The sequence below is a fragment of the Salvelinus namaycush genome, chromosome 15, assembly GCF_016432855.1.
Source record: "Salvelinus namaycush isolate Seneca chromosome 15, SaNama_1.0, whole genome shotgun sequence".
NCBI lineage: Eukaryota > Metazoa > Chordata > Actinopteri > Salmoniformes > Salmonidae > Salvelinus > Salvelinus namaycush.
In genome coordinates this window covers 24,051,498-24,164,707 of record NC_052321.1, presented here as the reverse complement: position 1 = coordinate 24,164,707, position 113,210 = coordinate 24,051,498, and the positions used below count along the sequence as shown (strand labels likewise).

The following is a 113,210-nucleotide window of genomic DNA, read 5'->3' as shown; positions in this document are numbered from 1 at the left end:
TTTAGATCTGGATGGATAGGTAGGCTTAGAGTGTCCTTTTAGATCTGGATGGATAGGTAGGCTTAGAGTGTCCTTTTAGATCTGGATGGATAGGTAGGCTTAGAGTGTCATTTTAGATCTGGATGGATAGGTAGGCTTAGAGTGTCCTTTAGATCTGGATGGATAGGTAGGCTTAGAGTGTTTTTTAGATCTGGAAGGATAGGTAAGTGTAACGGATGTGAAATGGCTAGCTAGTTAGCGGGTACGCGCTAGTAGCATTTCAATCAGTTACGTCACTTGCTCTGAAACCTAGAAGTAGGGTTGCACCTTGCTCTGCAAGGGCCGTGGCTTTTGTGGAGCGATGGGTAACAACGCTTCGTGGGTGACTGTTGTTGATGTGTGCAGAGGGTCCCTGGTTCGCGCCCGGGTCGGGGCGAGGGGACGTACTAAAGTTATACTGTTACATATGTGTGTCTCTCTGTCTGTTTGTCTGTGTTCTGTCCTTGTGACCAGGTAGCTAACATTACCTCAATCCATCCACCAACACACCACATTCACCTATTCATCTGTTGAGAAGATTTTAATTTCCCCTAATTCCAGTCTGTCCCTAATTTGTTCAGGTGTAGCAGAAGATGGCAAAAGGCTATGCCTCACTTATCAAAGAAGCCACTGTGCTCCTTGACAAGTATAATGCAGACTAACAGTGTGTGGAGGATTTTACAGAGGATGCTTCAAAGGACATTGTAACTGTACCTAAATTGAGTAGTGTGTATGTGTGGATGGATGTGATGTGTATGTGCTGCGATGGATTGTTAATCTCATGCCCCATTATGAATTTTTAAAACATTATATTAAAGCTAGGGAAAATAGACTATTTATAAAAATGGTCAGACCAGAGCCATATACCGTATCTATCTATAACGTAATACTGCTTCGGTGTTACAGACATTTCAGATAACAGTCAGTTTCTTTCTTACCAGAACCTGGATGCCTTGGATAAGAAGTTTATACTTGACCTCATTTCTGTATGCATTGAGCATAAAAAGTTATTGGATGTTGTCATCAATGTCTTGTATGCTCAGAATGGGAAATGCTTACTGAAGTCTGGTCATAACCAGTTTGCCAGTAAATTCATCACAGAATGTTCAATAACTAAATTCTAGATAATGCTTTCAAAATGGTATAACAAACGCATGATCTGACCATTTGTCTCTTCTATATTTGTCAATCCACAGTAATCTGTTACTTCAGCATGTTCCTCCTTGATGACATGGGACTGCAGTGCTTCAGCAAGATTGTGAACTCTGGACTTCAAAAAGTAAAAAACACATTATCTGTAGTCTAATGACACCAACTATGCAATTATTTCACAGTTTGTGGTCATTTTATGGCTCATAAAATACATCAACTTTCTCGGACAATCCAGTCGCTTACCTTCATATAGACGGGGTCATCTGTGTGGTATTTTTTGTGTCATGAAGTTTGAGTGTCAAACTGTAGACTGTTAAGGTAATGAAACTGTACTTATGACAGAGTAAATTATGGTTTAGTAGTTCCTAAGTTTCTTCTTCAACATCAGTACCTGGATCCAGGGGGAGTGGAGTCAGATCTATGATGATGCCTATGTGAAGAGGAAGTGGATTGCCCCACTGCTAAGTTACAGAATTGTGAAGGCATTCAAGTTATACCTAAAGACATTGAATCACCACTCATGCTGTCTTATTTCATTTTTTTCTTTTTCATGTCTTTCCTGTCTTGCCATCTCTTTTTCTAATAGATAAACATTTCCCCCACTAGGTGGAGCCCTGAGATTGAGATGCTGATGGCACAGCTTGCAGCCAGAATCTCTCAAGGGAGTCAACTCAAGAAAGCCACCAAGAAAAACACTGAGCCCCAGGAATTTTCACTTACCAAACTCATAGCTCACCCTCTTCCTGCACCTGACCCCACCCCCCTGCAGGAGAAACAGCAGCCAGTCAGTATCACGTTTCAGTTTTACTATAGGCTACCGCTTCACAATGGTTCTTTTTTTATTTGGAAACATTGAACTGGGGTCCAAAGTCAGAATGTTATTGACACAATATCATAATAGATAGGCTATTCTATTTGTATAACCTTATAACCTTGTATAAACCTTATAACCTTATTTAGTCCTGGGTACCAACTAGCACCTACATACCTCCAAAAGAAAAGCAGGTCTTAGAGGAGGACAAACAGAGGAATCGTCAGAAGGCAGAGGTATATTGTGTCTGGTATCTCATTTTGACACATGCCGTTTTTCTCCTGCACTCATACATGCAACAAACCCCTATTTCCTTTTCCACTTACAGCAAGTCATGTATGAGGCAAACACTCAAAAGTTTAAGTGTGCAAACCCACAAAAGTCTGAGCACACCAAGTTAGTTACATTTTCCCAGCAAGAGATTTTCAAATAGTTTTTCTTGCTTTAAGGTCATTTTTTGTATATCAGCATCCTGTCTCCATCCATGCTGAATCATACTGTACTGTCTGATTTCCAGTGTCATATCCCAGATTGTGCGAAGCCATGACGCCCTGCTCAAGTTTGATTCACTCCACACCTCTGGAACTCCAGCCACCCATAAGGTAGTGCTCTCACATTATACAGAAATAATATACAGTAACTGACAGACACATTTGACTATGAACTTCTTTGTGTATTTGTGTATGTCCACCAGACTAACAACCTGCCCATCAGGCTAAACACCACAGCCATCCTGAGAGAGGGGGCTCTGTATAACCGTCAGGTGGAGGATGGAGCTACACTGGTACAATATGATGCATGCACCGGTGCCTCATATATCAGGTGTGCCACTATACTCCAGGAATGAATCACTATGCCAACTGTCAGTCACTTTTTTGATATAAAAAACTAGCTAGGCCAGTGGGGCACTTATGAAGGCAGCTAGAGTGGAGAGGTATTATAATGTGTGTTACGGTAACACAGGATGGAGCAGCTGGTGGAGGGGGTGGACGGGCCCGCCTCATTCCTGCAGTGACAAAAGGAGATGCGGGAGCTGGACCTCCAGGAGGAGCTTGCCCAGGTGGAGCGCCGGCGTCTGGAGGGACCCATCAGTTATGAAAAGGCCGCTCTCGCCCGCACCGGCATCATGTAGAGCAACCAGAAGACTACACTGCTAAAGAAGGAAGAGGTGTGTGTTATTATAGTTAGTGTTATACAGTTTTGGAATCATTGAGAAAAGGTAAGTGTTCCTGTCTTTGTGAGTGTGTTTTATTGAGCCTATCTGTGTGTTTTATTGAGCCTATCTTGTTTGTGATTGTTTGCAGACTGCCAAGCTGATGCAGAGATACATAAACAAGCAGTTGCAGGAGGAGAAAGAGATGAGAGACCTGGAGCAAGAGATGGTAGATGGACACAAAAACTCAAAAGCAGCTAAAGTGAAGCTGCAGGAGTTCACACAGTGTATAGGTGACTAAACTATAGCATTACATCACCCCCTGTCCCCACATAATGTACACTTTCTCATCATCAGTTGTATCACACCTGCTTTGGTGTTATGTTGCAACAGATAGTGTTTGGCGAATTGGGATCTCATGTCTGTGTGCTTTTTTGTATATTTGTGTTCCAGTAAAGGAAGTGTCAGAGCAGTGACTCCTCAGGAACCTCCCCATCTCCTGGTTCAGGAGCTGGTTCATGACGTGAATTGGTGGCCACTGTCGGAGACAATGTCCTCCGGAAGGCCATAGTGCCGGAAGACCTCTAATGGTTTCACCACCATTCTGGTGGTTGTGGGCAAATTCTCAAAATCATGCCGGTTTATTCCTCTCTCTGGTCTCCCTATCAATCAAATGTATTTATGAAGCCCTTTTTACATCAGCCGCTGTCACAAAGTGCTATACAGAAACCCAGCCTAAAACCCCAAACAGTAAGCAATGCAGATGTAGAAGCACGCTCTCCAGGTCACTGAGGCACTGTTCCAGCAGGTCTTCCGGCATTACGGCCTTCCGGAGGACATCGTCTCCAACAGTGAGGCGACCGTGTTCCATCCTGGTGATCGGTGACAAAATCAATGGACAGAGTCTCCCTGCTGGAGCGTGCTCGGGCGATTTAGTTTGGGCACATACTGAACACAAATTGACATAGTGAGCCACATCCTGTGCCAAGGTGAACCACCAGTATTTATTGGAGATGGAGTGAGTGGTGCGGGTAATACCTGGGTGTCCAGTGGTGAGAGATGTGTGCGCCCAAGTCAACAGCCTATCCCTTACCTCTGTGGGGACGTAGATGCGCTCAGGAGGGCATGTAGCGGGTGCGGGTTCCCTCTCCAGATCCTGGCAGATGTCTACATCTACATCCCAAAACAAGGGGCCAACTATACGGGAGGATGGAATATGAGGCTGGAGGGCGCTTACCGGACTCTCAACCGACATGGACCCACAGGGTGAAAGGAAGCAGGTCTTCCGGCATCCTGGTGCCCTGGCGGGGATCTTCATCCTCGACCAGGAGATGGTGGGGTTATGCTGTTGGAGCCACGGAAGGTCGAGGATGACTTTGTGCGCGGGTGCAGTGACGATGGGAAGGCTCTCCTGGTGCATCGATCCCATGGTAAGGGTGAGTGGTGCTGTGAGTGATATTTCCGTGTCCCAGTGGTCAACCATCAAGCGCTTGAACCAGAAATGGAGAGGAGAGCGAGTTTGAGGGGATGTTCAGGGAGGAGGCAAGGGCCTGGTCAATAAAATTTCCTGCGGCACCAGAGTCCAATAGAGCAGTAGATACCACAGATGAGGGACAGCCTGCAAGTGAAATGGGTACTAGAAAGGGTTTGGCGGAAAGTGATTATGGTGGAATACTCATGCCAAACCCAGGAGACTGATAATCACGGAACCGTCCCGCTGCTCTTGTGGACCCTGGGTTGGGACGTATTGGACACCACTGAAGCTGGTACTTCATCTTTTGTGAACCTCGCCAAAGACAATGTAGATCTCACCAACAACAATGTAGATCTCACCAACAACAATGTAGATCTCACCAACAACAATGACTCAATAGTGGTGAGTACAAATCTGCAATTAGCCTATCACATTTGTTACTTTTCACATGGGGTATGTGTGATTTAATATTCAAATCTTCTGTTTCTTATTGACTCAATTTCCCTGGCCTTTGTCATCCCATTGCAGATCGTAGATGGTGAGTTTCTCTGTATATCATTCATCATTTAAAGTTGAGTTGAGGCTAGTGTTGAATGTCTACGGAGACGTGACCGGGAAAGTTAAGTACTGAGGAGTGATGAGGAAGAAGCGGCTATTATTGTTCCTGACAATCCAATGACAGCCCCCCTCTTCGCTGCCCAACACCAAAGCCAGGTGAGACCTGTGAGACCATGTCACGGCCGTCGTCGTAAGGAGACCAAGGCGCAGCGTGGTATGTTTACAGTCTTTATTATTAAAAGAATGAACACTGAACAAACTAACCAAAATAACAAAACGACACGTGAAGCTATACAAATGAGTGCTGACAGGCAACTACACATAGACATACAAAAACCCTAGACAATACAAAACCCCTAGACAATACAAAAACTAGCGTAATCGACCCTAGTCACACCCTGACCTAACCAAAATATAAAGAAAACAGAGATATCTCAGGTCAGGGCGTGACAGTACCCCCCCCCAAAGGTGCGGACTCCCGGCCGCAAACCTGAACCTATAGGGGAGGGTCTGGGTGGGCATCTACCCTTGGTGGCGGCTCTGGTTCTGGACGCCGCCCCCCCTCTTTACGCTGATCCCTCCGCCTTTGTAGAACCGGACCGTGGATCATCGCCAGAGGCTCCGGACCGCGGATCATCGCCGGAGGCCCCGGACTGGGAACCATCTCTGGAGACCCCGGACTGGGGACCGTTGCTGGAGACCCCGGACTGGGGACCGTCGACTGGGGACCGTCGCTGGAGGCCCCGGATTGGGGATCTTCGTGTAACAGTATAACTTTAGACCGTCCCCTCGCCCCGACACGGGCGCGAACCAGGGACCTTCTGCACACATCAACAACGGTCGCCCACGAAGCATCGTTACCCATCGCTCCACAAAAGCCACGGCCCTTGCAGAGCAAGGGGAACCACTACTTCTAGGTTTCAGAGCAAGTGACGTAACTGATTGAAAAGCTATTAGCGCGTACCCGCTAACTAGCTAGCCATTTCACATCCGTTACACTCACCCCCCTTTCAACCTCCTCCTTTTCCGCAGCAACCAGTGATCCGGGTCAACAGCATCAATGTAACAGTATAACTTTAGACCGTCCCCTCGCCCCGACACGGGCGCGAACCAGGGACCCTCTGCACACATCAACAACAGTCACCCACGAAGCATCGTTACCCATCGCTCCACAAAATCCGCAAAAGGGGAACCACTACTTCTAGGTTTCAGAGCAAGTGACGTAACTGATTGAAAAGCTATTAGCGCGTACCCGCTAACTAGCTAGCCATTTCACATCCGTTACATTCGCTGGAGGCCTCGGACTGGGGACCGTCGCTGGAGACCCCGGACTGGGGACCGTCGCTGGAGACTCCGGACTGGGGACCGTCGCTGGAGACTCCGGACTGGGGACCGTCGCTGGAGACTCCGGACTGGGCATCGTCGCTGGAGACCCCGGACTGGGGACCGTCGCTGGAGACCCCGGACTGTGAAACGTTGCTGGAAGCTCTGGACTGGGAACTGTCGCCAGAAGCTCTGGACTGGGAACTGTCGCCGGAAGCTCTGGACTGTGAAAGCGCACTGCAAGCCTGATGCATGGTGCCGAAACTGGTGTTACCGGGCTGAGGACACGCACCTCAGGGCGAGTGCGGGGAAGAGGCACAGGCCGGACTGGACTGTGGAAGCGCACTGGAGGCCGGATGCGTGGTGCCGGAACTGGTGGTACCGGGCTGGGGACACGCACCTCAGGGCGAGTGCGGAGAGGAGGCACAGGACGTACTGGACTGTGGAGGCGCACTGGAGATCTGGAGCGTAGAGCTGGCACAATGCGTCCTGGCTGGATGCTCACTTGAGCCCGGCAAGTGCGGGGCGCTAGCACAGGATGCACTGGGCTGTGCAGACGCACCGAAGACACAGTACGCAGAGCCGGCGCAGGATATCCTGGTCCAAGGAGGTGAACTGGAGACCAGGAGCGCTGAGCCGGCACCATCCGTCCTGGCTGGATGCCCATTCTAGCCCGGCAAATGCGAGGAGCTGGAATAGAGCGCACCGGGCTATGAATCCGAAATGGAGACACCGTGCGCATCACTGCGTAACACGGTGTCTGACCAGTCACACGCTCCCCACGGTAAGCACGAGGAGTTGGCTCAGGTCTCCAACCTGACTCAGCCAATCTCCTTGTGTGCCCCCCAACTTTTTTTTATTGGGGCTGCCTCTCGGGCTGCTAACCGTGTCCCCTCGTATCGTCGCCGTTTCTCCTGCGCTATCTCCATCTGCTTCCATGGCAAGGTCTTGTCCCCTGCCATTACCTCCTCCCAGGTCCAGGATGTTCTCCACTCATCTTTCTCCCGGGCCCAGGATGTCCGCTCCTCATTAACACGCTGCTTGGTCCTTTTGTGGTGGGTTCTTCTGTCACGGCCGTCGTCGGAAGGAGACCAAGGCGCAGCGTGGTATACGTACATTCTTTATTATTAAAAGAATGAACACTGAACAAACTAACCAAAATAACAAAACGACACGTGAAGCTATACAAATGAGTGCTGACAGGCAACTACACATAGACATACAAAAACCCTAGACAATACAAAAACTAGCGTAATCCACCCTAGTCACACCCTGACCTAACCAAAATATAAAGAAAACAGAGATATCTCAGGTCAGGGCGTGACAGACCACCCTTCTTACCTGACTATAACCAGTGGTGGAAAAAGTACCCAATTGTCATACTTGAGTGAAAGTAAAGATGCCTTACTAGAAAATCACTCAAGTACAAGTGAAAGTCACACAGTAAAATACCACTTGAGTAAAAGTCTAAAAGTATTTGGTTTTAAATATGCTTAAGTTTAAAAGTAAATTTAATTGCAAAAATATACGTAAGTATCAAAAGTACTTAAAAAATAGTAATACAGATAGCCAGGGGCAAATCAAATCAAATTGTATTGGTCACAAACACTTGGTTAGCAGATGTTAATGCGAGTGTAGCTAAATGCTTTTACTTCTAGTTCCGGCAATGCAGTAATATTTTCAAGATGGCGTAGCAGTCGGATGTCTGTTTTGTCTTGTCCCGTGTATATATTGTTTTCTTCGTATTATCAAGGCACAAGGCGAGACCCAGATGCAGACACAGGAGGCAGATGGTTGGAGTCTTACAATGTTTAATAATCCAAAGGGGTAGGCAGGAGAATGGTCTTGGACAGGCAAAAAGGTCAAAACCAGATCAGAGTCCAGAAGGTACAGAGAGGCAGACAGGCTCGTGGTCGAGGCAGGCAGAATGGTCAGGCAGGCGGGAACAGAGTCCAGAAACAGGCAAGGGTCAAAACCGGGAGGACTAGAAAAAGGAGGATAGCAAAAATAAGTACGGGATAAACACGCTGGTTGACTTGACTAAACATACAAGACGAACTGGCACAGATAGACAGGAAACACAGGGATAAATACACTGGGGAAAATAAGCGACACCTGGAGGGGGTGGAGACAATCACAGGAACAGGTGAAACAGATCAGGGCGTGACACGTATATATTTTAAATCTCAATTTCCATCTACGGACTGAACATACTCTACTGCAATCCGCCTCACCCAATGTGCTACGGATCTGCTATTTTTTATACTTTAGAACCGGAACCCCCATCAAAAGCTAGCCAGCTAACTAGCTAGTAGTCAGTTAGCCACTGCTAGCGGTCATTGCCGTTAACACTGACATCAGCCAGCTTCAGCCCGGTCAATTCCTGCCAGTCTGCACAGCGCGATATCAACCCAGAGTATATCGGACTGCTTTTTCTCTACCACATCTCCGGATTCCTACCGCAAGCTCTGAACCTTTACACCGGATCATCGCAGCTAGCTAGCTGATATCCGAGTGGCTACTCCTGGCTAACGTCTCTGTCCCGACGCAAGCACCAGTTAGCCTGGAGTTAGCCTCGAGCTAGGCCCATCTCCCGGCTAGCCGAAGAGGTCCATCAGCCTATTTCTTGGGCTACGATACCTCTTTTGCCAATTGGCCTGACCATTTACTGCCGACACGGAGCCCCGCCGATCCATCACGACTGGTCTGCCAACGTAACTGTCCGAGGGGGTTTCAACAGGCTCTTCCGTTGCGATGTCCCCCGGAGGCCCATTTGCTAGCCTGCTAGCCCCGGCCCGCTAGCTGTCTGAATCGCCATGTCTCCAGCTCGCCTAGCTACTCACTGGACCCTATGTTCACTCAGCTACACATGCCTCTCCATAATGTCAATATGCCTTGTCTATTGCTGTTTTGGTTAGTGATTGTCTTATTATCACTGTACAGCCTCCAGTCCTGCTAAATATGTCTTAACTAGCCCTTTTGTCCCCCCCCCCCCCACACATTCTCAGCTCACTGGTCACCATAGCAGCACCCACCCGTAGCACGCGCTCCAGCAGGTATATCTCACTGGCCACCCCCAAAGCCAATTCTTCCTTTGGCCGCCTCTCCTTCCAGTTCTCTGCTGCCAATGACTGGAACGAACTGCAAAAATCACTAAAGCTGGAGACTCTTACCTCCCTCACTAGCTTTAAGCACCAGCTGTCAGAGCAGCTCACAAATCTCTGCACCTGTACATAGCTCATCTGTAAATAGCCCATCCAATCTACCTCATCCCCATACTGTATTCATGTATTTATCTTTGCACCCCAGTATCTCCTTTGCACCCCAGTATCTCTACTTGCACATTCATCTTCTGCACATTCTACCATTCCAGTGTTTAATTGCTATAACACACCCAACTACCTCATCCCCATATTGTTACTTATCCTCTTGTTCTTTTGCACCCCAGTATCTCTATTTGCACATCATCATCTGCACATCTGTCACTCCAGTGTTAATACTAAATTGTAATTATTTCGCCTCTTTGGCCTATTTATTGCCTTACCTCCAAACTCTTCTACATTTGCACACACTTTACATATATTTTTCTATTGTGTTATTGACTACGTTTGTTTATGTGTAACTCTGTGTTGTTGTTTTTGTCGCACTGCTTTGCTTTATCTTGGTCAGGTCGCAGTTGTAAATGAGAACTTGTTCTCAACTGGCCTACCTGGTTAAATAAAGGTGTTTTTTTTTTTTTTAAATACAAATATCTAACAAGTAATCTAACAATTCCACAACAACTACCTAATACACACAAATCTAAAGGGATGGAATAAGAATATGTACATACAAATATATGGATGAGTGAATTTTTTTATTTTATTTTTTATTTCACCTTTATTTAACCAGGTAGGCTAGTTGAGAACAAGTTCTCATTTGCAACTGCGACCTGGCCAAGATAAAGCATAGCAATTCGATACATACAACAACACAGAGTTACACATTCGAATAAACAAAACATATTGCCGAGCGCATAGGCAAGATGCAATAGATGGTATAAGATACAGTATATACATATGAGATGAGTAATGTAAGCTATGTAAACATTATTAAAGTGGCATTATTTAAAGTGACTAGTGATCCATTTATTAAAGTGGCCAACGATTTGAGTCTGTAGGTAGGCAGCAGCCTCTCTGAGTTAGTGATTGCTGTTTAACAGTTTGATGGCCTTGAGATAGAAGCTGTTTTTCAGTCTCTCGGTCCCAGCTTTGATGCACCTGTACTGACCTCGCCTTTTGCATGGTAGCGGGGTGAACAGGCAGTGGCTCGGGAGGTTGTTGTCCTTTATGATCTTTTTGGCCTTCCTGTGACATCGGGTGCTGTACGTGTCCTGGAGGGCAGGTAGTTTGCCCCCGGTGATGCGTTGTGCAGACCGCACCACCCTCTGGAGAGCCTTGCGGTTGAGGGCGGTGCAGTTGCCATACCAGGCGGTGATACAGCCCGACAGGATGCCCTCAATTGTGCATCTGTAAAAGTTTGTCAGAGTTTTAGGTGGCAAGCCAAATTTCTTCAGCCTCCTGAGGTTGAAGAGACACTGTTGCTCACTACAACACGCAGACATAATTTCCAAATTAAGTATTTGTGTTTAATGAATACACCAGATCAGAGGCAGTAGGGATTTCCAGAGATGTTCACTTGAGAAGAGAGTGGATTGGGCCATTTTCCTGTCCTGCTAAGCATTCAAAATGTAACGGGTACTTTTGGCTGTCAGGGAAAATGTATGGAGTAAAAAGAACATTATTTTATTTTGGAATATAGTGAAGTAAAAGTTGTCAAAAATATAAACAGTAAAGTAAAGTACAGATATCCCAAAAAGCGACTTAAGGAGTATTTTAGAATTTTTGACTTACTGTAAGTGCTTTACTCCACTGACTATAACATGCAATTGTGAATTCAACTCCACTCCACAGAGGTGTGGTTAAAATGGATGGCTGCTGTTGTTCACATATCAACCTCAGTAACCATCAGTTGTCCCATCTGTATAGACACGTATGGAGAGGTAAGTCAGACTCACTTTTCCATTGATGTTAAGCCTCTGGAAATTATCAAAGTACCGTACATAAGGTAGTGTTATGAGAGGCATAAGCAGTAATTGTGTGCACCTTGTAAACAAGCTTCTGCCTCACCCCTCAGATAGTTGATGCTGGAAGAACGTTTGTCTCCTCCCAGGGTGTTCACCTGTTCTGCAACACGTGCCCAATCACAGACGTGCCCAACCTGCAGGAAGAAACTGAATCATCGGCAGTATCCTCAAATCTACATCTGATCTGTATTCCTCTTTTTTAATTTTTTAATTTTTAATTTCACCTTTATTTAACCAGGTAGGCTAGTTGAGAATAAGTTCTCATTTGCAACTGCGACCTGGCCAAGATGAAGCAAAGCAGTTCGACTCATACAACAACACAGAGTTACACATGGAATAAATAAACATACAATCAATAATACAGTAGAAAAATCGATATACAGCATGTGCAAATGAGGTAGGATAAGAGGGGTAAGGCAATAAAAAGGCTGTGGTGGCGAAGTAATTACAATATAGCAATTAAACACTGGAATGGTAGAATGTGCAGGAGATGAATGTGCAAGTAGAGATACTGGGGTGCAAAGGAGCAAGATAAATAAATACAGTATGGGGATGAGGTAGATTGGATGGGCTCTTTACAGATGAGCTATGTACAGGTGCAGTGATCTGTGAGCTGCTCTGACAGCTGGTGCTTAAAAGCTAGTGAGGGGGGTAAGAGTCTCCAGCTTTAGTGATTTTTGCAGTTCGTTCCAGTCATTGGCAGCAGAGAACTGGAAGGAGAGGCGGCCGAAGGAAGATTTGGCTTTGGGGGTGACCAGTGAGATATACCTGCTGGAGCGCGTGCTACGGGTGGGTGCTACTATGGTGACCAGTGAGCTGAGATAAGGCAAGGCTTTACCTAGCAGAGACTTGTAGATGACGTGGAGCCAGTGGGTTTGGCTACGAGTATGAAGCGAGGGCCAGCCAACGAGAGCGTACAGGTCGCAGTGGTGGGTAGTATATGGGGCTTTGGTGACAAAACGGATGGCACTGTGGTAGACTGCATCCAATTTGTTGAGTAGAGTGTTGGAGGCTATTTTGTAAATGACATCGCCGAAGTCGAGGATCGGTAGGATAGTCAGTTTTACGAGGGTATGTTTGGCAGCATGAGTGAAGGATGCTTTGTTGCAAAATAGGAAGCCGATTCTAGATTTAATTTTGGATTGGAGATGTTTAATGTGAGTCTGGAAGGAGAGTTTACAGTCTAACCAGACACCTAGGCATTTGTACTTGTCCACATATTCTAGATCAGAACCGTCTGATCTAGAATGCTGGATGCTGGACGGGCGGGCAGGTGCGGGCAGCGATCGGTTGAAGAGCATCCATTTAGTTTCACTTGCATTTAAGAGCAGTTGGAGGCCACGGAAGGAGAGTTGTATGGCATTGAAGCTCGTCTGGAGGTTAGTTAACACAGTGTCCAAAGAAGGGCCAGAGGTATACAGAATGGTGTCGTCTGCGTAGAGGTGGATCAAAGAATCACCAGCAGCAAGAGCGACATCATTGATGTATACAGAGAAGAGAGTCGACCCGAGAATTGAACCCTTTGGCACCCCCATAGAGACTGCCAGAGGTCCGGACAACAGGCCCTCCGATTTGACATACTGAACTCTATCAGAGAAATAGTTGATGAACCAGGCGAGGCAATCATTTGAGAAACCAAGGCTGTTGAGTCTGCCAATAAGAATGTTGTGATTGACAGAGTCGAAAGCCTTAGCCAGGTCGATGAATACGGCTGCACAGTAATGTCTCTTATCGATGGCGGTTATGATATCGTTTAGGACCTTGAGCGTGGCTGAGGTGCACCCATGACCAGCTCTGAAACCAGATTGCATAGTGGAGAAGGTACGGTGGAATTCGAAATGTTTGGTAATCTGTTTGTTAACTTGGCTTTCGAAGACCTTAGAAAGGCAGGGTAGAATAGATATAGGTCTGTAGCAGTTTGGGTCTAGAGTGTCTCCCCCTTAAAAGAGGGGGATGACCGCAGCAGCTTTCCAATCTATGGGAATCTCAGACGATACGAAAGAGAGGTTTAACAGGCTAGTAATAGGGATTGCAACAATTTCGGCAGATAATTTTAGAAAGAGAGGGTCCAGATTGTCTAGCCCAGCTGATTTGTAGGGGTCTAGATTTTGCAGCTCTTTCAGAACATCAGCTATCTGGATTTGGGTGAAAGAGAAGTGGGGGAGTTGCTGTGGGGAGGGCAGGGCTATTGACCGGGGTAGGGGTAGCCAGGTGGAAAGCATGGCCAGCTGTAGAAAAATGCTTATTGAAATTCTCAATTATAGATTTATCGGTGGTAACAGTGTTTCCTAGCCTCAGTGCAGTGGGCAGCTGGGAGGAGGTGCTCTTATTCTCCATGGACTTTACAGTGTCCCAGAACTTTTTTGAGTTTGTGCTACAGGATGCACATTTCTGCTTGAAAAAGCTAGCCTTAGCTTTCCTAACTGCCTGTGTATATTTTCTCCTGACTTCCTTGAAAGGTTGCATGTCACGGGGGCTGTTCGATGCTAATGCAGAATGTCACAAGCTGTTTTTGTGCTGGTCAAGGGCAGTCAGGTCTGGAGAGAACCAAGGGCTATATCTGTTCCTGGTTCTACATTTTTTGAATAGGGAATGCTTATTTAAGATGGTGGGGAAGGCACTTTTAAAGAATAACCAAGCATCCTCTACTGACGGGATCAGGTCAATATCCTTCCAGGATACCTGGGCCAGGTCGATTAGAAAGGCCTGTTCGCTGAAGTGTTTTAGGGAGCGTTTGACAGTGATGAGGGGTGGTCGTTTGACCACAGACCCATTACGGATGCAGGCAAGGAGGCAGTGATCGTTGAGATCTTGGTTGAAAACAGCAGAGGTGTATTTGGAGGGCAAGTTGTTTAGGATGATATATATGAGGGTGCCTGTGTTTACGGATTTGGGGTTGTACCTGGTGGGCTCATTGATAATTTGTGTGAGATTGAGGGCATCAAGCTTAGATTGTAGGATGGCCGGGGTGTTAAGCATGTCACAGTTTAGATCACCTAGCAGCACAAGCTCTGAGGATAGATGGGGGGCAATCAATTCACATATGGTGTCCAGGGCACAGCTGGGGGCAGAGGGTGGTCTATAGCAAGTGGCAACGGTGAGAGACTTGTTTCTGGAAAGATGGATTTTTAAAAGTAGAAGCTCGAATTGTTTGAGTACAGACCTGGATAGTAAGACAGAACTCTGCAGGCTATCTCTGCAGTAGATTGCAACACCGCCCCCTTTGGCAGTTCTATCTTGTAGGAATATGTTATAGTTAGGGATGGAAATTTCAGGGTTTTTGGTGGTTTTCCTAAGCCAGGATTCAGACATGGCTAAGACATCCGGGTTGGCAGAGTGTGCTAAAGCAGTGAATAAAGCAAACTTAGGGAGTATGCTTCTAATGTTAACATGCATGAAACCAAGGCTTTTACGGTTACAGAAGTCATCAAAAGAGAGCGCTTGGGGAGTGGGAGTGGAGCTAGGCACTGCAGGGCCTGGATTAACCTCTACATCACCAGAGGAACAGAGGAGGAGTAGGATAAGGGTACGGCTAAAGTCTATAAGAACTGGTCGTCTAGGACGTTCGGAACAGAGAGTAAAAGGAGCAGGTTTCTGGGCACGATAGCATAGATTCAAGGCATAATGTACAGACAAAGGTATGGTAGGAAGAGAGTGCATTGGAGGTAAACCTAGGCATTGAGTAATGATGAGAGAGATTTTGTCTCTAGAGACGTTTAAACCAGGTGATGTCATCGCATATGTGGGAGGTGGAACAACATGGTTGGTTAAGGCATATTAGGGCTTGAGGCTGGGCTAGAGGCTCTTACACGGTATTCCAATTTTTTGAACTTTTTTCAGGAGACTTGCTTTAAAGGTTTGGTTACATGTTCTTTGTTTGTTTATTTATTATTTAATGGTATTTTCCTTTATATCTTAAATTTGCACAAATGGGAATGTGTTTGAATTCAAGAAGTTTAAGCTGCCTATCAATCATTGTTTTTGAAACCAGTGTACAGCCAGTAAAAAATACACTCTTGCAACAGCTGCATAGTGCGGATCCCAGTCTATGGAATAAAACTCTAATGGGGACATGCTCAAACTCACACACTTTTGATAGACTTAAAGGGTCAATCTGTAGTTGCTACATCCATTTTTGGACTTAGAAATTATATATATTAATGTAAAGATATAATTTAATTGAATTATTATATGTAGTAGAAAGCGAGGGGTTAGAAGAAGTCTACATAACCAACCCATAAAGTAAAATTGAACATCCATATGTAAACTTTAACATTGATATATCCTGCAACAGATGTTTTTAAATTGGTAAAATACATGTTTGTCTTCTTCTAACCCCCCTTAAGTGGAAAGTAATCTAAAAGTAACTGAATGTAATAAGATTACGTTACTGAGTTTGGGTAATCCAAAAGTTATGTTACTGATCACCATTTTGGACAGGTAACTAGTAACAGATTACATTTAGAAAGTAATCTACCCAACCCTGCTGCACATTATGAAAGTATATTGTTGGTGGTGTACAACGTTGTCATAGAACTGTTTATTTTAAATGGTTTTGTTAATTTAAATGTGTGGTATGTCTGGTTTTAGAGCATAGATGACATCACTTTCATGTGACCCATTTAGAAATTGATACACACATTGAAAAGAGAATGGGGTGTGGAAAAGTCGAATTCAGGAAGTACAGTTTCACTGTAATACACTTTGGCCCCTAGAAAATAAATTATATATAATAATTTATTGATTTAATTCATTAATTTAACACCAGATTGTCTGCATGATTTTATTCTGCGGCTGCGCTTTGACGTTATCGAAATCAGAGAGGAAGAGGCAAAGCGAGAGATTTCACTCTCCCCAAATTTAGCTTTATCTGTTCAAAATAAACCCAAAGCGTTTCAATGGATTTATTTTGGACCTAAATTTGTCGCCTGCCTTCCTGTCTTTGGGACGACTCCCATTGTTAGGGCGGAGACATGAGCATCTCGTCAATATACAGATATCTGCCAAAACTTCTAAGTAAAATCACATGATCTGTATTTTGTCATATGACATTGATGAGCCCGACAAACAACCAGAAACTAGCAACTCACGGTGGACTTCACTAAAAGAAAGACAACCGTCAGGGATGAAATTCTATAAAACTTTTTTGTGACTTTGACGATAATATCTGGAGTATGGAATGTTGGGGAGTTTTGACTGCGATAGCTGCCGCTTGTCTGCTAGGTAAGGTTGTTGGTTTGTTTGTTGTCTTGGCTAGTCAACTGGGGCGTAATCGTTAGTACAAACAGTTACGAAACGTGAGTTTCTATTGGACAGATTCAGGTAGGTCCCTCCCCGTTTCGTTTGTTTCAGTTTAAGAAACGTTTTGCAACAGAATTGGCGTAATGAATACACCCATGGCATACAACACTGACTGCTTTTTAGCAACCTGTCACTGAAGACAATTCTACATGGTATTGTTTGAGGTACTCACCCACTAGTTCAACTGTGTAGATCTTTTTCTGTTTGAACTTTGGCTAGACTTTTTCTTAGGCACGCCATTCAATTTACCATTCACAATTCTGATTTGATTTTAAAAGTTTTACAAACCGTGGTATACCTTGGTTTATTCTCTGATTCAAAACGTTCTTAAATGACTGACTGCAACATTAACATTACACACTGCTTTGCAACAATGTTGCGTAAGTGCAGCTATAAAAGTTCATGTTAATCAACATTCAACTGTTATTGTGAGGTGACATTTGTTGGCCTTTAGGACCTATTCATCAAGCCCTGCAGATCATTGTAGTGTACAATTAACACACATTACCCAAGCAGTTCCCCTTGCTCTGGCAATCTAAACTCAATAGAATATACTGTACAGTATAAACAGAGGGCCCTGGCCAACTCTGAGCATTTTGGAGTATAAACCAGGTGAAATCTCATGACCTGTTTTTGAATAATTGCATTTCTTGAAGAGGGTGTCTTTCTCTCAGTAAAGCAGCTCAGCTCACTGCTAATGTGATTACTGCCACAATAAGGTCTCTGTGTGCTGCTGCTCTCTTCTGTTTCCCAAACTCACTGTATGTCAGACACCATGATATCTTGTGTTAAAGGTGTTTAATAATGGCACATTACACACTCCACAAATAGCTACATATCCTAAAGAGAATTACTTTTAAATACTTTTTGTGAAACGTTGGCTACCTCATTGTGAAATAGATCAGGTGGGTGTGATTCAGAATGGCAACATCGTTGTAAGATATCAGAGGAATGAGCAAGTAGACATCTACAATCTTTCATGCTGGAACTTTTTACCATTCTTTGATCAGGAACAAGGCTTTTAATTAATTCTCCTCTTTGGAGAATGTGCCACAGGCCTATTACTGATGGATTTTCCTCAAACACTAAGGGTTGAAATCTGTGGATGTCTACTGAAAGATAATCTGATTGTAGTGGGGGGAAGGTTAGGTGTCACATGACGTCTGCAATGGGTTACGCCATCAAATACCAATCTCCGATGAACTTTTGGTCTTCTGAACCATACTAATCAGTGTTTTGACCCATTAGCCTATATGGTTTCTGAATATCTAGCTTCCCAGGTCATGTGCTCTATTTCAGGGAAGTCAGGAACCAATACACACAGTCAGTTAGGAAAGCAAAGGCTAGCTTTTTCAAACAGAAATTTGCATCCTATAGCTCTAACTCCAACAATGTCTGGGACACTGTAAAGTCCATGGAGAATAAGAGCACCTCCTCCCAGCTGCCCACTGCACTGAGGATAGGAAACACTGTCACCACCGATAAATCCACGATAATCGAGAATTTCAATAAGCATTTCTCCACGGCTGGCCATGCTTTCCTCCTGGCTACCCCAACCCCGGCCAACAGCTCCACACTCCCCGCAGTGACTTGCCCAAGCCTCCCCAGCTTCTCCTTCACCCAAATCCAGATAGCAGAACCTGGACCCGTACAAATAAGCTGGGCTAGACAATCTGGATCCTCTCTTTCTAAAATGATCCGCCGCCATTGTTTCAACCTCTATTACTAGTCTGTTCAACCTCTCTTTCGTATCGTCCGAGATTCCTAAAGATTGGAAAGCTGCCGCGGTCATACCCCTCTTCAAAAGGGGTGACACACTAGACCCAAACTGTTAAAGACCTATATCCATCCTGTCCTGCCTATCTAAAGTCTTTGAAAGCCAAGTTAAAAAACAGATCACTGAACATTTTGAATCCCACCGTATCTTCTCCGCTGTGCAATCCGGTTTCCGAGCTGGTCACGGGTGCACTTCAGCCACGCTCAAGGTACTAAACGATATCATAACCGCCATTGATAAAAGACAGTACTGTGCAGCCATCTTCATCGACCTGGCCAAGGCTTTCGACTCTTGTCAATCACCGTATTCTTATCGGCAGACTCAACAGCCTTGGTTTCTCAAATGACTGCCTCGCCTGGTTCCCCAACTACTTCTCAGACAGAGTTCAGTGTGTTAAATTGGAGGGCCTGTTGTCCGGACCTCTGGCAGTCTCTATGGGGGTACCACAAGGTTCAATTCTCGGGCCGACTCTTTTCTCTGTATATATCAATGATGTTGCTCTTGCTGCGGGTGATTCCTTGATCCACCTCTATGCAGACAACACCATTCTGTATACATCTGGCCCTTCTTTGGACACTGTGTTAACAAACCTCCAGACGAGCTTCAATGCCATACAACACTCCTTCCGTGGCCTCCAACTGCTCTTAAACGCTAGTGAAAGTAAATGCATGCTCTACAACCGATCGCCCGCATCGCTACTCTGGACGGTTCTGACTTAGAATATGTGGACAACTACAAATACCTAGGTGTCTGGCTAGACTGTAAACTCTCTTTCCAGACTCATATTAAGCATCTCCAATCCAAATTAAATCTAGAATCGGCTTCCTATTTCACAACAAAGCCTCCTTCACTCACGCTGCCAAGCATAACCTCGTAAAACTGACTATCCTACCGATGCTCGACTTCGGCGATGTCATTTACAAAATAGCCTCCAACACTCTACTCAGCAAACTGGATGCAGTCTATCACAGTGCCAGCCGTTTTGTCACCAAAGCCCCATACACCCACCACTGCGACCTGTATGCTCTCGTCGGCTGGCCTTCGCTACATATACGTCGCCAGACCTACTGGCTCCAGGTCATCTATAAGTCTTTGCTAGGTAAAACTCTGCCTTATCTCAGCTCATTGGTCACCATAACAACACCCACCCGTAGCACGGCATCCAGAAGGTATATCTCACTGGTCATCCCCAAAGCCAACACCTCATTTTGCTGCATTTCCTTCCAGTTCTCTGCTCCCAATGACTGGAACGAATTACAAAAATCGCTGAAGTTGGAGACTTCTCTCCCTCACTAACTTTAAACATCAGCTATCTGAGCAGCTTACCGACTGCTGCAGCTGTACACAGCCCATCTGTAAATAGCCCATCCAACTACCTACCTCATCCCCATATTGTTTTTATTTACTTTCTTGCTCTTTTGCACACCAGTATTTCTACTTGCACATCATCATCTGCACATCTATCACTCCAGTGTTAATTTGCTAAATTGTAATTACTTTGCTACTCTTGGCCTATTTATTGCCTTACCTCCTTACTCCATTTGCACACATTGTATATAGATTGTTCTATTGTGTTATTGACTGTACTTTTGTTTATCCCATGTGTAACTGTGTTGTTTTTTGTAGCACTGCATTGCTTTATCTTGGCCAGGTCACAGTTGTAAATGAGAACTTGTTCTCAACTGGCCTACCAGGTTAAATAAAGGTGAAATTTAAAAAATTCCACTGTAGCATTTGCCTATCTACCACATTGCTACTTCGAGAGAGGCTGGGAATGTTTAATTTTCTCCTGTTTCTAGAACTATTTCTCTGAAAGTCTGTCTTGTTATAACAGGTGTGGTGGTGAGCCAGACGACGGCTCCGATGTTCGCTCTTTCTGTGATGAACACCACATTCATTGAGAATGTGACAGAAACAACCACATTCAGTGAGACCCCTACATTCAATGAGAAAGAGACAGCAACCTCCCATATGATCCTCAGCACCACGTCCCCAGGCTGCTCTGCCCTCTGTGAGGCCTGTGTCCCAGGGTCCTATTCCGACAACGGTGAGTCTGGCAGAGAGAGGGAGACTGAGAATTAAATAAACCTCCTCAAAAGCTTTTTATTGTCACTCTGTGTTTTGCTGTAGTAGAGAACAAAATGTTAGCTCACTGCTTCGAGAAGTGCTCTTTTTGTTAGCTACAACATTTCAATAATTTTCCTGTGTAGACTCAGTTATATTTATCACCACAACCTATAAATTAGGTAGAAACACACCACAGCCAATTGATGCAGCACTGTAATGTAGTTTTTACCCATGTGACATCTATTTTTAACACCAAGGATGTTTGGTCTTATGGTATGCTAAGTGGACAGCTTTGCTGTATTATTTGACTACTGCCATTTGTCTGGCCTGTGGCCTCTACAGAGTACGTGAAAGATAATTTGGCTAAACTGTAAAATTAAGATGGTAAATCTTGTAAACAGCACAGCCTGTTCAATAATAGACTTCTCATCCATCCCCCAGACACCATCCTGTGTTCCTGCTGCCATGAGCCAGGGTTGTGTCTGTTCACTGGGGCTTGCCTCCCATGTTCCAGAGGGTTCTTTCAGAGTCTGGCTGGACAACAGCGATGTCTGCCCTGCAGCCAGGGTTTTTACACCAAGTAAGTCTGTCGACTGAGGGCATAGCTGATTCACAAACATTCTGTAGACCACTGTTGCATTGATCCTCTTCCTCTTCTCTTGCAGTTTCACCGGCAGCCCTGTGTGTCAGTCCTGCCCCGCAGGCTCCTACAGCAACAACACAGGCTCCGACTCCTGCCAAAGTTGTTCTCCAGGTATTTATATCAATATTTGTTCTGTTTTGGTTGTATAAGCATTGCAATAATTACTTACTTGTTACTATTACAGTGATTATAGTGTTGTGAATTTTATTTTTTGGAGTGAATATAAAATGTGTAACAACTGATGAAAACAATCAGCTCTACTGTATATGTATATGTATTATTTGTTGCACATTTAAACAATCCAAGACTTTAGAAATATTTAATTTCCTGTGTTTAAAAAAAAATGGAATGTGTTATTTTCAGGTTTCTATACGTCTCAACAAAATGCCACATTGTGCAGTCCATGTCAACGAGGAACATTCTGCAAGTAAGTTGCCCTTCATGGTCACCTTAGATCTGTGGTCCCTAAACTAATGTGGTATGCACTGCAGCGGGATCTGCATGAACTCTTGATAATCCACACAAACTGTTGCTTGTCTGCAGATCTAACATCACATGCTCCCCTCTCATGCTACCGATCTTACTTCCCAAAACACCTACGGACACACAGACTGACAGACTCATAGGTTTATTAGTGGGCATTGAATATATTATTATTGTAATAGTTCAGTGATCAGACACGGGTGGTGATAGCCAGCAGTATAAAACAGTATTTCTAAATAAGTTCTTCCCTATTCATTGCAACCTTGTGGCTGTCACTCCCACAGCGCTTCCAGGTGTGCTCTGTGTCAGATCTGTCCTGCTGGTACAGAGTCCCTCCAGGCTGCTGCCAAGGAATGCACACCTTGTCGTCCAGGTAACTGCCAGTGCCAGCCAAAAATATAAACTGTGCTATTCAGTGTGTTAAAATATTAAACTTGTAGCTGAGAATGTTCCATTCAATCTAATATCAAGTAAATCTTCAACTATGTCTGTATAGTCTATGACTGAAGTAGCTCTATTTACAGAAGGGTTATCTGGCACTAAATGGATTACATCTATAAACACGCTAAATGAAGGCATGCATGTTCTAATTTGTGAAGGTAGTACACCGTAATAGCAGACTCAGACAGTTTTAAATGGATGATTGGTTTTGGACAGGCCTGCACAAGGCTCCCCGTCAGAGTATGTGTCAAATCTGCAGCAGCGGCTTCTTCCAGATCCACTGGGGCCAGGAGACCTGTAACCTCTGCCCCGAAAACCACTACTGCCCAGTCAGTACCACAGCTCTTATTCCCTGTAAACACCTCTAATACTGAAAATATCCCCAAGGGATTTCCTGACCAACTTTAATGACCAGGGCTCATGTCACCTGTCCCACAGAGTCCAGACGTGAACCCCATCCTGTGCCCTGGCGTTGCCTTCTGTCCTGAAGGCAGCACTGCTCCAGGTTACTGCATGGAGACCTTCTTCCGCAAGGCAGGGGAGGACTGCGAGCTGGCCCCTATCGCCATTGCTCTACTTGTCATTGGAGGAGGGGGTATGTCTGAAGACACATTAACATTTTGGTGTAGTGGGAGGAAAGTGGTTTGAACTTTAGGCTACCAGTTAGATGTTGAAACCCCTTGTCAAGCTGTCATAATGAAATTCCCATATTTACTTGGGGTTTTAGTGACCCTTTAATTAATCAAGAAAAGTTGTTCATTGACATTAACCTTGTTTATTTCTTCCAATTACACTACTTATATGCACTTTCTCGGCACTACAAATATCAAAATATTATTTAATTATGCTTATAGGTCATTTGATCTCGAGGCCACATCCTGTAGAAAAAAACTAGGTGAAATATATAAATCATGCTGAAGTAATCGAGTAGTAGTAAGTGACCTTTTAGTATTTTTGCATACACTAATGATGTGTTGTTTCTCTCTTTTCTCTGGTCCAGTGGCCCTACTCTTTGTCATCCTACTGGTGTTGCGTCGAATGCGAGACACAGATGGAGAGCTTTCCCTCGCGCGACAATTTCTGTTAACCAAAGAGAGGCCGCAAGGTGAATACTACGGGATCCCAGGTGATGCCGCGCCAGTATATGCTGGTTGGTGAGCATGTCCCCAGCCTCATCTGATACTTCCTATTATTGGGGTGAAATGTCTGGCTTTTAGAGCAGAATCAAGGGAAGTCTATGTGCCTCAGTTGTGGACTAATGGACCATAAGAGAAAGCAGACACCAAATCCTAGCCATGGTTTACCGAATGTCCATTTGACTATTTTTGACAACTCACCAGCTTTCCTGCGATTTATATCTTCAAGATGTATTTTTAACAAGCAGAAGTGTTTTTCATCTGTATTCTGTGCTTTAGTGATGGTGGATCCCGTTACATTTGTTCAAAATAAGAAAAAATGTCAATTGAATTTACCTTTGCATTCCTTTAGATTAATTAGGTAAATGGTTTAAAGAGGCACACACTGGATGGTTTAGGAGGGTTGAAAATGGAGCTTGCGGGCCTCTATAAGGACTTGGTGGAGACCTTGTGTTATGAAAATCACTTTTGTTGATGTTTGTAAATGCACTCAGTCATGGTACATCGATGGGTGTTTAACTTATGCTTTGAAGATTGTTTTAAGTAAATGTTCCCCTCTGTCACAGAAATAATCTATTTGCTGATTATACATATTAATCATTTTGGTGATCTGAGGTATTATGTGTTATCTTTTTTATTTTCTGTTTGAAAGGCATCACATCTATGTTCATCAATAGAAATGTTTTTGACCTATGCTATTTAAAAGAAAATTCTATTTGTATGTTTTAAAGAAAAACACTGACTCTGACTGCAATAAAGCATAGCCATGCACTACTCTCAAGTGAAATTCTGTTATGATATAATTACTAGCCTATAAAACAGGATACAGACCGAAGTTATTTCCATAATGCAAGTTTATTAACCAAATGTATCTGTTCAAACTCAGAGGTTATGAATCAGATGTATCAGCATTCACCATCATATGGGGCATTAATGTTTTTATTTTTTTATTTTTTTCACCTTTATTTAATTTAACCAATTAGGCCAGTTGAGAACAAGTTCTCATTTACAACTGGGACCTGGCCGAAATAAAGCAAAGCAGTGCGACAAAAACAACAAAAAACAAAAAAAAGAAGTTAATAACCAGGAGAGAAATTTAAATTGGCCCTTTCTTTCTGATCTTTGCTAACTTTAATACCAAGATATGTGATAACATCTTTTACAGGGATATTACATATTGAGTTTGTCACATCTTTTAAACTCAAATAATTCACATTTCCTAATTTAAGAGATAAACCATGTGAGATACATGTGAGATGGCATTAAGACACTCAATAGCTTTCCTGACTTCAATAATCTTTTTTAAAAAATGGTGGTGTCATCAGCCAATTGTGAAATTTGATCACTTTATCTTGTATCTGAATAGCCCTAAAGCTATCCTTATTGATATGAAGTGTGACCAATAAAAATAAGAAAGGAGAAATTGGGCATCTTTGTTTAATTATGCGTCTAATATTTATTCTCTGTGAGGTTCCATGGGATAATTGAACAGAGCTATTACTATTATTATAAAGTGTCTTAATTACACTTTACACTACAAATTACACTACAAATAAAATAAAGCTATCTTCTAATAATGTGCTCACTGTAGTGTATCAAGTCCAATACTAGTCGGATATTATTACATGTCTGCCCTTCATAAAACCAGACTGGGTCCTCTGGGTGTAAACTCTGTGGATTTGTTATGTAGAAGTGCTCCTGAGTAGAATGTACCCCCGTTTTACTTTGAATTGTTTTTAAATAAACAAATAAATCACATATCTCATAGAAATACTTTACATTATTATTTTATAACTAGTATAAAATATATCAATAATTGTGCACATTTTCCATCATTTTCACCCTATTCATGATTGGCTGAGAGAAATGTATGATATAACGATTGTGGGGGCTGTTTTGTTAGACTTTATACATCATAGCCTGCTGCTGGATAAACGTATGTGTTATTATGGCTTTACACCCCCTGCTATATTGTGGATAAAGACTTACTTGTCTAACAGAACACAGAGGGCGTTCTTTAATGGAAGCCTCTTCAACATAATCCAGGTAGAATCAGGAATTCCCCAGGGCAGCTGTCTAGGCCCCCCTTTTCAATCTTTACTAATGACATGCCACTGGCTTTGAGTAAACCGAGTGTGTCAATGTATTGGGATAACTCAACACTATACACATCAGCTACTACAGCGTGTGAAATAACTGCACCACTTAACAGTTGAGTTGCGGTTAGTTTCAGAATGGTTGGCAAGGAATACTTTTGTTTTGTCGCACCTGGACTACTGTTCAGTTGTGTGGTCAGGTGCCACAAAGAGGGACTTAGGAAAATTACAATTGGCTCAGAACAGGGCAGCACGGCTGGCCCTTAAATGTACACGGAGAGCTAACATTAATAATATGCACGTCAATCTCTCATGCCTCAAAGTGGAGGAGAGATTGACTTCATCACTACTTGTTTTTGTAAGTGTTGACAAGATGAATGAACCGAGCTGTCTGGTGGCATGTCTTGTGCATACCCCACAAGACATGCCACTAGAGGTCTCTTCACAGTCCCAAAGTCCAGAACAGACCATGGGAGGCGCACAGTACTACATAGAGCCATGACTACATGGAACTCTATTCCACATCAGATAACTGATGCAAGCAGTAGAATCAGATTGGGGAAAAAAGGATAAAATACACCTTATAGAACAGCGGGGACTGTGAAGAGACACACACGCATACGCACACACGCTAGCACACGCACTCTACACACACGTACATTGTAATATTGTTGTATGGTTGTATTATACATTTTGTATTGTAGATATGTAGTGGTGTAATAATGTTATATGATGTACTGTTTTATATTTTGTTTAATGTGTGATGTACGTGCCTTAATGCGTTTGGACCCCTGGAAGACTAGCTGCTGCCTTGTGGGGATCCCTAATAAATACAAATACAAATAAAGTACGAAGTATACAGGTTAGAACTCTTATTCTGAAGGATTCCAAAAAACCCGTGACCCGGAAGTGCTTAGTTATTATTGCCTGCTTCACAGCGGCATTACAAGAAACATGGCAGCCACCATGGCCAGGAACGTCCCTGGTATGTAATGTGTTGCTACATTGTTGAGCTTTTACCTGTGATGAATTCAAGGTTTTGTGTAGATTCTATAGCTTCTGTAGATTATATACCTAGCTAATTTCTTGCCTAACGAGTCGACATTCGTGGTTATGATTAGCGCAGCGCAGGCTAAGGTTAAGTTATCCAATGCCAGCACATACTCATGATGCTAGCTGTTTAACTAGCTATGTAGCTAGTGTGGTGATAGTGAATGTACCGTTATCAGCTGTGAACAAGATATAGCTTACCTAATTTTAGAACTTTATTTATTTTTGCATGGACAGGCTTGATGAGGCCGTTGACTCTGTTTGCCAGGGGACAGCAGATATGTCGGTTCTCCACCATAATCAATCGTCAAACTGTCCAGAGGTCTCTGGTCACTACTCCTGCATGGGCCTCTCTGTCCGCCAAAGGCTTCCAGACACCCAAGCAGAGCATCCTGCAACGGTGAGACCTAGGCATACATACTGCTCATCAGATTCAGAAAAGTCATATTGTGCTGATTCAATTCATCAAGTGCGATTAGCTTTTTTTTTTTTTACTATTAATTTAGCTAACTAGACAGCTTTTGTTTCAATTGTTTTTGAAATATGCATCAATCAATTAAATTAATAAGATGAGAGTAATATCCCCAAGCTTTGTTTGTTTGAATGACATGAAACATTAAAAAAAAATGTAAAACAATTGTATTACTAATTTGGGTGGGGCTTGGTTCTTGCAGGGTTGCACCTTTCATTCCCAACCTGGTCCAGCAACCAAGCAGAAACCTCACGTACATCAGTGTGAAAAAAGGAAAGAGGAAATCTGTGAGGTCAGTGGTGAAGAGGTTCATGCGTCTGCACTGTGGTCTGTGGATTAGACGCAAGGTAATGTATAAGTCTCTCATTCTGTTTTCCTTAGGTTCTGAAACCATAAAGGTTGTGGCGTTGACTCTCTGTTTCTCCTCTGTCTGCAAATTGACACTTACTGCTGATTCTCAATAGGCTGGATACAAGAAAAAACTGTGGAAGAAGTTGCCTGCCAGAAAGAAGCGTTTAAGGGAGCATGTGTTTTGTAACAAAACACAGAATAAGCTCTTGGACAAAATGACCACAAAATTCTGGAAGAGGAGGAACTGGTTTGTCAATGATCCCTACAAGAAATATCATGAACGTGTCAACCTGAAAGTCTAATGGCTTGAATTGTCCTTCTCACTGAGATGTATGTACATTTGCAATTGATTAATCAAATGTCATTGTACACAAGAACATTGTTCACAGCAGCATTTTGGTCAATGTAGAGTGAAATGCAGATTTGGGCAATTGATGAATAAAATTGAAATATGACTGTCTTGTTGAATAAATTAATGCAAAAATGTATTGAAATGTATTACATTTAAATATAATACAAAATACATAAGCCATGGTGTCACATTGTCTCATATTTATTGGCTGTTATCAATTCACCAACAGAAACACTGATGAAACAGAGAAAGCACATGTCATTTTAGCTCATCATTCCTGTCATCTTTTTTTCTGAAATTCACAATAAGGTTTGAGCATCATGGGAGATTCTGGCCTGCCAGAAGGTACTTTTTACTTTGAGGCCATCAGTCAGACATGTTCCTCCTGCAATTTATTTGACTCAAGGTTGTGGAAACATGTATTTTGTCCATGAGAATAACTTTCCTGACCTTGCCACAAAGTGCTTCAAAAGAATATTGAAAAAAATATTATGCACTTCAGAATCAATGTAAAATCGGCAAGGCAATCAATGAAGCAAATAAAAACTAAACCAATTCACCCAATGCTCTGTAGTAAAGAATTTTCATATGACTTTTGTTTATTGATCTGTGTGCTGCTAGATAGCAACAAAAACATGATTAACTTTATTTGTATCCATTTTTTTAATTTGAAAAGGGAATCACATTCCAACACAACACTGAAACTACTAGTCGCAAAAAGGATTAAAAAAATTGTGCCACATGAAAACTCTGCCAATTAGAAGGAACTTCTTTCTGATAATTCCATGTGCAAACAAATATATACCAAAATCTTTTTTTTCCAGAAAGTGATTGAATTTGATGTAAACTGAACACACATACCTGAGAAGCCTTAATTTATGTATTGAGAACAGTGAACTAAAATTAATTCTGCCCAAACCCCAAGTATAATTCCCAGATTCAGTGATGCATTGTGTAATAGCCAAGAGGGTTCAATCTAAGTGAATTCACATACCTATAGTGCAGAAACGTTCAGTTAAAGACAGTATGTCACTCACCTTTGTTACTACCATTGGCAGAAACACTCCCGATATTCATGTAATTTACAAAAGGTTAGGAACCTGCCCAACTATAGTGTAATTGCTATGCCCTCATAGATATAGGCAACAGGCAGGTCTTAGAGAATAATTAGAAATTCATCTCTTCGTAATGGCTGGGAAAAGACAGGTCGACAATTGTGGCTACATTGAGAAATGTAGAGTTTTGAGTAAGAAGCGTGAGTTGCAATTGCTCAGTGAAAGCAGAGTATTGCACAGTGTTTTTAGACTCTGAGAAGGACCCGAGTATATAGCCCTCGCCACTAGCTATCTTTTGTTATACAATAGCTATACACTTCAAAGTATGTTTTGTGTGCTAAACCGGAAAAAACTCAAATGTATAGTGATGCCTATAAGACATGAATAACACAAACTTTCACAAAACAATTGAATGACAGACTTGAATGCCAGATAAGTTATAATGAGATTGAAAAGTCAATTGTCAACATTTCTACCCCATAGATCAATTTCTTTATTTGAATACTAACTAATCCCATATAATAATAATACTTTTGGTAATAATAAATAACATGGTGATCAGTGAACTAAAAAGGATTTTTTTTTACATTTCTGTTTTACATTTTGGCATTTCATGGTACTGGAACAGTTGCATTAACTCTGAACATAGTGCATAGTGCCAATAGTCAATGACAGTCATAGTTATGTTTTTCATTATGTTTTAGTGCTCATTGCAAGAAATACAAGTACTGATATTACTGTTTCTGTAGTACCAGGTACTCAATGTTTTATTTGAATGATTTAAGGCTTTATAAGCAAAGGTAAAGAGCTCTATTCAATCCGTATCGTGGAAGTTTAGCGTTACAGCGTGATTTAAATTTAAAGGCAATGCTCCTGCGTTAGTGAAGACTTTATTCACAATAAACGCTGCATATGTCGGCTCAATCAGATATTACCTTTACATTTCTATCGCACAATCTGTAATGCTTCAGCGATACAGACTGAATAGAGCCCTTACTTGCAGTTGATTAATAATAATCAGCATTTTTGAAGTCCTACCACTGCTATTTTATCTCATAAATAAATACCACCTTTGAGGAGTTATACTAACCTGACAGGACAATTCATTTCAATTTTCTGTGTCCTGTTAAATTGTCAGTACAGATTGTATTTGCCAGGTTAAAGCTCTCCCTACAAACCCAAGAGAGTGAGTGGACAACCATATCCTTCATTACGGAGTATTTCACCCTGCTACGCTCCTGATGACTGATGCTACCTCAAATAGTGACCAAGTAGCCACAAAAAGATGTAAGTAACAATACATTCTGTTTTATGACACTAATGACCAGAGACACATACATGCATTTGTCTCTAAACATAGTATATAAAAAAAAAAAAATTAATGATAAATACACACACTTTACATACAAAAACATATTCAATGACCGACAAATCAATCCAAATGTCTGTAAGGTATGGAGCCCACTCTTGAGTGCTACCTTGATGGCACCCACCATCTGTCTCCGTTACAGTACAGTATGTGCCAGATGTCATATATATTAAGATAGAGGGTCACAAGTCACTTTGGTTTCCTTATTCTAAAACAAGGCTGCTTTATGCATTTAGCTTTTAGCCACATTTCCTTATTTACCCTCTTCTCCTTGCAGCTAAGGCAGCTAAAGCGGTCTTGGGAGCGTTCACACAAAATCACATGGCTTCTCTGTTTGAAGTCAGCTGGGCAATCCTGGATCTTGTGAGAGGTCTTATGTCCCTAGGAGGAGGCTAGAAAGACAGATGGAAAAAAAGAGAGATGGGGCACTGATTAACCATAACGGTTCTGAAAGCAATAAATGCCACATTATTCCTGATTTGTGGTCTGAGAATGTTTGTCTTGTCTGTCTGATATGCATGCTCTGTATATCTATACTGTCAGTTTGGGCACAAGATAAACACTCAGTACATTATGAAAATATGAGTTGACACATGGTAAAGAAAGCAATCCTGGAATGTTCTTTTCAGAGGCCTGTTCCAGCTTGTTTTCTATGGAAATTGGGAAATCAATACATGCAATCAAATTAATACTTCCATTGCATTCAATAGCAAAGTCACATCAGCAGTGAAACAACACTGCAAAACAACATAAATTCGTACACTTATCAGTCCACTAAAAATACAAATGCATATTAGAAACTAATTTGTATCATAACAGTACAACTAATTTCAGCCAGAAAATGATCTTCCGTCCTCATTTTTGCAATGGTACCGTGCCACGAGGACCCAGTGTGTTAGTCACCACAGTCCAGTTCAGGGGAAGTTAGAATCACATGCCAGTAGGCCAGCCAGTTTAAAGGAGTACCTCAGGCGCCTTCCTCTTAATCAGCCTGAGCTGTGGGGTGCTTGTTGATGTTTCCCCCCCCATGTCCTCAGTCTGCTCTGGTGCAAGGGATGGAGGTGGAGAGGGCTGGGGGGTCAGGGAGGGTGAAGGAGGGAGTGTGGGTTTGGGGGGGGTAATAGCGTGGGACAGCAGCTCCTTGGTGTCACACTGGTCGAATCTCAACACCTCATACTCAGTCATGTCCAAATCCTGCCCTGCACCGTGAGAAGCAACGGTGGTGAAAAATTAACAGACACACATCCGAATGTAAGCTGAAAGCAGCAGTGAAATGTTGTACTATAATTATTGAAGTGCTGTAGCTTCACTCCAGAGAGGTTGTTATGAGTTCAGGTTCTAAGGGGCAGAGTAGGGTGGTTGTTGTTCTCTACACAGAGCACGGGAGCAGACATCAAAAGGACCATGTGTGCAGGCAGGGGAATAAGGACTAGAATAACGCTGAAAGATATGGGATTCCCTCTCTCACTGGGCTCTTCATTTAGTCTCTGCAGAATCATGTTGAGTACACTGGATTTCCATCTCATCATTCAATATGCCATGGAAATGGAAAGCAAAAGGCCAAAATAGCCTTTCATAAACCAGCTCTTTCAATATGAAGGATGCTGGTTGACCTATCAGCTAATATCATGTTGTTCTGAAAACACAGATAATCACGTTGTAATTATTGTACAATAAGTGTGTGGTAAGTTAACAAAACACGTCTTTCAAACATAATTAGAAAATTAGTTAATGATCCACACAGTACAGGCACTTACAGGAATAGTTACAGTCCTCCACAACAAAAAATGTTAACAGAGCCATGGTGCAAAAGCATTCTTTTTCACCTTGTGGCTATTATTAACCTCTTGGAAAATAGACTAATCAATCCAAACAAAGTGAATCTCAAAGAAACTTTGGGACTGTACAACACATACTGTATAATGAGACATGGAACACTGAACTAGTATGGCCACCGGAGAGCAGGCTCTGGTCATTCAATGATAAAAGCTAAACGTGAAGCATTCTTAGTTGGGTCTAGAGCATTGATATTCGGGGGAATTGCAGTGGGGTTGCAAAAAAAAAAAAAAAAGGATTTTTTTCATGGTACAATATCATTTTGTTGTTGTTGAGAAAAATCATTTGAAAAATACCATTACAGTGAGTAAATGTATTTATTGGTACTCTTAATTTTGATAAGAGAGAAAATGTAATGAATTGAAGGTTATTTGTTGATGTGAAAATGTAAATGGACTGATTTTAATGTTGTGTGGTCAGATTTGGGATGGGGTCCCCAGGAATTCTGGTAAAGGTTTGAATACCACTGGTTCAGAGCCTGCCTGTCAGCCATGTGGAGACTGACCTGCAGTCAGAGAGCATCACAAACAGGAATAGATATGTGGGGTTAGGGGGACTAAGGAAAGTCAGGGCACAGAACTATTATCTTCAGGCTTAAGCAGGAAAGAGGCCATATGATAATGTTTGTTTAAGCAGAGGAAACAGACCTGTTTTCAGCAGTGTCAACATTTCTAATGCCTTTCATTTGAAGCAATGAGCAATACTAAGCAGTAAGGTATTTAATTTACTAACTATGGAGTTAAACTGTACTCATTGTTTTCACTAGTGCTGTGGTAAAACCATTATTTGCCAAATATACCATAATATGGAAACAATGATTACAGTTTAACTCCCTAGTTAGTAACTTAAATACCTTACTGCATCGTATTGATCACTGCTTCAAATTAAAGGCAAATTAGATATGATTGGCAATGTGTACACCTCTAGCATGTGTACTAGTAAATATTTACTCTATTAGTCCATACTAGTAGACATGCTAGAGGTGTACACAAATTGCCTGTTGTACAGTATATACCCTTTTCAGTGTTACCATATTGCTACTTAGCTATTACCTGGTAGTTATCTAAGAGGTGATCAAATTGTCTTATGGAAAAATGATGTGCAATAGGATAATCTCATCCCGAACCTGGCTGTGTCATTAATTCTGTCTGTATCCTGGTTAGTGATGTAAGTGTATGTGGCAGTATAGTCTCACCCTTGGTGTAGCCACTCTCTGACTTGCTGCGCATCATGGTCCTGGCCCTCTGTTGTCCAGCTGCAGACTGAGTGGGGACAGATCCAGAGTCCATCTCAGTTGGGTTGGACTGGTAGGCGGACAAGTCATGCATGCTGAAACTTCGTAGTCTATCTGACAGTACTCCTTGGCTCTGGGGTGGGAGACAAAATATATGAACACTATGAATTATACATATATGTACACAGAAAAACATAACTTCACCCCACCATTGCCCCAGGACACATCAGAAATGGAAATAGTCAGCATTACCTTTGTCGCAGCCAGGACTGCAGCTGTGGCTGCTACATTCAAACCTTTCCTCCCAAAAGTCACCAGAGTATCGTAGCTTTTGTCCTTTGCTTGGCAGAGATAGTCATCAATATCCTGGACAGAGAGAAAAACACACATATTAATTGTGTTTTTATTGGCAGGCCATGTGAAAAACACACTCACAGATTTGATGTACTGTATGTAAACAATACATGTTGTGACTATTTGTAATGAACATGGTCACTATCTGTCTTGAGATTGCTCTTTAGCAACACACGTTTCTTCACACATAAAGAGTGGACATGTTGATTGTCTTTTAGAATCAGTGCTATTGTTCATTTTCATCTGACACTGGGTCCCAGTGTTGGTCCCCACTCAACTCTGATGTGTTTCCTGACCCCAAAATAAAGTAAAAAGGAAAGGAACAGAACAGAAAAACCATGCCGTTTCCTTATGCCCCTCCACCCAAAACATGACCAGCTAGGACAATCCAACCTCTCCTTCGGATAATTGATCACAGCAAAGTCTGTCATTAAAATGATTAGCAGAGCATTTAAAACATATATAATATAGAAGACACCTTATAAAACATTTCAAGAGGACAAAGAAAAAAGTACTAATGCACTGGTCTCACCTTCTCTTTTGAAGATAGTGTTGGGTGAACAAACTTCCTGTATAGAACACTGGACCCCTTTGTGTAAGGAGACAGTAACCATACCACAAAGGCAATCTTCAGCTCATAATAGAAAGGAACCCTACAGTGAAGGGAAGAATAATATAGCAATCAGAGCATTCAAAAAATCTACTCTCCATTACAATGTTATGTGACTCAGTACTATTGCAGAACAATATTTTGGACTTCATAACTAATTATATGAAAACAAGTGAAATAATACTATACATAAACAAAACAGGTATTTTATAATACAGCATTAACTTACCAACAGATAAATATATCCGTGATGGTTTCCATGGTGGTGAATAGTGCAAATATGATCCAGTACATCATCCATTTCACCTTTAAAAGCAAAATAACTGTCACAGTTAGTTTGATACATAATAGTTCAGGAATATTAAACTCAATTCTTATAAATCCTGGTTCATGTAATTCAGTCCACGATTTGGCTGGGTCTGTGAAACTGGCCCATAATAAGCCCAGACTATGGTTTCATTGTCACTTTTTTCATAATGTTGCTAATACTCACATATTCCTTCACATCCTTTGACTTGACAGCTTTGTATGAGGAGTATGCAGGATATAGTGTGCCAAATACAAGCCTGGAAAACACAAAACATGTAATTAGCTTATGCAATAAGTGCTTGTCCAGCACATCCACACACATTTATGGGGCTAAAAGCAAATAAAACTCACTGGTAAAAACTGTCCAAAAAACAAACAACTCTTTATTTGTATAACTTTGATGTATAAGATATATGTCCTCTGACTTCGCAGTAATGGGTATTGGGTTTGTGACGAATTTACTGTGTTAAAACTGTTTTAGATTTGATTGAATGCATAATGTTTATATAAACAAATAATACATTAACAGGGAGTGGCTCATATTCCAAGAAATTAGGAGAATCTGAGAACAGTCCCATGCGCACTTCCTTTGCTCCAAAGTCCCATTGCAATCAAAGAGGCCCCTGCTAGACAAGTCAGAGTTTTACGTGCGCAACTATTTTCCAATTCCGCTCATATTGTTGAATGTGTAATTGACATGAAGACACTCATATTTTCAACAACAATTAAAACTAATGAGTGAGCAGAAAAATGTGCACATTTAAAATCCGAACTTACTAAACAAGGCCACATGAGGACTACACCTGTGTATGACTATAACCCCTTGGCTTGAAGCAACAGTATGGCAACAGTTGTGAGTGTGACCTGCTCAAATTACTGACCTACATAGGCCTACACTGGCTTGTCCTGTATAACCATACAGTTGTTAAACACACAAGGTCACTCAAAACAAAATGCATTCAGTGTTTCTGCTTAAGACCTCAGAACAACAAATAAAATGTGTTGGATAGTCTATATAGAGCTTTGAATGCCAAGTCAGACAGAAGATACTTGGAGCCTCACGTCTGAAACAGCAATGTAATATGATATTGTAACCTAAATTTAATTGACGTGCTATTTTGAGATTTGGCTAACACCAAGTCTATATGTTGTGAACACGTTTAATCATTTCGCCATATTACAACACAATAGAAATGACCAGTGGAGCCTATAATTCTGCTTCCATACATTAACGTGCTTAAATATTCGGATGACTCAGAACATTTGCGGCAATAAAGTCTTAGAAATATATACAACACTTTTATTGTAACCTGAGAGGGGTGACCCATCCCTTTGTTTTCCAAATAAAGGACATCAAGTATAATAAAATAGCTCTGCTTACCACTGCTCTGTGCTTTATAAAAAACATTTTATTATATAGTTATATTTGAATTTACTGTATGAAATCCCCTATCGATTACAGCATTATTGTTGCTTGATCATTTTCAACATGCATAGCTCTGCATGAGCAGACATATATAAATATAAATAAACATATTTCATTTGGGCAATCACGTAATTCTTTGTCTGGAATTAAATGAAAACGCATGTAAATACATAATAGGCTAAATAAAATATTCACCGACCCTTTAAATGTGATATGACTATTAAATCAAATAAGGCAAAAAATACCTTATTTAAATAAGGAATAAGTCATAAACAGAGCACAATATTCCGTCTCGCCTCAAACCCCGGAGTCACCGTCTCTGCTCAGAAATAAGACGTAGCCTAAATGGGCTATAAAGCGGCCGCTGCTGTCATGCATCTTGTGTCACGGAAAAACGCATATTTACAGCAAACAGCATTATCTCGAGGTGGGATTTTTATGAAAGAAGAATGTGATAATTTTTTTTTTACTTACACCACAAGTCTAGAGATTATCCAAGAAACCATTGCGCTGAGAAGGGGACGGAACGTGCTGTCAACAGGGAGGAGTTTCCTTCTGAGCGTTGGCAGTTGCCATTTGACAGCAGCTTCAGCGAGGACCAACCACCGCGTCAAACGTTGCGCTGCACGCAGACATGAACGTGATACAGAGTATTTTTTGTTTATTTAAATAGTTACTGGCCTAACTACCTGATGTTGATGTTAATTTTTTAATTGAACACTAACTAGGACAATTGTGATGTTGTAGTGACAACACCAACACCTTCTTGTGAAATAGAGGGCCTGGATCTGGAAAAAAAGAAAGAAAAAAGGTGAGCACCAGGCAGGGTAAATGCTATTCAGAATCCTTGGGAAGTCACTACCCTAAACCCACCATTTAAAAATTCAACTTCAATCAGGTAACTTCAGAGTTGATACATCCCAAGGATCCCTGATAGCATGGACCAGGCAGTCTGGATTAAACATCTCAATAGTATACTATGATTGCAATACTGTAAATGCTCAGTTTCAGAAACAATAGTAATTCAATATAATCCACTGCCATTAGTTGAGGCTTGTAAATAATTTTGGGGAGTTTTCCCTAAAACATGAGACAGCTACAGTGCTTTTATGACTGGTAACCTACATCAACAGAGGACCGAGATAGGGTTTGGTTACATTTGGTTATAAAGCTAATCCCTTTGAAGCCAAGTGAAAAGCAACCCAGACGAAAGATGCACTGTTTCGCTCTAAGACTCTCTCTCTCCTGAATGTGTTTTCACAGATGTTGCTCTTTCCCATAAAATAAAGCAACAAAAGTAGTGGCCTACCAACCGAACAAAACACATTTGTCCACTTTTTCCTTTCATCCTACTCTTCCATTTTCCTTAACTTTCAGGTAACATTCAAGTATGGGGGCCAGGCAACAGTAAAATCATTCATGTTTATTTCCATAATTTCCTGGTCACATAAAAAACAAAAGTATGCACAGAAAAAAACAACCCATAACACACAGGGTCTGAAACGAGACTAACCAATCAGATTTTTTACTGAATAAGCACAACAAATTGAAGGACTTTGAGGCCAACAATACACAGTTAAAGAAGCACGATTTCAACATCCAAAATCGGTTAGAATTTGCATTCCTTTTTTACCCCTCCAAACAACATTATATAAAGAAAATAATATAGATATATGCACTGTACAGATAAACTTTAAAGATAAGTTTGCTTTTTAGTTCCAGGGTTTCAAATGCTGAAAGTAAATTAAATACATTGATTGTACAAAACATTAAGAACACCTGCTCTTTCCATGACAGACTGACCAGGTGAATGCTATGATCCCTTATTGATGTCACTTGTTAAATTCACTTCAATCAGTGCAGATTAAGGGAGGAGACAAGTTAAAGGATTTTTAAGCCTTAAGACAATTGAGACATGGATTGTGTATGTACGCCATTAAGAGGGTGAATGGACAAGACAAAATATTGAAGTGCCTTTGAACAGGGTATGGTAGTAGGTGCCAGGCGCACCGGTTTGTGTCAAGAACTGCAACGCTGCTAGGTTTCCCGTGTGTATCAAGAATAGTCCAGCAACCAAAGGACATCCAGCTAACTTGACACAACTGTGGGAAGCATGGAATGTTTTCAACACATTGTAGAGTCCATGCCCCGACGAATTGAGGCTGTTCTGAGGGCAAAAGGGGGTGTAACTCCTTATTAGGAAGGTGTTCCTAATGTTTGGTATACTCAGTGTATATTGTTTTACATTTTAGATTTCAGAACTAGATCAGAGTAGTGATGGATTAAAGTTTCATGAACACTAAAATGTGATGAGTCACTCATTTAATGTCACAATGTAGAGCAAGACATTTCCATTACGGATTAGATATGTCAGTGACCGGCTCAGAGTAAGTCTCTGCCCACTGGGCACAGACGTCAACTCGACGTCTATTCTATGTTGGTTCACCGTAATTTCATTGATTTGATGTAGAAACAACGTTGATTCAACCTGTTTTCCCCCAGTGGGTGGTTAATCCACCCTATTGCAGGATGAAGCCTCAGCTTCCCCAAAATAATCAGACCACACTCATCACTTTAGATAGGCATGAGCATTCTTATTTTCAGCGATCTTGGGATTAATATACATCTTCGCAACATTGGGTATACAGTCACCACACTTTGGGTGATTTCTGGGCTTACCCAAGGTCATAAAAGCCAACTTTCAGAACAGATCTGATATGTTATTTAGCCCTAAGCATTCAAATGTTCTCAGCGCAAAGCTAATGAAAAACAATAATGTGAAAGAAAGAGACAATATATTTGAGAAGAGACTAGATTAACCCTTGACCAAAATTGTCTTTGTTCATACTTGAGCAGGCAAAAAGACTTTAATGGGACTAAAAGCGGTCAAAAGCTCAATCTTAGCTCCTTAAGGCTGCCAGTCTAGACTGCATCTCCTCAATGTCCTCCTCCGACTCATCCTCTGAGGCTGCCGCAGGAGGCTCCATTTCAGGTAGGGCGTCTGTGACTTTGCTGGGCGCTTTGCCAAGGGCGCCTAATATGGAACAAACCACCAGAGGTCAGCATGTACAACATTACATTTTTTACCATAAGCCCCCACCAGACAGATGAACATTTACAGCCCCAAACAACTTTTTGAGACCAGTTTCATTACCAGAGGGACTGTCTTTACCTGCTGTGATCTCAAAGAGGATCTTATCAACTTCTGCCTCTGCTGCCTCCTCCATCTCATCATCCTCCATGCTTTCAAAGGTATCCTCCAGCATCTCCTCTATGATACCAGCCTGTGGGACATATAACCTTTTGGTGTTGTGTATCAATACTCAAACAATATTTACTCATTTATTCTTCAATATAAATTTCAACATAGTGCATAATATTGTTGGTTATATGAATTGTATGTTTGTAGCTTCGGATCGTAGCAGTGGTTCAAAACTGGACGGCTTCCCTGAGTCTCTCACACCGGTACGTGACGCAGCAGCAATGCACATGAGCAGTGATCGATTTATGTACCCAACAGTAACACAGCGGCCACAGTGTGTCAGCAGATATGTGACTGACCTTCATCATCTCCTTGGACAGCTCCCTCATGGTGCCCTGGATCTCTGGGATCTTCACTAAGCTCTGCATGGCTTTCATGACCTCTGTGCTCTTCTGAAGGGCGCCAGCTACACGCAATACAGCTGGGAAAATAACAGCAGTCACACACCAGACACCACCCCTTCGTAATGTAACACGTAGCATATTACATATGCATACATATTCATATTTGGGCCATGACTTGACCACTTGGTCTGACCAGGAAAAACTCTGCACCGCTACTAGCTTCCAGTGTTACAAAGCATTTCTATTCATTTGTCATCAAATGAACTTATCCTGGGCATTTTGTAACTGGTGGTGCTACATCAGTAGTTTCCTTCACACTCACAAAGCTGGTTCTTCATGCTGAGGAGTACAGAGTTCATTTGGGCTTTGGAGGCATAAAGTTTGCTGACTGCACGCTTCGACTGGACCATCTCTTTTGCAAGAACCACACACACGTCCCTGTGTCCCTTTTTAGCAGCATCTTTGATGGATCTCTTTACCTTCTCCTCCTCCCTCTGAATGTCTGAGATAGGATAGGTACAATGAGAGACCGCTAATATAATGTAATATAACAAACTAATGTAGAACATTATGACAGAAGTTTGACAGCAGCTTCCCTTGGTGTTTATATTGTTATAGTGTATTGTTTTTGCTCTCTGACATTCTTAAACCAATATTGGACTAGGCTTCACATAAGATAGCCTTAAAGTACTTATTCTCACCTCGAATTTGTCTGTCAATCACTCTCATCTCTTTCCTGATTTTGAGTGACCATTCATTTACCTTAAATGACAGAAACAAGTGAATTAAGCTTCAACAAACCACTAGTAAAATATTACAATCAGATGTGTCATTCACTGTCAAACTTAAGGAAATGACGTGTAAACAATTTTTTCTTCTTTCGTGTGAATTTGAGGCAGAACCATGTAAAGTGACGTTAGATTGATGGTCGTTTGTTTACATCCGAAGATGGTGCTGGCTGCTAGTGTGTAAATGAGCAACAGGCCAGCAGCCATAGCATTTTGGGGAATAAAGTTTGTAAATATAGGCTACACATTCTTCCAATGCAAGTAGCTAGCAAACAAGCACGACTTATATTGAAGGCCATAAACTAGCTAGCTACTGTGTAGCTAACAATCAAACTGAAATGGTAATGTTAGCAACAATTGGCTTACGTTAGCTAACTCGTAAACTGCCGTAGTAAACGTTAGCTAGCTACATTACAATACTATGTTATTCGATTAAAGTTTAAATACGACGGAGATCGTGAGGAGAGGTATTGGATAAACGTCGCCCTTGTTACAGTACCATAAATAAACAGAGCAAGCTAGCCTAGCTGTTAGGTTCTGTATCTAGCTTAGAATGAGTTGTTTGGCTAGCTGTCAAGCTCGTGTCGCCCCTCACCAGAAGCCTTCACTTACCAAGTCTTTTGGTGGTTTATCTTGTGTTTTCCCGAACAGTCCCATTTTCATTACAACGATTACGTTAGCTAACCTAGCTAAACTGGTAATACAGAACACAACAGAAACATTAGCATACACCTTCTACCACTTTCGGACTCCAAGCTACGCCACTTCGCCTCCCAGGCCACGTTACAATACGTCAATGCGCCACCCTACTGAAGTGGTGGGAAAAAGTACCCAACTGTCATACTTGAGTAAAAGTAAAGATACCTTAATCGAAAATGACTCAAGTAAAAGTCAATCAGTAAAATCTACTTGAGTAAAAGTCTAAAAGTATTGGGTTTAAAATATATCAAAAGTAAAAATATAAATAATTTCAAATTCCTTATATTAAGCAAACCAGGTGGCATTTGGCAAAGCATTTGGCATATAGTGAGACCGCCAGATCAGAGGCAGTAGAGATGACCAGGGATATTCTGTTGAAGTGTGTGAATTTGAGTATTTTCCTGTCCTGATAAGCATTCAAACTGTAACAAGTACTTTTGGGTATCAAGGAAAATGTATGTAGTAAAAAGTACAATATTTTCTTAAGGAATGTAATGAAGTAAAAGTAGTCCAAAATATATATAGTAAAGATATATATATTTATAAAAAATCCTTATATGGTACTTTAAAGTATTTTTACTTAAGTACTTTACACCACTGCCCTACTGACATACGATGTCAATCAGATGCATCAAACTCTTTACGTACTGGCGGAAGTCATTCATTTTCAATAGAGCAATCCGGAACGCTACGTTGGAGGTGCCGCGCTAGGCTACGGTGCGTTATGTGTACCATATGCGTTCAATATGTTCTACTTGTGCATTGTTTCACTGTGGCGAGGTACAAACACAAGTACACACACAGACTCCAACTAGTTCGTTTTTAGCAAGTTGAAAAGCGAAGCACATACATACGTGCGTCAAGTACGGGGAAATGCAGGCAAAACGTATATGCATCTTGTGGGCATGAAACTAATGTTGCGCTAGTTTATAAAATATTTCCAAATGATGGATAAAATGATAAGGTCGTACGTCTACTTAAATCAATAGACCCTGGCCAAAGCATATAACTAAATCAGAGATAGGGCACGTAGTTTTACGCGAATTGTCACACCCTGATCTTTACTTGTTACTTTTATTACGTATCCGTATTTTTTTAACTGCATTGTTGGTTAGAGGCTCGTAAGTAAGCATTTCCTGTTGTATTCGGCGCATGTGACTGATACGATTTGATTTGTTTCACATGTCTTGTGCTTGTCTCCACCCCCCACCAGGTGTCTCCTATTTTCCCAAGTATCCCCTGTGTATTTATATTGCGTTTTCTGTCTTGTCAAATCGTCCTAGCGTGGTTTCCGTGTGATACAAGTTCTTGTTTTCGAGTCTTCCCGGTTTCGACCTTTCAGCCTGCCGTTCTGTCCCTTTTAGACTCTGCCTTGTACTACGAGCCTCTGCCTGCCCTCAACCTGCCCTATTGCCTGCTCCTTTGTTACAATAAATATTCTGAGAACCGAACCATCCGCCTCCTGCGTCTGGGTCATATCCTGAATCGTGATTCTGTGTCAAATTTTATTTGTCACATGAACAGAATACAACAGGTGTAGATCTTAGGTAAATGCGTACTTACAAGCCCTTAACCAACAATGCAGTTTTAAGAAAAAGAAGTGTTAAGCAAAAAATAGAAAATAAATGTAACAAATAATTAAACATCAACAGTCAAGTAACAATAGCGAGCCAATATACAGGGGATACCAGTACAGAGTCAATGTGCGGGGGCACCGGTAAGAGGTAATTGAGGTCATATGTACATGTAGGTAGAGTTAAAGTGACTATGCATAGATAATGAACAGAGAGTAGCAGCAGTGTGAAAGAGGGATCTGGGTAGCCCTTTGATTAGTTGTTCAGGAGTCTTATGGCCAAATCTTTTCAGTCTCCTGAGGGGTAATAGGCTTTGTCGTGCCCTCTTCATGACTGTCTTGGTGTGCTTGGACCATGTTAGTTTGTTGGTGATATGGACGCCAAGGAACTTGAAGCTCTCAACCTGCTCCACTACAGCCCCGTCGATGAGAATGGGGGCAGTCCGGGATTCTGCCGATGGCGTTGAGGAGTACACCACTTCAGTCACTGGCTTCATCAATAGGTGCATTGATACGTCGTCCCCACAGTGACCGTAAGCACATACCCCAACCAGAAGCTATGGATTACAGGCGTCCAAGAGGCTTCTAAACAGCTTCTACCCCCAAGCCATAAGACTCCTGCACATCTAATCAAATGCTTGCCCAGACTATTTGCATTGCCCCCCCCCCCCCCCATGCTGCTGCTAATCTCTGTTATTATCTATGCATAGTCACTTTAATAACTCTACCTACATGTACATATTACCTCAATTACCTCGACTAACCGGTGCCCCTGCACACTGACTCTGTACCGGTACTTCCTGTATATAGCCTCACTATTGTTTTTTTTACTGCTGCTTTTTAATTATTTGTTACTTTAATTGCTTACTTTTTTAAGGTATTTTCTTAAAACTGCGGATTTCAGTTTCCCTGCATTAAAGTCCCGGGCCACTAGGAGCGCCGCCTCTGGATGAGTGTTTTCCTGTTTGCTTATGGCCGTATACAGCTCATTGAGTGCGGTCTTAGTGCCAGCATCGGTGTGTGGTGGTAAATAGACAGCTACGACGAATATAGATAAAAACTCTCTTGGTAAATAGTGTGGTCTACAGCTTATCATGCGAAACTCTACCTCAGGCAAGCAAAACCTTGAGACTTCCTTAGATTTCGTGCACCAGCTGTTGTTTACAAATATCATAGACCACCACCCCTTGTCTTACCAGAGGCCGTTGTTCTATCCTGCCAAAAAAAGTGTAAAACCTACCAGTTGTATGTTATTCATGTCGTCTTTCAGTCACGACTCGGTGAAACATAAGATATTACAGTTTTTAATGTCCTGTTGGGAGGATATATGTGATCGTAGTTTGTCTATTTTATTTTCCATTGACTGTACGTTGGCTCCTTACAAGGCAACCAGACCTTCGTCCCCGATATCTCCGTCTCCTTCTCCTGCGAATGACGGGGATGAAGGCCTTGTCGGGAATCTGAAGTAAATCCTTCCCGTCTGACTCGCTAAAGAAAAACTATTCCTCCAGTACGGGGTGAGTAATAAATGTCCTGATATCTAGAAGCTCTTTTCTGTCATAAGATACGGTGGCAGAAACATTATGTACAAAATAAGTTACAAATAATGCGAAAAAACAGACACAATAACACAATTGGTTAGGGGATTGTAAAACGGCAGCCATCTCCTCCGGCGCCATTATACCGTTATAATGGATCCAATACAGTGGTATAGGCAACCTGGTTGCCACTTAAACTATATAAACAAAAGTATGTGGACACCCCTTCAAATTTGTGGATTCGGCTGTTTTAGCCACACCTGTTTCTGACAGGTGTAGAAAATTGAGCACACTGCAATCTCCATAGACAAACATTGGCAGTAGAATGGCCTTACTGAAGAGCTCGGTGACTTTCAACGTGGCACCGTCATAGGATGCCACCTTTCCAACATGTCAGTTCTTCAAATTTCTGCCCTGTTAGAGCTTCCCCGGTCAACTGTAAGTGCTGTTATTGTGAAGTGTAAACGTCTAGGAGCAACAAAGGCTCAGCAATGAAGTGGTAGGCCACACAAGCTCACAGAACGGGACCGCCCAGTGCTGAAGTGCATAGCGCATAAAAATCGTCTGTCCTCGGTTCAACTGTTCATTGGGAGCTTCATGAAATGGGTTTCCATGGCCGAGGAGCTGCACACAAGCCTAAGATCACCATGCGCAATGCCAAGCATCGGCTGAAGTGTTGTAAAACTCACTGCCATTGGACTCTGGAGTAGTGTAAATGCGTTCTCTGGAGTGATGAGTCACACTTCACCATCTGGCAGTTTGGCAGACAAATCTGTGTTTGGCGGATGCCAGGAGAACGCTACCTGCCCAAATACATAGTGCCAACTGTGGAGGAGGAATAATGGTCTGGGGCTGTTTTTCATGGTTTGGGCTTGGCCCCTTAGTTTCAGTGAAGGGAAATCTTAACGCTACAGCATACAATGACATTCTAGGCGATTCTGTGCGTCCAACTTTGTGGCAACAGTTTGGGGAAGACCCATTCTTGTTTCAGCATGATATTATCCACGTGCACAAAGTCAGGTCCATACAGAAATGGTTTGTCAAGATCGGTGTGAAAGAACTTGACTGGCCTGCACAGAGCCCTGACCTCAACCCCCTCAAACACCTTTGGGATGAATTGGAACACCAAATGCAAGTCAGGCCTAATCGCCCAACATCAGTGCCCGACATCAGTAATGGTGTTGTGGCTGAATGGAAGCAAGTCCCTGCAGCAATGTTCCAACATCTAGTGGAAAGCCTTCCCATAAGAGTGGAGGCTGTTATAGCAGCAAAGGGGGGACCAACTCCATATTAATGCCCATGATTTTGGAATGTCAAGTTCGACGAGCAGGTGTCCACATACTTTTGGTAGAAGCCGCAGGTACATATTCAGCACCATGGACAGTGACAATATGAGCGCAAACTAAAACAAAGGACTGGGGCGTATTCATTAATCCGATTCTGTTGCAAACGGATCTTTGGAAATACTGTTCTCTCTTTGGTACCAGTTTCATACCTTGTGTACCTAAAGGCTGCACCTGTTCAAATTAGGCCAGAACACATTTTGCTCAATCCATATTCTGTAGTCCAGTACAGTGTTCTTGAGCGTTGATTGATTAGTTTACAGCCTCCATAATACTTTTGGCTTTGGTATGTATGACCATTGAGGCATGCTAGGCTAGGCCTACATATTTGTATCATGAATGATGACATGACACTAGGGGCTCTATTAAATCCGTAATCGTGGAAGTTCTGCGTTACAGCGTATTTGAAATTTAAAGGCAATGTCACGCGTTAGCAGAAAAGGCATGAAAGAGAGGGACCCGCCTCTACTATTTTACTGGTTTGTGACCCACTGACAGCACCCCCGGTTAAAGGGGAATAAGGCAACCCAAGAGTTGACACACACAGACGCCTCACAAGTCCTCAACTGGCAGCTTCGTTAAATAGTACCCGCAAAACACCAGTCTCAACATCAACAGTGAAGAGGCGACTCCGGGCCGCTGGCCTTCTAGGCAGAGTTGCAAAGAAAAAGCCATATCTCAGACTGGCCAATAAAAAGAAAAGATTAAGATGGGCAAAAGAACACAGACGCTGGGCAGAGGAACTCTGCCTAGAAGGCCAGCATCCCGGAGTCGCCTCTTCACTGTTGACGTTGAGACTGGTGTTTTGCGGGTACTATTTAATGAAGCTGCCAGTTGAGGACTTGTGAGGCGTCTGTTTCTCAAACTAGACACTCTAATGTACTTGTCCTCTTGCTCAGTTGTGCACCGGGGACTCCCACTCATGATGATGCTGATGCTCCAGATACTCAACTAGTCTAAAGAAGGCCCGTTGTATTGCTTCTTTAATCAGAACAACAGTTTTCAGCTGTGCTAACATAATTGCAAAAGGGTTTTCTAATGATCAATTAGCCTTTTAAAATGATAAACTTGGATTAGCTAACACAACATGCCATTGGAACACAGGAGTGAGGGTTGCTGATAATGGGCCTCTGTACGCCTATGTAGATATTTCATTAAAAATCTTCAGTTTCCAGCTACAATAGTCATTTACAACATTAACAATGTCTTTACTGTATTTCTGATCAATTTGATGTTATTTTAATGGACAAAGATATTTGTTTTTTTATCGAAAACAAGGACATTTCTAAGTGACCCCAAACTTTTGAACGATAGTGTACATGGGGGTGAAAAGTGAGAAAGGTAGTGGTTTTTGAGCATGCACACGATCCCACAAGTCCAGAGATATGAATGAGTCCAGTTGTTGACAGGCAGAGAAAGCGATATTGCTCTCTGCCACTGCCTGAGGGAGACTGCAAGTATATTGTGACCTGTATAATCAAGACAATTGGTAGATGTCCGGCCCCCTAGTAACCTTGAAACCTATCAGGTCACACAGGTCAGAGAGAGTTTGAGAGGCAGGTTTATGGTACCGCCTAGACTCTGAGGCTCAGGTCATGGGAGATGGGGAGTGGAGTGTGCAGCTCATGGTTGTGAGGTGCTGATAACAGTCATCGGCAGGGACTTCGTAACACTGCATTCACGGTAAACTCTGCATATGTCGGTTTAATCGGAAATTATTTTTACATTTCTATTGTGCAATCTGTAATCTGGACATGTCCTCCCCACATACTGAAATTGTGTTTTTATCCGCCACGGTGTTATCATTGGAATGTGATACAAAACGAGGCAACAGTGTGCTTTAGAACCATGTTGATGCCATGTAGCTGTCTGGTAGGCTGTTTGGAGTGTATATCCAATTGGATAAAAAAATAATATATATAATTATAATATTATGTCCCCCCCACTTCTAAAACCAAAGTTGCGCCCCTGATATTAAGGACAGATAGTGGAAATTATTCTTATACTGTAATAATTTACACCAGTAGCCAAACTATATGTAGTGGTCTGCAAATTGCATTTGCATTTTGCCTAATGGCATGCTTCTCATGGCAAATTCACTTATCCCTACACCAGCAGACAATGCCCTACCTACACTGTCACTCATGATGTAAAGGCTGGTTCCCTTTCTAGGATTTCTAGATTTTTCTTTCAAGGATTTCTAGATTTTTCTTTCGTATATGTTCTGTCGCACCAATCAAATACACCTTTGGTGACATGTAACCAATAACAGATAGCAGAGGGCGGGTTCTAAAGGCATTCCCGACTGCTCTTTGCGCATGTTTGCTTGGATTACCGGTTGTTACGATTGAAATTGAGAGAATCCTGTGGACATTTTCCCTCCCTGGGATTAGGCTGAGTGAGTTGGCTATAAAGATTTGCCTTACATAATAGCTAGTAGCCTAATTCAGTTAGAACTGTAAGAGCAAACTGTCTCAAATATATGCTGAAAACGAAAGACACAATTTAAAATAGCCTACAGTCTCGCATAGTGGAATATTTTATTTTCTCATTGGAAAGGTGTCAAGTGTCAATCGTTACGGAAAATTGCGCAAACTAACAGCTACACTCATTATGTCAGTAGTAGGTATTGATGTGGGTTTCCAAAATTGTTACATTGCTGTTGCGAGAAGCGGCGGGATTGAAACCATTGCCAATGAATACAGCGACAGATGTACACCGTAAGTATACCATTGACATCAATATATAGAATGTGATTTTGCAACGTAATGTTTGCGACTGGATGCTCGCTGTAGCATACCCTGATGGCGTAGTGATAAAAAATGCTCCATCAATGGATGTTTCATGTGTTATGATGAATATCTTACATTGGATGACATTACATTGGATTGTATTTTTTCTTTCATGTAAATGTATAGCCTATTTATAGTAATATTTGCAGTTTTGGTTATTACAACGTTATAACGTCTCCATTCTCAGAAGTCTTTGTTGCATGTTCATTTACCTAATGACCTCTCTTAATAATTGCAGCCGTCTACGTAGTGCTTGGAATGTGGCCTTTTTAGTTTCATTTTACACCTTTCTATCATATTCTGTGAGACATGATATTTAATGCATCGTCATAGCCTATATCGACATTTGACCAAATTGTTCAGCATTAGAATATATTGTATTAAATCTCATGTCATATAGTTTATTTTTTTTATGAATATCCCTGCATTACTCTATTTTTCAAGTAAGCGTTGTTGTGTTGTCCTTTTTTATTCAAAGCGCATCAGCTAAATGTATAGCTCATTTTATTTCTTGCGAGTATCATTGAATTTGCTTGGAATTGACTGCTGTCATAAATTTTTGCTCACAGACTTAAAAGTACTGTATGACAAATTCCCATATGGACAGAATAATTTGAACAAAGATAAATATAGGCTATAGATGGGCTGCTTGTAAGCCTACTGTATGTAGCCTATGTGAATATGACTATCACACACAAATGTTATGACATTGGATTAGGTGACTGTGAATACATGGGTATTTAGTTTATACCAATTCCTCTCAAAACTGCAATCTTCCCCTGCTCCTCCTAACAGGCCACTATGCAAGGTGCACCAATACTCTGCGTGAGTGAGAGGGAATGTAATGCCCTGGGTTTTATTACAGGATGTTCTTGCTCAGCCTCATTCACAACAAATTTTCCAAATAACTTAACATCTGCCATCAGACCAACTGCATAGCCCACAATCACAATGCCAATTGGGAATAATCTCAGACATAACATAGCATTGCAGTGTACAGCTCTCATACAATGAATTTGATGATGAGGAGAAGGAGGGGGAAGATGGGTAGGTGGAGCAGAATGAGACCTTCAATACCAGTTGACGGAATTGAGCCTTCCATTCAAGGAACCTGGATCACTCTGTGTCAGCAAGACAATGCAATGAGCTGATGGAGGAAGTGAGTCAGTTAAATGAGTTTAAAAAGTTATATTTTAAATGCGGATCTTCCTTACTCTTTGAAGGTGAACTGTTCTGTCTTACTGTCCTAATTTTTAGTTTCTTCATAGAAATTCACTTAATAATCTGCAGATGTTCAACCTCCATTGCCTACTATTAACCAATAGGCCTATATTATATTTTTGATGTGTTTATTTGTTTGGGTTCCCCAGGGCTTGGGTGTCTCTGGCCTCCAAAAACCGAACCATTGGAAATGCAGCCAAGGGTCAAGTAAGATGATCAAATGAGAACAGTTTTTATAATGTAGTACTATTATTGTGCAAATGTAATTTTGCAGATCAATACTTTTTTGGAAATGGTCAAATTGGTCAGCATCAGATCACATGACTAATTTTTTTTATTTATTTCAGATTATAACAAACTTTAAAAACACAGTCCATGGCTTCAAGAAGTTCCATGGCAGAGCGTTTGACGACCCATATGTCCAGGGGGAGAAACCCAAGTTGCCTTACAGCTTGCACAAGCTGGCCAGTGGCAACACTGGAATCAAGGTAACACCACTGTAGACTTTTCCACTGTGTTCCCTTTTCACTGCACTCCATTTTGAATATGTTCCCTTTAGCTCCATCACCCCAAGCTCCATTGTCATTATGTAAATTACCATTGTTATTTTTCTCAATTGTTTGTATTTACCAATGTGTTTGACCTCCTAAACCATCTTTTTTAACCAGCACTGACACCATCCTCTGGTTTCAGCTGGTTTTGATATTGTCTAAATAGTCTTAACTAAAACGGTGTCCCATTCATAGGTCCGTTACCTGGATGAGGACAAAGTGTTCACAATTGAGCAGGTAACAGCAATGTTGCTGACCAAGCTGAAGGAAACTTCTGAGAGCGCCCTGAAGAAGCCAGTTGTGGACTGTGTGATCTCTGTGAGTGACAACAATATATATATACTGTAATACACTGCAAATGAAACTAGTCAACGTAGTATCAATATGCTACACGTGAATATACCTTGATATTAGCCAAAGTCATTTTTTTCATCCCATTTCAAGTTGATCATTTTCTAACAAGAGTTTTGTTTCACAGGTCCCAAGTTTTTTCACCGATGCAGAGAGGAGGTCTGTGATGGACTCCACCCAAATTGCAGGGTTGAACTGTCTGCGTCTGATCAATGACACCACGGCAGGTCAGTGATTCCCACAGAGTCATTAAGGTCATATTCTGTGATGGATATGTCTATAGCACAGGAGGTTGGTAGCACCTTAATTGGGGAGGAGGGGCTCATGTTAATGGCTGGAGCGGAATTAGTGGAATGGTATCAAATACATAAAATACATGGTTTCCATGTGTTTGATGCCATTCCATTTGCTGCGTCCCAGCCATTATTATGAGCCGTCCTCCCCTCAGCAGCCTCCACTGGTTTATAGATTTATTGGTGGTAGTTGTCTAAATCATTCATGTGTATTTAATTGTTTCACATTATTTCCACCAACAACTTTAGTTGTTAAGGAATATCATTATCCCAAAATAGGCTGGAGTTCCCTAGAGACAGCTGTTTTTCAAGTCTTTGTTTTCTCACCTGTAATCAGCAGGTGCTCCTTTGTAGGAGCAATGTATAGGCCTATAAGCTGCACAAACATATCATTGTATAAAAATATATATATTTTATTGTCTCATACACTGGGTAAGTGCATTGAAATGTGTTGTTTTACAGGGTTACCGTAGTAGTACGGCACCTCTGGAGCAAATTAGGGTTAAGTGCCTTGCTCAAGGGCACATTGACAAATTTTCCACCTTGACAGCTCGGGGATTCGAACCAGTGACCTTTCGATTATCTGGCGAACGCTCTAACCGCTAGGTAACCTATTATGTTATATTAGGTTTAGGGGACCAAAATGACTTGACAACACATACATTACTTCTAGTCATTTCCATCCACTAAAATGCTCTTATTCATGCAGTGGTGTAGGGTTAGAGCAGGGGTCCCCAATTACATTCAGCCGCTGGCCGATTTGTTTCTTGAGCGGATGGTCGGGGGGCCGGAACATAGTTATAAATTATTTGTACACTGCAAATTGACTGCAAGAAACCCCAAACAGATATAGTATTTGACAAAAACATAATAATTTCAAACCTTGATTACATTGGGATACGATCACATGTAATAATAATAATAATACGAATACATTTCATTTGTATAGCGCTTTTCATTCCAGTGTTCTCAAAGCTCAAAACAAATACTGGTAATAAAACGAAATACAATAAAAACATCATACATTTAGAATCAAGGCAGGGCATAGCAATAGTAGGCTAGGTGCTAAAATGACTTTGCAGATTAGGACTATAAAATATAAAATAGTCTGTAGAAATGTGTTTCAAGACCCGTTTTAGAAGTTCAGGTTGATGGAGCGGCTCACAGATGGTCAGGGAGAGCAATCCATAGAGGAGGGGCAAGGGAGTAGAAGCCTCACTCCCCATAGTACGAAGACATGTCTTGCGGACTCAAAGTAGTATGCCTCGATTTATGCATGGGAATACTTAGGAAAAGATTTCCTAAATTAAAATCACTTTACGCTCATTTCCTGGTGATTGTACAGTCTTTTATGTCCAAGAACATTTATTTTTTATTTTTTACAAAGCCTCTTATTGAGGAACCCTGCATTAGAGTGTCTGTCTCAATTTGTTGTTTCTAAATGGCAGTGGCCCTGGCCTATGGGATCTACAAGCAGGACCTGCCCACCCCAGAGGAGAAGCCACGCAATGTGGTGTTCGTGGACCTGGGACATTCATCATTCCAGGTCTCCATATCAGCCTTCAACAAAGGCAAACTTAAAGTGGGTTCTTCTTCCTAAAGTAGCAGAAGCAGTCTATCACTATTTCTCACTATTTCTCACCTGTATTCTTCTTTATCTCTTCCATATGTAACCCCTAATTGTCTGGTCAATTAACCAGGTACTGGCCACAGCCTTTGATCCCTACCTGGGCGGGCGTAACTTTGATGAGGTACTTGTGGAGCACTTCTGCGAGGAGTTCAAGGCAAGGTACAACCTGAACGTGAGGGAGAACCCCAGGGCTATTCTGCGGCTGTCTCAGGAGTGCGAGAAACTGAAGAAGTTGATGAGTGCCAACTGCTCTGACCTTCCCATTAACATTGAGTGCTTCATGAATGACATTGATGTGACAGGCAAGATGAACAGGTACACATATGGATTTGTGACTCCTTTGTTTAGCTTCCTATAGAGATGTATATGCAATAATAATCATTCCACTTTCCCCCTTCTTTTCTTTTTCAGAGTCCAGTTTGAGGAACTGTGTGCCCCATTCTTGATGAGAGTAGAGGCGCCATTGAAAGCAGTTATTGAACAATCAAGTATGTCATTTTTATAAAATCTAATTTGATTTAGTTGATGAACATTCAGTGATAGAGACAGTACATTTTAATTCAATAGTAAAACTGAAAATGTATTATTTGACCCTCTCTCTGTGTGTGTGTGTGTTTTGTGTCAGAGCTGAGCCGGGATGAGATCTATGCAGTGGAGGTGGTAGGAGGAGCCACCAGGATCCCTTCCATTAAAGAGAGAATCTCCAAGTTCTTTGGCAAAGATGTCAGCACCACACTCAACGCAGATGAGGCTGTGGCACGGGGCTGCGCTCTTCAGGTGCTCACTTCCCTCTCCTCTTACAGTGAATGAAACTTCAGCCATCAATTTTATATGCAGCTGATGAATAATTTGCTGGAATATTTGGTGTGTAACAAAGTGATTGTGTGTTTGTGTCCTTGTTTTGGTGTGTGTTTGTTTATGTATGTGTGTGTGTAGTGTGCAATTCTGTCCCCAGCTTTTAAGGTGCGTGAATTCTCCATCACTGATGTGGTTCCCTTTCCAATAACCCTACGCTGGAAGTCCCCCACAGAAGATGGAGTCGGGTAAGGGCACATACTGAGCTGGCTCTATAGAAAGAAAGGTTCATTTGTGGGTACTGTGTTGTTTGTAATAAGATGAGAAGACATTACAACACAGTGATTTCCAGGTCCTCATTCAACACCACTGTCTGTTCTACAGAGAATGTGAGGTGTACAGTAAGAACCATGCAGCACCCTTCTCCAAAGTCATCACCTTCCACAAGGACGAGCCCTTTGACTTGGAAGCGTTCTACAGCCTCCCACAGGAGCTGCCTTACCCGGACATCAGGATAGGTACACCTGCTTATTCAACTAAGCCCTCTGCAGTTTATAGAGGTCTTCTTTCATCGTTGATGTACCTGTTCAAGGAATTGGAAGGCGGTCTCACTGAACGTAAAATATTTAGCTGTAACACCCTGGCGGGCACTTAGCTATTCTGCCTTGAGATCCCCTTACAAGACAGCTACTATATGTCTGTCCTGTGGTTGGCCATCTGCAATTGTTTCTTGGTGGCCTACCTGATAACGAACATTTAAACCATATAGTGGGGGTCTCCCATCTGGCTGATAATTAGGACAGGCTTAAATCTCCCATGGAACACTGCATCCCTATGACTCACGGGAGTCATTTACAGAGCAGAGCTGTGTGTGTGTGTGAGAGTATGTGTGTATTATAAGGGGGTCTCTCAGGTGCGATTTCAGTTTGAAAGAAGCGCAATGACTAGCTAATCAGACCTCATCCTCCTTCCCCTGTCAATTCTCCAGTGTGTTTGTGTAATTTCATGTGACTCCATCAGGTGTGACATTTGAATATCTCTCCACCTGCCTCCTCCTCTCTGGCTTTCTCAGGGCATTTTTCTGTTCAGAATGTGGTGCCCCAGCCTGATGGAGACAGCTCCAAAGTGAAGGTCAAAGTGCGCATAAACGTGCACGGCATCTTCAGTGTTTCCAGCGCCTCCCTGATCGAGAAGCAGAATGGTGAAGGAGAGGATGTTCAGATGGACATGGAAGCCACTGTGCAGAATGAAGGAAGGCCAGAGGACCAGGTAACAGAAAGAGAAGGAGTGTGAAGATTCACCTGAATTTCACACTCTATTTTAAGATTTAAGAACGCATGGCAAAGAAGCCATTGTTTAATCTTTCCATTTGAATGTCTTATGTCTAAGACATAGAGCACTGATATGACTTCATGTCTTTACCTGTGTGGTTATTTTTACTCAAGCCCATTTACTCTCTATTCCTGGCTCTTGAAGCTGCACCCCTTTCCTCCCATTGAAGATGACATCTATAACGATATGAACTATATGTGGGAGGTTTTGTGGTCTGGTCTCATCTGTGGAGCACTGGTCTCATTAAGGTTCATCACATTGAGCCTGAGAGAATGTGTGTGTTTGTATAACCGGGCTTGGCAGTGTGTGACGCCAGAGGATACATGTAGCCAGTGGAATAGCTATTAAGTTGAAAATACTTTCCACATCTTCATAGCTCTATCCTTCATAGGCTGTGCTGTGCCTGTGTCTGCTATAAAAATCATCCTCCACTCCTTTGATATGATCAGTATGTCAGTGTATTTGAATGTGTTATTCATACAGATTATAACATTCTAATTGGCATCCTTGAATAGTAGATAGTTTGATTACGTTAACAGGAGGGGTGTGCTGCTTGAAGTAAGCTGGTTTATATAGACGTTGGTGTAACATCATTAATTACACTACTAAGGTGTTCCATGAGTCAAAGCTACTGTCAGTAGAGCAGGAGAGCAGCCAAGCGTTGATTTTAAGATTCAGGTGATGTGGTTGTGACGGGTGTCCTACTGTCTCAGACTAAAATGCAGGTGGACCAGGAGGGTCAAGGCCAGGGGGACCAGCTGAATGAGGACGCCAGCTCCTGCAGTAAGGTGAGTACGTGCATCGTAAGAAACTATAATTACACTTAAACTTTTATGTCTTGTGAAACATAAACCGTTTTAAATTTCCCAACAAAGAACGGAGTACCTGGGGAGAAGCAGGACCCAGCATCAGGGGGAAGCAAGCCTAAAGTAAAAGTGAAAAGCACTGACCTTCCCATTCTGGCCAACACTATCAGACAGCTGGACAGGGGGGTGCTCAATGACTTTGTGCAGTATGAGGTGAGTCACTCTGAAGGCCCCGACTCCCCAGCAGCTGAGTCAGATTCTCATCGAACCAAGAGAAAAGACTTACTGTAATGTAAAACTTACCTGCCTTGTTTAGTTCAAAGACATAAAACACAAGTAGTAAGGGTTTCTGTAGGAAGATGAATCATCTGCAGCTTTGGAACTGTAAAGGCATGTTCTGCATTAGTTGTCTCATTCATGTTTTATCTATGTTGTACACTTCTACAAACCTGGCAGATGATGTAGCTAATGTGCCCTATATTTCTGTGTGGCCGCCTGGGAGTGGGTATTAGAGGAAGCGGAAGGCTGATTTTGGCTCTCATTGTTGCCGACGTCAGTGTGCTGCTAACAGTTTAGCTTCCCTTCACTGTCCCTGTTCCCATACCGGGCTTGAACCAGCGATCCTCTGCTTCGCAGCACACGTGACAGCCCTCCTTGAAAAGATACTAACCATTTGAGCTATACAAAAGGTACCCATTGGATAGCTCCATTGGTGACATTTCAAGCTAGCTGTGGAGTGAGCTTATGGCATGTTCTTAACTCTGTTACACGTATCTCACTTTGTCTCTTTCTCTCTGTGTCTCTCAGGGCCAGATGATCGTCCAGGATAAGCTGGAGAAAGAGAGGAATGATGCTAAGAATGCTGTGGAGGAGTATGTGTACGACCTGCGGGACAAACTGTGTGGCATCTATGAGAAGTACACCACGGAGGAGGTAAGAACCTAGATGAACAGTTTCCTTTTAACTAAGAAATAAATACGGCCACATTGAACAAAGAATAAGTCTTTGCAATACATAATGTGTTTGCTGATACCTGTTTTGGCCTTTCTCACCTTTCAAAAAGGACAGTAATCGTCTGACACTGATGCTCGAGGACACAGAGAACTGGCTTTATGAGGAGGGAGAGGACCAAGCCAAACAGATCTATGTGGACAAGCTGGAAGATCTCAAGGTTAATGTTTATTTAGCATAAAGGATTTCTATATCTAGCTTCCGCCTGCACCAGTCTGCTATTATAGCAGTTCTGAAATCAGGAGAAAGAAACATGAATAATAAACAAATGTATTTGGGGCATTTAGGTGAACAGCCTGAAGGTTTAGGAACGTGACTTGATTTGAGTGATTTATTTGACTGATGTCCTTTTCCAGAGGTTTGCCCAGCCCATTCATGACAGGCACAGGGAGCAGGAAGACAGGCCGAGGGCATTTGAAGAGATGGGCAAGATGATCCAACTTTATATGAAAGCTGTGGAGCTTTATAAACAGAAGGTAAAAACTGGAATCTTTTTATGTTATAGTTCAGCATCCTTTCATCCTTGAGCATCTTTGAGATCTCTTAGTTTTTTGGATAGTACTGAAAGGCATTGAGGGAGTTATTTTACCCTGCCCGTGTTGAACTGGGCAATGGCCCGTCATCAGGCGAAAGCGGGGAGGGAGGAGTGCGCTTCTCAAATGGAACAGTAATATGCGCCGCTTGGTCATGTTGTCAACAAGGCAGTATGGTGCAACTTCCAGAAACATAGACCACCTCTTTTCCATAAAATAAATGTTTGTATTTTCAAATTAGTTTTCATTGAGAAGGCACATCACTTTTGTTTTAAGCCGACTTCGCCGTCGGACAGAGTGGGGCACCTGGCTCGCGCCCAGGAGGCACCCTGGTTCCAAATCTAACGCAATCAACTTTCAGCCATTGCATAACACATCTACACGGGCGCCCGGGCGGGATTAATCTAACCCCCTTCCACTTTAGAAACATTTAACCCATTCTATGATTGAAATGGTTTCGCTCCTCATTGGGAACATGGTTTCTGTGGAGTGATGTCATTACAGCTCAGTATAAGACACTAAGAGATAATTTATGCTTGATCAGAAAATGTGGTCAGAGGCGTCGTATGGATGGTGTGACGCAGTTGCGGAGCCTCCAGAGGCACGCAGTACCGCATCGCCGTGAGCCTCTCAGATCTTGTAACAATGCGGAGGGCTCCGTATAGCTCCGCATTGTCTTGATTGGTTGACGGTAGGTGAGGGCACGAGGTCCTGTATAAACACAAACTCACTTCCTTTACAACTTCCTTCACAACAGCTCTACACTGCTCGGCGAAGCGCAAGAAGTATGAATGCCCTGACTTCTGCAGAGACCATATCACCTTAAATGCTGCATGACCAATGCAGACGTCAGATTGACCATGCAGCGCCTTTAAAGCTCAGTGTGAGATGCAGTGAAATGAAGCTGAGCCCATTTACAATGCCTCTATTTCTCTGTGAACTACTACAGTCGTGGCCAAAAGTTTTGAGAATGACACAAATATACATTTTCACAAAGTTTGCTGCTTCAGTGTCTTTAGATATTTTTGTCAGATATTACTATGGAATACTGAAGTATAATTACAAGCATTTCATAAGTGTCAAAGGCTTTTATTGACAATTACATGAAGTTGATGCAAAGAGTCAATATTTGCAGTATTGACCCTTCTTTTTCAAGACCTCTGCAATCCGCCCTGGCATGCTGTCAATTAATTTCTGGGCCACATCCGGACTGATGGCAGCCCATTCTTGCATAATCAATGCTTGGAGTTTGTCAGAATTTGTGGGTTTTTGTTTGTCCACCCGCCTCTTGAGGATTGACCACAAGTTCTTAATGGGATTAAGGTCTGGGGAGTTTCCTGGCCATGGACCCAAAATATCTATGTTTTGTTCCCCGAGCCACTTAGTTATCACTTTTTCCTTATGGCAAGGTGCTCCATCATGCTGGAAAAGGCATTGTTCTTCACCAAACTGTTCCTGGATGGTTGGGAGAAGTTGCTCTCGGAGGATGTGTTGGTATCATTCTTTATTCATGGCTGTGTTCTTATGCAAAATTGTGAGTGAGCCCACTCCCTTGGCTGAGAAGCAACCCCACACATGAATGGTCTCAGGATGCTTTACTGTTGGCATGACACAGGACTGATGGTAGCGCTCACCTTGTCTTCTCCGGACAAGCTTTTTTCCAGATGCCCCAAACAATCGGAAAGGGGATTCATCAGAGAAAATGACTTTACCCCAGTCCTCAGCAGTCCAATCCCTGTACCTTTTGCAGAATATCAGTCTGACCCTGATGTTTTTCCTGGAGAGAAGTGGCTTCTTTGCTGCCCTTCTTTACACCAGGCCATCCTCCAAAAGTCTTTGCCTTACTGTGCGTGCAGATGCACTCACACCTGCCTGCTGCCATTCCTGAGCAAGCTCTGTACTGGTGGTGCCCCGATCCCGCAGCTGAATCAACTTTAGGAGACGGTCCTGGCGTTTGCTGGACTTTCTTAGGTGCCCTGAAGCCTTCTTCACAACAATTGAACCGCTCTCCTTGAAGTTCTTGATGATCCGATAAATGGTTGATTTAGGTGCAATCTTACTGGCAGCAATAGCCTTGCCTTTGAAGCCCTTTTTGTGCAAAGCAATGATGACGGCACGTGTTTCCTTGCAGGTAACCATGGTTGACAGAGGAAGAACAATGATTCCAAGCACCACACTCCTTTTGAAGCTTCCAGTCTGTTATTCGAACAATCAGCATGACAGAGTGATCTCCAGCCGTGTTCTCGTCAACACTCACACCTGTGTTAACGAGAGAATCACTGACATGATGTCAGCTGGTCCTTTTGTGGCAGGGCTGAAATGCAGTGGAAATGTTTTTTTGGGGATTCAGTGCATTTGCATGGCAAAGAGGGACTTTGCAATTAATTGCAATTCATCTGATCACTCTTAACATTCTGGAGTATATGTGAAAATTAATATTTGTGTCATTCTCAAAACTTTTGGCCATGACTGTACACCACTGCTCTGTTGGGATTGTGCTAATTACTTTCCTTTTCCATATTCAGGACACCTCTGATTTCCTTGTTTAGTCTTATCAGTCCTCTGGGGCCTGTACACACTTTTCAAAGCTGGTTAGGTCATTGTCATAGTAAAGTAATTTTATGAGCAATTGTGACACTATTATGACTTAATCTGTCTCTGGGTTTAACCCAGGATGTATGTAATAAACCATCTTTGACATTTTTATTAATTGATTTGTTTGTGAGGGCATAGACGAGGTGATTTACTTAATGAGATAGAGGTGTGCTATCTCTAATTGTTTTGTTTCCTATCTACACTCAGGATGAGCGTTACCAGCATCTGAATGCTGAGGAGATGAGAAACGTGGAGAAGTGTTTAAATGAAAGCATGGCCTGGATAAACAGCAAGATGAATGCCCAGAGCCAACTCACCATCGCCCAGGACCCAGTCGTCAAAGTAGCAGACATAATTTCCAAAATACAGGTGTGTGATAAGTGTGAATGATTCGACCATATGACATACTATTGGCCCATCGTCACCAGGTACTGATTATTTTACTAATATGGCATCCACCTATCTTCCACATATACTTATACTTTAGGAACTGGATGAAGTATGCAACCCAGTTGTCAACCGACCGAAGCCCAAAGCAGAGGATGTGTCAGAGGAGAATGACAAGAGCAACGGGGCCCATAACAGCCCAAGGCAAGGAGCTGGCGGGAGGGGAGCAGCAAAGGGTAGCAACCAGACAAAGCCTCCTTCAGCAGAGATGGAGATTGACTGAGCCCCTCTGCCAAATAAGCTCTGCTACCAGCACTCTAGCTCCCATCAGACCATTTTGACAAGGTCTACCCAAACATACAGTACAAAGTGTATCCGGGACCATTTTTCCATGTCCATCACCACTCAATGGGCTGTTTTGTGCACTTGTATTCAGAGTCCCCCTGTTCGATTTTTTTCCTTTTGATCTTTTTTTGACTTTCTCTAGTATGTTACAACTGTGTGCTCCTCCCTCAGAGGTTAGACAATACCTTATATAGTCATTAACTGTAAGATTAGATATAGATGAAAACCATGCTGGCTCTCCTGAAAACAGTTTTTCCTAACCATACGTGTTTGCATTTCAAAAGTCCCATAAGCATCAGATCTCTAAGGTGACTCTTACTGCACATAACCTTGTAGTGGAACATAAGTAGAATTACTGTCTGAACAATCGCAATGGCTAATTAAACTATTAGTAAAATATGTATGCAATAATACATATTATATATATTTGTATTTCATATATGAATTTGAAAGGATGTATGTATGCCTAGATACTGTAAATATTATTTTAGTAATTTAAACTGGCCAGTGCCTATAGTTGTGTATATAGAGGATACATTCCTAGTGTTGTTAGCAAAGAGAGAAGAGCAATGGGCTGGATGCCTATTCCTTTACTTATTTTCATGCATTTCCATATTTTGAGTCATGACATTTAAAGACGGAAAGTAATAAATGTATAAATAAATAAATGTATGCACTCACTAATGTAATTCGCTCTGTATAAGAGTGTCTGCTAAATGACTAAAATGTAAATGCATTATTTGTCTTTAAGACAAACATTGTACTATTTCATTCCCGAGAGGCGCAGCGGTCTAAGGCAATGCACCTCAGTGCTAGAGGTGTCACTACAGGCAATGCACCTCAGTTCTAGAGGTCACTACAGACCCCTGGTTCGATTCCAGGCTGTATCACAACCGGCTGTGATTGGGAGTCCCATAGAGCGGTGCACAATTGGCCCAGCGTCGTCCGGGTTAGCGTCATTGTAAATAAGAATTTGTTCTTAACTGACTTGCCTAGTTAAATAAAGGTTAAATAAAAAATATAAATGTATTTGACTAAAGTGCTAAAAAAGTGTACTCAATGATCTTCATCTTATTTTAGACTTTTATGCTACAAAGCAATTTTAAATGTCAAGTTACTAGATGAGAAAGTTGTTTTCACAGAAGGAGGACCAAATGTTATTTTAAGGCATCTAGTGCTTTTTGTTCCTGAAAAGCTCTCCTTAGCTTGAGAAGGCAACATTTGCTTGTTGCCATATGACGTATACAGTCACCTGACCACGAGGGTAACGGGCGGATATTTTCAAAATGGAAGAAATACGAAAGTTTTGGAGGGGCAACATTCATTTGTTTTATCAAAGGTCGTTTACGGCCGCTGGTGAGTTTACTTGGATGAACATGTTTTGAATAATAATTTTGTATCGATTGGGAAGACAAGTAAGAAGCAAGATGAGTGTTTCAATCGGCGATAAAATCGAGGTGAGTTGTCGACCTAGCTAACCCGCAGCTAATACAATACAATTAGCTAGCAAGCGAACGTCAGTTGTCTACAACCGTTACCAACTTTGCATAATTCGTAGTCAGCAACGCAGACGAGTAACTTTTATTTAGCTAGCTGGTGGCTAAAACTAGTAGCACTGGCTACTACAGCCGAGTTGTTGTTGACTATTTTGACTGAGACATGTCCCCTGCGATTTACCGCAACGGTTTATTGTTGCCAGGTGACCGGTACCACAACGCCTGCTCATTAGCGGGAAGAGAGCCGGGATAATTAAAGGTTTTGGTTGGCTATATGACAGAGACAGGTGTTTTGATGTTTTACTTCTGACGGTTGGCTAGACATAACGACCAAATGGTAACGTTAACATTAGCCACAGTTGTTGTAGTCTAGTACTCAGTCACTGTATGTCTAGTCGGCTACATGACACATATCAGAGAGAAGATGTTCGACAACGTTTTTAAATATTTATTTGAAAACCTGACAACTAAATGCAAAGTCAGTGAAGATGAAGAGAGAATCTTATTTACAGCTGGGGAGCTAAAGATTGAGGTATCACATCAGAATCATCCTCTGTCAAAAACAGCTGACGGGCAAATCCATTTGTTGGACATAGGCCTAGCTATAGGACATATTCTAGTCCTATTTGTTGTAATGTAAATATTAGCTTATTGATTTTGGATTTATATATTGCATATATGTGAATGTTTTCATTCTCTTTTTCAGGATTTCAAAGTTCTCACCCTCCTTGGTAAGGGCTCCTTTGCATGTGTTTACCGGGCAAAGTCAGTGAACACTGGCTTGGAGGTGGCGATCAAAATGGTAAGAACGTACAATTTTTTAAAAGTTGCTATACAGTCCACATCCAATTACTTTTATGATGTAAGCTTGTTTCATGCTGTTCCTGTATCATCATATGGTAAAAACACGTAAGAACTCATCAGCACAAAGTGTTTTTTGTCAAGTGCAAGCAAACAAATCACTGGTTTAGAAATATTGACAGCCTACACAGTGAAGACTTATCCACTCATCATCACCATCTCACTACCAGGTGGCGTTTAGCAGAGTCTTGTATTTTTCCTAAGCCCCCCTCCCAGGGGTCACCTGGGGACTGTTGGAAGTGTAGACAGTCTGTTCTGTTTCTGGATAGCTCTCACTCTCTTTGTGGAAGACCGATCGTTTGTTTACCACAAGACTAAAGCAGTGTATTATAATGCTCACTGTATAATTATCTCTATCATTCCCCTCTCTGTTCAGATTGACAAAAAAGCCATGCACAAATCTGGTATGGTCCAGCGCGTGAGTAACGAAGTGGAGATTCAGTGTCGATTGAAGCATCCGTCAATACTAGAGGTAAGCATGGTTGAACTTTGTTGGGCCTGTTTTGGTATATCATTGTAGTGCTGAAATTGGTGCTACTTTAATAAGTTCTTATTTACTAATTTACATAACTGTGTTAACCCTGATATAACATTTCGGCTTGTAATTTTGCTATTTTGCAGCTGTACAACTACTTTGAAGACAGTAACTATGTGTACTTGGTGTTGGAGATGTGCCATAATGGAGAGATGAGTCGATACCTGAAAGACAGGAAGATGCCCTTCTCAGAGGATGATGGTCAGTCTCATTGTTTACCTGAGAGTGCATTAGGCTTGGGCGATCTACCGGGTTTATACCGGGGTATTTCGAAATACAGATGGTATGAATTTCAATTCTGTTTAAAAAAATATACAATAATAAAAAAAAAAAAGGTTTGTTGGGGACTATAAGAAATCTTACACCGTACATCAAACCGGCCGCGCGCGCCATCGTGCACAAACTGATTTTGTCCCCCCACACCAAATGAGATCACGACACGCAGGTTGAAATATCAAAACAAACACTGAACTAATTATATTAATTTGGGGACAGGTCAAAAAGTATTAACCATTTATGGCAATTTAGCTAGCTAGCTTGCAGTTGTTAGCTAATTTGTCCTATTTAACTAGCTTGCTGTTGCTAGCTAATTTGTCCTGGGATATAAACTTTGAGTCCTCTACTCCGACAATTGATCCACACATAATACAGTCAACCGAATTGTTTCTAGTCATCTCTCCTCCTCCCAGGCTTTTTCTTCTTTGGACTTTATATGGCGATTGGCATCTAACTTTCTTAGTTATCATGACGACCGACCAAACAAAGTTCATCTTTCAATCACCCACGTGGGTATAACCAATGAGGAGATGGCAAGTGGGTATCTGCTTCTATAAACCAATGAGGAGATGGGAGAGGCAGGACTTGTTCAGCGTCACAAATAGAACTGACTTCTATTTTAGCGCTTGGCAATGCATTTTGCTCGTTGGCGCACGCGAGCAGTGTGAGTGCAATAATTGAATAACATGTATGTTTAAATTTATTTTGCAACGCGAGCGGTGTGGTCAGCATGTAAAATAGATTATATACAGCTAAGTGGCTAGATGTCCAGATCAAGCTTCTTGGTTACAGCAGAGACATTCAATTCCCTCCTGGATCAAGATCCCTGTTGCCTAAAGGTTTTGTGCGCCAAGCTCATTATTATTATTATTATTATTATTATTTACTTCATTTAAAAAAAAATGTGCCCCTTGTGTGCACATTCGGTAATACCCTATCCCCCGGTATAGGGCTGGGCGATATGGCCTAAAATATCTCAATTTTTTTCTTTAAATAAGCTGTTGTACAATTTAAAGTTCAAACCCACTGCATTTTAAAACAGTCAGCAATAATCTAATGAATTCAAAGCTTGTGTAATTATACCTAGGCTGAATATATTCCTTCCACAACCATAAGACCCACTAATAACTATGAAAAAAATTATCATTCATCTGGCTTTCAGGTCTGTCTATAAAAATTAAATTTTTGTAACAAATTTAACCAGAACCATGCATAATGCACATTCACTAATAATGTAGCAGGAATAATAGAAAATGAACACCAGTCTCATAAACAATCTCTTAAGCACAAGCCCATGTGCTAGTGAGTAGCCAACTAATATTTATATTTCAAGTTTAGCCAATTTGGATCACGCGCGACAAACTCAGCATACATTTTACAGAATGATTGTTCATTGGTACATATGTTTTAGTAGTGTCTGCTCTGCTCAAAATTTGAGGAGTTGAAACATAAACAGGGTAACTTATTCTCTATTACAGTAAAATGATGTTTCGGTTTCCATATGACCGACTCTGTTGGACCCAACCTCAAATGCAAATAGCGAGTTGAAACCGTTTGTCAGAGAGAGGAAGTGATCTCTCATCTTGGTTGTTGTGAGTGATAGAGGGGAGGGGCTTGGGAGAAAGAGGAGATGCGAGAGGTTTCATTCACCAAAATCTGTCAAAAATAAGCCCAGTGCGTTTCTATGCTAAGCTTGTCGCCTGCCTTCCTGCCTTTGGGACAACGACTCTCATTGTTAGGGCGGAAACATGAGCATCTCATCATTATATACAGATCTCTGGTGTAAATGGGAAGGTGCACAGCACAGATGGAGCGAACGAGACAAGACCAAAAAGTGGACATAAACGCTCATAAAAATAAATAACAAAAAAAACTTGATTCTACAATTCAGGCATTTGTAATATTGCTCAAAAACATTAAATTAGAATTGATCAAATTAATTTGATATATTGCCCAGCCCTACCCTGGTATGGTACCGAAACAGTATGACAATCTGGATACCGCCCAACCCTAGAGTGTGTCAGTGATACATCTCTTAACATATGAAATCTACATTAACATGTCTTGACACCTGTCCTCATTTCCTTTTATAACAGTTGTTTTCATATGGTTTTTTTTCACGTTACAGCACAGCACTTCATGCATCAAATAGTGAAAGGTATGCTGTACTTGCATACACATGGCATCATGCATCGGGACCTGACCTTGTCCAACCTGCTGCTGACGAGCAATATGAACCTTAAAATAGCTGACTTTGGCCTGGCCACCCAGCTGAAGCTCCCCAGCGAGAAGCACTTCACCATGTGTGGCACACCCAATTACATCTCCCCAGAGGTGGCCACCCACAGTGCCCACGGCCTGGAGTCTGATGTCTGGTCTCTGGGCTGCATGTTCTACGCCTTCCTGATGGGCCGGCCCCCATTTGACACAGACACGGTGAAGCACACCCTCAACAAGGTGGTTCTGGGGGAGTATGACATGCCCAGCCATGTGTCCCAGGAGGCCCAGGACCTGATCCGCCAGCTGCTGAGGAAGGACCCTGCGCAGCGGCCCAGCCTGTCTGCCGTGCTGGACCACCCCTTCATGACCCAAAGCCTGCTTGCCAGGACCAAGGAGCTGAGCCTTGGTGAGCCAGGCTCCATGGACAGTGGCATCGCCACCATCTCTACAGCCTGCACCTCATCCACCTCAGGCAGCAGCCGTCTCCAGAGGAGAGCAGCCAGACATGTGATCGGACCTGCCCTGCCCAACCGCATGGCACCTATCCCCACACTGCCCCGGCCGCCAAGCAGCGCCTGCTTTGAGGGGGTTGAGCAGTGGCAGCAGCACTCCGATAGAGTAGGGAGGAGCAGGGCAGTTCTGGGCTGGGAGAGTGGACGTCCCCACTCCCGGTACCTACGGAGGACTCACTCCTCAGACCGGTCTAGCTCCTCTGTCATTCCAGCCCAGGGGATGGGGCAGGCAGAGCTGGAGAGATGCCACTCTGAGGAGATGCTGACTGGGTCGGAGAGACTGGCCTTTCCCATGTCCTCCAGCTATAAGGACACTCCACAACCCTTCGCAGAGCATGTAAGGCTACCATTGGTGCCTGTCAAACAGACAGCTAGGTAAGATGTGACCCAGTGTGATGTAATTAATAGAATGTCATTTTTTAAATTAAGATGGCTGCGTCTGTCTGACTAACTGATACATGTATGTACCCTTTATTTCCTCAGCTCAGGATGTTCATATTCTATACAGCCACCACATCCACTAAACCTGCAGTTACAAGAGTCAGAAGGTGTACAGAATTGGTTCAGTAAAGAAGGTATAGTACACCTACTCATTTATTTGCTGTATCTTAATCTTATATCCCAATGTAAAGATTTAAAAGCTATAAAATAAAGATTTTCTCACAAGCTTGACCGCATTGTTTGTTCATCCTGCCTCACCAGGCCTGTTTCCGAGGCCCACGGATGTCACCTCTCACAGCAGCAGTGGCAGTTTCCATAGTGGCAGGGAGCCTCTAGGTGTACACAACACCTGGAGTGACAAACCGGCAGGCAGAGGCACCAGTCCTCACCTCCACCTCCACCACAACCAGCACCACCTCCACCACACCTCAAACACTGACTCCTACAGGGAGAATGGGCAACCCGGTCATGGGGAAGAGCTGCAGAGTCTGTCCAAACCAAGTGTAGAAAAGGAGAAAAAGTCCCTGAGAAATGTGCTCCCTCCTTTGTGTGCCTCAAGACTGAAATCCATCAGACAGAAGACTAAAAACGCTGTGGTAAGACAGACATACACCCTAGTTATCCCCCTGTCTTTTCAACTGATCTACTTTCAATGACAGTGCTATGCCTGCCTGCCCTACAGCTGTGGTTTCTGTCTCCTTCTCCCCAGGTGAGCATTCTGGATACAGGAGAGGTGTGTATGGAGCTGCTCAAGGGCCAGGGCCCCCAGGAGAGGGGCAAAGAGGTCCTCAGGATATCCTGTGATGGTTTGATGGTGAGTTTCAGTAATAACACAACACTTCATAACCTTCAGAGAAGATGTATCATGGTATGTCTGTGAAATAATGGCAAAACACTAATGTCACCCTTTGACCATGATCCTGTAGGTCACTATTTACCAGCCCAATGAGGGGAAGGGTTTTCCTGTGCTAGACCGCCCCCCTGCTCCCCCTGAAGACATCTTGATCTGCAGCTATGAGGACCTACCGGGTACACCTCAATACCAGACAGTGACGTCTCGCAGTGACATGATTTAAAAAACACAATTTGGGGTCTCCCGAGTGGCACACCAGTTTAAGGCACTGTATCGCATGCAGTGCTAGATCCATTACTACAGACCCGGGTTCATTCCTGGGCTGTGCCACAACCGGCCTTGGCCGGGAGTCCCATAGGATGGCGCACAATTGGCCCAGCGTTGTCCGGGTTGGGGGAGGGTTTGGCAGGTGGAGCTTTACTTGGCTCATCGCGCTCTAGTGACTCCTTGTGGCGGGCCGGGTGCCTGCGGGCTGATCCCGGTCTCCAGTTGAATTGTTTCCTCCGACACATTGGTGCGGCTGGCTTCTGGGTTAAGCTGGCGTGTGTTAAGAAGCGCGGTTAGGCGGGTCATGTTTCGGAGGACGCATGCCTCTCCCGAGCTCGTTGGAGAGTTGCAGCGATGAGACATGATCGAAAAATGGGGTAAAATACAAAAGATGTAAAACCACAATTCGATAAATATGTTGGAAATCTGATTTCAACTAACCTTTGTCCTCTGTTTGTCTTCAATAGAGAAGTACTGGAAGAAATACCAGTATGCCTCCAAGTTTGTGCAGCTGGTGAAATCAAAGACTCCCAAAGTTACCCTCTATACCAAATATGGCAAGTGTATGCTGATGGAGAACTCCCCCAATGCAGACCTGGAGATGTGCTTCTACGATGGTGAGGATCATGTAGAAAGCATTAATTATATGAAACATAATGACCTTGAAGGATAAGGTGTATTTTCCTTCTGAGATTGAAACGTTGTTGCACAGTTAAACTAAATCATCCTGACCTGTGGTCCCCCTCTATGCTGTGACAGGAGCAAAAACCCACAAGACGTCAGAGCTGGTCCGTGTGGTGGAGAAGAGTGGGAAGTCGTACACGGTGAAGGGAGAGGTGGGTCTGAGTGGCCTCAGCCCAGAGAGCAGGCTGTACGTGAAGCTGTCTGACGAGGGCCACAGCATGTGTCTGTCTCTAGAGACTGCAATCACTGCAGAGGAGCAGCGCTGTGCCAAGAGCACTCCCTTCTTCCCCATCACCATCGGCCGGTGAGCAAGAGAGCATGACTGTCTGTTAATGCTGGACATTGTCACGTTTGGAAGCACTTAAAGGGACATTTCTAAAATGTTCAACTTCATATTGATCTCCAGCACCACCCCAACATCAACATATGTGAAAATGGTGCATTTCTATGTTTTGTAGTAAAAAAGAGAGGAAGATGAGTGTTTCCAATGACATCATCAACCAATTAGACAATTAGTAGGAAATGCCTTCTCATAATTGGTTAAAATCACATGATGCTCATTGATGTCATTGGAAACACTTATCTTCCTCTTGTCTTTTTTTACTACAAAACATAGAAACGTGCCATTTTCACATATCTTGATGTTGTGGTGGTGCTGGAGGTGACGAATATGAAGCTACATTCTTTTGACATTTCCCTTTAAAGAAAGCACCATGTTGCAGAATGCAGACACTATTTCAGTTCTAATCAGTCAGTCATACTTTGCCTCCAAACAGTTTGTTGAGATATCCAGTCACCTGTCAGTCCCAGTCCTTGTCACTAATCTTGCGCATCTGTTTATCCCTCCCAGGAGACCTGCCATCCCAGACTCTCCCTGCCCCTTGGGCGGTGATGCCCCTGTAGATGTGGCATCACCGCCCAAGCACCCACACATTACTCCCTCTGTGAGTTTCTCCCGAAGCAACATTTCACATTCTATCAACTAAGCTATTTATTCTATCCATTTTTATTTAGGAAGTGTAAGATATTTCTGGTTGAATCTTTTTCTCTTCTCTAAACTTCAGATGATCTCCTATGATGGGTCTGACTTCACCTCGGCTAGCGTGAACAAAAACTGCTCTCCGCTGTCGGTCAAACAAGACCACACAACCAACACAGGGAAAGTGCTCAAGTCCGTCTTTGTGCCAAACATTGGTTGGGCCTCACAGCTGACCAGTGGAGAGGTGTGGGTGCAGTTCAACGATGGCTCCCAGCTGGTGGTGCAGGCAGGGGTCTCTTGTATTACCTACACGTCTCCAGAGGGACGGACCACCAGGTACTGAACACTTACACAGCACTGACCCATGGCTTCACCACCCTTTCATACAGTACTATGTCAATGTCCATCTTTCGTCATTTTGATATAAAATGATTGTATTTGAGGAATGGTAGTTGTCAACCCCTTTTTTCTGACATGTTCATGCTTGTTGCTCCAGGTACAAAGAGAATGAGAAGTTGCCAGAGCTTGTGAAGGAGAAGCTGCACTGTCTCTCCACCATCCTGGGCCTGTTAGCCAGTCCAGCAGCACGCCGCTGAATCAAACAACCTCAGCAGCATTGCAACGTCCCAGTACAATGCTGTTGCAGGGAGGAGACGCTATTATAGGCTTTATACCGTGACATACATACCTCAAGTGTGCTTGTAAATATTGTTTTTATGTACAGACAAAATTATGAAAATATATATTTTATAAAGTGCCCATGTTGTACAGTATAATCTTGTAATTTTCTACGTTGTCAAACCATAATCTCCATGAAATGTCAGATGCATAAAAGCTGAAGCAATAAACATCTGCAGGCTGGGTAGAGTTCAGTCGCACTTGTGTTCAGGGGTCTTTTGTTCTTTCTCACTTTTGCATCAGCATGAAAGTAAATGTTTACAACAAACTAAAATATTAAAGGATGAGCTGTTATGTTAGCATACCTTACTGGTGTATGGTATTGACATGAGGCCTATCAAGTGTGAGAAACCCAATACAACATTGTGGGAATTAATTTAATAACAGACATTTGTTTCTCATTATCTGGGCTGAAGCACTAGAATAGTAGTGGCAATTTCTCAACGATACTGGTTATTTAAAAAAAGGGATTATTCTTCCCCTGTTGGTTTAGTAAAGTAAATTTAAAGTCATTGTTTAGAATTAGTTTCTTTAAAGAACTGATACATTTCCAAGTGAACATTCAGGTGGAAGCTGAAAGCACAATGACATTGTCAGGGTGAAAAAATGATAAAGGTTGTAAGTAGGGGTAATATTTATTTCCCATTTAGAAGCACAATGAAAAACAATGCGAGACACAGTATAGTTGTGTACAGAAATGTCAGTGTTTTCACAACATACTGGGCATGGCTTGGTTAAGACATCCTCTCCTTGGTCAATGTTTACAGGGTTGAGGATCTGTGTCCTTCACTAGGAAAGGCTTTAGGAGCATTGCTACTCAACGCTAGTCCCGGAGGGCTGCAGGTGGAATGGCTAAACTGTTTAGATTGTCAGTCATTGTCACTAGGCCGTTGGGGCTAAGTAACCTCTGTCGATTCAATTTGCTAGCCTACTTATTCTACGTACATGCTGAAGGACTAAGCCTGTGCTCAAGTAAATGCCCTATTGTTTTTACATTGAGTTGGCAGCCCTGTACTCTTTTTCTTGCACTTCAACTGGATGCTTACTAAAGGGTGAAGACAGTGGCAACTAAGCTGCTCGGTCTCAAAGTTCTGAAGATAGTTTCATTTGCCAACCAACTATTTCACTACTCGTCTGACAAACATCCATTGTTTGTTCAACTCGCTCACTCCATTTAATAAAAAAATAATTTCCCCCCATAAAATCGCTAAATAAATTGTTCTTAGGAAATGACAAAGATGTTAACATTTACATTTCAGTCAAATAGAAGTAAAAACTAAATGGTTCTCTGAACATTAGGAGCAAATTAGATGTTCTCTCTATTTTAACCTAATTTTGTGCCACCTTAAAAGGACACAGCAGCTGGACAATAGGATTCATACAGGGAGTTTGGCGTCTGTCGATACCAGCTATACAAGAGAGCGCAGCAGGTGGACTACAGGGTGTTTCACTGTTTAATAGGTGCCAGAAGTCTGTCACTAAGGCTGAAAGTAAAAACAAACAAAAATCCTTAGCATTGTAATCAAGAAACAATTAATTTAATGGTCACAAAAATAAACTTGCCAATTTAGTGTGTTCAATACCAATTGAACATACCGTTTTTAAAAGAGGCCCAGACGTTCCATTGAGTCATAATGGAGTTAGAGTTTCCTGTGTCCAGACATTTCAAGTCCATAAAACAGTACTGTGTGACAGTCAGGTTATTTTCACTAAAGCATTGGAATTCTGGAATTCTTCTTGAAAACACCCACATATACAAACGGAATGTGATCCTCATCTTTCAGCTGGAGGAGCGCAAATCAAGTTGAGAAGCAGGGACATGGACTTCTTAGTACTTGCATAAAACACCTGTATAAACCTCAACCACATCTGACATAAACACTCAAAGGCCTTTATAAACATCCATATTTAACTTGGTCACATGAACAGAGATTTTTATTTTTTTCCTTTTACTGCTGACAAATGTTTATAAATCAGGTGTGATCAAAAGGATTATTCAGGCATTTTCAGACTTTCGTGCTACATATATCTTGATATAAATAAAATATTTTCTGTTTTCTGTAGTTGTGAAGACTATGAAATTGACATGATTTTTAGTTTCTGAATAATGAAAGTTCTGAATATGTTTTATGAGTAGTGCATGACCCTAGTATGGCAACCAACAAAAACATTTCTCCATGCTGATTGTTATATACACAACCAAACTAGGACAACACTGACAGTGAAGTAGTCCAACTTTTCATTTATATAGCACTGTATCAACAGCTCGTTATAGAACCTCGGTGTCAAACTCATTCCACAGAGGGCCAAATGTCTGCCGGTTTTTAGTTTTTCCTTTCAATTAAGACCTAGAAAACCAGGTGAGGGGAGTTCCTTACTAGGGGAAAGGGGGATACCTAGTCAGTTGTACAACTGAATGCCTTCAACTGAAATGTGTCTTCCGCATTTAACCCAACTCCTCTGAATCAGAGAGGTGCGGGGGGGGTGGCTGCCTTAATCGACATTCACGTCTTTGGCGTCCGGGGAACAGTGAATTAACAGCCCTGCTCAGGGGCAGAATGACAGATTTTTGCCTTGTCAGCTCGGGGATTCAATCCAGCAACCTTTCGGTTACTGACCCAATGCTCTAAACACTAGGCTACCTGCCACCCCACTACTAATTAGTGACCTTAATTCATCAATCAAGTACAAGGGAGGAGCAAAAACCCACAGACACTCGACCCTCCGTAGAATGAGTTTGACGTGTTAGACGGTTTTGTAAAAATCCATACTGGTATGAGGATCCATACCGGTATACCTTAAAAGACGATAGATATCGCCCAGCCCTAATCTAATGTCCACCAAGATCCCAATGACTTTCTTGCAACTTTGGAAATGACAGTGGGCTCTTCTGCTTTAAGTCAGTTAGCTCAGGCAGCTGGTCCAAACCAGTGGAGGAGTATTAGAATACAGACAATCCTCTAGCCATACATCCCTTCTACCCTAACCACACATGACAGAGTGGCATTCAGACACACATCACTAGTGAGTTTAAATGCAGGAAATGTGTGAATGTGCCTGGAGCATATGTTTAATTGCCCTTTTCTTTACTGCTGCAGTCAAAGGTCAGACATGGCTAGTCCCCCAACCACCTCATGTGGACCACTTGATTAGAGATTTCACAGAGAGAAACTAAATCAGCAATTAAGCAAGCAGAGTTCCCAAAAGTTCACATTACTGTAAGTCTTATTAAACCAAATAAAAAAAATCCAAAAGGCAGAAAAGAAAAGATCAAAGACCCAATCACCATCAAGATCTACATAGAAAAAGTTGGTTTTAGATTACAGATATATTATACTTAATATCATAATTATTATGATTATTATTCATTATCGTCACCATTATCATCATCTGTTTTTGTTCGCGGTTAGAACAGGGTGGGGGCTAAGGGGGAAGAGGATGGCAGTCATTGGGAGGAAGCCTTTGTGGCTATCGTGGACACACAGTGTTGCTGGAAGTTGGGGGACATGGCTGAGTTACAGCCCAGTCTCTGGCGGGGGCCCTTCAGGTTCCCATCCCCCTCCACGATCCAGGGGCTGCTGCTGGCCTCCTTCCCCAGCATGCTGCAGCAGCCTGGGGAGTCCGGGGTCGGGGCTGTAGGCACCGTAGCGCTGGGGTTATGGCTGGATGCCAGGCTTTTGGGCTGCCCGCTGGCTGGGGGGCTGTCGGGGGAGTGAGCCTGAAGCACACTGGTGATGTGGGTCAGGAGGTCGTTGAAGAACTCTGGGACACCCTCGTAACCTGGAGAGAAGAGGGTGAGCCTTGAGACATGGCTTACCGATGCTTATATCCCACCTCCAATACAGAGGGCAGCTGATGGTAAAAGTACAGTAGAGGTAAATGAATGAAAGACTAAAGAATAAAATTGTCTTGTAGTTATTTTAGGACTTCTTGCTTGTATTTTGACTGCCTAGCTTCTGTCCTTGAGGCACAAAGGGTGAATGTTTGGGAGAGTAGGGATTAGCTCAGTACCATTCTCCTCACACTCCAACCGTTAAAGGTGGCAACAGAATGCAACCCGAGAACAGTGTTACCATAGCGACGGCCCTAGTCAAGAGAGGCATGCTAGACTCGCCTCTGAGCATGCTCAATGCTCATTTAAGACTGCTGGTGACATCATTGTTGAGCTTACTCTCTTCGAGACACCTAGTCTCCATCTCCAAGCAAGACCATGTCACGCAGGCTATCAATGCCTTAAAGCAATCTCTCAAAGATTTGAAATGACATACTGGTAGAGATGGTAAAACTGAGTATGAATGACAGAAAAACACATCTACTCCTATTCCCTACGGCAGAGGAACAAACCACTCACCAGGGAATGCATTGATGTCGATGACGGCGTGTTGGCCCGTGAGGTTGTTGATGATGACGTCGATGCCAAACAAGGACACGCCCAGCGCCTGTCGCAAGGACCTGGATAGCGCTCTGATGACATCATCACTGGGTGGCTGGGACACCCCCTCCACGTTGTCCCTCTGTGGCAGGAAGAAGACTAAGTCTGAGTCTACTGAACTAGGAGCATTTAATAACACTGGTTTTAAACAGATATAGGTGATATGATTTTTATGATTTTAAGTATGTTAATGTATTGCACTTACAGAGGTCAGGTCTGAAGAGGACTCTGGCTTTGATACATTATGACTGTTGAAGAAAATTGCTTTTCTGTCTGTAATGGAGAAAACATGTACTTTAGTCAGATAACACATTACATCTACTGAACTATTTGTTATGGGTGTACAGTTCTCATCTCAGGCACTAGGAGGTAGCAAAAACTCATTTGAGCGACAAATGTCCAGCAAAGTCCACTGGTTGATGGAAACAAAGGCACAGGAGCAGCCATAAACAATGAATGAAGTGGTACCAGTATCACATTCAACTTCAAGTGCACTAATGGGAAGATTCCGCGCAATAAAAAATAGACAGTGATGTTAACATAAAATAAATTCTAGGCTTGCGTATATTAGCTGCCGTTGGCCTTGCGTGCATATGTCCTTAAGATTACTTGACCAGAAATCCCATGAATAATATTCTTGTTTGAGTGTTAGAGGAGTGCTCTATTCCCTCCAACAAGCATGCAAGATCCATTCATTCTTCACATTGGTTGATACAGACAGTGGATATGTATCAATTATGCTCAATTATCTTAACCATCTCTAATCATTATAAAAACAAACACTAAAGCCAAAGTAAAGCCTAATGATGAAGAATTTGGATGATTTAACACATGAAAATAAACTCAATGTCTGGCAAAAAAAGACATATCTTACGCACACAACTCCTACTTGTAATGGTCATACATCACTCCATTTCAATGGCCTTAATAAACTGAGTGTACTAAACGTTACGGACTCGTTCCATGACAGACTGACCAGGTGACAGCTATGAACCCTTAGAGGTCACTTTTTAAATCCACTTCAAACTGCAATGCTTCTGGGTTTTTCACGCTCAACGGTTTCAAGAATGTTTTGTACACAATGTATATCCCCATTACCAGTCATGTAGCTGGTAATAGGGATATGGCTGGTAATTTGGTCTGACTCAGCGCAGGGATTTCCCTCAAGCAAAAACAGACAGATTGATTTCCAGCCCTACCCAATGTAAAGGGAGTAATCCATTTGTCTTGTTAGAACCTCGCTACAAGGCACACATTTGTAATCATTAACACCAAGCGATGGCTTTATAAAGGAGAGGGAGAGGAAGGATTGAAGTAAAGCAGGACTTTGTCCGAAACGAGCCCAGGGCCTCGAACTACCAGGGTGTGGTAATACTGGAAGCGTTAGCTACACAAATCATTCCCAGGAAAGCTGAAGGAAAGACCCCTAGGCACATATCACCTCTGCTGGGAGCGTGGGCGGTGGGATGGGACCTTATCTTCTCCTGACACCAGGCCCTCTTTCACAACACTGAGGTGCTTAAACACCCAACCCCTCTCTCCTTACCTAACCCAGTCCTCCCTTCTCTACCTCCCATTGTTTATAATCCATTTTGTCTGCTCTATACAGATTTGTTTTAAATCTGGACAACGCCCTGGCCAATGCCCTGGACGGCACGCTGTGTATACAGTAGCATAGGTGTGGTGCGTGTGTGACCGGTCGGGGCACTTTACTGCATATGTTCACTGTGCTGCAGCACACAGGGATGACCCTAGTCTCTTTCAGAAGGTAAAAGACAACGATTCCGCTGAAGCCCAGACTGGTTTGCATGAGGGCTTTTACTGTAGTGGATGCAAATGGTGCAGCTTATTCTGTCAGGGCAAAGGTCCACATTCAGATTACTTCAGCCTAATCAATGCTCCGATTGCCTCATGACGTTTGGTATCGAAAACAACTGGTTGCCATACAGGAATAAGATATCAATCTGACTGTACACCACGCTCTTCCTCTAGAGGATGAAATCAAAGAAAAAACAAGTTGACCAACATTTATAAACAACCAAATCCATTGCACTCCCTTTTTTTTTTTTTAAAGAGAGTGGGAGTCCAGTCTTAAAGATGTTTAAAAGCCTTGAGGTATTTTATTGGGCCTGTTAGGAGGACAGCAGGGCTGTAGGCTTTCCTCAGCATGGCACGCTGTGTGCCCATAAATAGACAGTCTCCTGGGTCCTCCTCACCTGCTGGTCCAGCGGGGAAGTTCTTGAGGGAGGGTCTCTCCACCAGTGTGTAGGACTCCCCCACCACAAACACCTTGTAGAGCACCGCGTTGTGGTTGATGAAGCTCTGGATCACACACGGAGGCTTCACATCCTTCAGGTCCTCCTCACTGAAGATGATGGCCATCTGTGGAGAGGGAGAAGAGGTCATCAATACAGTTAATCTCATTTCATTCATAAACGTGTCCATATACCATAACATTCATCCAGCCCGTTTCCACAGACTTGACTGGTTCAATGACATACACATATATGAATGTTGACCATATGGGCGGACGGAGAAGCGGCTATTGATTGGGCTGACAGAGAACTGTACATTGTTTGATGTGTTAAATGATTATTTAGTTAGAGACACTAATGGATTACAGGGATTTAGCTAACGATCGAGGGTTTGATTAATCTGTGACCCTAAGCGCAGGTTGCCTAGCTGTTAAGAGCGTTGGGCTAGTAACCGAAAGGTCTGGTTCGAATCCCTGGTGTAAAAAGGTGTAAAAAAAATATCTGCAGTTCTGCCCTTGAGCAACACAGTTAACCAACAACTGTTACCCAGGGGATGATGACGTGGACATCGATTAAGGCAGCCCCCCGCACCTCTCTAATTCAGAGGGGTTGGGTTAAATGCGGAAGACACATTTCAGTTGAATTACATTCCGTTGTTTAACTGACTAGGTATCCCCCTTCCCCACCATGACCCTGGTGGCTCTTACCTCGTGGGAGTTGGTTCCATGGGCTACTCGTGTTTTGCAAACTGAGAGATGGAGGGAGAGGAAGAAGAACAGGTTGAAAATGCTTGTGAGGAAACCACACTTCCCCAATGACATCCGTGTTGAGAAAAAACATGACCGTCACAAGATGACAGCGGGTTATTTTTACACTGACCACAACTTTCAAAACCCCCTCTCCATAAATGGATGTCAGCAGAAAAGAAAGCTTGGTAAATTGGACATACAAGGTGGCTTAAAAATAGCGGAGGGTTATAAAATAATTAAGCTAAAAATTAACTTCCAGAAGTTAAACCAAGATATTTATAGTTCAACACTGAAAAGTAATATCAGGATTAAACCACGCCACTCTCCTAAATAATAAACTAATTGCTGTGTAGCTAATGTGTGGATACTAAAACCAGTGTTTGGCAGTTTCCCCCTCACTACAAATTGTTTCCTAATGTCAACCCCTACAAAGCTAGGAGGAGGAAGGACCCTGTGTAATCATCTGGGTCAAGTGACAATTCCTCTTCCTCTATCAAACAGGAAAGGGAGGGACTTACTAAATGGGAAAGTGAGTCCATGCTTCTCAATCTTCTCCAGTGTATCTGGACCACACTCTGTGTTCAGAACCATGAACGGGGGAGAGCAGATTCTCTCATCTAGTGAGGAAGGGAGATGAAGAGAGGGAGGGGAGACAGAAGAAGGAAAGGATATGAGTAAGAGAGTAGGAACTAGGAACTAGGAAGGAAAACCCCATCTTAATATCAGTGAATCTGTTGAAGGAAAAAAATCCCTAAGCATGTCATTCAGAAGTCCTTCTTTGTTTCAGCCTGACTATCCAAGAACAGACTCTCACGCACACAGAAACTCAAAACACACTGACTGACGTATTCTCTCAGATGGCTAGTTTTTTAAAATACCTGTGACGCCAAACATACCCTACTCACACAGCCAAAACACCGACGAGAGCTACTTGTCATCTGATAACAGAGGCAGAAGGCCATCCAATTTTAGACACACATACACAAACACACCACCTGTGTGCGTGTCAGTACCCTGTCGTCACTCCCTTCCTTTATACAGTTGGATTAGAGAACCCAAAAACACACAGCTGCCACCTGAGGGAGGAGCAGAGGAGGTAGAGAGGAGAACAGGCTCCTGTTCAAATAAATAAATAAGGAAGCTGCCAACCCTGTCTGGCCTGCTCCGCCCAGAGACGCCACAGCACCAGACAACACATAGGTAAGGACCAGACAGAAAATAACAAAGACTACTAGACCGACAGACAACATACACCGGACAAGTCCACAGCTCTTCCAAAACCAGACAGGTGTACATACAGTACATGCACAGTACACATACTCAGGATGGGAGTGCTTGTCACAGACTGTGTAGCACTTTGGAGAATCGAATCAGAGCTTCATTCTCATTGTTTACATAGTGGCCTGCAGCGGTGGCTGTTTCTCCATCTCCTCTCATAAGACTTGAAGTAAGAGGTTCTACCATCCCAGGATATGACGGACAAACATCCTGCAGGTAGAACACAGTAAATCTGACCTCGTGTAAGCCGTTACAGGGCTCCAGACTAACGTTTTCCCCTGGTGGCACCAGTCCATTTTTTTGAACGCACCAAAAATGTTCTCCTGGCGTAACGCAATAGAACAAAGTCGTCATTTTTTAAAAGTCATCCACGGTGGTTTATTGAAAAAAATACTACGGAGTGATTATAGTATGATTAAATAAAAAATAAAAAATTGTCAAACATGTCCAAGCAGGAATGTATGATTGAAGTATTTTTATGTGCAAGATAAACCAGTGATTCCCATGAATTTTGGGTTGACAATTAGGCTTTTGTTGCTATATTTTTCTGTCAAAATAGGGATCCAGAATATTCTGATTTTGCAAATGGCCAATGTGCAGCTCGCGTGAGCCACATCTCAGACATACCAGAAACATCCGTTACTTCAAAAAAAGATGTTCATAATATGATAATAATACCCCTAATAAAGCTGAAACCCTCCTCTCTTCAGCTAGAAAACAGCATACCTGTTTTCAAAACTGTGTTAGTGTTTTACCCACAACTTATTTTGAAATAACGCATTTCTCTCACCCTCTTAATAGAGTCCACAGCTGGAGGGAGAGGGAGTGGGCCACAGAAGCCAGACGGCCACAGCAAAACGGGCACTGCAGGGGCAGGGTAGGCTCTTTCATGGCAGAAATTAAAGCACTTTATTTTAGGTGTACTGTTCGACCAAATCATAGTTTTAACTTGCACAGCCAAGTCAAAGGGTCGCAAAATGTGACTAAATGGTCACAGTCTGGAACTCTGCTATATTAAAGTTCTGGGGCTCTGCAGTAATTTCCTGGGTATCGGAGATAAGGCAGCTCGTTTGACACAGAAAATCAGTGTCGGGGCCAAAACAAGCGCTGGCATATTGCTGCTGATGACAAAAACACAACAGAAACACTACAGTGTTTGTGTTGTGTGGGCAATGTGATGTCGGTGCTTCCGGTGAGTTGTGCTGAGGTCAGGAGAAACCCACAGGACTCTATTTCACTGGCTAGTGGCTACACCACTGAACAGCTGCTGAGCTGTGGTCGCAGATAGGCTGCACAGACACACAGCTCAATGATCACATTGTGGATGTGGAGAGCATACATCAAAGACAGAAAAGGTAGAGACAAATCTCACTTTCTGGTTCATACACAGTCAATTAACTATATTCTTTTCATAGGTAAACAGCTTCATTTATCCACCATCTTTACATACACTACACAAGATGACTTGCGCTTCAGACCAGTCAGGGAGTGATCGCCCAGGCAGTCATGAGCAGCTGACTCAGGAGGGGAGGGGTGATTGGAGGAAGTAGGGGGATCACCAAGGTGTCAAAGCCATGGGTCCGCTTCCCATATTGCCAGCCCAGTTGTTCAGCATGAGATTGGCTACATTACATATAGGTCCAATCACAATCCCCTAATACGGATAGGGTAGGTTCTTATCAAAACAAACCTTAAAAACAGGCTGTCTTTTGTTAGAATAATCAACAAAAAGGAAGCAATAAATCACCAACAGAACATTTAATAACAATAGAAGGATCAACTTAACGAATACAAGTTAAAAGAAATGCGTAAGTATAGAATGCTTTCAGATTGATTTTAAGGTAGCTAAACATACAACATTAAAATAACCTAGGCACAAACATCACTTGATTGTTAATACAAGACAAAATGTGATTGTGCTCCTTAACTTGTATTTGTCTGTGGTGCTCCTGTTCTGTCAGTGGCTATCAATGGAGACGTGGCAGCAGCCTAGGAGTGTGGCGTGATGAGTGAGACAGAGGCCTGGAGGGTTTACCCATCACCCAACTGAGCTGAGCTCGGAATTCACACTCACACTGCTGTTGTTGTGGGAGGGGATAGTGATGTCGGACTAACGTCACTCAAAAACAATCCAAAGACCCAACATGTATTTTAACTGTGAGAACAAAAACTGACTTTAAATCCAAAAAGACCGCCATCACATGTTCCCATACCTGTGGATCGTGACTTGAGCAAAAAAAAAAAAAAAAAAAAAAAAAGGCCATTTGGAAGCATCAGGCCCAGATAAAGAGAGACCAGAGAGGATATGAGGATGGTGAGTGAAGCACACGGTCTGTATGTTATGCGTTGGTGTCGTGCTTGGCCCTGGCCGTTTGGCTCTGAGTGCAGGGGATCAATCTCCTCCTCTGTCTAAACACTGTGTGCACTCAGCAGACGTTTACGGGACGTCAGTCCGACTCGAGGCAGACAGCATACACCACTGGCTGGCCTGACGCTGTGGAACCCCTCAGAGTTTGGGGATCTGGAGTAGGACAGTACTATACCAGACCCAATACTACCATGACAAAACACCCAATTAAAATGAGAGATTCTCATCTTAAAAGGATGTTATCAATAGGGTTTGATCCTTAAGGGAAAAAACCCGACAGTCTTAAGGAGGCCTGGCTGATTGGAATGTTCATACCGGACACTGGTGAACTCTTTCTATAAAGGCAAGCAGCCACAGGTGAAACTGACCTTCACATTTTCTTTGCAAAAGTTATTATCAGCATTATCAAAGGATTACCAAGTAGGCCTATACTGGTACAAGTCCAGTGTTAACAGTAGATTGAAATCTAAATGTTGCTATTTAAGGCTACATTCCTAGTATTACCAGCTCCTCTTCTATTCCCTTGCTCAGAGCCAAACCAGGGATGTTTTCAATATTTCAAATTGAACTCCAAACTCTGTGTGCCCTGCAAGTAAACCCATAATTCTCCATATCCCGCTGTAAGGAGTTTACAGTAAAAATAAAATGATCCATTAATCTGTGAGAGAACAACATCTTCAACACGGCGTCGTAGAGCACCTCCGCTGACGTCTTGATTCACTTCATCTGATCAATCAAACAGGTCCATAAAGGAACAGTGAACTGCTTTGAAGGCAGTCTTTATGTAAGCAAGGCAATCAATCTTAGTGGTTTTTAATTCAGCCCATGCTGACTAATCTGTGCTGGGGATGGGCTGGGCCTGGATGTGTCTGTGCGGTCCTCAGCAGTCCCTCCACAGCTCTTTTTCTTTCATCTGATGAGCCTTTGTATAAATATTGACTTCTTGCATCAGCAGGACACTTGTTATTGTTGGTCGCGTTTGAACCACAGAAACATAGGATTTATGTGGACACCAAATACTCCCCACATAACAAAGCACTACCATAGTCTGGTTAAACAAATACCTCAAGAGTCTGGTTCAGTTTGATTCCACAAAAACATCTGTTCATTTAAGGGTGTCCTAGTCACAGTCCCTTTCTTTTGAAGTGGAAAAGAAATACCAAGACGAAGAGCACCCTGAATGAGATCCTTCACGCTGTACAGCCTGACGACTGTTGCCATCTTTACAAACACCAAGTGAAATATCGAGGCAGCAATGCTGACTTCTAAACGGAAAAGAGTGGATTCCACCACCTAAAGTAAACAACCGCCCTGCCAAAACAGACTTCGACAACACTCTGGAAAGCTGATGAGCAGAACAATGAGTCATGTGGTGTAGAGGAGACTAATGGAACCAGGAGGACTAACCCCTGTGTAGTTAGGCAAACATTTCACAGGGCTGTCTACTGATCTCCAGGTACAGTTATAGAAGTTTAACATGTATCAGCTTACACACAAACAAGCACAAAGCTCTAGTGTTTCCTCCCATTGAGTACTATTCTCAGCCACTCAGGCAGCCCTCTGACCATGGCAGGCTCTCCGCAGCCTCTGGTACTGGGCAGCCAGCACTGCACTGGGGCTACATGGTCTCCACTGATAAGGAGGAGGAAGTGGCCGTGCCAGAGTGTGCACTTTGGACTTTCCACTCTCATTACAACCAAACAGGAAGAGGAGAAGAGGTTTCACGCCAGACAAAATCTGTCCACCAAAATAAGATCACGAAGTGAGGAATTTTTTTGTAGAGGTCCATGAGTGTCAAATTTGGTGAACAAAAAATGTAATTCCTAATTTGCTACATGAGGCTTATTTGGTCAAACAGAAGTTCCGTAATGGTTCGGTTGTTACGAATGCATTGATAAGTAGACGCACCAACTGTACATCGGCGTTGTGCCTGTTGTTCACACGCGCATCTGCCATCTCATTGGCTAGAATGGTCCCACCTGATCTTGCCTCCACCTTCGACATGTATTTAATTTCCATTGTTAGAGCGATCACAACTATCTTGTCAATATAATAGAGAATCTTTGCTACAACAACAACCCTCCCCTCCATGCTCCCACCAGCACCAGCCATGGTTGTTGACGACTAGCGCTGAGTCATTTCAGGTCACTTTGGTTTCGGCTCGATAATAAAATAAATAAATCACGGTTTTCTGTAAAAATTTTTTTACATTAATTGCATTGTGCATTATGTGCATTATGTGGGTTACATGTTGTAACACTGAATAAAACAATTAATAAAAGTCCCATGGTGGTAATGACTGACCATTACGGCATAATTTATTCACATTACTTTAATCAAAAATTTGTTTTATTTGATGACTGTCATTTCATCTCTATAGCGCTGCTGCCTATGCTGTCTGAATCACAATTTTAGTAGTTCTTCGAAATAAATAAGGCATACTTTTATGACTGCTGAATACCAACTATCAATCACTTAGCTCATATATTTTCGGGCTCGCGAAGCAACTGCTTTCCATCCCTCTCGATCAAGTGTTCACTCTTCTCTCAGTGACTGCTCCTCACAGAGCTGACAAGTTAAAGCAGCCGCGCGCAAAGGATTATGGTCATTGTAGTTAATTACCACTTTTATGCACTAAACTATGTAGAATATTGGCCTGTTGGAAACTACAATTCCCTACATCGCACAGTTCAGACTTGATCTGATTTCTCTCTAAATAAACTGCACATCGAGCTAAATGGAATTCTAATAACTTAACCGACGGTCAATTAGTAAAAAAACTAAAGAATAACCTACATTTCGGTTAATCGCTCAGCACTATTGACTACAGAAACACTTTAATTCACGATCAAACAGTTTTCTTCTTGTCATGTTGTAATGCGATCTGACGGTTTATATTTCAACATCCCAGTCCAACCTTCCAGAATCTTCTGGGTGAAAAGTACAGCATCAGGAGTATTCAAAAGGTTCACCACTTCAGTCACTCAATAGCAGATGCATCACATCATTATAGCAGGCCCCTTATCCAACCATGTCCGATGAGTAAGCCCCCCCCCCCCCCACCACATAGTCGTGTGAACCCATAGGACACACAGAGGCTTTCCTAAATTCAGACAGCTTACAGACCTTGTTACATAACCACCAACATGTCTATTTGGGAGAAAAAAACTGCAATTTTCGGTGTTCTATTTTAAGCAACTGACGCCACTTTACATTCGGAGACATCACGGATCTATTCCTCTGACCCAGGGTTACACTGAATCATTCCATGTAGCTGAACATGCCACCCACAAGCACTGCACAACTACACACGTGTACAGTACACGTCACACACAAAAAATGTGTACTCAAGAGGGCACACATGCGCACACACACTCTTTCAGTCTCCGTCTCTCTCTCCACCTGCACGCACTCCACCTGGTGCGTGCGAGTACAGAAGTGTAATGGCTCCAGGTTTATGTCCCATGCCATGTTCTCAGTAAATGAACAGCAGATGAGTCACATGTGTGTTTACAGTAGAGAAAAGCTCTGTTGTTAATGTGCCATCATTCCACTGCTCTGCTCCAGTCTCTGGACCCAGACAGGCTACACAGCCAGCCCACTGGGGACCATATGGTTCCTGTGACAGAAGATCTAGGTGCTGCTGGCCTGCTGGATGACAGCCTCCTCTAGCTAATACAGCTTTAGTCCATCACTGGAACCAATACACACTCTGGTAGAGGCAGGAGCCAGGTTCACTAGGGGTTCACAGAGGGGAGAGAGGAAGGATGGTGCTGTCGTAGTGAGAGTTATGCTCCTCTAGTGCCTGCATAAAGCACCTGGTAGGAAGCACAACATGATATTATTGAACTACAGGGTGACACGATCCACCGCTGAAATACGTCACACCACCATCTCCTGGTCACTGTCTCAGAAACTAAATCAAAACGATTTGTTATCACAACCAATCCTTGACACAACAGATAACTCACTCAAATTCCCACAGACACTCCTATGGGATCTTTTGCGGTCTAGGACTGGCAGTGGCACTGGGGATATTGGGAGTTAAATCATACCAGTGCGAGGCAGTGCCAGTGTTGCGTGTGTGGCTACCTTGCATGCAGTCCTCTATCCTGTGGATGAGCTGGTAGGACTTGCAGCGGTCCAGCAGGGTCCTGATGGCTGGGAGGGGATCCAGCACGATGGTCTCAGGGTGGGCCTCAATGTAGTCCTGAAAGGAGGCGCCACACACACACGGGAGATTATGAGGGAGCACACATCATAGCTAATGTAGGCAGTCTGGACCCTGTGCAACACTTATACCTCACAGTAGGACAGGGCTCATGTGTATTTCCATTTTGGTACCCTGCTCATTCCTTCATGTCCACTGTGTTGTGGTGTGTCATCACTGTGCCCTGCATGGCAGGCTGTTAGGTCAGCGTGAGGTTTCCTGATTTATATAACCACACCCCCATCTCTCTATCCTCCTCGTCTCTACACTCCATCCTCCTCTCCAAGCCATCTCCCTCCTCCATCTCCCACTCTCTCCACTTTCACCTCTCTGCACAGTCCTTCTTCCTGCCAGCCTGTCATCATGTCAGTCTTTTAGCTACTCTTCAACACTGGCAGATGCTTTGGCCTAAACATTATGCAAAAGAGTCAACCCCCCCCCCCCCCGACAGTGAAATCTCATTTTTCCGTAAATACATTTTTAGACAAAGGCAAAGAGGTCTAATGTAGCCTAACAAACATACATGCACACACACACAGGAACAAAAATGACTGCCTACACAATCTATTTTCCTTGAGACTGAACATCCATCTGTGGAGTGTGACTCCTGCCAGCGTTGATCAAAACAGTAGTGTGGTTACATAAGACAAACATGTTGCCATCAAAAACTAAAGCCAAACCAATCTTCCAGTGGTTTAAAAGAACTGACAACTCCTCTGAATTTTGGCCATCAATTTGCTAAAATAAAATATATAAAAAATGTCCTACAAATGTGTGTGAGAGAAAAAAGGGTGGGACAGACAGTGGATTCCTCCATGGGGATTTGAGTGTGGCAGAGTGTGCTAGGTAATAATGGAGAAAGACATAAACCTACAGGTAGCTGCCATAATAAAAGGAAACACTTTCGTAAATGAGGGTTCTGACGGCTCTTATGGTGTGGGGTGCATTTCCTGGCATGGTTTAGGTCCTCTCAACCCATTAAGGCGACCACATGCTTCCCAGCTGAAACAGCTCCGAAGACTTTGTCCATATATGACGACATTCGGGTACACATTTTTCTTCTTCAAGGCAAGCCAAAATCGGTAGCCGAAGTCTATGCCACTTCATTTGTGCTTGGTCAACAGTAAGGATTCTTCATAAAAGTCTGTTGTCATTCAACGAGAGACTGCTCGTTTACATGCACATTTTTTCACTGAAATACCTCAAACATCTCAGCTAGATGTAAAATTGCACGACTAAGATCTCATCAGCAAAAAGAGTCAAAATTAAATGACAGATTTCTTGAGTCATTTTAGATCAATTTTGATTATGAGGAAGTGTATACTGTACACTATGGTGTCTCAAAATGGACAAACGGTACTATTGCCGCTTTTTAAACGTTTTTCAAGCGAAGGTCTTAAGGGAGTACGAGAGCACACTCGTTGGTGTAGGCGCCAGAGAGCAAGGTAAACACCAATAAATACACAGCCATTCTGAGCGATCACTTTCAACCTATGGTAAAGCATTTCTATCCTGATAGGAGTGGTCTCTTCCAGGATGAAAATGCCCCCATCCACAGGGTACAAGCGGTCACTGAATGATTTGATGAGCATGAAAACCATGTAAAACATATGCCATGGACATCCAGCCACCAGATCTCAACCCAATTGAATTCTTAAGGGAGATTCTGGAGTGGCGCCTAAGACAGTGTTTTCCACCACCAACAGAACATTTTCTGGTGGAAAAATGGTGTCGCATCCATCCAATAGAGTTCCAGACTCTATGCCAAGGTGCAGTGAAGCTGTTCTGACTCGTGGTGGCCCAACACCCTTTTAAAACACTATGTTGGTGTTTCCTTTATTTTGGCAGTTAACTGTACATTTGCAAATGAAACAGGCCAACATATTAATTATGTATAACCCAATTCATAGGCCTATACTTGAAGGCCACGCAAGTCCAAGTGTTTATTGATGGTATTCTTCACAATCAACAAGCACTAGCTGTGTTTGCCTGTTTTGCAATAGAAGGCAGTTGTGGTATTTCCCCCTACTAGTCCTCTAAGGAAAAGAATACCACATTCACCTAAATCCACAGGATATGGTTGATGCCCTTTAAGATGTAAACAAAGCCTTGCACAGTTAGAGAACATCTAATTCAGTTATAGTCAAAAGAAGGTATGCAAACTATCGGGCTACGTTTCCACAATGAAGTCCTCATTCCCTAAACTACAGGATGCAGTGACAGTTCTGATTTAATGCTGTTTATTTCCATGCCACTGAATGACGGACTGACTAAATGCAAGGCTATATGTGACGTTCACTGGCAGGGTCAAAGTTAAATTCTAATCTCCCTGAAAGAAAACCTGCCCGCCAACTGCTTGTTATATTGCTGCGTAGCGTCTCTGATAGCAATAATTACTATGCCTTCACACAGCAAGATGGGGATATTCTGAGTCATAAAATACCTACAGGAGGGAGTGGAGATCAAATCAACAGTTGTTAAGCAACCCTCCCTTTCAACCATCCTAGTCATCTGCAACCAAGATCGATATCATTTCAAGAGGTGGGGTCCTTGACTGGCTCTACTGACAGGTACAACAGGCTTGAAGAAGAGGACTGGCCACCCCTCAGAGCCTGGTTCCTCTCTAGGTTTCTTCCTAGGTTCCTGCCTTTCTAGGGAGTTTTTCCTAGCCACCCTGCCTCTATATCTGCATTGCTTGCTGTTTGGGATTTTAGGCTGGGTTTCTGTATATATCACTTTGTGACATCAGCTGATGTAAAATAAAAAATAAAAATAAAATTTAATACATTTGATTGATTGATCCCCACTTAAAATGGCATAAAAGAAAGGAACTGAACATTGCGTGCTGATGTGACATTAAGATTAATATATAAACAAATCTGAGAAGCATTTTGTTCTGTTGATTATCTGTCCCTTTTGAACATCCCCATCTTTCCTTTCCAAATAAGCAGTCAACAGCAGCGTAGTCTCAGTCCCTGGCAGTGAGGATGGCGTGACTGCGTGACTCTGCACACGACAACAGCAGAGCCCTCTGAGTCATCCAGAGACAGAGGAGGGGGAGGGCGAGAAAAGGGTGGCATGGATGGAGACCGCATCTAACACCTTTTAAAGCACTGCCAGATCGATCCACACAAGAACAAACACACAGCAACCATCACCACACACACCTCACACTTCAAAACGCATTCATTTCAAACTGTTCCCACTAAGATGAGACACAAAATGAGTGCACAACATTCACAACACAGGCTGTTCCTGTGAGATACAGAAATACATGACCACTTCCCCCTCTAATTAGCAAAACCACTTTAATTACCAGACGTGTTGTAGTGGTGAAATCTGTCTGTGGTGTTGTGGAATCATAGACTGTTGGCTGTTGTAACTCAGGCCCTCCCTCCCTCCCTCCCTCACCTGCACTCTCTGCACCAGCAGGACTGACTGGGTGTCGTTCTGGTCAGCCTCCAGGATCAGATCGGTCAGCTTGTGGATGATGACGTCTAGGGGACCTTGCTCCTCCAGGGGCTGGCTCAGGTCCAGCTGGGAAGACACGGGAGAGGTCAGGGTTAGAGGTCAACAAGGAAACATAAACAAGGAAAGCTACTGTACTACCACTATAGCCATAACCACTGTCTTTTTGTTTTGTATGTTTTTGGTCACACTCTTGCTAAACAATGTAAAATGATGCAGCAGGGGGTGTTTCCTTCCTGCAGAGATACAGAACTAGCTCTGCCTCAACAGGCATAGAGTTATAGGATAGGTCTGGCTGCTGTGGTCAGTAGTGTACTGTAGGTCGATACTGGTGTTGTGTGGGGGAGTTGTGTGGGTCAGCACATATACCCAGAGGACGGACACCCAAGCACACACTCACCCTCTCCAGAAGAAGTGACAGGCTTTGGGGCACAACGGTCACTCTTCTACTGGGCTACAGGATGTGTCCAAATCACAAGGAGCCTCTATTGTGATCTAAGCTGAATGGATCCACTGTGGTGTGAGGGAGGGAGGGGTCAATGTGGGGGAGAGAGACCGTATGTACGGGTGTGTATTCTGATTATCTAAATCTCCGGGTGTGTGTGCTTTAGACCGTACCCTTTTCTAAGACCCTTTTGTCAGCATGTCTGAGTCCCCATTATGTTTGTATGCAACTGTATGCCTGCTTGTGTGTGTGTGTGTGTGTACTTCAGTAGGCTCGTCTCCAGCAGAGGGGCCATGCATTTCTGAACTGAAGAAACGGCTCACTGATAGATAGTGAAGGGCTATTTTGATACACACAAATCAGCAAAAAACTAAAGTCAGACTGAGTCCAGAACTGTCTAATACAGCAAGGCCGAGCATGCTCTTTCTTTCCTATAATTAACGATAGGCATTTAGCAGACTAACAGCAATACTTGCTAAATGCAAAAATAACATGCAAATAAATAGGCCTACATGGTATGGAATGACCGTTACGTTACACTTTACTAAATCTATTAGTACAGTAAAATGGGTGTACGGCATTGGCCTTACACAGGAGGAGGATTTCCCCCCAGGTACCGGACTGGTCAAGCATTCTGCACTAGACAAGAACACTGCCCGTCTTCTATATCTGCGTGTACACAGGTAGCACATTTGTGATAAGGAGCACATTGGAAGGCATTGAGTGGGTTGAAAGCATTATGGGGGCTAGATGTCTTTAAAAGGGAGCGTTAGACCGTTATCACTCATTATCACCCACTTTTTCAGTAACTGGAGATGTGTCAATAAAATACATTTAGCTAGCAGAGCTAGTTCAAGCAGCTGGTTCATCTGAGTCATTTGTGTTCAGTATGGGATCAAAATAAAGACACCTTAACAGCACACAGTGGGTCAGTCAGACAGGTGAACAATAACGTTCAACACAGAGAGATGTGAAAATGTAAAAGCTGCTGAACACTAGCATGGTCTGGCAGTGTAGGGAAGAGGACAGGTCTTATGCTTGGATCACACCGGCAGCGTTCTTGCGCAAAATAGTACGCAGCATCATCTGGATATGTAAGCAACAAAAGTTCAAAATTCACCTTCTGCTACCATTTCTGTCAAGCCGTCTACACATACAGTTTGACGCATACGTTCGACAAATCCAACATATGCACCACACTGAACGCACTGCAAAACAATGCTGCAAGGCAAATCACATTTTATTTGTCACATGCACCGAATACAACAGGTGTAAACCTTACAGTGAAATGCTTACTTACAAGCCCTTAACCAACAATTCAATTTTAAGAAAACAGCAAAAAAAAAAAAAGCGGGGCTATATACAGGGGGTGCTAGTACAGAGTCAGTGTGCGGGGGCACCATTGTCAAGTTAATTGAGGTAATATGTACATGTAGGTAGAGTTATTAAAGTGACTATGCATAGATAATAACAGAGAGTAGCAGCAGCGTTCCAGAGGAGGAGGGGGGGGGGGGGGGACAATGCAAAGAGAACAGTCTATGACTAGGGTGGCTGGAGTCTGACAATTTCTAGGGCCTTCCTCTGATACTGCCTGGTATAGAGGTCCTGTATGGCAGGAAGCTTGGCCCCGGTGATGTACTGGGCCGTATGCACTACCCTCTGTATTACCTTGCGGTCGGAGGCCGAGCAGTTGCCAACCTGTCAGGATGCTCTCGATGGTGCAGCTGTAGAACCTTTTGAGGATCTGAGGACCCATGCCAAATCTTTTCAGTCTCCTGAGGGGCAATAGGTTTTGTCGTGCCCTCTTCACGGCTGTCTTGGTGTTTTTGGAGCATGTTAGTTTGATGGTGATGCGGACGCCAAGGAACTTGAAACTCTCAACCTGCTCCACTACAGCCCAGTCGATGAGAATGGGGGAGTGCTCGGTCCTCCATTCCTGTAGTCTACAATAATCTCAAATGAAGAGTTTAATTGGAAATTAATGTAATTCTGGTGTACCAAAATGCAATGACGAAGTCGGTGTGATCGAAGCGTTAGTGCTCGGCAGAGCCCGTCAGTCGCAGTACAGGGCAGGATGTTAAATAATTTTAGGAAAAGTAATGGATAGATGACTCATTAGCCTAACCTTGGTCCTGCTCTTGTAAATGCCTACAAAAAAAAATAAAAAAAATAATCTAAGAAAGACAAACCTGTGCTGTACCAATCGATACGAAATTCCATGCCTTTATCCAAGTTTGGTTCAAGATTATGAACTAACTTTGTGTCAGTAACACTAACCAGGCAATGGTTTACTGTATATTATATCATCAGGTATGTAAAGGTACCACTCCTTTCCATTATATTAGGGATTAACTAGAATCTCATACATACAGTAAGTCTATATTGTATTGTCTGAGAACCTTTATGCAGAGCAGGGAACAATAATCTCTGTTAATCCAGAAGTGAAATCTAGCATCATTTGGGTCAGATGCGTGATTAACTTCTGTGTTCATACGGGTTAGAAATTGAAAGCTCTGGCAAAAACGAAGTATTCACCCTCGCAATAGGAAACTCAGCCCCCCTCCTCCAATCGACGCACTGGAGCAGTTTAAGCACTGCCTTCGCCCAAACCTGATACGTCCAAATAACCAGTGATGAAAACCCCAAAAAACATAACTAATGCAGCTCGTTATCTCATGCATCCCATTCAGTCCTTCAGTCTACACGCAGAATCTGCCCATGGGAGATTAAGGGAGGGCACGCACACACAAGCCTGGGTGTTCCTCTTATTTACAATTACATTTGAGTAATTTAGCAGACGCTCTTATCCAGAGTGACTTAAAGTTAGTGTGTTTATTTTAAGATAGCGAGGTGGAACAACCACGTTTTATAACCGCCTTCCCCTCAAGACCTCATTATCTTACATTACCCCCCCACTCTCAGCGGTGAGTCCCTGAGCGTCCTCCTCGAACAATTGCCGTGCCCAATTCCAGTCCTTACCAGTGACTTAAAAAGGGTTGAATAACATTGTAAAATTCCCCTGTGACATAAGGATATATAGGCACTGTATATACACTATACTGCAATAAACCATCAAAGAGACAGGGCACACAACACTAAAGGAGTAGTTGAAGCACACAGGGACAATTTAGTCAGGACTGAGACGGAGGTAGCTAGAGAGGACACACTGCTTCCAGGGCTCGCCCTCCAACCCGTCTCCTTCTCTTGGTATGGGGTGGAGAGCAGGCAGAGGGGATTTGGCTGTGCACCACTGAGGCGCAGTTTCTAATCTCCTAAATCCACAACAGAGAGGTCCTGTCAACAGCCTGCCCCCACCTCACACACACAGGACTTCACACCATACACCGGAAACCAGTAGCGTAAAGTACTTAAGTAAAAGTACTACTTAAGTAATTTTTGGGGGTCTGTACTTTACCATTTTCTGACAACTTTTACTTCACTAGATTCCCAAAGAAAAGAATGTACTTTTTACTCCATACATTTTCCCTGACACCCAAAAGTACTCGCTACATTTTGACAGGAAAATGGTCCAATTCACACACTTATCAAGAGAACATCCCTGGTCATCCCTACTGCCTTTGATCTGGCAGACTCACTAAACACACATGCTTCGTTTGTAAATTATGTCTGAGTGTTGGAGTGTTCCCCTGGCTATCCGTCAATAAAAAAAAATGGTGCCATCTGGTTTGCTTAATATACAACATTTGAAATGGTTTATACTTTTACTTTTGATACTTAAGTACATTTGAGCAATTCCATTTACTTTTGATGGTCCATTTCAAACCAAATACTTTTAGATTTTTTGTCATGTAGTACTTTACTGGGTGACTTTCACTCGGGTCATTTTCTGTTAAAAGGTATCTTTACATTTACTCAAGTATGACAATTGAGTACTTTTTCCACCACTGCCGGAAAGGACAGGTCTGTCCCGTGCAGCTACTCACGTCATGGCTGGAGCATGATCTTGCTCCAGTGACCACAGAACTCAGTGCGAAGCCGCTGACGTTATGCTAAACACTAAAATCAGAAAATGGCGTCTGATGTCTTTTGGAGCCCCCCCCCAGGGACAGGAGTACAGGCCATGCCTGTGACAGACATCACAGAAAATACCCACAATCCTGCATAGAGAACCGTTCCAAGGGCAGAATGTTGAGCTTTCATGAGATTAAGGGAACCAATGAAGCTACGTAGTGCCAGGCTCCTGAACCTCCCTGGAGTACATAGGGCAGTGTCCTTCTCCCTCCTAACTAGGAGTGTGGAGGCACCCCACCAGGCTATCCGCACTGCTTCGAGTCCACTACTCATTCCTCTTCACTGTAGGTTTGAGATCACTGAGTAGAGGATATGATCTCCATGGCGAAGATGACAGCTGCTGAGCCTATGCTCTAGTGACTCTCTGAAAGCCTGGGAGAGAAAGAATGGAGGACGCTACTGCTGAGCTACTCTCTCATCTGAGGCTTCATTACTGAAGGCCTGCTGCTCCCAGCCTCCTCTCACGCCAACTCCAGATGGCTGGGGTGATACCATGCTCTAGAGATCCGAGAGATGAGCATCTCTGTCAGAGATATAGATAACATCCAGAAGAAAACTTAGCACTCCCAAGATCATGCTACAGAGGGCTAGGACTGGGGGGAGGACCACCGTAGAATGATCTTCCCTGAAGTGATGTAATACTTTATGTTCTGTGCTCATACAATAGACGAGAGCTGCAGCCTTACTCATTATGCATTCTATCTTGGCTTTGAGGTAGTCATAAAAAATAAAAATAAAAATTTTAAAACATGAAAACGCATTATGAAATGACATTAAAATTTGTGTTTTAATGAAAATGCCAGCCTAAAATAGTGAACGTTCAAAATATTCCTTTGTCTGTCAGGTCCACATAAAAAAATACCATTAAATAAATATTTCAGTGTGTATTACTTGGTTTTATTGAATTACTTTATCAAATAAAGAACTGTAAAGTCATCTCATCTCAGGCAGTAACAGCAAATCATCTAACGTTCTCTGTTCTCCCCATACTGAACGGTCTTTAGTCATCCTATTTAGCTAGAATAGCCTGCCCACGTACAGTGCATTCGGAAAGTATTTAGACCCTTTGACTCTTTCCACATTACACCCTTATTCTAAAATGGATTAATAACAAAAAAAAATCCTCCCCATAATGACAAACAGGTTGACATTTTTGCTAATTTATACAGTACCAGTCAAAAGTTGACAAATACTCATTCCAAGGTTTGCTTTATTTTTTACTATTTTCTACATTGTAGAATAATAGTGAATACATCAAAACTATGAAATAAAGCATGTGGAATCATTGGAAACAAATAAGGGAAAACAATCCATTTTAGAATAAGGCTGTAACGTAACAAAATTTGGAAAAAGGGGCCAGAATACACTCTGCTGCAGCGCTGTCTGACAATCAATTTACTAGTTCTTTAAAGATGATAATGCATACTTTCACAAACTGTCACTCGCACTTGTCATTGGGTTGTCTGCATTCCTCTATCATGCAGTGGCCTATGTCGTCTGTGTGTATTTAACCTAACATAGGTGTAAAACTTAATTATCATGTTTCTTCAATAAACTATACAGAACAAAAATATAAAAACGCAACTTACAACTATTTCAAAAATGTAACTGAGTTACAGTTCATAAGGAAATCAGTCAATTTAAAGAAAATCATGAGGCCCTACTCTATGGATTTCACATGACTGGGCAGTGGTGCAGCCATGGTGGGCATAGGCCCACCCACTGGGGAGCCAGGCCCAGCCAGTTAGAATGATTTATCCCCACAAACCATCCTGCAGGTGAAGAAGCCGGATGTGGAGGTCCTGGGCTGGCATGGCAACACGTGGTCTGTGGTTGGGTCCAGTTGGACGTACCGTCCAGAGAAATTAACATTAAATTCTCTGGCAACAGCTCTGGTGGACATTCCTGCAGTCACCATTCCAATTGCACACTCCCTCAACTTGAGACATTTGTAACATTGTGTTGTCAAAACTGTACATTTTAAAGTTGCCTTTTGTCCATAGCACAAGGATCACCTGTGTAATGATCATGCTGTTTAATCAGCTTCATGATATGCCACACCTGTCAGGTGGATGGGATGTAACCAAATTTGAGATAACCTTTTTATGCATATGGAACATCTGATCATTTATTTCAGCTCATGACACCAACACTTTACATTTTTGTTCAGTGTAGGTAGAATATCTACTTAATGAAAACTACAACTCCCTTCAGCTCAGCATCCGATTAAGTCAGCCCCCCGCAGCGCTGATTCAGAGGGGTTGGGTTAAATGCGAATGACAGATTTCAGTTGAATACATTGTTGGACAACTGACTAGGTATCCCCCTTTCCCATATAGTTCTTGACTTACTTGCTCGTGAATTATTTGATTTCTCGCTAGAGAAATTGCATATTGGGCTCACAAAAAAAGCTGAAGTAAATGGAATGCAAGTAATTGAACAGACGTTGGTCAATCAGTTGTTTAATAACCAATTTATTATTAAAAATGGTGTGGGGGGGGGGGGGGGGGGGGGGGGGTTGTAGGTTAAGTCATTCAGCACTAGTAAACACCCAACCGGTGGGTTGAAGATACAATATAAATCATCAATAAAATCGCTCCCACTCAGTATTCCAAATAACCCCACAGGAATTGTTCAATCACTGCAATAGGTATCAAACTGGTTGCGTCAAGTAGGCAGTCACTTAATCGCCTCAGTCAGGAGTCCCTGAATTAACCTGTTTGGGCTAGGGGGCAGCATTTTCACATTTGGATGAAAAGCGTGGAAAAATCGCTGTATGCTTTCTGTGACTAGTTGCTGACCTAACAATGATATGTTCTGCCTTTGCCGAAAAGCCTTTTTGAAATCGGACACTGGTTAGATTAACGAGAATTGTATCTTTAAAATGGTGTTTTACATTTAAAGATACAATGTATTTTTGAGAAATTTGAATTATGAGATTTCTGTTGATTGAATTTGGCGCCCTGCAATTTCATTGGCTGTTGGCGAGGGGTTCCGCTAGCGGAACGGGGTTCTTTCTCCCAATGGACTAGAAGAGCAGTCGGCTACGTAATGCTTTTTGGAGTGAGTATTATCAATCTCAATGGGCTTCAATAAAAAAAGATGTGGGAGAGATACAGTAGCAACCAGGAAATTAACTTGAAATTCCCTAGCACTCAGCGCATGATAAATTGAATTATATTTTTCCTGGACAGCAATGGCCATTTTCCGTGATCAGTTCTGGCAGAGAACATCGGTGTCCCAAGTCTAGTGGGTTCATTTGATCAGCTGTGAATAATAAGGACAGACTAATGTATGGATCTCTAGGAGACACCCGCTCGCTCATAAGCTCAGGGCAAACGGGTCAATATTGATGAGTTTGTGGAAATCGCTTAGAGGAGGATCCGCATGAATGGCGGGAGGAGGACCACAAGAGGGAGTGTGTAAGGACGGACAGATAGTGGATACATGAAAAGGATGAAGATTGAGGTGTAACAAAAGGTTCCTCTGACTCTTCCTTCTCTCCCCCCCAGAAGTTTTTCCCACACTAGAAAAATGAAATGAGCTCCCTTAGGGCCGACCATTTTAGGTCTGTTCACAGAGCATGATGTCACAACTGCTGCCATGCTCTATAGTTCTACATCTGTCATTGACATTAGTAAACTTCAATTTTCAAGAGAGGGACATAAATGTTACTTTATTGCAAGCTCTGCTCCAATAAATGAGTGATAGAGATTAATGGGCCTACGGAGGAAACGGTCCATCACGGCCCCAGAAAGGTTCTTAGCAACAAGACTCATTCCCTTTGCTTAAAATAGTGTTCTACGGCCATTTTTTGTCCGCATTTAAAATTGTGAGGTAAGTCCCATGAATTAGGTATTAACAATAAAAAATTACCCAGATTGCATCAAAGTGAACCAAAAAGCCCTGTTCAAAGGAAAGTAAACTTACCAAATGTTTATGCAAGGAATGATCGAGTTTAGAACATGATTCTTTTGGTTGCCATTATTGACCTTGTTTACCACCAGATAGAGACTTGGACGTTATCAACAGGATCAGCTTGAAGACTACAAGGACATAAGTGAAGGCTGCGAGCCTGAAGCCTATCTGGAACAGGAGGTGTGTGGTGGAGTGGGTTTTAACCTTGATCAGGACACAGACTCTTAGATTCACCACACATCCAGACCGACATAGTAACAGAGAGTTCTCCTTGTGAAGTCACACACACCCCTCCAAATAGTGTAGAAGACAACATCCCAATCAAAACATATAGGCATATCATGACCAGACTGGCTCGCTATTGTGACTGATTCCTCTGGGAAGCACACAGACCTGTAAGAGAACATTGTCATGTTTCTCTGGCTCAGGCTAGTGTGTCACATTTCATTTGAAAGGGTTAATTGCAACGAACTGTCCCTAAAATGTTTGCAAATATCAGGATCAGAAGTCAGTATTAAAACAGCACATAAATGTAGCTAAATCCCCTGTTTTATGTGAAATGTGTTCTTTATCCTGTAAACATAATGTGAAAAAACTGTTTGGGAACCTCTATGACCCTCTGTGCCCCACTCTCCCTGCCTCCCAACAGAGCATCTCACTCCCTCCTTATAATAGGGGGTGACAGCTTTATACATGTACAACGTAACAACGCCAGAGCATGTCAATGGATACCATTGTCTCCCATGCAAGGAGGTCGTGAAACAAGAAAAACTGACTGGCACAGGGCTCACCTTCCAGGCAGCCCTCACCAGCACAGACAAACATTTAAAAAAAACTTGCAGGTGTTTACATTGTGCTCTCCCAATTGGCATTGACAGCACAGCTAAAAGTCTGAGCATGGGAGAGGCCAGAGATAGCCCTGGTGGTTGTAGACCTGTGTGTGTGGAGGAGAGGGGTGTGCCATAGGCTCTGGGCTGTAAGGAACTGCTGGCCTTCTGGGAGAGATGAGAGCGCTCTGAGAAACAAAGCACTGTTTACTTTGGGACCATTCCCTGGACATCTTTGTCTGGGTGTGCTGGAGATATACCCCCCCCCCCCCAAAAAAAGAGAAAGAACATAAGACTACATAGAAAGAGTGAAATACACCACAAAAACGAGAGGCAGGGAAATGAATGGCTCTCGATTTCCTCAAGATTTTTCAGTTAACTAACAGATTGCAGAGAGCTATTCAGAGCACTGGGACACAGTCACTCATACTACACATGACAAAAGGTTGATTAACGGTCACTAGTGTTTCAATGAAAGACAAAAGATAACATCTTCCCGGATGTGAACACACATTTGGTTGTTGAAATGACCTGAGAAGTGATGCCCCAAGCAGGAAGCCCATTATTGGTGGTGCTCATGTTACTCTTGCCTCCTCACAGACATACAGAACAGGGGCCTGGGGAGCATCTACATGAGGCATCTATGATGAGACGGTGGAAACATGCACACTGTTTCCACCACCGGCCGTTTACAGTAGAATATCTGGGAAATATCTGGGAGTAGGGAGACATGAAGGGCTGTGTCATATCCTAAAGAATCCGAAACGTCCACACTGACAGGCCAGGCTACTGGATGGATGAGTGGACGAAGGGGATGGGGCTAACGGTGCTCATCAATCATTCTTCCCGTCCACCCCTGTGATATGAACCATGCACTCTGCCTCAATGTACAAACCCAGGTAACATAATGTACAAATTCTCTGGATTTCAGCAGCTTTAGACATGTGTTGCTCAATACAATATTCAATTTTAAAGCATGGACATAGTGGGCACACAAACACCAGATCTCTGTCAGGCAACAGGAACAAACTAGAATCAAACAGTGTGTTCAAACATAGATCAAAGTTCATGGGGATTAGAACTAGGGATAGGCTATTCATCTGCATTCTTTTCTGGATAACTGCTAAACTTTTCAAGTGTGTTGAAACCAATGATGCATGTTCTTTGCAACCCATGACAACATCTGTAGAACGCAGGAAATAAGCTTCAGACCTGCAAAATTCTCTCCACCAACAACAGGGGTATGAACAGTGCTTGTGCGAGCAGGATATTCCCCAATGAATCTTTTAATCTCAATTTTAAAAAAAGGCACAAATGAATGTGTTTGGGTAATTGAGTTAGTCTTATTGAACTTACCTGGACCACTTCTATTCCTCTTTTCCTGAAAGGCAGATAAGAAAAAAAACAAAATCAGAATGTGTACATTCATTCATTATTCTAATATCCTCAAAATGTAGAGGTTGGGGAAGAGACACAGCCATGCCTTAACGCCAACAGATTACCCTGACAAATCTACAGACAATAAAACAAAATTGACTACCATTCTCCAGTGTATTTTCAAGCTCTCTGTTGTGGTGAACCAAAATGGCTACCAATCACAAGGGGAATCTCACACCATTACAAATGTTATGGCTGTTTTGAAGGGCAGAGAGGGCAAAGAAACCAAGATAGCGCATGCACCTCGCCACTTCAAGGGTCCGGAGTCTCTCACATAAAACATTGACAGTGATATACTCAAGTACCAACAGACTTTGGCATCAGTGTTTAAATTCAGAACACACAAATCTTATGAAATTCTGGGAATGAAAACCAGTGGCATAACACTCAAGAATAGAATGTGAATTTGTTCTAGGAATTCATAAATAAATGGCCATTAAGTCTAAATTAAATCATCTCTGAATGCTTAGTCTGGGAGTCCAGGGCCAGGGAATGCCTTTACTTTTCAAAGACACAGGATGGAGCTTTCGGTAAAATATATATATATATACATAAAAAGAAAAGGGTTGCTTGGCAACGCACAGACCTACAAGAGCGAAGTCCTTAGTAGCGTTTGTGTAAAAGACATCCAGCTGCTCTAACGTAATAAACCACAATGCTGTCCGACAACCACTGAAGGACTTGACGGTCTTTCATATCCACCCCAGTCTGCCCAAACAGAAATAGTATAAAGGCTGTTTACACTGCACCTTAGCTCAGGGTTAAATGCGTCCTTAGCCCTGAGCTAAGGGAGATCTTAGCCCGAGGCTAAGCGAGTGTTCATACTTGCACATTCTAAAGTCGGCTAGCACCAACCTTAGCCCAGGGTTAGCTGGCCCTGCACCAGAGCAGTGTTAGCACAGACTTTGGGGTTAGCCCCAGAAACAGTGCCAAAATATTACGTGTGAAACGGGGTCAAGAGCAATGCCTAGACTGCCCAATCACAAGTGGCACATTCACTTAACTGACATATGAAAATAATGTGCATAACAAGCATAAGTAATTTCATACTACTTAATTCAAAAACATTGGTTGCTATGCCAAACAAAAAGGGTTGGTATGCAGGCTGGCTAAAGTCTTCACTTAGCCAAGTAAAGCTACAAACTCTACAGCTGGAATGGTAGAAAACACTCATTTTCTGTTTTCATAGATATCTATTGACATTTAATTGCATATATCCATGACAGTAATTGTGTTGCATTATTTCGCCTGAATCAGAAAAGTTGACGTCTCATTTGTTCACAGCATTCGTGATAGAATTTCAAAAGTGAAACATTATTTACGATGATGTCGACAGGAAAACAGCTAGGTTTATACAAACCATGACTGTTGGAAGTCAAATGCTAGGCTAGAAGCAACATTTAATAGTGTGTTAATAAATGTCTTGTTTATAACATTGGTTGCATGTCAGAAATAGAATGTTGGTCGCATGTTGTTTGTCCATTATCCCAGGGCTTTGGAATACAAGTGTGAATATTTAGCCCAGGGCTAAAGCTTAGTCTAGGGCCAGCCTAGCCTGGGGTTAAGACAGCCTGGGGCTAAGACCAAAGCAGTATGAAATGGCCTTAAGTGGCTGATTTCAAGTTTGAGTGTTGTCCGTACTATAAAAACACAGTGATCAAAACAAATGTTAGAGGTCATCAAGTAGTGAGGACATGCAGGTCCTACTCATCTGAACACAGACAAATATGCGGAGGAGGGAATGAACACTAAGCTAGGGTATGTGGAAAAACAGTGAACTTTCAATGGGCACCATGTCAGAATGCTTGAGGGTATTTTTGTTTCAATAGAAGCTGTTCAAGCTTCTTAGAAATCTGTCAAGGCAGTGAGAGGGATGGGACATGTAGAAACCTGCTGGTTCTATGGGAGCGGTTGTCTAGATCAGATATTTCCTCATTATGAAAGCATGAGGTCCAAACGCAAACACGGAAGAGAGATGGCATCTTCCACAGAGCTGTAGATTTTAATGGTGATTAGCGGCCTCAATGAGACCGGGCTTTCTGATGACTAAACATAATTACATGCTTAGTTAGACACAGAAGGAGATGACAATTGTCACAAGATTAGGTATTTTTGGCGTAAGGCATAAAAATGTATTATATGAGTAAAACATTTTACTGAGCCAGCAATTCATAACGTTTGAATTCTGCTTTCTTACCAATGCATGTTTCATTTGGATCAGTTTGGGCTCCCGTAGACTGATGCACTCATCTTAAACATTTGAACCAGGGACCAATGCCTATTGGTGAATTGTTACATCCCTAGTGACCATATAATGAAATCAGAAAGGAAGTCCTACTATAGTGGACACATTTTCTCTTTGTAAAACTGAAATGATACTTCAGGCTATTGACAGCAATATAACCTACAGCTAGAAATCATGGTGTGTGTGTGTGTGTGTGTGTGTTAGGCCAATGGCACCATGCACACAGGCACACTCCAAACAAACCTTTGACCTTAGTGCAGTAAAATAGGTGTCAAGTGGAGTACAAGTTACAGCAAGGAATAACCTGCTACTTAGTACTAGGCTAAATGATGCCCCCCTCAAAAGGGATGGGCAGTTATTCCAATAGCTAAACGGACGTTAGCATTTGATTACCTCGGAGAGCATTCATAGTAAAAGAACATTTAAGGTTTAGTCAAATGTAATCAAATGATCTATGCAACATAGCCTACAAGGATAGACCATTACATTTGAAACGTTTAACAGTTTAATGACAGTGCTCCCCATTTTTTTTTTTTTAAACGAATCCGTTTCACATGTGTAGCTTCTTAATGTCGGTCAAAGAAAAGTGGCTCTACAGTCAGACGCTCCATGTGTAGCAAGTGAAGTGGGAGATTTCTAAATCAATGCAAAAATGGAATTAAAATGACAGAACTACATTGGCTAACTGATCAACAGGTAGGCGGTTGTTTCATATGAATGGAGATGTAGACATTGGACAGGGAGCGCAGCAAAATAGCCCAATTAGCCTTGCTACTTTAGCTAGCTTCTATACAACGATTTGATGCAGTCAAGACCGGCACTACCAGATGGTATGATAGGTAACCTATGGCAGCAACAAGTTTGTCTAACTTGCGCGAGTCAGTTTGGCTACTTTCTATACCCATCTCTTTGCCATAGACTGAGAGACAGAGCAGCGCACCGGCTTTAAAAAAAAAACAAGATTTAAACCATCTAACATTTGTTTAAAAAGATACTATTTGAATACGGAAAAATCATTTAAAAACACCCATCCCTATTCCTTAACTATATTTTCCAAGAGTAGGCAAGACACAGAAGATTTGATTGTTCAAACCCATCCCTGGCCCACACGCACAGCCCATCCCTACCCACCCTATAACCTACATACTACACGCTGAGCCATCCTCCAGAGGGAGTCATTTGGTTGGAGGGTTATGAAGAGATTTAAAATATTTGGAGGATTACATTGTCGTAATCTGTGCTGGCTCAATCAGGTTGCTTTGAATCAACAGCTCCCTTGGCAAGGTGAAAATCACTCACCACTGCTATCAGCAGAGAGAATCCACTCTGACAAAATATCCTACCTAACCCAGAGACCTGCCCTAGTTGAATGGTTTTGGTCATTTCACATCATCTGCCCTTTAGGCGTTTTTCACATGGGCCGAGTGTGACACTCCTAAAACACGGGCAGCAACAGAGAAAGGATGATTAAAGCCAGTTTGCCTGAGTGTTGTGGGTCCCATCCCTGCTTGTTGATACCAAATACAGCACTATTTAGCCATCAGCAGGCAGGGTTTACAGTCAGTTCTGCTGAGGAAATCCAATGCAATCCCTGCCCCACTTTACAACGCCTTATATAACCATTCACTCTGCTGGAGACTGATACAGCAAGGCACAATGTAAAATAAGGTAAGAGATACTATCTCCCTCTACTCGAGTCAAGCGCGTTGCATGCACATTCACCTACTAGGTGCTTTAGTAAAGCCTCTTACTTTTCCAAATTCCAGTTGCTCAGGTTTCACAAACCTAACACACCCATGTTATAAGAGAGGCACCTGGAGCCACAAACCACACCCACATACCCCCATCTTACACACACGTATGTGTGGTAGTAGAGTAGTGGCCTGAAGGCACACACTTAATGTGTTGTGAAATCGGTTGTGAATGGATTGCAAAATGGTTTAACTGCCTTAATTTTGCTGGACCCCAGAAAGAGTAGCTGCTGCCTTGGCAGTAGCTATTGGGGATCAATAATAAATACGTATACGCAACAACAATTGCTCCTCCCCCAATCTGCTGGTGTAATACTTAAGGCCTACATTCACCACAACCTCTCTGGTCGTCTGTTTTTAGTGAAATCTTTAGACTAGTCAAATTCATACATTTCTCTCAATGAGGACTCAAACAGTAATGGTGAGAGCCTCCTCCACACTACTGTGCCACGAAACTCCTGTGCCCACACATACAGAACTCAGCATCACGCAGAGAGCAATTCTCACGTCACAGGAGACCAATCAAAGGTCTAATTAACTATGCTTCAAGGGGGACTCAAGAGACAGGAGAGTAAAGGGCAGGCGGATGGAGACCACATCTCTAACGATAGAGCCTCTGAACAAACCATGAAAAGGACCAATTTAAAATATGCCTCTTAAAGGACAAGTCACAGAGCATAAGATTAATGAAAGTAGTCATAACAATTGTCTAAAACATAGCAGACGGTCGCTTACAGTGCCTTCGGAAAAGTATTCAGACCCCTTGACTTTCTCCACATTGTTAGGTTACAGCCTTATTCTAAAATTGATTAAAATTGCCCCCCCCCCCTCCATCTACATACAATACCCCATAATGACAAAGCAAAAACAGGTTTAGAAATTGTTGCTAGGATATCAGCCTCAAGTCTTCTTGGGTTTGCCGCTACAAGCTTGGCACACCTGTATTTGGGGAGTTTCTCCCATTCTTCTCTGCAGATCCTCTCAAGCTGTCAGGTTGGATGGGGAGCGTTGCTGCACAGCTATTTTCAGGTCTCTCCAGAGATGTTGGATCTGATTCAAGTCCGGGCTCTGGCTGGGCCACTCAAGGACATTCAGAGACTTGCCCCAAAGCCACTCCTGAGTCATCTTGGCTGTGTGTTTAGGGTCTTTGTCCTGTTGGAAGGTGAACCTTCTCCCCAGTCGGAGGTCCTGAGTGCTCTGGAGCAGGTTTTAATTAAGGATCTCTATGTAGGGATGGTGTCAGGTTTCCTCCAGACGTGACGCTCAATCCTGGTTTCATCAGACTAGACAATCTCGTTTCTCATGGTCTGAAAGTCTTTAGGTGGCTTTTGACAAACTCCAAGCAGGCGGTCATGTGCCTTCTACTGAGAAGTGGCTTCTGTCTGGTCACTACCATAAAAGGCTTGACTGGTGGAGTGCTGCAGAGACGGTTGTCCTTCTGGACGGTTCACCCATCTCCTCAGAGGAGCTCTGTCAGAGTGAGCATTGGGTTCTTGGTCATCTCCCTGACCAAGACCCTACTCTCCAGATTGTTCAGTTTGGCCAGGCAACCAGCTCTAGGAAGAGTCTTTGTGGTTCCAAACGTCTTCCATTTAAGACTGATGGAGGCCAGTGTGATCTTGGGGACCTTCAATGCTGCAGAAAAGGTTTGGTAACCTTCCCCAGATCGGCACCTCGAAACAAACAAGAACCAAGGTGGCGTAGCAGTGCAGACGTGTTTGTCATTGTCCGGTGTAAAAAATGTTAAATATATATACACACACAAAAAAAAACATACAATCTCTTTTTCCATTTTCAAAATAAATATACCATCCGGCAACCTGCCTCACCCAATGTGATACGGATCTGCTATTTTTAGACCTTATAGCTAGAACCTCCATCAGAATGTAGCCATCAGATGCTAACCAGCTACTTAGTCATTGCTAGCGGCCTTTACCTTTAGCTCAGACACCAGCCGCTTTTAGCCTGGATAATAACCGCCAGTCTGCACAGCCTGATATCAACCCTGAGCATACAGGACTGCTCGTCTCCACTACATCACCAGATTCCTGCCGTAAGCTCTGGACCATTACTCCATATCATTGCAGCTAGCTAGCTGCTACCGAGTGGCCCAGCCCCGAAGCTAGCCTTGAGCCAGGCCAATCTCCTGGCCTGCTCAGTGGACCCAATGACACTCGGCTACACAGCTGATACCTCCCAGACGCTTCACTAACACAACTAGAAGTCACTACATCTCCGGATTCCTGCCGTAAGCTCTGGACCTTTGCATCGGATCATCGCAGCTAGCTAGCTCCTACCGAGTGGCTATAGTGGCTAACGCCCTTGTCCCGAAGCTAGCACCAGTTAGCCTCGAGCCAGGCGCATCTCCCAGCTAGCAAACTAAATTACTCCAGCTACAATACCTCTTGCCAATTGGCCTGGACCCTTTGTCAACACAGCACCCCGCCGATCCATCACGACTGGTCCGCCGACATAATTCCGTCCGTTGTGCCCTCAACCGGCCTTTGCCGGAAGTCGGTGAAGCAGCTTCTGCTAGCCCTAGCCTGCTATCTGTATGTACCGCTTGCTAGCATAGTAACTGCTACCTAACGGCTTCCCTGTTTCATCTATTGCTGTTCACTGGACCCTATGATCACCTGGCTACATAGCTGATGCCTGCTGGACTGTTCATTAATCACGGTACTCCATTTTGTTTATCTGTCAGCCCAGCCTCGAACTCAGGCCCTGTGTGTAGTTCACTGACCCTCTCTGCCCATTCATCGCCATTTTACCTGGTGTTGTCGTCTTACCTGATTAGCTGTTGTCTTACCCGTTGTTGTCTTAGCTAGCTCTCCCAATCAACACCTTTGATTGCTTTATAGCTCTATATGTCAATATGCCTTGTATACTGTTTAGGGTAGTTATCGTTTTATTTTACTGCAGAGCCCCTAGCCCCACTCAACATGCCTCAGATACCTCTTTTGTCCCACCTCCCACACATGTGGTGACCTCACCTAGCATAATTAGTGCCTCCAGAGATGCAACCTCTCGCATCGTCACTCATTGCCTGGGTTTACCTCCACTGTACCCGCACCCTACCCGTCTGTACATTATGCCCTGATTCTATTCTACCACACCCAGAAATCTGCTCCTTATATTCTCTGTCCCCAACACACTAGACGACCAGTTCTTATAGCCTTTAGCCGTACCCTCATCCTCCTCGGGTGATGTGGTTAACCCAGGCCCTGTGTCCCCCCATGCGCTCTCATTTGTTGACTTCTGTAACCGTAAAAGCCTTGGTTTCATGCATGTTAACATCAGAAGCCTCCTCCCTATGTTTGTTTTACTCATAGCTTTCGCACACTCCGCCAACCATGATGTCCTTGACGTGTCTGAATCCTGGCTTAGGAAGGCCACCAAAAATTCTGAGATTTCCATCCCAAACTACAATATTATACGTTAAGATAGAACTGCCAGTGGGGGAGGAGTTGCAATCTACTGCAGAGATAGAACTTTGCAGGCTGTCATACTTTCCAAGTCTATGCACAAACAGTTCGAGCTTCTACTTTTAAAAATGAATCTCTCCAGAAATAAGTCTCTCACTGTTGCCGCCTGTTTTAGACTTCCCTCAGCTCCCAGCTGCGCCCTGGACACTATATGTGAATTGATTGCCCCCCATCTATCTTCAGAGTTCGTTCTGCTAGGTGACCTAAACTGGGATATGCTTAACACCCCGGCCATCCTACAATCTAAGCTAGATGCCCGCAATCTCACAAATTATCAAGGAACCCACCAGGTACAACCCTAAATCCGTAAACATGGGCACTCAGATATCATCCTGACCAACTTGCCCTCCAAATACACCTCTGCTGTTTTCAATCAGGATCTCTCCGAGCTGGTCACGGGTGCACCTCAGCCACGCTCAAGGTACTAAACAATATCATAACCATCGATAAAAGACAGTACTGTGCAGCCATCTTCATCGATCTGGCCAAGGTTTTTGACTCTGTCAATCACCGTATTCTTATCGGCAGACTCAACAGCCTTGGTTTCTCACATGACTGCCTCGCCCGGTTAACCAACTACTTCTCAGACAGTTCAGTGTGTCAAATCGGAGGGCCTGTTGTCCGGACCTCTGGCAGTCTATGGGGGTACCACAGGGTTCAATTCTCAGGCCGACCCTTTTCTCTGTATATATCAATGTTGCTCTTGCTGCGGGTGATTCCTTGATTCACCTCTACGCAGACGACACCAGTCGGGATACATCTGGCCCTTCTTTAGACGCTGTGTTAACAAACCTCCAGACGAGCTTCAACGCCATACAACACTCTTTCCGTGGCCTCCAACTGCTCTTAAATGCAAGCTCTTCAACCGATCGCTGTCCACCTAACATCAAAACTCTGGACGGTTCTGACTTAGGTATTTGCAGTTGTCCACATATTCTAGGTGTCTGGCTAGACTGTAAACTCTCCTTCCAGACTTACATTAAGCATCTCCAAACCAAAATTAAATCTAGAATTGGCTAAAAACCTCCTTCACTCACGCTGCCAAACACACCCTCGTAAAACTGACTACCCTACCGATCCTCGACTTCAGCGATGTCATTTACAAAATAGCCTCAAACTCTACTCAGCAAACTGGATGCAGCCTATCACAGTGCCATCAGTTTTGTCACCAACGCCCCATACACCCAGCACTGCAACCTGTATGCTCTCGTCGGCTGGCCCTCGCTACATATTCGTCGCCAGAATCACTGGCTCCAGGTCACCTATAAGTCTTTGCTAGGTAAAGCGCCGTCTTCTCAGCTCACTGGTCACCATAACACCCACCAGTAGCACGCACTCCAGCAGGTATATCTCACTGGTCATCCCCAAAGCAAACACCTCTTTGGCCGCCTTTCCTTCCAGTTCTCTGCTGCCAATGACTGGAACGATTTGCAAAAATCGATGAAGTTGGAGACTTCTCTCCCTCACTAACTTTAAGCATCAGCTATCTGAGCAGCTCACCGATCGCCGCACACAGCACATCTGTAAATAGCCCATCCAACTACCTACCTCATCCCCATATTGTTTTTATTTACACACCAGTATTTCTACTTGCACATCATCTGCACATCTATCACTTGTGTTAATTTGCTGAATTGTAATTACTTCGCTACTATGGCCTATTTATTGCCTTACCTCCTTACTCCATTTGCACACACTGTATATAGATTTTTCTATTGTTATTGACTGTACTTTTGTTTATCCCATGTGTAACCGTGTTGTTTTTTGTTGCACTGCTTTGCTTCATCTTGGCCAGGTCGCAGTTGTAAATGAGAACGTGTTCTCAACTGGCCTAACTGGTTAAATAAAGGTGAAATAAAAAATGTAAAATGTCTGAGCTCTACAGACAATTCCTTCAACCTCATGGCTTGGTTTTTTCTCTGACATGCACTGTCAACTGTGGGACCTTATATAGACAGGCATTTCCCTTTCATGTCCAATCAATTGAATTTACCACAGATGGACTCCAATCAAGTTGTAGAAACATCAAGGATGATCAATGGAAACAGGATGCACCTGATCTCAATTTTGCATCTCATAGCAAAGGGTCTGAATATTTGTGTAAATAAGGTATCTGTTTTTCTAAAAACCTGTTTTCGCTTTGTCATTATGGGGTATTGTGTGTAGATTGCTGAGGATAAAAAAGTAAATCCATTTTAGAGTAAGGCTGTAACATAACAAAATGTGGAGAAAGTCAAAGGGTCTGAATCCTTTATAAGCACTTTCCCCAAAAATCTAAATGTATCATTTTCAACTTTACACTGGGAAGGAACAAGAAAAAACAGATTGAGTTATTTGCATTTTGGTTATTGCCAGTAACAACAAATCACCTTCCCAATGAGAAACTGCTTGCACAACGCAATAGGGAAACCCTTTTGTCAATCGCTGTAATTCTGTTTCATATATAAAAAGGCTGTCTATTCAGAGACATTGAGGAATTAACTTGGCCCAGAAACAGTTACATGATAAATGCACATTGAGCTCACGTTGGTTCCATTATTTGAATGTGTGTGAAATCTACCACAGATTCTGGGGCTTTGCCTACACAATGTAAGCAAGCAAAGCGTTCTCTACAGACCACAGAATTTGTCATATCCTCTTCAATAATGTTCAAAATGTGTATTCCAAAATATATCAGTTAAGAAAAGATGGATAAATTATTGGTTCTTGAGGTCATTAAATGGAGTGGACATTGGGCAAAGTTAAAGAGATGATGACCTAGCGATATTTTCGAGACTGGATATGTGTAACAAAATAGCTACATGCTGTAGCTACACTGCTACAATGCATCTCTTCAATAGTGCTGTCTATATCCCTTCACGACTAACTACTGTACAGTGGACTGAAAATGTAACCACCAGTAGCTGCATTGTTCTCACCACATACCTGCACAAATCAGCGAAGGCCTGAAAATTCAGCTTCTTCATCTTCTTCTCGCTGAGCCAGTAGCCCACTCTCCTGCCTTTCAAAAAAGTCTGCATCTCTCCACCTCACCTAACGTATGTTCTTAATCCAGATGTTAACAGTTACTGTCGATTCAACCTGGAAAACAGGAAACCGTCGTCTCACACGAACCTAGAGGGAAGGGATGAATTACTTAGCTAGCTAGCATTTCGTATTATGTGAGGAAACCAGATGGAAGATTCTCCTCAAATCAACCTAACTACTTTAGTTAGCAAACTAACGTTAGTCAGCCATAACAACAATGTTCAGTTTATGACAGTGCTAGCGTACGTTAACTATACAGCCAACTTTACTTAATGTCAAATAACTGTTAGCTACCTACATTAATGTTAACCAGATTAAAACAAATATGTGTCCCGTAGATAAATCGTCTGCCCCCCCTGATTGGCTAGCTGCATTTCCCGAAAAGAGACTAATTTCTACAGATGCGCCACAACATAAACCAAATTATTACTAATAATATACATAGCTAGCTATACAATGTGGATTCTGGATACATTCGCGAGCATAATGACAAAGCTCGAGGAGAAGCAGAAATGCACAGCTAATAAATATCAGAAGTTGAATAAAATGTATAGCTACCAGCTAGCTAGCACATTTCCTCCCTAAATGTCGTTGTCCTAGTACGGATATCCACCTAGCTAGCCTGATAGCTGTCCATTCTCCGTTCCGCTGGACGTTGAAGCTGAAGTTGTGATGGCTGCGCGGAGGTCTTCTCTTCAATCTAGACTGGTCGAAATTGGAACCTAACTGACAGAGTGCACACACTCTCGAGTCGTGCTCATTTAGGTAGCCCTAGCGCGTACCCCCTAAACAACTATGCATACCGCTAGCTACCTTGCTGTCAAACAGGGCAGCGTTTTTCACACTCAGTAGAAAATAAAAGCACGTCAGCACAGCTTCTAAACCATACTGTAATGTCTTTGACGTCAGTTTAAACAACAGCTCCCCTATGTGGCAGCAATAAATACTTAACCCTTAAAGGGAAAGTGGTCTTATTTTTTTGGTAAGATGTGTGAATTCCATTAAAAAAATGTTTTACTTCATCTGAAAAAAACAACTACACCTTTGAAATGAAACCCAACATATTTGGACTGCATGCCTCAACTCCCCCTAACACCTGCCTTTAAACCTAATGATACAGAACAGACACATTATCATTCAAACTGGTGAATGTTTCTAGGAACTATCATTGCGCCATCTGCTGGTAAAACATTTTGAATGTTGAAGTTGGTTTTGTCTCAGAAGTCCTCAAGGTCCTGATTTTTTGTGTCTGGTGCCCAGAGAGCGAGGGCGCTACATATTTTGCAACTCGGACGATAGATGTGTCCTGCTTTGCTCTCCGGAGCAGAGCCCTGCTGAAAGGAGTGATAACTGGGGTGACGTTGAGTGTTGAGGTGGATCAACTGAAGTTGAGGATCGCCAGTGTCTGGGATGCACACTGTCTCGCTGGCGAGTACGAGACTGAGGAGACCCTGTCTGTCCTTCTGAATTTTGATGCAGAGTGTTTTTCCGGATGACGTTATGCTAGGGTATATCCATTTTCCTGTGAGAGCTGTTGTTTCCGAGCCCACTACGGTGTTTTAGGTGCCAATATTATGGTAATGTTGCAGCAGTATGTAGGAGGGAGATTCCGAGGTGTGAGAAGTGTGCAGGAGGGCATGGGACAATGGAGTGTGTAGTTCTGGTGCAAAAAGTCGAGTGTTTCAATTGTGGGGGTGGCTATGTTGCTGGGGATCAGAAATGTCCTGTGCAAGTGAGACAGGTTGAAGTTTCCAGGGTAAGAGCAGTGCAGAAAGTGTCATATGCTGAGGCAGTGAGGACAGTTGAGAATGGAGGGCAAAGGGTGAGGGAGCCTGAGAGGATCCCTGTGAGTAGTAGGCCAGGGTCATTAATTGTACCGCTGTTGTGTCTTTTGGCTAATTAAAATTCAAGATCATTTATTGATTAATTCCTGGAATAATTAATTAACCGTTTTACCATTAATTCTAGATCAACAATATTTTCCATCTGAGTAGGATAGGAAAAGTAAATCAGTGTTTGGTTTCCAAGGAAGTGGGATAATTCTGTTCAATTTGCTGTGGCTGCAGCTCGAATAAACTTGATCTCATGTCTGTTTGCAAGTCCTCTGTAATTTATAAGGATACTAACAGGGGACGGGTCCCGATAGGCCGGACAGGGAATCACGGGATCGGCCCATTGATTCAGAGAATTCAATACATTTATGTCCTTTGAGACGAACCATGTCTCTACTACAGAGAAGACAGTGTAACAGTCCCTAGGATAAAGTACATAGCCTGTAGGTTCTAAACACTCCTTGGGTGAAATGTATATGTACATTTGATGTTACAGCAAAGGAGAAGAAAAATGTCTTAATATGCTTCAAGTTTATATCAACGTGTCATGAGTCTTTCATTTTGATACATTGTCCCAAAAACGTGTTTAAATGTCCTTGTGCTATTGGCATTTGCCACAAAGAGTAGAGTTTCTGACTCTCCTTCTATTGGAATACACATTCAGATCATAAGATGGTCTGTTGATCTGTAAAAGGGTCTGTTTTGTCTCCTGACCCCCCTGAGGGCCATTCAGAGACCCCCCCCCCCCCCCCCCCCCACACACACACACAACATGACAACAACATGGTAGCAACACAACATGGCAGCAGCACAACATGGTAGCAGCACAAAACAGGGCACAAACATTATTGGGCACAGGCAACAGCACAAAGGGCAAGAAGGTAGAGACAACAATACATCACGCAAAGCAGCCACAACTGTCAGTAAGAGTGTCCATGATTGAGCCTTTGAATGAAGAGATTGAGATAAAACTGTCCAGTTTGAGGGGGTTTTGCAGCTCGTTCCAGTCACTAGCTGCATCGAACAGAAAAGACGAGCGACCCAGGGACGTGTGTGCTTTGGGGACCTTTAACAGAATGTGACTGGCAGAACGGGTGTATGTGGAGGTTGAGGTCTGGAAACTGTGTATCAGGATTTTGTGGCCATTTACACAGATGGCTCAAAAGCTCTAAGGACAGACATACCGGGTCAGCATTTGTAGTGCAGGAATGTGGGGTGGAAGTCAGAAAACGTATTACAGATAATCTGGCTGTATATACGGCGGAGCTGATGGCCATACTGTTGGCCTTGCAGTGGGTGTAGGAAGTCAAGCCAGACAGAGTAGTTATTTGCTCTGATTCATGTGCAGTGTTAATGAGTCTCCAGTCCTTTAGCTCATGTAGCAGACAAGACCTGCTTTATGAGGTGCTACAAACCCATGGCAGGATTAGACAGATAACATTTACTTGGGTCCCTGCCGATGTGGGGGTGGAGGGGAACAAGGC

At 42.8% G+C, this 113,210-nt stretch overlaps 7 protein-coding genes and 1 long non-coding RNA gene across 11 annotated transcripts; 5 read left to right on the top strand and 3 right to left on the bottom strand.

Moving 5' to 3' along the window:
* Positions 1–2,971: 2,971 nt before the first annotated feature.
* Positions 2,972–3,662, top strand: LOC120060337. Its single transcript, XR_005478218.1, has 3 exons — positions 2,972–3,149; positions 3,286–3,427; positions 3,588–3,662. It is a non-coding gene; the product is annotated as an uncharacterized LOC120060337 (long non-coding RNA).
* Positions 3,663–16,616: 12,954 nt separating this feature from the next.
* On the top strand, positions 16,617–24,243 carry LOC120060333 (multiple epidermal growth factor-like domains protein 9). Its single transcript, XM_039009553.1, has 9 exons — positions 16,617–16,837; positions 20,527–20,739; positions 21,201–21,339; positions 21,425–21,513; positions 21,766–21,829; positions 22,170–22,258; positions 22,543–22,655; positions 22,765–22,921; positions 23,327–24,243. Exons 1-9 carry the CDS (start codon positions 16,789–16,791, stop codon positions 23,482–23,484), a joined length of 1,071 nt encoding a protein of 356 aa, XP_038865481.1. The 5' UTR covers positions 16,617–16,788; the 3' UTR covers positions 23,485–24,243.
* A 2,251-nt stretch (positions 24,244–26,494) lies between these two features.
* Positions 26,495–27,959, top strand: LOC120060336 (39S ribosomal protein L35, mitochondrial-like). Its single transcript, XM_039009556.1, has 4 exons — positions 26,495–26,543; positions 26,846–27,008; positions 27,283–27,427; positions 27,545–27,959. The coding sequence occupies exons 1-4, from the start codon at positions 26,513–26,515 to the stop codon at positions 27,731–27,733; spliced, it is 528 nt and encodes a 175-aa protein (XP_038865484.1). The 5' UTR covers positions 26,495–26,512; the 3' UTR covers positions 27,734–27,959.
* Positions 27,960–27,972: 13 nt separating this feature from the next.
* LOC120060335 (receptor expression-enhancing protein 1-like) lies at positions 27,973–37,312 on the bottom strand. Its single transcript, XM_039009555.1, has 7 exons — positions 36,451–37,312; positions 34,735–34,807; positions 34,471–34,547; positions 34,164–34,284; positions 33,530–33,643; positions 33,239–33,410; positions 27,973–30,599 (listed from the first exon to the last, which is right to left on the bottom strand). Exons 1-7 carry the CDS (start codon positions 36,480–36,482, stop codon positions 30,589–30,591), a joined length of 600 nt encoding a protein of 199 aa, XP_038865483.1. The 5' UTR covers positions 36,483–37,312; the 3' UTR covers positions 27,973–30,588.
* Positions 37,313–37,379: 67 nt separating this feature from the next.
* Positions 37,380–41,089, bottom strand: LOC120060334 (charged multivesicular body protein 3-like). Its single transcript, XM_039009554.1, has 6 exons — positions 40,983–41,089; positions 40,284–40,344; positions 39,905–40,084; positions 39,538–39,659; positions 39,149–39,260; positions 37,380–39,010 (listed from the first exon to the last, which is right to left on the bottom strand). Exons 1-6 carry the CDS (start codon positions 41,031–41,033, stop codon positions 38,877–38,879), a joined length of 660 nt encoding a protein of 219 aa, XP_038865482.1. The 5' UTR covers positions 41,034–41,089; the 3' UTR covers positions 37,380–38,876.
* Positions 41,090–47,858: 6,769 nt separating this feature from the next.
* On the top strand, positions 47,859–60,863 carry LOC120060331 (heat shock 70 kDa protein 4L-like). Of its 3 annotated transcripts, none has more exons than XM_039009546.1 (19): positions 47,860–48,243; positions 49,686–49,743; positions 49,884–50,024; positions 50,283–50,405; positions 50,566–50,665; positions 52,180–52,313; positions 52,432–52,676; positions 52,773–52,849; positions 52,987–53,138; positions 53,298–53,404; positions 53,541–53,674; positions 54,229–54,425; positions 55,202–55,276; positions 55,364–55,507; positions 56,102–56,227; positions 56,358–56,465; positions 56,662–56,781; positions 59,641–59,802; positions 59,921–60,863. In XM_039009546.1, the coding sequence occupies exons 1-19, from the start codon at positions 48,137–48,139 to the stop codon at positions 60,101–60,103; spliced, it is 2,493 nt and encodes an 830-aa protein (XP_038865474.1). In that variant the 5' UTR covers positions 47,860–48,136; the 3' UTR covers positions 60,104–60,863. The 3 variants fall into 3 exon arrangements, with proteins under 3 accessions (XP_038865475.1, XP_038865474.1, XP_038865476.1); XM_039009548.1 differs by having other exon boundaries at positions 48,136–49,474; XM_039009547.1 differs by lacking the exon at positions 55,364–55,507 and having other exon boundaries at positions 47,859–48,243.
* A 337-nt stretch (positions 60,864–61,200) lies between these two features.
* Positions 61,201–70,167, top strand: LOC120060330 (serine/threonine-protein kinase PLK4-like). The gene is made up of 14 exons (XM_039009545.1): positions 61,201–61,622; positions 62,368–62,463; positions 62,899–62,994; positions 63,144–63,258; positions 65,462–66,440; positions 66,549–66,640; positions 66,768–67,102; positions 67,216–67,320; positions 67,433–67,535; positions 68,094–68,243; positions 68,386–68,614; positions 69,161–69,254; positions 69,375–69,625; positions 69,786–70,167. Exons 1-14 carry the CDS (start codon positions 61,593–61,595, stop codon positions 69,883–69,885), a joined length of 2,775 nt encoding a protein of 924 aa, XP_038865473.1. The 5' UTR covers positions 61,201–61,592; the 3' UTR covers positions 69,886–70,167.
* A 2,203-nt stretch (positions 70,168–72,370) lies between these two features.
* LOC120060329 (inositol-tetrakisphosphate 1-kinase-like) lies at positions 72,371–110,785 on the bottom strand. 2 transcript variants are annotated; one of them, XM_039009543.1, is made up of 11 exons: positions 110,453–110,785; positions 109,793–109,981; positions 99,306–99,330; positions 88,671–88,796; positions 85,142–85,259; positions 77,922–78,020; positions 77,362–77,402; positions 76,616–76,781; positions 74,605–74,672; positions 74,319–74,481; positions 72,371–73,747 (listed from the first exon to the last, which is right to left on the bottom strand). In XM_039009543.1, exons 2-11 carry the CDS (start codon positions 109,885–109,887, stop codon positions 73,413–73,415), a joined length of 1,236 nt encoding a protein of 411 aa, XP_038865471.1. In that variant the 5' UTR covers positions 109,888–109,981; positions 110,453–110,785; the 3' UTR covers positions 72,371–73,412. The 2 variants fall into 2 exon arrangements, with proteins under 2 accessions (XP_038865471.1, XP_038865472.1); XM_039009544.1 differs by having other exon boundaries at positions 110,508–110,785.
* Positions 110,786–113,210: the final 2,425 nt, after the last annotated feature.

Coding starts and splice junctions, on each gene's coding strand:
- LOC120060334 (XM_039009554.1), bottom strand. CDS start 41,033: ATGAAAATGGGACTGTTCGGGAAAACACAAGATAAACCACCAAAAGAC. Junction 40,085..40,283: donor GATTGACAGACAAATTCGAG/GTGAGAATAAGT, acceptor ATCCTATCTCAG/ACATTCAGAGGGAGGAGGAG. Junction 39,011..39,148: donor CCTCTTTGAGATCACAGCAG/GTAAAGACAGTC, acceptor GTTCCATATTAG/GCGCCCTTGGCAAAGCGCCC.
- LOC120060336 (XM_039009556.1), top strand. CDS start 26,513: ATGGCAGCCACCATGGCCAGGAACGTCCCTG. Junction 27,009..27,282: donor AAGCAGAGCATCCTGCAACG/GTGAGACCTAGG, acceptor TGGTTCTTGCAG/GGTTGCACCTTTCATTCCCA. Junction 27,428..27,544: donor GTCTGTGGATTAGACGCAAG/GTAATGTATAAG, acceptor GATTCTCAATAG/GCTGGATACAAGAAAAAACT.
- LOC120060330 (XM_039009545.1), top strand. CDS start 61,593: ATGAGTGTTTCAATCGGCGATAAAATCGAG. Junction 62,995..63,143: donor AGCATCCGTCAATACTAGAG/GTAAGCATGGTT, acceptor GCTATTTTGCAG/CTGTACAACTACTTTGAAGA. Junction 68,244..68,385: donor GGAGATGTGCTTCTACGATG/GTGAGGATCATG, acceptor ATGCTGTGACAG/GAGCAAAAACCCACAAGACG.
- LOC120060329 (XM_039009543.1), bottom strand. CDS start 109,887: ATGCAGACTTTTTTGAAAGGCAGGAGAGTGGGCTACTGGCTCAGCGAG. Junction 77,403..77,921: donor TGGACTCACTTTCCCATTTA/GTAAGTCCCTCC, acceptor TCCATCTCTCAG/TTTGCAAAACACGAGTAGCC. Junction 73,748..74,318: donor CGACATCAATGCATTCCCTG/GTGAGTGGTTTG, acceptor TCTTCTCTCCAG/GTTACGAGGGTGTCCCAGAG.
- LOC120060335 (XM_039009555.1), bottom strand. CDS start 36,482: ATGGTTTCTTGGATAATCTCTAGACTTGTGGT. Junction 34,808..36,450: donor ATAATCTCTAGACTTGTGGT/GTAAGTAAAAAA, acceptor TGTGTTTTCCAG/GCTTGTATTTGGCACACTAT. Junction 33,411..33,529: donor CAGTCCTGGCTGCGACAAAG/GTAATGCTGACT, acceptor CTCCCACCCCAG/AGCCAAGGAGTACTGTCAGA.
- LOC120060333 (XM_039009553.1), top strand. CDS start 16,789: ATGGAATGTTGGGGAGTTTTGACTGCGATAGCTGCCGCTTGTCTGCTA. Junction 22,656..22,764: donor CCGAAAACCACTACTGCCCA/GTCAGTACCACA, acceptor CCTGTCCCACAG/AGTCCAGACGTGAACCCCAT. Junction 22,922..23,326: donor ACTTGTCATTGGAGGAGGGG/GTATGTCTGAAG, acceptor TCTCTGGTCCAG/TGGCCCTACTCTTTGTCATC.
- LOC120060331 (XM_039009546.1), top strand. CDS start 48,137: ATGTCAGTAGTAGGTATTGATGTGGGTTTCCAAAATTGTTACATTGCT. Junction 53,405..53,540: donor CCCACAGAAGATGGAGTCGG/GTAAGGGCACAT, acceptor TCTGTTCTACAG/AGAATGTGAGGTGTACAGTA. Junction 56,782..59,640: donor TGGAGCTTTATAAACAGAAG/GTAAAAACTGGA, acceptor ATCTACACTCAG/GATGAGCGTTACCAGCATCT.